This window comes from Pipra filicauda, unplaced genomic scaffold (assembly GCF_003945595.2).
Source record: "Pipra filicauda isolate LSUMZ 115617 unplaced genomic scaffold, ASM394559v2 scaffold327_size997775_pilon, whole genome shotgun sequence".
NCBI classification, from domain to species: domain Eukaryota; kingdom Metazoa; phylum Chordata; class Aves; order Passeriformes; family Pipridae; genus Pipra; species Pipra filicauda.
In genome coordinates this window covers 216331-343008 of record NW_024104451.1, presented here as the reverse complement: position 1 = coordinate 343008, position 126678 = coordinate 216331, and the positions used below count along the sequence as shown (strand labels likewise).

The 126678-nt window shown below is 51.7% G+C and overlaps 5 protein-coding genes across 6 annotated transcripts; 3 read left to right on the top strand and 2 right to left on the bottom strand.

The window, feature by feature from the left end:
• Window positions 1–12826: 12826 nt before the first annotated feature.
• Window positions 12827–43304, bottom strand: LOC113998093. The gene is made up of 8 exons (XM_039383855.1): window positions 43257–43304; window positions 42858–42969; window positions 42278–42425; window positions 41099–41244; window positions 22361–22441; window positions 22114–22212; window positions 13662–13891; window positions 12827–13161 (listed from the first exon to the last, which is right to left on the bottom strand). Exons 1-7 carry the CDS (start codon window positions 43302–43304, stop codon window positions 13728–13730), a joined length of 798 nt encoding a protein of 265 aa, XP_039239789.1. The 3' UTR covers window positions 12827–13161; window positions 13662–13727.
• Window positions 43305–56164: 12860 nt separating this feature from the next.
• Window positions 56165–60926, top strand: SRSF6 (serine and arginine rich splicing factor 6). Its single transcript, XM_027740458.2, has 6 exons — window positions 56165–56459; window positions 56646–56794; window positions 58069–58196; window positions 58394–58602; window positions 59211–59300; window positions 59416–60926. Exons 1-6 carry the CDS (start codon window positions 56353–56355, stop codon window positions 59777–59779), a joined length of 1047 nt encoding a protein of 348 aa, XP_027596259.1. The 5' UTR covers window positions 56165–56352; the 3' UTR covers window positions 59780–60926.
• Window positions 60927–67171: 6245 nt separating this feature from the next.
• Window positions 67172–98024, top strand: L3MBTL1 (L3MBTL histone methyl-lysine binding protein 1). 2 transcript variants are annotated; one of them, XM_027740456.2, is made up of 23 exons: window positions 67172–67254; window positions 73179–73367; window positions 73612–73774; window positions 75837–76060; window positions 76809–76953; window positions 77105–77243; window positions 77924–78047; window positions 78679–78766; window positions 80937–81028; window positions 81632–81736; window positions 82510–82645; window positions 83172–83263; window positions 84297–84448; window positions 85423–85499; window positions 85944–86029; window positions 86574–86684; window positions 86949–87063; window positions 87310–87409; window positions 90017–90214; window positions 90534–90580; window positions 91480–91637; window positions 92643–92705; window positions 93612–98024. In XM_027740456.2, exons 3-23 carry the CDS (start codon window positions 73639–73641, stop codon window positions 93744–93746), a joined length of 2523 nt encoding a protein of 840 aa, XP_027596257.1. In that variant the 5' UTR covers window positions 67172–67254; window positions 73179–73367; window positions 73612–73638; the 3' UTR covers window positions 93747–98024. The 2 variants fall into 2 exon arrangements, with proteins under 2 accessions (XP_027596257.1, XP_027596256.1); XM_027740455.2 differs by having other exon boundaries at window positions 83163–83263.
• Window positions 98025–98410: 386 nt separating this feature from the next.
• On the bottom strand, window positions 98411–103517 carry LILRB5 (leukocyte immunoglobulin like receptor B5). Its single transcript, XM_039383857.1, is given in 6 exon segments — window positions 98411–98644; window positions 99277–99568; window positions 99570–100075; window positions 100274–100309; window positions 100400–100582; window positions 103434–103517. Coding segments are annotated over 5 exon segments (1068 nt in total). The 5' UTR covers window positions 100431–100582; window positions 103434–103517; the 3' UTR covers window positions 98411–98441.
• Window positions 101947–118840, top strand: LOC113998081 (sacsin-like). The gene is given in 8 exon segments (XM_039383856.1): window positions 101947–103954; window positions 105117–105204; window positions 105392–105494; window positions 105787–105933; window positions 106304–107636; window positions 107878–107966; window positions 108444–110116; window positions 110118–118840. Coding segments are annotated over 8 exon segments (11886 nt in total). The 5' UTR covers window positions 101947–103931; the 3' UTR covers window positions 118548–118840.
• Window positions 118841–126678: the final 7838 nt, after the last annotated feature.

Here is a 126678-nt window from a genome sequence, read left to right as displayed (position 1 = left end):
TCGCCCCCTCCGCACAGCCTCAGTCCGCCAGCGTCCCACCAGTTGCTGGGTAGGATGCACCAGGGAGTTCTACACCCTCCTAGGGTCTCTGAGCCCTGGGGTCCCTGACATGTGGGGTTGGTACAGCCTTGTGCCATCACCTCCCAGCTATTATCCTCATCCTGGGCATCCCTGAGCCCAATCCAGGGGGTGGCCCCACAGTGTGTTGACCCTGGAAAGGCTCCAGCTCACCCTGTTCCTGTCGGACCACGTAGCCCCCTGAAGGATGTGGTTGTGCTGAGCTTTTCTCCCCTGCAGCCCTGGCTGGTGTTATCTCTCTCTGTGGGGCCCAGTCCCACAAGCTGCACAAGAAGGGGGTGGTCAGGTCCTCAGTGGGGCTCCAGTGAGGACACAGGATCTTTGGCCTCCAGCCCACAAATGTCATGGGACAAGAGGAGCATCCTCCTGGGTATTCCCCACTGAGCTGTGGGAACACAAGCCCACAGCTGAGCTGATGAGAGAAGTCAGAGTTGGGGAAACAAACCCTGTTTTGTCCAAGATTCCTGCTTCCCTGGACTCTGAGCAACATCCACTGCAGCCTCTGGCATGAGCTGCCCCCGACCCCATAGCCAAGGGCACTGAGAGCAGCATCCATGGGGCTGCCAGGGCGCAGCCCCCCACACGCTGAGAGAGCACTTCCAACAGTGTCCTCCACAGCCAATTTCCCTGGCCCAAGTGCCCTGGCAAGCAGCATACAGCAAGATCCAAGCCTTAGTATTGCTTATCACATACAGAGTCATGAATAATATTTGGAAAATAAAGATCTGTGCAGAGCCAGCCCCGGCCAGGGATGTCCAACACCCAGCTGGAACGTCTCTCAGCAACGCAGGACCAGGCTTGATGGCGGGGGCCTCTTTTCAGAGTATTCATTTGTGTTGCTGAGACCTCTGGCCCTCTGCCAGCTTCAGCTGATGCTGGTTGATGGGACCAGAAGTGAGGAGGAGGGAAGAGGCCTGTGGGGCAGCTCGTCACAGTGCCAGGTCTGCTCCCTGGCCAGAGCTCTCTTGTCAGGGTGGTCTTGTTTGACTCCTTGCAGTCAGTGCAGGGCTCGCCCAAAGCTGAGCACAGACTCATGCAGGAAAGCAGAAATCTGCTGGGAAGGACTGGAGCCACCGAGGCTTCACACTGCTGGCTGGTCCCCTACAGGCACTACTGGCAACAGCCAAGAAGCCACGTGCCCACAGCACAGGGTGCACTGGGCAAGGCAACAAGGCGCAGGAGGAACCTCTCCTGATTCCTGGTCCTGCCCCAGATGCCTGGGGCGAAGGGCTGGTAGTGGCCACAGAGATCCTGGGCTCAGTGACATTCCAGTTAGTCTGGGAGAGGGATGTCTGGGTCAGGCCTTTGCTGCTTGCTGTTCTGAGGTGCTGGAACTGAGCACGGAGCCCAGAGCTGCTGCTGCAACGGGCAGGGGCACAGGGACCACCAGCCAATGATGGTGGCAGTTGGGTGCTTTTGGGGACATGCTCTTGTCTTTCACAATGAGACAGCTGGACATCCCCAGTCCCAATGGCCAGCTGGGTCTGAGGGGACCTACTTTCCCTGCAGAGCCAGCATTTGAGGGGTGTCAGTCCCCACCTCCTCCCTCGGGATGTACTGCAAGTAACTCAGTCTAGAAGGATCCTGGCTTACAGCCTCATCATCCTCAACAGACGTGCCCTGTCCAGGAGGGGACTGGTTCGTCATTTTTTCAGGACTGGGACCAGGGAGATGGTGGTTAATGGCCATCATGAGTGGGCAGCACTGCAGGCTTGGTGCTGGAGGTGCTCACATGGACATGTCCAGATGAGTGCTGGACCAGACATAAGCACCAGCACAGAACTGCCAGTGATTTCCTCTTTGCACAGACAACCTGGACTGGCTTGTGGGAGAACTGAGGAATTCATCCTGTCCCCTTCTCTTTGGTGTTTTGCCCATAAGACACTTTTTCAGCCCCTGCTTTTTTGTCTGCAGAAGCACCAGTGCCAACCCCGCCCATGTGCCAGGGCCGAGTGTCCTGTGGGCAGCCGTGCCAGCCCGGTGGTGTGCAGTGACCTTCTGGGCTGGCAGATCACCCAGAGGAGAACAGACCGGGCAGGCTGACGCCCTCCTCCAGTACCACCTGGCTCCTCACTTCCCCAGTCCATGGCTGGTCCCATGCACCAGCTCCAAAGTTCCTGCCCTGATGGATTTAGACAGCGGAGAAATGCTAGTGGCTGGCGCTGTGGAAAGCAGCTGGTGAGCTTTGCAGAGGCAAGGACTGTGCCTTGCCATGCTGCAAGGGATGGAGCAGGCTGGAAAACTCTCCTTATTGCTGGAAAACTCTCCTTATTGCTGGAAAATGTATCTACAAGCAGTGAGCACACGCTGGGACAGGTATGGTGACACCTCAGCAGGTCACACTGCACACAGCCACACTGCACAAGGATCCGTTGATCAAACCTAGGCTGAGATGCACATGCACACTGAGACCTGATATCACAGAAGGGACATTTTCTGGCAAAAGCCCCTTGCAGGCATCCTTAAAAACACCATCTGAAATGTCAGATCTTGACCACAAGCTCACACTGACATTGGAGCAGAGCCATGTCCTGTCACCTGCCCCTGCAAGGACAAAAGACAGTTGGATCAAAGGAACTGGCAAGACACTTGCCCATCAGACAGATGTGGGACAGCCTATCCTGTGACACTTCAGAGCACCTTCCAGTGCCAGAAGAAAGCTGGAGAGGGACTTTGGACAAGGGCCTTTCAAGGGAGTGCAAGGACAAAGGGGAATGGCTTATCACTGACAGAGGACAGGATTAGATGGGATATTAGGAAGAAATTTTTCCCTGTGAGGGTGGTGAGGCCCTGGCACAACTTGCCCAGAGAAGCTGTGGCTGCCCCATCCCTGGAATGTTTAAGAGCAGGTTGGATGGGGCTTGGAGCAACCCGGTCTAGTGGAAGGTGTCCCTGCCCATGGCAGGGGTGTGGAATGAGGTGGTCTTTAAGGTCCTTTCCAGCCCAAACTTGTCTATGATTCTGAGATTCGGTGGGAGAAAATGGACCAATTTCTAACAGTGAGGTGCTGATTTATCTTCCAAAGGGAGAACTTCCTTCACAAAACCCTGTTGGTGTTAGTTCCCATGATCCATGTAAACCTGTCCTCTCTCGCCTGCAGAAGGTGGATGTTCCCTGTGTGAGCTCTTTGTAGCTGTAATTGTTGGATAAAAATGAACTGATCATTTCTATTAAGAAAAAACTTTAGGACCAAAATTAACACTATCATCTCTTATCAGACGGTGATAACACCCTTTCCCAGGTCAGCTTTTTCCCATGACAAGGCTCTGAGCAGCAAAGGAGCAGCTAATCAGCTGGAAAATGACTCTCAACCAGCCTTGCTAAATTGCCATGAAAATTTAACAACCCGAGTGCAAAACTTCTTTGCTTTTTCCATCATTGCAGAGATAAGGGGAATCAAGTGCTATTTTAACACCCCAGTCAAGCCCAAAGGGACATGGTGCTGTGCCATGGTGCTGCAACCAAAGGGCAATGCCAGCCCCTCTGCTCATATGGTCTGAGAGTCACCGCATGTTGATGGCTTGTCAATAGAATCATAGAATCATGGGGAATGGTTTGGATTGGAAGGGTCCTTATAAACCACCTAGTTCCAAGCCTCTCCCATGGGTTGGGACACCTGCCACCAATGGCCACCAGTGAAACACACAAAAGACCTCAAAATGTTCTCCCATTTTGCACTGTTACCAGCAGAATCTGACCCTCTTTCAAATATCTCAACTGCTGGGCAACAGCTCTTCAGCAAGTAGAAACCCGTGCCCCCATTTTTTCTCCACAATGAGGGAGACAATGCCCCCCCCCCCCCCCCCCCAGTGTCACAGCACCAGCTGCCTGCATGCTGAGAGTGTCTTGTGAATTCTTGGAGGAGACAGGCAGAATCCTGATTTCCAGCCCAATGGAGTCCATAGTTCCTTTCCTGATGGTAAACATTGAGGTCACTGCAGAGAACCCCCCATCCTCAGCTGCATCTGACATCCATCAGGCCAAGCTTCTACGTGTTGGCTGCTAAAGCCTGAGAGGTTTAATTTTAAAGTCTAGGGTTTTGGAAATATACTCACACAGATCCTAAAAGAAAGACTTTCAAGGGAATCAGCGCATGGATATACTGTTTGATTGGACATTACTGAAAAATTATCCTTGGGTTTTAGGCACAGTGCTAGGGATGGCCAACGTCGGCTAGTGGAAGGTGTCCCTGCCCATAGCAGGGGGGTGGAATTAGATGATCTTTAAGGTCCTTTCCAACCCAAACCATTCTGTAATTCCATGATTCTATCCTCTAAGTGAATCTGGCCCCTCCAGCACCTTCTCCTGCTCCATGACACTGGCAATGGCTGGAGCCAGGCAGTGCTGCCCTTCTGCTGGACATCTGCAAAGTGGACACCAGTTCCACCTGGAATGGGGAGAAGTTCCCCAGATATCAATCAACTCTCTTGGATTTTCTTTACCCAAGAGGTTAAAGAAAATGTTGAAGGGCTCCCTGTTTGCCAGAAGGAAAACTCACAGAGGTTAACCATTAACTGGCACCTCATAGAAGGGGAAAGGAACACTCTGGGAGGCTGGAAGCTCTTGGCCTCTGTGTCTGCTGGATGCTGGAGAAATAATAAATCTTATTTAGCCTGGTCAGACTGTAACACTGTAGTGGTAAATCTCTGCAAGGCTTAGCACCCAAATGAGCCTCCAGAGAAGAAAGAAGGAGGTGGGAGGTTGGGCAGATGTGTGCCCACACATCCCAACCCCACCCCTGACTTCCAGTCCAAGGGACCTCAGGGAACACGAACCATGTTCTGGTCTTGAGGACAGGGCCTCCCACATCCACAGAGAGGTCACCCTCAGAATGAGATTTCCTGGCTCTCCATCCTCAGGGTGATGGATCTGGGGAACCTCAGCTGCAGCCACAGCAGAGCCAGGGAAGGAGAAAAGCTGTCACAGCGGGTCCCAGGCATGTTGATATGTGCTGGTGTGGAAGAAGTGAATTCATAGATGTGTGAGAGGGCATGTGGGGTACACAGACACACACAGATAGAGAGCCCAAGAGCCTGGCTCTGGGAAGGCTGGGGGATAGAGATAAGGCAAGACTGGCTTCTGCTTTGGCAGAGTTCTGGTGAGACTGAGAACCCTGTTGAAGAAGAGCAACACCAACTCACGTGGCTGTCCTATGCTATGAAATTGGGTAAAGATGGCAGAATCTGGCCAAAAGATTGTCCGCTGCAAAGTTCAAATGTTCAGGTTGAAACATCTTGGGTCAAACTTTTGAAAAGGTCATGGCCAAGGGCTCAGTTTCTAGCAGAGATGGCTTCACCAAAGCCTTGGTGCCCAATTGCTGCCTCTGGTAGAAAACCAGTAGCTGCAATGGGTGTCTGAAGGGCAGAGCGTGACTCTGGGAGCCCCTTGGGGCATACACACCCCATCTGCTTCAGCCTGGACAAGGCAGCAGCTGTGAAAAACAGGAGAAATTCCAACAGTTTGCACAGATCACAGCATTGAGCTCACAGGGCCTTGAGAAAATAAAGAAGTTTGCCCTGAAACGTGGCCCTTGGCACCCAGGTGAGCAGAAACATGTGGAGATGCTCTTTGGGAAGGAACAGATTTTGCTAGACCCCACTGGCTAATCCATCCGAGGGTCTGTGTAGAGCTGGGGAGGCCCCTGCACTGTGAGTACCTCAGAGGGGCTGGCTGAGCCCGGCCCCCGCAGCCAGCCCCCAGCAAACCCCTGAGGTTGCATTGCTCTGGTGAGAGCTGGCCTTCACCCCTAGCAAACATAGTGCCTGACAGAAAACCCTTCAGATGGTCCCCCAGCCAGTAGCCTTTACATACACCCACCTTTACCCGACCTTCCTCCTCACCAGACTTATCCTGTGCCTTTACCACTGCAGTCCCTGGTTTGGCAGGGGGATGCCCGGGCTGGCCCATGAGGACGGATGGGCAGAGGTGGCACAGAATTGTGTGCCTTGTACCCTGCAGACCCAGCAGATCCCTGGAATGGGTGATTAGCCCTCTGTGTATGTCCATGGGGAGCACTCAGCCACTCTCCAGGCAATGCTCCTTGTCACTGTCTCTCCGAGAGGGATGCCCAGTGTCGCTGTCCCAGCAGTGTAGAGGGCACAGAGACATCCACACAGAATGGGAATGCGTTGGTGACAGCCAGCACCATCCTTGTGGTGCCACCAAACACGGGGCTTGAGCAGAATGCAACACCCCTCTCTGCTCCTATCCTGGATGGAGTCAGGGAAGCAATTCAAATGGAAATGTGCTGCTGAATTAAAAAGCTGGTGTGAGACAGAATAGAAATGAAGAGGGAGAGAATAGAAAGGAGGAGGAGCACAGCTGGAGGGATGGGGAAGATGGAGAGCAGTAGTGCAGCATGAAAGAGACGTCAGAGGAGATGCAAAACAGAAGCACGGAGAGATAGGAGAGGGAAGGCTGAAGTGGCAGAGGGATGGATCCCAAAGGGGAGATCCGGAGCTACAGTCATGAAGCTGATTTTCCTATTCGGTGGCACAGCTCACCAAAAAAGCTTCCACTCTCTGCCACAGAGCCAAGACCTCCTTATTCCTCGGCAGGGAGGCAGGCAGCTTCTCAGGAGCAGGACAGGAGCTCCTGCTGCCTCCCCTCTCCCCTGCTCTCTCAGCCCATGGACTTGCCTGGCACTGATATACCAGAGATGTCTCCCCAGGGAGTCTGGCACAGTGGTGTCTCTCCAGGGTTCCCGGGAGTCCCAAAGGACAGATGGGACTGCACAGAGCTTCTCCTCTGCAGGCTGCTTTGAAGCACCTAGATCCCAGCCAACCTTTGATACATCATCATTTGGCACAAGGAAAATCTCCTTGCAATCCTAAAATCTACCCTAAATCTCTCTAGATGAAAATTAAGCCAATTGCTGCACAAAATATCCTTGGTAGACTTAAGAATAAGTGATCACCAATCTCTTTTTAGTGATTTTTAGCATTTTAGAAGGCTGTTCTCATATCCCTGCCCAGGCTTCACCCTGCCAGACACAGTCAGATCCAATTTGTTCTTCCTTTTCTTGCAGCTCATGTTTATCAAACTTCTAACCAATCTTGTCAGCATCTCCTCTGGAGTTTCTCCTGTTTGCTCCCTCCTCCTCATGATGACCATCATAAATCTCTGGCTGAAATTCCCCACAGGCCAAACAGAGCAGCACAGTGGCTGTCCTATGTTGTAGACTCCCTATCCCTGGAAGTGTCCAGTGCCAGGTTGGATGGGGCTTGGAGCAGCGTGATCTAGTAGAAGGTGTCCCTGCCCATGGCCCCTGTGCTGACCTTGCCCCTGGCAGCAGCAGCTGCCCGGTCAGAGAAGCCATTACCCACTCAGACTGCCCAGCAGTAATGCTGGTCTTCAGGCAGAGTTTCTGCATGGTGGTGCATTGCAGGTTGCCTGCTTTGCATTCCTCTTTACTGAACTGCATGTTATCAATTTTGAATAATTTCTAAGAGATTGAGTTTTATTTTAAATTCTGATTATGTCCTTCAAAAGAGTTGCAGCCCTTTATGATCTGTTTTTAATTCAGCATTTTATAACCATAATCACTATTCCATCAACCTGATGGCTAATGAAAATATTGACCAGGACCTGACCCAGGACAGACCATGCAGGACCTCACTGAACACAAATTCCCAGGCTGATATCATCTGAGCAGCCCTCACCCTCCATCACCTGTGTTTCCTGAGGAACATGTCCATGGGCAGTGCCAAAACTGCTTGGAAGTCAAAACATATCTACTGCTCCCTGTTTCCAGCTGGGCTGCATCCCCCTCAGTGATGGACATTAGATGAACATTAGATTGGTTCGACACGTACAATTGACAGATCCTCGTTGCCTGCTCCTTATCATGTGTAATCCTTGAGAGGCTTAGCATATGCTGTTTAATAATTTCATTCTGTATCTTTTCAGGCATAAAAGTCAGTCTGACCAATGTATTTCCCTTCTCCCTTCTAAATGCCACACGCTGTGTCTCATCCTGCTCCAGTCCACAAGGACTTCACCTGTGCCCATATGTTTTCTGAGGTCAGAGATGACTGTGACTAGTTCCTTATGTATGCCAAGGTAAATTTTATCACACCTCAACAATTTGAGTATTTTCTTAATCTAGACTTTCCTGGACAGACAGACTTATTTCTTTTTCTAGGCTTACGCATCTAGGCAGAACTCATTTTGTGCCTTAATCTGCTTGATTTTTCTCTACATATTTGTGTTTTGCTCTACGTTCATCTTTACACATCCATCTTTGATGTATAGCAACGCTGCATTATTCCCTTTTCCCAGGCTCTTCCTTCTATACTGACATTACTGTCCTGTGCTGTCTCACCACTCTGCACCTTCTCACTCTTCCCCGAGGTTTTTATCCAGCCTTCTTGTTTCTTCCCCTTGGTTTTTTCTTGCTAGTCCTTTAAAACAGGAAATAAATCTCTCTTTACTGGACAGGTGCATCAGGGTCCTTGAAGATTCGTCCTTCATCAAATGAGGTCCCACTCTGGACAACCATGCTGTGAAGCGAATCGAGCTTGAGCCTTCCCTTCTGCAGCTCTTGCACACACAGATGTATTTATAGAATCCCAGAATGGTTTGGGTTGGAAGGGACCTTAAACAGCATCCAGTTCCAACTCCTGCCATGGGCAGAGACACCTTCCACTAGACCAGGTTGCTCCAAGCCCTGTCCAGCCTGGCCTTGGACACTTCCAGGAATGGGGCAGCCACAGCTTCTTTGGGCAACCTGTTCCAGGGCCTCTCCACCCTCACAGGGAAGAATTTCTTTCCAATATCCCATCTAACCCTGCCCTCTGGTAGTGGGAAGCCGTTCCCCCTTGTCCTGTCACTCCAGACCGTTGTCTAAAGCCCCCCAGTTCTCCTGGAGCCCATTTAGGCACTGGAAGAGGCTCTAAGCTCTCCCCAGAACCTTCTCTTCTCCATGCTCAAAACAACCGCACCTCTCTCAGCCTTTCATTTACCCCAGCAGGGATGTGCCTGGAGCTCAGAGAATGGCCAGACATGGGTGTTCCAAAAAACCTTTTGGAGCACAGAATCCACACCAGGGAAGGCTGGGGAGCTCAAGATGCCCAGGAGCCAGCAAAGGCTTGAATTGAGCAGTGGGCACCTTCTCCTTCCTGCGCAAAACTTCCTGTATGCGATTCATCCAGATTCCAAAGAGGGAAACACCAGATCTTTTCATTAAGTGGAACACTGCAAGGAACAAAACAGAGGTGTCACTTCTGGAAAAGGAAAGCAGATGGAGGTTTTTGATGGGCAGTCAGCAAGTGTTGCCAAGGTGAGAAGAGCTGTTGTAGTTTGATAAACAGATCCAAAACATTTAATATGGGTCAGTTCAACATGACACTTCTATGTCTCTGGTGCTGTACTGCCTCACTAGTGCTGGGGTTCTGAAGCCAAAAGCTCACTCCTGAAGTCACCTTCTAAGTCCGTGGATGATGCAGAGCGGAAGTGTCAGGGATGCCAGGAAGAGCTGAGCTGTGGCCATCAGGAATGTGGCAGCTCTGCTGTGGCAGAGCAGAGATGAGCACCCAGGTGATGATGATGATGAGCAGGAGCTCACCAGCCCTTGGCAGTAACAGCAAGGTCAGGGATGCTGGAAAGCACCAGTGAAAATCCTCTCTGAGGAGATAAGCAGTTTGGCAGGAATTGCTTCTGCAGGCCATGGCAGCTGTCATCAGGGCTTTGCTCATCCTCAGGGGTTGTTATCCCTTTGGATTTGTGCATGAGCACATATTGCTCCTGTGGCTGTCAGGCCAGGAGTCAAGTGAAGTACAGATTTGAAATCTCCATGGCGTGGGGGAAGTGAAGTGTCCCCGTGTACTCACCGGGTATCCCAGGACACCCCAGCTGCTGGGGTTGTTGGCAGACCCTCCATGGAGAGGGTATAGGTGGCTGGGCAGTGCCTCAGACTGGTGGGTAGTGCTTTGCCAGCCGGACGAGACAGGAGCACTGGTTATTGTTCAAGGATGGGATCCCGGAGCCTGCCTATGTCAACACGCTGCCTGCAGCCTGCTTGGGTCACCAGGATGGACTCGGGAAAGTAGAAGTGTCGAGAAGCAAGTTTGCATTCCTCTGGACCACCCGGAGCTCAGGCAAGACCTCCCCTTGGCATGGATATGGGACTGTTCAGTGTTGTTCTTTATTTTCCAGAGTCACCAGCAGGAGCTTACACGGATCAACAGGCAGGGAAGGCAGGGAGCAGGTAACACCAAGCAGCAGTTGATGTTCTTCAGAGACAGTTGGCACTGTCTCTGGGCTGCAGGACTTGTCTCCCACTGGTTTGAAGCTACAAGGAGGGCTCACGGGACAGGACTCGAGTCTGGGTCAGTGCCCAATCCCATCATGGCTCAGCTGATGGAGCAGGAAACACATCTTCTCCCTGGCTATGGGCTCATGCTGGGGCCAAGGGGGCTGACAGGAGCTCTAGGCTGGGGTGGTCCTGAGGAACTGGAGCAGTGCTGGCAGGGGGGTGAGTGGAGAAACCCTCTGTGTCAGCTGTGGGGGGTCCAACCGGCCCCAGGGGTTGAGGCTGGGTCACGGGGTGAGCACAAGGAGATGCGACAGGAGCTCCATGCCTGTCTCTCAGAGGACTGGTGGTGTGGGTGGGACCTCCGAGGCTGTCAGAGCTGGCTCCTGCTCTTTTGCAGGTGGCGATGCCTTTTTGTGTTTCTGACATAATTGCACTGGCGTAACAACGCTGATGAGGCTTTTTTTGACAGTGCTTCCTACTTGTGCTGAAGGCTCTCCGCCCCCTCACTGCAGATGGCTTTAGGCTGCACGAATCTGAGCATGATGCTTGGGAGGAATCCCTGGAAGTGCTGCACTCTGCCTGCCAGACCAACCCTGCCCTCACTGGGCCACATGGTCTCCCTGCTCCCAGCACAAGGGCACAGGCGAGGTTTTGACAAGTCCTTGTGTCCTTGATACCCAGAGGAAAGACAATATTGTTGCTCCAACACTTTCAGGGGTCCTGGTCCTTCTGTCTCCTTGCAGCCCCTGGCAGCGCTGCACAGCCCTGGTCCAGGTGGTGGCTGGCACTGCCACGTCCACAGGCTGAGCTGGGCCCAGGTCCTGGGCCATGGGCCTGGCTGTGCTGGAATAACCTAGCACAGAGATTTCCCCAGTGATGCTGAACTTCCTCTCAGGATACCTGTTGCATGTTCTGTCAAGGCACCCCAATGCATCTCAGTGCACATGAGGGCCAGCAACTGGGGGAAAAGGGGCTGCGAGCAAAGGCTGCTCTGCTCATGGCACCAGCCCAGCAACACAGCACTGAGGACTGGTCTCCCATGGCCAAACTTTCTGGCACCTAGGCATGGCAGGGGAAGTTGCCCAAATGGAGTGGGATGTGTTTCCTGTTCCCCAGTAAATGAATGGGAGGGAAATGAGGTAGTAGCAAACCCATTCCCACTGCATCACTCCTCAGCTGGGCTCCTGTGGGTTGCAAAATACAGGTCCCATCCCTCACTTCTCCCTGGAGGGCTCAGCTTTGAATGGCTGACAGCTGCTGACAGAGGGGGATAGGGAAGATCTCCCCCAGGAAGCAGGGAAGGGTGCTGCTCCATTAGGCCTTTGGGAAGGCTGTGCCAGGCCAGTGATGCCAGAAAGCTGCTCACTGGTCCAGCCTGGGCTGCACATCTCAGGTCTTGCCTCTTGAGTTTTGGGGCCACTCAAGGCTGGGTGTGCACCTGAGCTGTGCAGCCCCAGATGCTTCCCAGTGAGTGAGTCAGGAGAGGAAACAATCACCTCTGTGATGGGATGTCTGATGAGTCAGAACTTCTGTAGGCTTCTCTTCAGACCCACTCTGGGCAGCTGTGACATCCAGGGCCCAGGAAGCAGGACAGGCATCAGGGGAGCTGAGACATCTGGAGGGAGGTGGCAAAAGGATGATAGGAGGCACGTCAGCTCATCCTTTTGTTGCCATTCATCATCCTTCACTTCCCCACTCTGCCACCAGCTCCTGGGATGCAGAGGCTGGGCCCCCACACTGACACTGCAGCCCTCTCCGCACCCAGAAAGCTCCCATGGGGATGTGACAACCTGGTTAGACCAGCGACATGCCATCTGCTGCAGATCAATGTAGCTCAGTGGGACCTGGAACAGGAGATGTGCCCCAGCAGAGCCTTGCCAAGGAGGCACAATTTACTGGACTGGAAGTGCTATGAAAATTGGTAAAGACGACAGAATCTGGCCAAAGGTTTGTCTGCTGCGAAGTTCAAATGCTCAGCTTAGAATTACAGAATTGTAGAATCTTCTGAGTGGGAAAGGACCCACACGGACCATTGAGTACAACTCCTGGCCCTGCACAGGGCATCTCAACAATCCCAACGTGTGCCTGAGAGCGTTGTTCCTCATTTCGTGAGGAAATGCAGAGTTTGGGTGGAGTGAAGCACTCAATATTGAAGGATCCACTTAGCACCAAGCAAATGACCAAACACTGACATTTTGACCCTAGAAGAAACAGAAAACTAATCCCAGATTGAAATGAAATCACTAAAGGGGATGCTGAGTCAGAATTCAGGTTATGGCGCCTCCATGTTACTCCGGTGTTGTAGGACTCTGCTTTCAGGAACCTGAACCTGCTTTTCTCATGAGTCTTGCACTCATGTGGTCCTCTCCTTCCTGCTTTCCTCACAGCTTTACCAAGTTCCCCTTGATTCCTGGTGGTTCCTCTCCCACTGGTACCTCCAATCCTCACTGGAGCTCCCGGGGTAAATATAGAAATAACAAACGCACCATTTGCTTGTGACTTCTGTGGGTTTACTGTTTAAGCATTTATTCTATGTAATGTCTCTTAGTTTGGGTTGCACTTGGAAGCCTTGGTGATAAGATAAAAAAATCTTTTTGTGGGAATTTTCTAAGTTTAGAGAAACCCAAACACTGACAGGCTGAGAGAAGCATGGGGTGGCTTGGCTGGAGGCCTCCATGCTTGGTTCCTATTCTGCTTTCTTTCTTTACCATCATCCAGCATCTCTCTCCTCACTGCCTCTTCTCTTGTTCCTGCCTCAGGTTCCCATTCATCCCTTTCCTTTCTGGTTTTCCGGTTTTCCAATTACCAGTTTTGGCCTGAGCTGACAGCTTAGGGAAGAAAAGAAAAGGTGAATGTTAGCCTTGTTCTTGAATCAAAACACAGTTTTCTAAAGTTCTGAAGGCAAACAAAGGCAATTTCCTTAGAAATCTAGATCCTTCCTCCTCACTGCAATACCCCTTGGAAGTACTGGCTCCCAGTGTCCTCCATAGCCACCGAGTTCCCCCTGCCCATCACTGGCTCCTGCTCCCTCTGCTTCCCCCAGCAAATCCCTGGCCCTGGGAGCCTCAGCTCCAGGAGCTGAGCTCAGCACCTGCTGCACTGCAAGACCCAGGACCTGCAGCCATCAGCCCTTTCTGGACCACAATGGTTGAGAACTGCAGGTATCCAGAAATCCCAGCATCCTGAGGGCCTTCCTCTTCTCACTTTGTGTGTCCCATTCCCTTCCCCAGGCCCCTCCCCAGACCCAAGCACTGGATCTCCTCTCCATGGTTCCTCCCATGGAAGGAGGAACCACCTCTTCCTCCTCACCGTCACCTTCTCTTCTTACCTTTGTTCCCGAAGCATCGAGTTGGAAGCCCAGTGGTACATCAGTAGTGGAGACTGTTTTAAGGCGTCAAGTCACACAGGCCATGGCACGTGAGGGTAGAAGCATGCAGGAGTCTTTTGTGAAGTCTGGCAAAAGCTGGGATAAATACCTCCTGCATCTGAAGAGCCAGGCAAGTTCTGCGAGGTGTGGTTGCTCTGACATGCTCAAGAACTTGTTTGATATAGCCTGACCTGTAAGAAAGAGCAAGAAAGGTTGCCCTGCTGTGCCTTGGATGGACTTTCCACCCTCAGCACCAAGCTGAGACTGGAGAAAGACACTAACTTGGGCAGTGGGACATCTCTGTGGGGCTAAGGAAAGCCATGGAGAAACTCCAGAACTCTATAACCCATCAGTGCTGAAAGCAAGAGGGGGAAGGACTGAAGAGGGGACATCCAAGGAAGCTCCAGGCAGTGTCCCATTGCCCCTGCACTGTGCAATGGGAGCTGCAGGCTGTGCCAGTTTCAGAAGAGATTTGGTGGTGCCCAGCCTGGATCACCAGCCCCACAGGCAGAGCAGATGCCACGAAGACATTATAAGGCACCTCACTAACACTCATTAAGGTATATCCAACTCCTGTGAGGTATTGCTAATGGGCAGCAACAGAGGTGGGGGCGCACCAGTGGACACCACGCCAGAGTCCAGCCCTGAACGCCTCCAGCTCTCCCAGCCTGTCTCCATAGCAGAGGTGCTTCAGCCCTCAGGGCATCTCTGTGGTCCTTCCTCCTCTTTTTGCCGTCCCAGGAGCCTGCCCAGAGCCTGTCCAGCCATCCCTCATCCGCCAACGTGTGCCACTATTACAGCAAGGGAGAGCAGTGCAGATGGCATGAGGAACATACACAATCTGGCCAGGGAAAGCTGATAGGAAGCAGAGTCCTTGGGAGAGCTGAGCAGAGCAGCAGGTGGAGGTCCCTGCACCAGCCGTGTTGGGGGATGAGAGAGAATGGTCTCCAGCTTGGAAATGCCCCAGGGCACACTTATGGCATTTGTTCTTTGATCCCTCCAAAGTCTGGCTGTGTGAAGCTTGTTGTGTTACAGGCAAGAGACTTCCTGCTGTAGCATCTACAGTCCGTAAAAATGAGGCTGTAATGGGGGATTGGGAGCCCTCGACTTGGTGGGTGGCATAGCCAAGTCACTTCCCCCATCTGTGCATTGGTGTGTCCACCAGTAAAACAACAGGAGACACAACTCTGCCTCCCTTTCAAATGGGTGGAAAACACCATCTCTGAGCTGTACAAACACTGCATGTTCAAGACATATCCTATAGGGAGAAACACAGGAGCCTTTCTCTTCTCAGGACTGTTTCCCAAAGCAGGTGCTGAGTGTGTCTGGGGAAGCAGCCTGGGCAGCGGTCACGTTCCCAGCTGGAATACTGGGAACAGAGCAGTGCAGCACTCTCATCATAAAACTGTAGTCTACTCAGAGAAGGCTAAAAAACCTGGCAGGAAATTACAGGCATTACATGAGCAGACATGCAATTTGGAATACAGCCATGTTTGAGCAGCTATCAAAGCTGTCAGAAAACAGGGAAGAGTTAAATGTAAGATTGAATGAGAGTCCAGACAGAGATTAAAAACAGAGGGAAATGGGAGAGACTCTGAGTGCCAGATGTCGGCTGTCAGAGTGGGTTCCCATGTGATGGGAAATACAATGACATGTCCAAATGGAGACTGTAAGCAAGGTAGGAAGGTCCAGTTTGCAGCCAAGAGGTGCCAGGCTGAGGGCTGGCTGTGCCCACTTGTTCCCCTGGCACTTGGCCACATTTTTAGTGATACTTGTTAATTTTTTTCCTATTAATCCTTGTCTCATTCCATGGATGGGGAGGACTCCCCCGGTGAGAAACCAAGGAGAGGGAGCTGCCCTTTGTCTGAAGGAGCAGCAGGAATGCATGGAGCTCTGCCCTGGGATGGATAATGAGTCAGTCAAGAGTATCCTGGTTGGAAGGCAAATTGATGTGCTCCTGGTGCTCAGGTGATGTACTCCTGAATGTCTGCTATAGCCTTCCATATCAGGAAGCAGAAGATGAAGTTTTCTTCAGACACCCGGAAGAAGGCTCCTGTTTGCAGGGCATGGTCCTCATGGAGGACCTTAACACCTGTGATACCGTCTGGAGGGACAGCACAGCAGGGCACAGGCAATCTGGGAGGTTTCTGGAACACTCTGGCAAGAATTTCCTAATGTGGGTGACAAAGATCCAAAGAGGGAAGGCACTGATAGACCTGTAAACATTTTGAGGAATGTGAAGGATGAGGGCAGCCTTGGCTGAAGAGAACATGGCACGGTGGAGGTTAGAGTCCTGAGGGAAGGGAGCAGAGAAAAAGGCAAGGTCACAAACCTGGACTCAGGAGAGCAGACTTTGGCCTCTTGAGGGATCTGCTCGGAAGAGACCACAGGATGCAGTCCTAGCTCTCTAGGTGTCCAGGAAACATGATTCAGGATCAGCTACTCCACTCCCCTCTGACAAACAGGTGTAATGCTGGGGCCTTTAGAACTGGCTCTGAGCCAAAGCTGACTTATAAGATGAACTCTTCAACCTAATATTATATCTAGCCTAGTATTGTATTTAGCCATATATCTGCTTATTAACCAAGATGCCATATAATCCTTAGTAATGCCTTAAGAATATACATTTATGCTTGTTAGCACAGCATGTTATCATTAATTAGTAAGGCCTGTATGTGTTACAGATATGCCTTTTCTTTGCAGCCAAGGTCACGAAAAATGGTAGGGCCTCACGTAGTCATAGCTGGTTCATATTTGAGATATCAATGTAGCCGTTAGTTCTGTATTTAGTGACTAGTCAAGGCCACAGGGCATTTGACAGTAGATGGCCCAAATCGACTCCTTCAGTCTCCCTCTGCGCCTTGGCCAGGCCTAAGGGGAACACCAATAGAGGAAGAAAACCAGGCTGTTTTTCCGCACCAGTTGAATGACGTCAGCTGGTTTGTTTAATATTATATAAGCTGGACCGTCTCACAGCAAAGATGGAGGCTTCACCTGCGGGTGGACACACTGCATAGGATTTCCCAGTTACTGGGAAGAGGTTCTCCAGACCTTCGCTGTGACCGGGGCCTTTCCAGTTGAAGTGTGATCTGGATGACAACAATTACTTAGTGTAACTGGTGAGGTATCTCTCTCTTAATCGCTGTAAGTCTTTGTAGCAATGATTAGATGCATTGCTAAGTGTATCCTTTCATAAGTCACTGCTTCTTTTGTAATTCTTTACTGTCTTGCACTATAGTAAACTTTTACACTTATTCTTTAAAGTTGGTGTCTGTGTTCCTTCAATCCATCCTCGTTACTGGGGGAGGGAGGGGGCAAAACAGATTGGCAAAACAGCAAGTAACCAAGTAAAAGTAGCAGGGGCTTGAACAAGGCACTCCTGACAAAACCCAGGCATAAAGAAGAGGTGTATAAGAGGTGGAAGCAGGGAGGACAATGCACGGGGAATCCAACGACGCTGTCCGGGTGTGTTGAATGGGGTCAGGAAAGCCAAAGTCCACCTAGAGCTGAGTCTGGCAGGGAACAAGAAAGGCAACAAGAAAGGCTTCTACAGGTACACCAGCAACTACAAAGGAGATGGAGGGACTGAAGCATCTTTCATATGAGGAAAGGCTGAGAGAGCTGCGACTGCTCAGCCTGGAGCAGAGCAGACTTGTGAGGGATCTTATTAATGGATATAAATAACTGAAGCTGGGTGCTAAGGGGATAGATCCAGGCTCTTTCCAGTGGTGCCCAGCACCAGGAGAAAAGGCAACAAGACACAAACTGAAATACATAAAATCCTTCCTAAACAGTAGAAAGAGCTGTTTTACTGTGAGGTTGTTGAACACGGGAGAGGGTTGTTCAGAGGGACTGCAGAATCTTCATCACTGGAGCTACTCAAAACCCATCTGAAGATGGCCCTTATCAACCTGCTCCCATTGGCCATGCTTTGGGAGGGGTTTGAATTATGGAATCACAGAATCATTTAGGTTGGAAAAACCCTTTAAGATCATGGAATCCAACCATTAACCCAACACCTTGTTCATCACTAAACCATATCCCCGCATACCACATCCAGATGCTTTTTGAACACTTCCAGAGGCGGTGATTCCCTGGGCAGCCTCTTCCTATGCCTGACCACTGTTTCTGTGGTGAATTTTTTCCTGCTGAAGACAGCTCCAGCACTGCTTTCTAACCTCAGCAACTCTGTGGATCTTTGTTTGGTCAAGTAATTTATCTAACATCACCAGACACGTAAAAAAAGGGCTGTGGATCCTCTGTGATACAGGAAGAGGTCCCACTCCTCTAGTGGTCTTCCAACCTCTTCAGCTCTGCCGATACATGGCTGTGGTGTGCAGGATCCCAACTCCAGCCTCCCCTGGAGAGATGGATGCGTGTCCTGCCACCAGCACAGCCTCTGGTCCTGCCATGCTGTGAACACAGGCAGCAGGTTGTGTCATTCCAGCTGGTGCACTCCTCCTGCCACACTGGAGCCTCCCGGCAACGTGGCTCCGACTCCCTCCCCACACACATGCAGTGGCAGGCTCATTGCAAGGTTTTAGGCTGCTGTCCATCGAGCAACTCAGGAATTGTTTTCTTTTTCTCTTCCTGCTCCAAGGCCCATTGGAGCCTGGAAATACCCCCAAAACACCCCAGTAAGGTTCTAGAAGTATGGAGGGAGCCCAGCTCAGATATATCATGTAAGTAACTTGTATTAAATTAAACCAGAGAAAGGATCAATCTGAATCATGAGCACAGCCGGAGGTGTGGAAGGGAGAGGAGTGTTCTCAGAAAGGCAGGTCAGCTGAGAAACAAGGGCAAGTGCAAGCAAGGAGGAAAAGGGGCTCTGATGCCACTGAAGTGCAGGGACTGCCTGACTGGAGCAGAGGTCAGTCCTGGACAGCTGCTCTGGGCTTCAGGGAGAGGGTCAGGAGTGACTCTGGCCCTCATCAGAGAAGTGGGCTAATGCTGTATTGACACAGCAAAGATAGCATGGATGGAAGAGAACAAAAACCACAGAGTCAAGCCTGGCCAGATGTGCCAGACCTCTAGGCTGGGAGAAGAGGAAACGTAGAGGTAATTAAGTCCTATAAAAGAACATCCAAAAAAATCCAGATCCATCTTAAGTGAGGGCAAAGAGGGTTAACTGCAGTCATTAAGGGGAATACTCATGAGAAAACCAGGGAACTTTGGCCTGTTTTGATCTCGTTTCTGCTCATACCAGAGTTTAAATCATCAAGCGTGAATGGGATCTGCTTCCCTGCCATCCCTGGGCACAACAGCCTTGTACCAAGGTCAGCAGTAGAGAGAGCTGGGCTACATAAGGGGAAACTGAGGTATGGCAAGGGGGTAGTACAAACATGGGTCATTCTCCACCTCCTGTGAACAAGCCTGTCCATGAGGTCATGGTGTTCAGGGGTTGGTAGAAGCAGCTCCCTTACACTTGCTCTCCTTCTCTCTCAAAATAAAGAGGATGACAGGGGGACTGGACCAGCCCAGTGCTGTCTCCTCCCACATCTTTGGGATGATTTATGATGATCCTTCCCTGCAGAGCCTTGCACCCTGCCAAGGTCCCTTCTGCATAGTCAAGGGCCACTGTGCTGTAGCTTCTCCCAGCTTATGGCAGGGGAGATCTCACACTGCTGTTGTCTTGTGCATGATGGTTGGGAGACATGAGTAAAAACAGTATTCAGCTGTGACACCAGAGAGCAAGGAACCAGAACATTCAACCACGGTAATCACAACCTTATAGAGTTTGCTGGGCTGCTGCTTTTCCAGTTGGCTCGCTCCAAAGGCACGGCCTTGAGGCTGCACCCCTAAGCAGTGTGCAAGCAGGCCCATAACCCCTCCTGATGCCAGGAGGATCATGCCCTCCTCTCACCCAAGTGCACTCATTTGGGCTGGCTTTCAGGGCCCCCCTGTTGTGACATGATGGGGAAATATTCACAGCAGCACTCAGGGCCAGCAGCCTCTCACGTGTTACCCCAGACACAGCCCAGCAAACTCAGACTGTGGGTATGGGTGTTGTGCCCCAGGTGACCTCCCCGTCCCAGGTGGCTTTCAGTGACATCCTGAGAAGAGGCAACCAGCTGGGCTAGTTCAGTCAAGGACACCCCAGCAACTGCCACCCATCAAGACTGTCAGGGCAGAAGGTGAGAGTGATCTCCTGGCACCCTGAGGAGAGCACTTTCATGCTCACCTGAGCTCACCTGGCTAAACCATCCACTTTTCCAGCCAGACGACATGGCTTGTGGTGCTTTGAAGGGTTCCCAAGTCAAAGTCCAGGCTCTCAAAAACAGGAGTTATTTTGAACTGAGTAGTCTTCGGACTTTTTAAATTCCTCGTCTCATTTCTAAGAATGCAATTTTCAATCACCTCAGAAGTTCATGAGCACAAGCACTGGAGTGGCTTCTCCTAAGGAAAAGCCCTCAAGATGAAGTTGTGTTCTCCATTCCTGGGGAAAAACAACAGACATCATCTGCTGGAGATGTGGCTTTTGCTCCTCCTCGTCTGGAGTTTAATCTGCATTCACAACCAAGGTCACCTCACCCAGCACTGGGTTTGAAAGGTGACATGGTGACAAACCCCCTCTCCTGTACAAGGCCAACAGCAGCTGAGCTGGTGCCACCAAGGCCCCTGCTCAGCTGCATTCCAAGAGCTGACCAAAGCAGTCCAGCAGATCAAGTTGGAAGACTAACTCCTTCAGTCCATATCCCGTAAATCTAAATAAGGGATCACAGTTTCTTTGCCAATTCCTTACACTGTGGATGATTGTGAATCACTCACCAGTTCAAGTGTAGGTTTTGATGTGCAAGAGGAGCATGTGCTGTTGACAGAAACAGCTCCAATGTGAAAATCAACAACCAACAGCCTAGAATTGATGGGGTTTGCATCCTTGGGGCTCTCAAGCTCAACAGGAAACATTGAAGGGAACAGCCCCCTATACAAAGGCTGCACAATTCGAGGTGCACTAAGAACAATAATCCACATGCAAGGAAACTATTATCCTAACCCCAGTGGCCACCAAGGGGTGGCCATGCTGTAGGGTGAGGCCAGTGGTCCCACACAGGAGACACGACGACCTCAGGGAACAGGGTGAGAATGCTCAGAGACCATTTGAGCTCTGCAGAGCAGCTGAGTGATGCAAATGCCATCCCCTCTGCCTGAAACAGGTGGTAGAGAGGAAGGAAGAACCATCTGGTTTGCCTTTTTTTGTTGAATTATCTCCTAAATAAGAAGTAAGTAAAAGAGAAGACTGGGATTTTCATTTTACAGTGAAATAAGGTACATTTTGCAAGTTGCGCAAAATCAAACTGACAAGAACTGCTCATTGAGAGTGTCGGATTAGTGAGGTGATGTGCATTAAAGTGTTTGGAAGCATGAATTGCTCTGAAGAGCTCGGTGTTGCTCTTACTCCGTTTGCTTTCCCCAGCAGCAGGGTTGTCATTTGCAGCTGTGTTTGTGCTTGTCCGCTGGTGACTGATTCCTGTGCTGCTCATGGCTCCAGAGGAAACCTAAAGACGCATGCAGATTTTCCCCATCAAGTAACATGGGGTGCCCACAGCTTCCTCTGGAGTACCTGGTGATGGGCAGTGGCCATCACGTCACTGGTCTCTCCAGACCAGGAACCAAATTTGTGCTGGGACTCTGGGGGAGCTCCATTAGTGCTTCTTTCCCAGCAGAACCCACAGCAGTTTGCTCCCATGGGGTGAGCAGCCTGGCGAGTAGCTGGCAGCTTCCTCCTCCCCTCCTCAAGGGGTGCTGTTACCCACTCACTGCTCCGGGCACAGGGGAGCTGGTGTTCCCATCGGAAAGGAGCCTCTGCAAAAGGCAGCAGGGTTAAAACAAGGCTCCATTTTCCTGTTCCCAGTCTGCTCTCCAGAGCCTTTCTGTGCCCCATGCCTGGGTGTCTGGCAGGCAATTTACACCACAGATGCATGAACATGCAGAGAACCGCTAGCACCGCAGCCTTGTTGGATCTGTGCAGGGAAAACTTCCTCTGGAAACACCAGGGCTCCCCTCAGCCTGCCCTCCTTCCCAGGAGGGGTGTGCAGGGACACGGGGTTTGCTCTGTGCTCCAGGCTCATCACCCCAGCATGGCTCATCCCCAGGCAGTGCTTCCAGTTCGGAGCTCTCCAGCCCCTGGAAGGCACCTGGTGAGAGTTCACGCAGAGAGGAAACTGAGGCAGGAGTGAAGTAACTTGGCCAAGGGGTTCCTTGAGCTTCATATCAGTGTTCAAAAAGTGCATGGATGTGGCAGCTGGGGACATCGGTTAGTGATGGGCTTGGCAGCGCTGGGTTAATAGCTGGACTAGATCTTAGAGGCCTTTTCCAACTTTAATGATTCCATGATTTTATGGGGTTTTTTCTTCCTTTCTGGCCCAGCTCCACCAAAACACAATGCCTGGTACTCAGCATTAGCCACACGCACTGCAGCAGGGCTGGCAGCATGGGGAGCACCACTCTGTCCACCTCAGCATGGCCTCAGCGCTGTCCTTCCTGACAGAGGGGAAAGGAATCCCTGGGAGCCCTGGAAGAGAGAAGGGAGAAAATATGGAAGGGAGAAAATATGATAAGCAAATCCCGGTCATTAAAATGTGAGGTTTGCTTCAGTTTCCTTCTCTCTCAATCTGGAGGGATTAGCACCAGCCAGACAAGAGACCTGTCAAGGCACTTACAGCAGTGCTGCTTAGCCTGGCCTCCAGCTGACTTCCAGCCAGGATGATTTCTGAGAGACCAGCATCTCCCTGCAGCACTCTCTGAAAATATAACAAAAAAGGAGGGTCAGGGAGGAAGCTGCTCTGGAAGCTTTTCTTACACAAAGAATGGCTCTCCATCAGCAACACCGCTGGGCCCTGACAGCCATGTCCCCAGCTCACCTGGGAGCACTGCCAGCACAGCCACATTTCCACAGATCCTCGGAGCCTGCCAGGCTTCCGGCACACACAGAGCATGGCCCAGTGTGGTCCCTGCCCCAGCATCCTCCCAGGACACGTGCCACAGGGCAGCCATGCTCTCCCTGGGGTGCAGATGTGGAGATGGAGCAAAACGCAACCTTGAGCCCTGGGAATGTGCTGTTTGGACTCTCAGAACAACACGTTTTTTTTCTCAGCTAGTACAGGGGCTCTTTTCCCAGGGATGCTGCTCTTGGCTACCAGGGCTCTCAGCAGCCTTTCCAGCCTGCCTCTGCCATGGCACGGGAGGAATTATTTTGGGTTAAAGCCAAGCTCTTCACCAAGCTCCAGTAACACAGAATCATAGAATCCCAGAATGGTTTTGGGTTGGAAAGGACCTTGAAGCTCATCTTGTTCCTCGCCCTGCCATGGGTAGGGACTCCTTCCACTATCCCAGGTCACTCCAAGCCCCATCCAACCTGGCCTTGAACACTTCCAGGGATGGGACAGCTACAGCTTCTCTGGGCAACCTGTGCCAGGGCCTCCCCACCCTCACAGGGACTAATTTCTTCCTGATATCCAATCTAACCCTGCCCTCTGTCAGTGGGAAGCCATTCCCTCTTGTCCTATCAAGGAGCTCCAGCAGGGATCAGGAGGCTGCAAGGACCATTGCAGGATGGCAGCGCTGTCACTCCACTGGATCACAGACACTTGCTACAGTGTCTGTCCGGGCAGGGCTGGGGCTGGGAGTCCCACAGGGATCAGGCTGATCAGCCATGGTGGAAAGCAAGGACAGCCTCAGGTGTACAGGGGCAGACAGGAGATGTAGGTGATGCCCCTATTCAGCCCAGCTCTGCTGCTGCTTCTCTGGAACCCCAGCTGGTGCTGTCCCAGCACAACAGCACCATACTGGGAGGCCACATACCTGTAGGTGCCATGTCCCCATGCACAGGGCACAGAGAGCTGCTGGGGCTTTTCTGTGTAAGTTAAATGTGTCAGGATAGTGGGCCAAAGGCTCCTTTTCTGTTTCTCTACCTTGCAGCTGCTGATGTGAAGAGCAGCAGCATCACTGCAACAGTGAATGGTGTGCAGAGCTCTGCTAGGAAGGGGCACAGCTCAGCTGTGCCAGGGCAGGTGGGAGGGAGGGGGACACTGGGAACCATGAGCATGGACAGAGGTGCGAAGGTCTAAGGATGGGGGGAAGAGGTTGATGCCAGCTCTGCCCATGGCTGTGCCCCTCCAGCACTCCCTCCCTCCAGCTGCACCATGAGGATAACACCCAGGCTGGGAGTTCTTGCTAATACCAAAGCAAGGCCAGCAATCCTTGCCCTCAGCTGTGGAGCCATCCAAATACCCACTGGGAAATAAATGTTAGTCCAACTGTTCAGAGCCTCTGAGCCCCTTTTGGGCAGTCTCTGCCCACTCTCAGTGCTGAAGGCTGCCAGGAGCAAAGGCATGCTGTGGCACACGTGCAGCCTGTTCTTTCCTTTCTCCTCTCCTTTCTTTCAGCATTCATCCTTCCTAGTGTCCAGCAGCCCTAAACAGCTGTATAAGACTTCCAGTGCAGACAATATTCATACAAACCACATCTGGCCCCCTCGGACCAGCCTGTGCATGGCACTTGGGGCAGGCTCTGGGCTTCTCCAGAAGCTTCCAGAGATTTCCTGACTTTCACTGGCCTGTCCCATCGCTGCAATGAAGGCAAGACTCATTGTCCCTGTTTTACAGGGAAGGAGCCATAGGGTTATGTTTTAAGTAAGGCCTGAGATCATGGGTGCCTCTTGATCTGGGTCCCCAAACCACAACTGGCTGAAGTCTCCCTCTCTGCCTCATCTTCAGTGTCAGACAAACCTGGCACACACCAACTGCAATTGTATTTGGCCAAAGCAAAGCAGTGACCATGGCCACTCAGATCTGTCACCCAGAGCCCATCCCCACAGGGACTGGGCCCTCTGAGGGCCATGCTAAATGCTGAGAGCTAAGGAGAAAGTTCAGGCAGGAAGATCAATAAATTGTCATTTTAAAAGGAAGTCTCGGTAGGAGAAGTTGCCTCAGCAGACAGGAGAAGGTGGCTGGCCACATCATTTGGGCCCTGCACAAAAAGAAAGACAGTGAACATGCCCAGAGAAGGGAATGGAGTTGAGGAAGGGTCTGGAGCACAAGTCTGATGAAGAGCAGCTGAGGGAGCTGGGGGTCTCAGCCTGGAGAAAAGGAGGCTCAGGGAGTTCGGTGGATGTTGGGCTCTTCTCCCTGGTAACAAGTGACAAGATGAGAGGAAACGGCCTCAGGTTGTACCAGAGGAGGTTTAGGTTGGGGATTAGGGAAAATTTCTTCATGGAGAGGGTGGTAAGGCAGTGGCACAGGCTGCCCAGGGCAGTGGTAGAGTTACCATTCCTGGATATAGGGGTAAATGCCCTTTTTCTAGAAGATTTTACTACGAGGAATCGGTTATTTTGCTTAGGAAAAGGTTTCCTTCCACTTTCTCAAGACAGTTGCTGTTCTCTCTCCTCCATTACAGAGAGATTCTCTCTCTGATACGTGAGGAGAGAGATAACGTTCACGGATATGTTACAGGGCCACCACGGCCCAGAGAGAGCCGAGGGGCCAGCAATAAAAAAGCCTGAAGAAGGAACAGGAGACATGCCTTCTCAGGCCCAGAACTGTTTGCAGTTGGTGCAGCTTTCCTCTGTAAGTTTTTTAGTGTTCTCGACTTCAGAATAAACCTGTTTGGATTCTTTACACTGCGTTGGCATTTTTGGGGGTACCTGTGCGTATCTTACCTCACACTGGAAGTGTTCACAAACCATATGGATGTGGCACTTAGGGACCAGGTTTAGTGGTGGCCTTGGCAGTGCTGGGTTAATGATTGAACCTGATGACAGTCGAGGGCTTTTCCAACCTCAGCGATTCCATGATTTACTCAGGACTTGATGCTTTAGGTGAGGTACTCCCAGAGTTTCGAAAGCCTCTTCGTGCTGGTAGGTAGATGTTAACCAGTCTCCAAGGAGCAGCACAGATCACCTTCCCTTCCCCTTTTTGTTCTGGGCTCTTGTCAAGATGAGCTGGGATTGTGATACTGAAACACAGTTCTTATGTCCAAGTTCATCTGTCCCTATCAAAGGAGAATGGAAGCAGCTAATGAAAGATTTAATTGCCATGTCTAGAGGGAGAGCAGGAGTTACCTCTTTCCAAAGTCCCCAGGCAGCATCAGGACTGTGGAGGGAGCTTGAGCTCCCTTTGATATGATAATTTTACCGCATAGGAGAGATGCAAACACAGTCAAAGGGGCTGAGGAAAATCAGACAGGCACAGGAAGGGCTGGAAAGCCAGTGTCATACCTCCTGGTTTCTTCTTCAGCATAAGGGAGGTGTAGGTAACTAATGGGCAAATCCCTGGAGTGGAAGGATGCTCTTCCCGAGAGGCAGGGACCTGCCCCAGCACCCAGCGCTGTTTCTTCAGCCCTCACTGCCACCCTTGGGAAGCCCGCGCGGCTCCGCGGGGCCACCCCGCCCCCGGGCCCCTCACCCCCAGCGGGGAATGGGGAGAGGGAGCTTCGCCAGCGTGGCTTTGTGCCCTCGTGAGAAAGGAGAGAGAGAGGAGAGTGGAAGCCTCGGAGCACCCAGAGGTTTGCCGGTCTGGTTTGGGGGGGGAGGAGGGGGCGGGGGAGGGAAAGGGTACCGGGCGGGCTGTGGGTGTCCTCGGACTGGAGGGTGGTCAGGTAAGCGGTGCGTGGGAAGATATGTGGTAACACGATAGGGGGAGGATAAGGTCAGGGTGGACAATGGTTTCCTCTGGGGGTTGAGGATCTCGGCCAGGCTCATGCCTGGAGAGGTACTCAAGCCCTAGGTGGGTACAGTGGCCAGAACAGTTTTGTTCATTTGTCTGTTTTTGGCTCACCTGCGGCTACTGCCCAGGTTCAGTATGTTCTGGTTATATTTGTTACGTCCTGAAAGGGTGGTCAGGACAAAGGGTGTTTCCCTGGGTGTTTCCATAGATGTTTCCCTTGGATTGAATATAGACAGGTGGCAGAATAGTAGGAAGTGTAAGACTTGCCCTAATCGTTTTAATAGTAGGAGCGTAGCCTGTGTAATCCTATGCGGTTGCGAGCTATGCTGGCGATGGTACATGCCTTCAGTAGGGTCACCCATGCCAGACAGGTCAAAACCGCAGGGCCAGATACAATACATCCTTGGGCAGGATGAGCTCGTTAGCCTTCTGGCAATCATCCTAGGAGAAGGACAACTCTAATCCCAAACCCGGGCAGATGGAACTCGCTTAGCCCCGTAAGGCCATCCATCTAAGAGAAGGTTACTCTAATTAAACCTACGTCCTGAGGACCTCGCTGCCACCGTCCAAACTCGCTCGGCCCTGGCAGATGAACCTCAGGATTAAAGGGTGGGTTCAGTTCCACGCAGACTGCATCTCACCTAAAAAATCCACTGCGCAGGCTTGAAGGCTTTACCCACATGCAAAAAGCCCTGTAGCGACGGGCGAGGGTCGAAACGGCAGGTGAAAGGTGCACTGGAAGCCGCAGACCCAACCCTGCATGCAGGCGGTTCAGGATATGGGTCATTTGAGACTGACCGGAGATGACAGTCTTTTGGGGCAGCACCCTGAATGACCAAGCAGCCTTTTCAAGGACAGCACTACTTGCTCCACTCGGAGAGGGGCCTAGAAAAGGTGGCCTAAACAAAGCTCATCTTCCCCTTCACCCGGTTGGTTAACCGCAGGCCAACGGGCATCTTCTTCCAGTGCGGTCGCACAAAGATCAAAAGACAAAGGCACGCACCTGCCTCCAAAGGTGTACCTAAATTAGCTTGCTGGAATATCAGAACCATGCTTGATTCTGCAGATAGCGGATGTCCTGAGCATCGTTCTGCCCTAATTGCCCATGAGCTGGCTCGTCTCAACATCGACATTGCCGCTCTCAGTGAAGTTCGCCTTCATGAAGAAGGCAGCCTCAGAGAACACGGTGCCGGTTACACCCTCTTTTGGTCAGGTAAGCCCAGAACTGAAAAACATCTCTCAGGAGTTGGCTTCATGATCAAAAACTCTATTGTTCCAAAACTCGAAAATCTGCCGACAGGTCACTCTGACCGCATTATCTCCTTCCACTCCACAACAACCAACACGTTGTCCTCTTTAGTATATACGCCCCAACTCTCCAAGCTGACCCTGCCGAAAAAGATAAATTTTACGCTGACCTGCGCCGCCTTACCCAAAAGGTGCCTGCAGATGATAAGATCATTATCCTTGGTGATTTCGACGCCAGAGTAGGTAAGAATTTTGAAGCCTGGAAAGGTGTATTAGGCAAGCATGGTGTTGGAAACTGCAACAATAATGGTCGACTCCTGCTAGAATTCTGTGCAGAGCAACAACTCACCATCACTAATACTATCTTTCAGCAGAAAGATAGTCTGAAGACAACCTGGGTGCACCCCAGATCTAAGCATTGGCACCTCATCGATTATGTCCTGGTACGACGGAGAGATGTTTGTGATGTCCACCATACCCGCGTGATGCCCACCATACCCGCATGATGCCCAGCGCAGAATGCCAAACGGACCATCGGCTTGTACGCTGTAAACTCAACTTCAATCTCAAATTCAAACCTAAAAGGGGCAATATCCCAAGGAGAAGACTCCAAGTTAACAATCTCCAATCAGCCACAGTAAGAGACAGTTTTCAGGCAAACCTTCAAACTAGGCTTGAAAACCATTCCACAGATTCTGCAGATTCCTCTCCTGAAACAATTTGGCACCATATTAAAAACAGCATCCTGCAATCCTCCGAAGAATCCTTAGGGTTCTCCCTCAAGAAGAACAAGGACTGGTTTGACGAAAACAATCAAGAAATCCAGGACTTGCTGAGGAAGAAGAGAACCGCCCACCAAGCACACCTTGCACTGCCATCCTATCACGCAAGAAAAACAGCCTTTCGTCTTGCATGCAGCAAGCTCCAACAGAAACTCCGTGACATCCAGAACAAGTAGTGGATCGATCTAGCTGAAAAAACTCAATTATGCGCAGATACAGGTGATCACAAAGGTTTCTATGAGGCCTTGAAAACAGCATACGGGCCTACATACCAGGTACAAAGCCCTCTACTCAGCGCTGATGGGCAAACGCTTCTGACAGATAAAACCTCCATTCTGAATCGATGGTCTGAACACTTTCAGACTCTTTTCAGTACCAACCGTGTAGTCCAAGACTCAGCAATTCAGTCCATCACACAACAACCAGTAAAGTATGAATTGGATACTGCCCCCACTTTAGGAGAAACCCTCAAGGCCATACAGCAGGTGAAAATCGGCAAGGCAGCTGGGGTCGATGGAATTCCACCCGAAGTCTGGAAACATGGGGGCCTTGCACTCCACACCAAATTTCACGAGTTTGTGGTGCGCTGTTGGGAGCTTGGTGAACTACCATCAGACCTTCGTGGTGCAGTCATCATCACCTTGTATAAGAAGAAAGGAATTAAATCAGATTGCTCAAACTACCATGGTATTACTCTGCTCCCCATTGCTGGCAAAATCCTGGCAAGAATACTTTTGAACAGACTAATACCCGCTATAGCAGAAGGAATCCTACCCGAAAGTCAGTGTGGTTTCAGAGCCAACAGGAATACCACAGACATGGTATTTGTTCTCAGACAACTGCAAGAGAAGTGTAGGGAACAGAACAAAGGTCTCTATGTAACCTTTGTCGACCTCACCAAGGCTTTTGATACTGTGAGCAGAAAAGGTCTGTGGCAGATTTTGGAACGCTTAGGTTGTCCCCCCAAGTTCCTTAAAATGATCATCTCACTCCATGAGGATCAGCACAACCAAGTCAGATATGGCAACACACTTTCTGAGCCCTTTTTAATTAAGAATGGTGTGAAACAAGGCTGCGTTCTCGCTCCTACCCTCTTCACAGTCTTCTTTAGCATGATGCTCCAAAGAGCCACGGCAGACCTCGATGATCAGGACGGTATCTACATTCGATACCGTACTGATGGAAGCCTATTCAACCTAAGGCAACTGAAGGCCCACACCAAGACCTTAAACCATCTTGTCCAGGAGCTGCTTTATGCTGATGACACTGCCCTTGTTGCCCACACAGAAACAGCCCTGCTTTGCAGATGCTGCTGAGCTCTTTGGGCTGGAAGTCAGCTTGAAGAAGACAGAGGTCCTCCATCAACCTGCACCTCAGGAAGTCCCCCATCATCCCCACATCACCATTGGCCAATCAGAGCTCAAAACAGTCCATCAGTTTAATTACCTAGGGAGCCTCATCTCCTCGGATGGTGAGATTGACAAAGAGATAGACAACAGGTTAGCAAAGGCATATAGTGCTTTTGGAAAACTCCACAAAAGAGTATGGTGTAATAAACACTTGAAGAAAAGTACCAAGATCAGTGTTTACAGAGCCATAGTGCTGTCTACTCTCTTATAAGAATCTGAATCATGGGTCATCTACCGCCACCACCTGCGTCTCCTGGAACGCTTCCATCAATGCTGCCTCCGTACAATCCTGAACATCCACTGGTCAGATTTTGCGACCAATACATCTGTTCTAGAACAAGCAGCAGTCACAAGTATAGAGGCCATGTTGATGAGAACACAGCTGCGATGGGCAGGGCACGTCTCCAGGACGAAGGACCAACCACCCCCTCCCTAAGATCCTGCTCTATGGTGAACTTGCCACCGGCTGCTGCAAGAGAGGAGCCTCGAAGAAAAGATACAAGGACTCCCTGAAACAACATTTTAGCCTTGGTCATATTGATCACCATAACTGGTCTACTCTGGCCTCAAATCGGGAGGCCTGGAGACACACCATCTATAACGCAGCTGTCTCCTTTGAGAACACACGCAGGATCACTCTCGAGGAGAAAAGGCAACGCAGAAAGAACCGTGTCTTGCAGAATATACCATCTAAGGAGTCCTTCTGCTGTGCCTTTTGCAATCAGATATGTCTGTCTCGTATTGGCCTCATAAGCCACCAACATGCCTGTAACAAATGTGGATAGAGCCTTCCCAAATCTTCGTTCGCGAAGCCTAGCCATGATGATACTGCCACCCTTGAAAATGATGGACATCGGAGAGGACAGTGATGGACATCTGCCACGAGGCCTGTGAGCCATAGAAAACCTGCCAAGAGCCTTGTGGAAACACCCAAAGGAAGCGGACTGTCACCTGGACAGGGACCTTACATCATCACTGCTGGGTACACACGACATTCAACCTGTGCACAGGGACCCAGTGATCAGTCTCTGAAATGTGGCAGCAACCTGCAACAAGGAGAAGTCCAGAGATTTCCCACCTGAAGCCAGAGGAGAGAGGGAAGCAGGATGAGCATTTTCCAGAAAAGTCTGGAAATTCACTTGAAATTCTTCCTAAGGCATCCTGGTAAAAGGAAAAAAAAAAAAGGCACATTTGTATTTTCACCCCCTCCCCCCAAAAAAAATTTGGAACTGTATATTCTAAAAAGCTTGGTACATGTTCTTCCGATATTTTAAAATGTTACAATATTATATTATTCAAAATAGAAAATATGCTCTTGGAATAAAAATGTGCTTGAAAGGAAGGATTTTTAGGAACTTTTCTCAAAACCACAGGTCACTGACATCAACAATTCATAGAGAAGGTCTGATTTCAGTGAAATATCTTCCAGAGAAATGTCACAGAGGAAAATATTCCCCCTGTACAGGCTGGGTTACCTCAGGCCTTGAGATGGCTTGAGGGGTTCTCCTGTGCCTTGAGGGAGAGGTGAGGGAAAAGATAGAGTCACTATAATTTCTTCCATGTCTTTGTGCAAATAAAGAAGGAAGTCTGATTTTTTGTGACCTCCAACTAGGCCCTGCTGCGTCCATCAGAGGCTGCTCTGGTGGGGGTGGGGAGGGCAGAGTTTTGGGGGGCTCCCATATGAGAGGGAGCAGCACAGAGGAGAGGGCGGACGGGCAGATGTTTCCATGAGAAGACGCTGGGTGTGAGGAACTAGCTGCCCTGGTACATTGATATTAGGAATAAATAGGTGTTCTTGCAAAATTTGTAGTGTGGTTGCATTTGGTGGTGGGAAGTGAGAAGTCAATGGTTGTTCAGTTGTCAGTTACAGAGAGGTGCAGTTTGCCCAGAAACAAGGGGATCTATCAGCAGAAAAGGATCAGCAACCTCTCTTTTGAAAATGCTGGAGACCCTTCCTCTAATGACCATGGAATAGGGGACACATTGTAGAAGTGTCAGGAAGGCTGTAACCCCTGAGTACCTCAGTCAATGGGGAACCAGGGAGGGACCTGCATTTTGGGCAGAGGGGATAAAAGAGGCTGTGACCTCGATTGAGTTGAGAGACCTCACTGGGGATTGTCTAGTGAATCCTCCCTTTTATTCAAATAAAAGTTTTGTTTAACTCCTCTGTCTCTTGGCCATTTTTGAGGCTCTTAATACCACAAATGTATTTTTCAGAACATTGAGGTCAGGGAGGCTGACGTGGTCCTGGCTCAGGAGGCAGCACTGGGGGAAGGAGTACCTCTGCCATGTCCCCAGTCCCCACCACAGGCAGCACCAGCGGCACCCACTGCTCCAGCACCCTGGGGAGCAAGGGTATAACTGGCTGCTGCCTCCCGGCACAGGCAAAGGCCCCAGGAGGGGAGATTCCCACCCACCCTGCTCTTGCCAGTGCCAGCATCCAGAAACAGGCATGGTTATTTTTCTTTATTTTCCATTCAGCCCGTGGGCATAAAGCTGAGGACTTGCAGCTTTGACAGGGAATATCTCAGGAAATGGGGAATGAAGGGTTCCCACACACAGCCCCAGCCGGAGAGTGCGGCAGCGATTGCCAGGGCTCCACTGGGCAAAGGATGACCATGAGCACCTAAGCAGTTTAGTCTCTTAAAACATAAAGGAAGAGGAAATTCCTGTAGCTCCTTGCGAACTCGCACCCCAAACCTTGGCTTCAGAGTGTATTAGAGGCTTAGAGACAGCAGAAAGGAGAAAACCAACATGACACCATCAGCTTTTTCTAAATTTTATCATATCCCTGGATATTGTAAAACATTTTACGAACTCTGGAAGTGTTCACCATCTCTAGAAGTGTTCAAAAGGCATGTGGATATGGCACTTGGGGATGTGGTGAACACAGCCGTGCTGGTTTAATGGTTGGATATGATGGTCTTAGAGGTCTTTCCAACATGAATGATTCTGCGATATTTGAGCCTATTACATTTTTACTCTTTTTCCTGATGTCTGACTCAGAATTTGAAAAAATGTAATGCTGGCATTACTGGAGAAGAAATATGATGTGAAGATAATTTTAGTTTCCAAAGAGCCTGCTTCAAATGGCTGTGATTTTGCTTTCAGCCAGTGCAAAAAGCCAGCCTGACACCTTTTGTTACATAATGCATAACGCCTTGGCTGCAAGAGAGAGGCCTGGCACACAGCCCTGCCCCCTTAGACCTTGCTCAAGTGCTAGTGAGTGGCTTCCAGTGGATTACAAGCGGGGAGTGGGCTTTGTCCTGGCTCCCACACAGCTGAAGATGTCATTATTTTCCAGGAGAGCCGCTCTGCTGATGGAGCTTCGTGTTATTCCATGCAAATAATCTCAGTCGGAAAGTACCTGCTGGTCAAAGCACTAAATTGAAGATTCAACTAATGGTCACCGCCATTATCTGACAAACCTGAAAAAGAGGAAAAAAGAAAAAATAACAAAGCCAAAGGGCAGGATTGTTTGGCATGGAAGCGTCACCTCTCTGTCTCCACTGGCAGCGTGCCTGCCAAGACCCTGGAGCCCAGTGGTGAGAGCGACTGTCCCACCTTGTCAGGTGGTGCCAGGTGTGCTGTGGTTGTGCCCTGCCCGCCACGACACCTGCTGGGCTCCCCGACAGGATTTAAACACAGCATTGTCTTGCATCTTCCAACAGAATCAGCCCCCAATCTGCCTCACTTAGCATTTAACGTGCAGAAAAATCAATGTAGGCACAACACCTCTGGTTTTCTGTCCCCTCTAACAGCATTGACAGTGCTCCCAAAGGGGAATATTCAGCTACTGCCAGCAGCCTCCTGGGGGAAGGCAGGTTTAGCAGCAGGGTTGTACTGTTGTTGGCAGATGTAGTAGCTCCCATCATCCAGCTGCCTTGGGAAAATCCAGAACTGTCTCTCACTGTCAGCTGTGCTGATGATGAAGTGAGAGAAGCTGTGGGCAGAACTGGGCACGTGTGTGTGCCAGGGCTCAGGTGGAAAGACACCGGCACCCACTGCTGTTCCTGGGGAGTTGCTGGGCACCCTCTATTTTTTTTGTCACCAAACGCTTTAAGATACAGCTACAAAACACTCTATCGATGCCCACACCTACACTGCAAATATCCACCACCACTGCTGGGTGTCCTGAGGCAGCCCCAGCCCTGCCCAGGTGCAGGGAGGGTGGTGGAGGCACACTGGGTACCGGTGCTCTGGAGACAGCTAGGACAGTCTGTGGCCACCTTCCTCCTGGATATCACCCAAAGCAGGGAGAGCAGCCCAAGCCCCACTCCAGGATGAGGAATGAGTTCATCCTCATTCCTGCTCCCCACCACATCATCCCCCCTGCCACAGCCACCCACGGAGTTACCACTTCCCTTGCCACTGCACAGGGCTCCCAGCAGCTGTGAGACCCTGTCCCTGTCCCCAGTGTCCTGCTGTGCAAGCCCCAATGCCAGCCCGATGCCAGCCCATCCACACAGTACTGCCCTCTCTTATTCAGCTCCTATCCATCATCTCCTCTCAGCTTCCTGTGGGACTGCAGGAGCTGGAAGAAGGGACACAGGGCAGTGGTGCAGAGCTAGCAGCTCCTGTGCACCCTGAGCAGGGCAACAAAACCCCAAAGAACTGGCAGAAAGGGACTGGAGGGCCAGGATGGGATGCTATGGCACATGGATTCACAGCATCGATCGAGCTGCCATAAGGGTCCCCTCCGGGTTTGTCTGAGCATTGGGATCATGGAGCTGCCTAGTCATGCAGTGATGGATGGGACACGAGGCCATTCCTCAGAGCCAATAGGAAGGCAGAATTTAAGCAAAGGTGAAGGGTGCAAAAAAAGAAAGGGCCTAAAGCAGTGGGTTAGCCTCAATAGTTGGGGTCATATATTAAAAATACATCTATTGCTGATGAGGGATCTGCTCACAGGAATATTTGTTGTGATTTACATGCAATCCCAAAAGACATGATGAGATGAGATATGAGATGCAGTGTCTTTGTCCCACACTCATCCAGGACACAGACAGGAAAAGGGACTGTCTGCTCTGCAGGAATAGAGACAGGACTGGGGAGTGCTCCGTTTTCCTAAGGAAAGCTGCTGAGCTACTTAAACCTTGACCAGCCAGAAGGGCTCATCCAAACAGGGTGATCCCAGGGTCTGGAGCACAAGTCTGATGAGGATAGGCTGAGAGAGCTGTGGGGAGCTCTGCGTGGAGAAAAGGAGGCTCAGGGAGGACCTTCTCATTCTCTACAGTTGCCCGAAAGGAGATTGTAGCAACGTGGGGGTCAGGCTATTCTCACAGATAACATGCGACAGGATAAGAGGAAACAGCCTCAGGTTGTGGCAGGAGAAGTTTGGAATGGATAGCAGGGAAAATTTCTTCACAGAAAGGGGAATCAAACACTGTAACAGGCTGCCCAGGGCAGTGGTGGAGTCGCCGTGCCTGGGGACATGGTTTAGAGGTCAGCTTAGCAGTGCTGGGGGAATGGTTGGCCTCAATGATCTTAGAGGGCTTTTCCAGCCTAAACAATTCTATGATTCTATGAGAGAAAAAGAAGCGTGTAGCAGAGCCCCATGAGCATCTCTCTGTAGGGCGTCACAACAAGCAGTGACCACCTGAACCAATAACTGGACATGGCACATAACTGACTGAGGCACATGGTGGGATTGTTGGGTTTGTCATATGCAGGGCCAGGAGCTGGAGTTAATGATCCTTGTGGGTGCCTTCCAGCTCAGGACATTCTGTGATTCTCTGAGCTGCCTAACCCCAGCATTCGTCCTGCACAGATCTCCAGCCTCAGCCATGCTGGCACTGACTGCCCAGGGCAAGCTGTGCACAGACACCTTGGGATGGGTGCTCGATAGCTGGGACACGGCTGTGACAGCTGGGAGTGAGGACAGGGACCACCCTGCTGCATAGGGTGCTGCAGGTGCCCCTGCCCTGGAAAGGCATAGGAAAGAGACAGGGAATACTTTCAGTCACATATTGGCATCCTAAAGAAGGAAAAGTGGGCATGGGCAAACCCTTACCTATGGAAAACTTTTGCAAGTTACCTCAACCCTGAGAGCACGTGAAAGGTCCCTGGTTACAGCAGGCAGGGGATGGGAATGTGGCAGAGGCATCTCTGGGCCACCTCCCCAGGTCCTGCCACCTAGCCAGGCAAGCAGGGTGCCAGCAGGGAGCAGGTAAGGCACAGCCAGGGAGCAGGCAGGGAGTCCCTTTTGCCCTGGGCAGCAGCTGCAACCGATAAACCCTTCACCCCTTATTTTCTGCTGAGGACAAAAGCCATCGACAAAATCCTAATTAAAAAACAACCATCAAGCAAAAAGCACAGCTAATTGCTTTTTGACTGCCGAACAAAAGCCCCTCATCTGCCTAATTACACCATGAAAATGAGAAAAATTTAAACAAGAATTATAAGCAATCACAGAAGCTAAGAGAGGAGTGAATGCCTATGGAAACCTGGAAGCAGGGCTAAGCACAAAGACTCAGGCAGCAGCTAGAAGAGGGGGACGACAAGGAAAGTATTTAAGGCTCATTATACTGAGTCAATTGACTGCTCCTCAAGTACCTTCCTGCTCAGGAAGGCACTCCAAGCACCCACCCTCTGCATCCTGGTGAACTGAAGCTCCCCAGTACCCCGGAGAAATCCTACAGATCAAAGTCATGGTCTGTCTCTGGCAGGTCGGGGAAACTCGTGAGTCATTTGCCTACCAAGGCCACCAACTCTCGAATGCTGTCCCAATTCGGGGAAAAACACACTTCTCCCACCTCCTCTGCCTGAATCACAGCTGGATGCTCTGCAGGGTGGAAGACCACACAATGTCTCCTGAGAGCAGAGCTTCCCCACGAGTGGATGCTAAAGGCTCTCCGTGGGGTCTGCAAAGGTCAGGTTCATAAAATCACAGAATATCCTGAGTTGGAAGGGACCCACAATCAAGTCCAGCTCCTGGCCCTGCACAGGGCAACACCAAAAATCCCACTATATGCTTGATAATACTGTCCAAACACTCCTTGAACTCTGGCAGGTTCCTGTCTGGATGAGGAGATGGAGGATGGAGAAGGATGAGAGAGCTCTGGGCTCTGTATCCAAAGGATGGAAAGCCCAGAAGAGAACCCAAGCCCTGCAGCTCACCTCCTCCCAAGCCCAGAGCTGTGCAGTGGCCCACTGAGGTGAGGGGAGCAGCCAGTCTCTGAGACAGGAGGGTGGGAAAAGGAAAAAATAATTTTGTTGCAAGAAAAATCAGTGGGGGAGAAAGGAGGTGGGGAAACAGGAGAAGGAAAGTAGATTACATTGAAAATCTCATGGTCATCACTGGAAGAGCAAGTCCTGTGCTCTCAAGGGCTGCATGGAGACAACGACCAGGAAAGCTGGAAAGAGTCAAATTAATGTTTCCTTACCCAGAGGATAGTTAACCTGCAGAGCTCCCTGTGCCAGGAGGTCCTTACATCAAATACCAGGTGTCAGACTGTGGGAAAGGGGCTCATGACACCACAGGGCGCATGGTCCAAGGTCCATCCAAAGAGAAGATTCACTGTCATCCCAAGGCGCTGGACTCCCCTTGGACAGCCAGGTTCCGGGAGAACAAGGACACAAAGGACACACTTGAGCAAGAGGTCGTGCTTCCCGGTGATCAAAGCACAAGACCATTACAGCCCGTGGCACAGGCAGGTGGAAACCTTTGCACGAGCCACTCTCCTCGGTCACCTCTTCCACTGCACCTGTGGATGCAGCTCCCACAGCCCTGGAGGGGCAGGCAGGGCTCACAGTGCTCTGTAGCCATGAGCTACAGGGAATCTGCCCTTTGGGCTGAACCCCTGCTCAGGTCCCAGCTGGCCCCAGATCCAGCATCAGCTACAACATTTAATCCTGATTACTCTCATCTGCAGTGAAGGCCAGGAGACCGTTCTCTCTCAGAAATGCCAAGCACCACGTACAAATCAATAGTTCATTTCTTATCATAGGGATTGGGGAGGGAGAGACTGTCAACATGAGGAAAAAAAAGAAAATGCAAGTGACACAGCAACAAGTCTGAATCAGCCCCGTGGCATCAGCTGGAGGTCAGAGCAGTGGAGGGACTGCACATCACTGTCAAACTTGGAAGTGCTGGGAGATGAGAAAGCCAAAAGTCTTTTGTCACCAGGGTTTCAAGCAAAGCTTTGTGTTCCAGTTGACCAGTGGGGTGGGAGCTCTGGTTTGGCCCCACACTGAAGATGCTCCAGCCCTAAAGCCCCACGTGGAGCCCAGACGTGGCTGCAATGCTGCCAAGGTGCCCTTCGTTCCAGGCAGGCCTTTTAGCAGGAGTAATGATCCCACCTTTCATAAACAAATCCCCACAGGTTTCTAAAAGAAAGGAGTTGCTTGAATATGTCTGACCCCAGAAATAGCAAGAGGGAATTTGATAGCCGGCAGTTAAAGATTTTTCAGCAGTAAAAGCACCATCACAGGATCTGGGATGATGGCATTTATCCAACCTTGAAGCCTCTGTTTTGCAATGTACTGGCAAACACAGCCAGCTGCACCAGGGGATGCTCTTCCAAATTTGCTGTGTCCATCAGGTGACCAGGAAGGCCCCCGTGCCCGCTGATGCACCCCAACCCCATACAGGTGGGTCACTCCCCATGGAGGGCACAGCCATTGAACTTGTCCCATCAGCAGACATGTTATACTCCTGTAGGAAAGTTCATCAAGAGTTTAACCAGTCCTGACAACTGATTGCCCAGTTGTCCAGGCCAAAAAACTCGAAACTCCTTTGTGCGTAGAATCATGGAATCATCAGAGTTGGAAAAGCCCTCTAAGATCACGGAGTCCAACCATTCCCCCAGCACTGCCAAAACCACCACTAAACCATGTCCCCAAGTGCCATATCCACATGCCTTTTGGAACACTTCCAGGGATGGTGACTCCACCATTGCCCTGGGCAACCTGTGCCAGTGCCTGACCCCCCTTTCAGTTGAATGAGTTACCTTGCATCAGTGACTCCTTTTGGAAATTCTGACCTACCTGGCTGTGCCAAAGGTAAGATTTGCAGGAAATCATGCCTGAACCATCTGTCTTGCCCAAAATCTCATGCTGTGTTGTATTTGCTCTCAGTCCTCAGTAGATGCTCTGCACAGTGGCCTGGAGAAGAATGACCAGAATAAGCAGATGAAGTAATTGAGCTTGAACTCACTTCTTCCCTTGTCCCCCAGGCTTGATGTGGCTCTGGACATAGGAGAACCACATCTGGGGTTGTATCAAGTGAAAAATGCTGGAGAGCAAAAAGGGTGCCCATGAGAAGCAGTATATATTTTTCTCTTGAGTTTTTTTCCTACAGAGGAAAGCAATATATACAGTCAAAATTAAAATGAGGGTAACAGCAACTAGCTGCGGCCATCACTCTCTGAGTCCCTGTGACACCCTGGGTACAAGCCAGCACTTTGCTGGTGCATCACTGCTCGCTGCAGTACTCCGATGTGGGAGATGAGTATGGAAAGGCCTCATGTCCCCTGGTGTACAGGCACAGCATCGCTGTCGAGGTGCTCTGGCACAGGAGAGCACTGGCCTGATCCAGCTGTGGGCAGCTGCAGTCCCATCTCCTGAACAGAGAGGCTGAGACCCAGGAGAGCCAGAGTCATGAAGGCCACTGAAGAAAGTCAGGAGTGGGGCTGTGGGGGACTTTAGGGGTCCAGAGGAGCAGGCAGGTATGGGCTGGGAGAGGGAGAATGGGGCAGCTCATAGCTCTGGCATGAGACTCATCCATCCTAATCTGCCCCTCCTTTTTCCTGCTGCCCCAAACACGAGGGTTTGAGTTTACCTAGGGCAGCAGTGATGCTATTTCTCATATTTCTTGCAAATCTTCTTCTGCCTCAGCAAACCAGCACTGGCTTATGTAAGAGACCTCAGGGATATTTGCAGGAGGCAGAGGCACTTGAGCAGGCAGGAGGTGTGTTTTGTAACACTGCACACACTGCAGGGAGGCTGGGGATGCAGGGACAGAGCTGCTGCCAAGCAAGAGCCAGCGCTACAGTCCTGGAGCTGTGGTGGCACTTTTAGGTCCTTTTTTCCAGAGAAAAGAACAAACAACGGGGGATGGAATTCTCTTTGCCAGCTTGTACCTAAGCAGGACACCTCTGAAAGGGGAGAGTCTGTCAGCAAGAGCACAGAGGTTGTCACAGCCCCAGAACCTCAGGGCCTGTCTGACACCTAGCAGGACTGTTTGTCTTCAGCTGGTGGTACTCAGGATGCAGAGCCAGAAGGGAATTGCCAGTATCAACCCTCTTGGTTTGCACATTTTTATTCAGCACAGCATCTTCTTCCTCATCCCTTCCCTCAACCATCCCTGCCACCAAAAACTTCCCACACGTTCCAGACAGCGCTGTGGCTGCTGGGTTGGAGGCAACTTACCAGCAAGAAGAATCATAGAAACCCAGAACGGTTTGAGTTGGAAATGACCTTAAACATCATCCAGTTCCACCCCCCTGCCATGAGCAGGGACACCTTCCACTAGACCAGGTTGCTCCAAGCCCCGTCCAACCTGGCCTTGGACACTTCCAGGCTTGGGGCAGCCACAGCTTCTCTGGGCAACTCGTGCCAGGGCCTCCCCACCCTCACAGGGACTAATTTCTTCCCAATATCCAATCTAACCCTGCCCTCTGGCAGTGGGAAGCTATTCCCCCTTGTCCTGTCACTCCAGGCCCTTTTCCAAAGTTCCTCTCAAGCTCTCTTGGAACCTTCAGGCATTGGAGGGTGCTCCAAGGTCTCCCTGGAGCCTTCTCTTCTCCAGGCTGAACAGTCCCAGTTCTTTCAGCCTCAAGAACCCTGTGCTTACCGTGAACACATCAGCAGCTGTGTCTGAGGACTTCAGGGGAGCAGCTCTGACCTGTCTGGTTTATTAAACAACTCGTACAAAATCTTTGCCATCTTTCAGCTGACTCTGATACAGAAAGCCTGGAAGAAGCTCTGGGTACATCTTAAGGCTTCAAATCTGGAGGTGGTGGAGCAGGAATATTTCATGGTTATGGGACTGGTTATATTTGTCATAAGATGTTGATAGGTTCCAGCACTCAGGTCACCTGGGATCAGCCTTTGTTACATGGCCTCTTGTCTGACCTTATTCCAGATAAACCAGCAGGAACCAAATTAGCCCCATCCCCAGAAGTGTTCAAGGCCAGGCTGGAGGGGGCTTGGAGCAACCTGGTCTAGTGGAAGGTGTCCCTTCCCATGGCAGGGAGTTGGAATGATATGGTCTTTAAGATCCCTTCCAACCCAAACCATTCTATGATTCTGGGAATCCCAGACACTTTGACATCAGGCTGGCACAGGACTTTTACCAGGGAGATGCTGGGTGATGCTGGGATCTCTGTAACCTGGACCTGCGATCCTTCTGTGCCTGGTACAGCATTTGTGGTTGGAGACACATGCCCAGTTCTCGCTTGCTATGATGCTCCATGGTGACTGTAGGGGGTTGAGGGGAGCCCTGTACAAGAAATGGGAAAGGATATGAACTGGTTTGGAAATTTCTCTTTGCTCAAGAGACCTTTTGTGGCTGGGAAACTTAAGTTTGGAAGAACGTGTGAGAATAGGGACATTCTCTCTTTCCCTCAGGCTGTTTTTTGTCAGGACAGTGATATGGTTTGAAGCTGGCTCCCTCCAAGTCTCCAAACCTTACCACAGGAAGTTCCCCCCCCCCCGCCCAAACCTCAGGGAGAGGAGGGAAAAAACAACCAAGAAAACCGAAACGAGAGAGAGACAGCTAAAACAATATATATAAAGATATTTACACTTATATTACAGTTATATACAATTGAAATATATATACAATTTCACAAGGAAAAGGGAAAGGTAAGGGGGAAGGGAAAAAAAGGAACAAAACCAAAATAAAATATATATATGTATATCTATATCCCGATCAGTAGCCCAAGATCTAGCAACTAAAAGAATTAGCAAAAGACTATCTTACTACTCTCCTTGGGACAATGGAAAGTCACGCTGGGACGATCGCCAGCAACCTCCGTCTCCCAAGGTCAGCAAGGCCTTACTGGGCCTCGCTCCCCAACATGACAGACTCAACAGAAGGGAACCTGCACCTCCAAGCCGCCGGAAGGAAAGAGAGAGCGAAGGCCTCTCCTCCTTTCTTCTTATAGCCTGGCTTATGTAAAAATCGTAGGGAATACTGGGCCCTTCCTTGGTTACAAACTGGTCACAAAGGAAGGCCTAGACCAAACTACCACAACAGACAAAACAGGCAAACCCTTATCAAGGAAGGTGTTTGCAAGCTAAATCAAAGCATTCTTTACTGCAGATGGCAGAAGGGGAGAAGAGAAAGGGAAGAAACTGCAAAAAACAGCCCAGAGGGCAGTATGCGCATGCCCCAAGCCTTTGATAGATATGACAAGGAGCCCAGCTTGGGGTGTGTTTTTTCTTTTCACCTGGCTGTGAGTTTTGCAGTTGTGTTTCCGAAATAAACTTTGTTTAATGCTTGAAAGCCCATGGCTTAGCTCTCTGGTTACCTGCATGCGTATTGGGGCACACAGTGACACACTGGTGCTGGGACCAAGTCATGGCAGCAAACCAGTCTCCTGCTGAGCTGGGACCTTAGGCTTGTGCTGGACTGCTGCACAGGGAAATCCTCTCCCCCAGCCAGATTTACGCTGCTCTCTATACAAAGATAAAGACAGAAATGTGGTGTAGAAAACAAGGACGTGTTGAGCAGAGGTTGTAAAATAGGTTGTTACAGGGGTGTGGACAACTTAGAGGTAAAAGTATCCCCCTCTCTGCACTTACAGAGGATAAATACATCCAGGCCAGCCCTGGTGGCTGGTTGTCCAACCTGTTCTTCACACTTTGTGGTTAATGGGCTCCATAAGGCTGGGATGTAAGAGCTGTTTGGAGCCTGCAGCACTGCCAAGGGGCCGTGAGCCAGGCTGCTCTGGGCACATTCCTCTGCAGTGCCTCTAATTCAGGAGTCAACAGGCAGGGGATGCTGAAAGGTGGAGGCAATTTGCTCTTGTGTATGTGATCACTGAGTTTCAGGATTATAAGAACAGGATTCACAGCCAGAATAAAGGAAAGGCCTAGTGGAACACTCACCTGAAGTCAGGTATGATCTGACAGCAGTGATGAAGGGAAGATGCAATTCCTGTTTATCTTCCAAACACTCTGCTATTTCTTCACATCCAGGGCTAGCTTTAAAACTACCATGCTGTTAAGGAGGCCTGTGGTAGTTGCTGAGCAAGATGTCTTGCAGGAACAACACCTGAACTCCCTGGAAGAGAATCTGGCTGGTCCTTGCACCAAGCCACTCAGCCCCTAGCCCGGCCCAGGTCCTTCCCACCCTTCTCTGCTTTTGGCATCCCCCTTATGCCATCCCATATTGTGTTGGAGGCGGCCCATGCTGAAGCCTAGGATTTATTCTGTTTGCATATGACTCTTTGCATTATAGATTTGGTCTTTGTTATTTGTGTCTCCAATTCTTCCCCTACGAAGTACCTCAGTCACTATGGAAACGATTATTGTGTTGGGATAAGCAATCCTCATGACAGCCCTGAAAACAGCAAAAAGTCAATACATACGCTGCACCTTTTACTTAATTCAGTGAGTTGCTAATTAGCTCTTCCCTTCAAAGTGATCAAAATCTCTGTCACCAATGATCTGGAGAGAAAAAATAAAGAGTTTTGACTGGCTGCTTTGATCATTTTGTGCTAACTTGGCATGCATTGGAGAAACCCAACAGACAGTTTCTGGAGCACTAACCACCATCCACTCCTCTGTGTAGGAGGAGCAGAGGACCAGCTGGATGTAGGAAGGTCCCAGCAACTCAGAGCATCAGTGCTTGAACCACTGAGCAAAGGAGAAAGCCCAGCAGAGTCCCAGTGCTATAGAGCTGACAAAGTCATTGCAGCAGGGTTGGGGGATTCAAGAAGGCCAGTGGCACCTGTACCAGCACTAGTGCGGCCAGTAGGACCAGGGCAGTGACCGTTCCCCTGTGCTGGGCACTGCTGAGGGGCCCTCAAATCCTGGTGTTAGTTTTGGGCCCCTCACAACAAGAAAGACATTGAGGGGCTGGAGTGTGTCCAGAGAAAGGCAATGGAACTGGGGAAGGGTCTGGAGCACAAGTCTGACGAGGTGTAGCTGAAGGAGTTAGGGGGGCTCAGCCTGGAGAAAAGGAGGCTCGGGGGGACCTTCTGACAGGAGGGTGGAGCCACGTGGGGGTTGGGCTCTGCTCCCAGGGAATAAGCGACAGGATGAGAGAAAATGGCCTTAACTTGTGCCAGGAGAGATTTAGATTGGAGATTAGGAATAATTTCTTCACGGAAAGTGTGGTCAGGCATTGGAACAGGCTGCTCAGGGTAGTGGTCGGATCACCATCTCTGGAGGTGTTCAAAAGATGTGTGGATGTGGCACTTGGGGGCATAGTTTAGTAGTGGGCTTGGCAGTGCTGAGAGAATGGTTGGCCTCGTTGTTCTTAGAGGGCTTTTCTGACCTTTATGATTCTATGAGAGAAAAAAAAGTGTCTAACAGGGCCTCACAAGCATCTCCCTGCAGGGCATCACAAGGAGCAGTGACTGCCTGCAGCAACAACAGAATTGGTTCTGCCAGGTCTGACTTGGCTGGATCCCAAGTCCTGCCGAGATTTCTGGAAGGACTAGATGGATCCAGGGGTGAGAGGCGAAGAGGAGCCTGAGCAGGGAACCTCTTCCTTCATCTGCCTGATGGGAAGAGGCTCAGGTGAGGATGCTCTCAAAGGAGAGCCTGACTGGCTTTTCAAGGGCTGCTGAATGTGAGATGCAGATGAGCGCTGCTGGATCTCTGGTAAGAGCTGATGGCACAGGGCCAGGCTCACATCAGCAGCCAGACAAGCTCTTTGGTGTGGAAAGGAACAGACAAAAAGAGGACTGGGAAAACTACCCTGATCCCAAATCACTCCCAAAGAAGCTGATGTCTCTGCAAGAATAAATTCAGGGAAATTCCCTGGATTGTGATAAGCCTGGATCTGCAGGAGACAACAGTGAGGATTGAATTTTCAATGGGATGGGGCAGACTGAGCTATCATTTTATTTCTCTTCTTTGTCTCTTCACAGGGAGAACTTACCAGAGCTCAAATAACAACCCTGCAATGAATCCTTCCGGCTTTCTCTATTTGGCATCATCACAGCAGTGATTGGTATGAACATTTCTGAAGGTTAGGAGCAGTGCCATACTTCCCATCACCTTCCCTGGGAGCACCTCCCACCTCAGTACCCCGCTCTCCCGGTCCATCCCCTTGGCTGCAAAGGCAGCCCACTGTTCCCACTACCCGCACTACCCTAGGCTGTCACCTCCGGAATCTTCCTTCCCTCGGCACTCCCACCCTGTGGAGAGCCCATGGGATGGCTGGGAGCTGCCTACAGCCCAGCGCCGCACCTGGGCACTGCCAGGTCCCAGGGGTGGCAGTCTGTGATGTGTCATGTGGGTGCTCACCCCTGAGGAAAGAGCTTCATTGAACTGCTACACTTAGAGAGAAGCAGGTTAAACAATCTATTTCTCATCCCCTCCCAGAACTCCAGCATTATTAAAAGGTGCTGATGTCTCCAGATTGATACCCAGGGGCAGAGGATTTGCAAGGGAGGCCACCGGTAATTGCACGCAGACAGGCTGGTTGCTCCTTCACATGGCTGAGTGAGGTGTTCTGTGTGTCAGCTGTCACCTCTGGGCTGAACTTCACCCCTGTGCACACTTCAAGGATCTCTTATCCCTGAGAGGACACACAGCACGTGGGGTCCAAGCCAGATTCCGACTCGCCTTCCCAGAGCTCTCCCTGTGTGGACACAGGAGTGCAGGGCTGACTTGCAGACACCCCACTCCAGTGTCTGTATTGCCTAAAACCAGCTTTTCTTCCCCACTGTCCCTACAGGCAGTTTAATGTGGTTTTAGATTTAATGCCATCACTTTTCACCCTGTGCACTCTGCTTTTCTCTGCACATCCCTGTCTACCCCCCACTGAATCTCCCTGTGCCGTGTGTTTTTTACAGGGACTGTAAGCCAGGGCTTCACTAAGGTCTGGCCTAGGGCAAGTTTAGGTGCCTCCTGGGAGGTCAGACTTGCTGTAAGGACTTGAAGGCCCACATTCAGCTGACCAAGTTACACCTAAATCTCAAGGCTTCATTCCCAAGGACTGCTATGAAGAGGTGGAAGCCACTGGAGCAGCTTTCAGACATGGCCAGTGGGGCAATTCCCTGATACAGATACTGGCTCCTTAAAAAGGTTGTGTCTGCCCCTGGTAACAAGGCGTTCCCTGGGGCTCTCGTGATCATCACCAAGGCAATGCCCTGACTGAGAGGCTGGGGGATATCCTGCTCCAAGGTTCAGCCCAGCTGCCGACAGCTCCCTGTTGTAGCAAGATTGGGTGCAGTGGGAAATCCCTGCACATCACCCACAGCATCACATATACAAGAGATGGTGAGGTCACCATAGCAATAGAAAGGGTCTTTCAAAGTCCTCTGTGCCATCTCATGGAAAATCTTAGATCCACATCACACCTCAGCTGAAACCCACAGATCTGCTGCCTGTGGCCCCAGGAGCCTGGGCAATCCTCTGCACTGCTGAACCAAGCAACATCCAGGTGCCAAGAATGCAGCCAGTTCCAGTGTTTTCATATCACTTGGCAAATGCTACAGCCATGGTTTTTATTTTTCTATGGATGCATTTTAGGTTTTACTGTTAAAAAAAAATTAAATATTTAGCTTAATAAATGACACCCAAACAATCTTTTACCTATGTTTGTACTCAGTGAAAACTAAACCATTTTCATAAACAAGCTTGTCGGCAAGTTGTGGGAAAAGGTTAAAATTAAGCCGTGAATGCAAACTTTTTCTTCATGTAAGCATCTGTAATGCCTTCAAAATAGAAGGAAATTAAAAAAACAATCAACTCAGTAAAATCAGGGGAGGAGCAAATTAACAAACTATTCTTACAGAAGTTACCCTTTCTTGAAACGTCCACAAATGGGCTGATCTCCTGCTCTGTGTCATTTAAAAGGTACAAAAGTGTTCTCATTTCAGTAGCACCTTCCATCCCAGGTAAACTCAACCCAAAAGACAGCTCAGGTGTGCCAGCAGTTACCTGCAGCAGGGCCATTCTTCCTTTCTGTTCTGTGTGCTATTAAATCTCTCTTTCACACATGGCACAGCCCAGAGATGTTCTGCTGGATTTACCAGGTTAATTCTGAAGTCTGATCACATAAAGCTGTGGCAGAGAAAAATAAACTCGATGCATCCAAAGTCAAAGCCCAAAGATATAACCTTTGTGGAAAGCAGTTTGCACTGCTGAGAATAAATCTCTATCTCTGCTCATGTACAAAGATCTAAGAATAAATTATTTGATAATGTTTATCCTTGCAATGTGCATGAAAGGACATAATTCATTATATGTTTGGTGTTCAGGATGAGCAGCTGAGCACTGGCTAGCAGCTTTCTTGACTGCACAGAAATGCTCTGAGGTCCTACCACGGTGAATGAATTACTTTTCCCCTTCCTGGGCAGTGAAGGGTCACTGCCTACAAACCATTACTAAGCCCAGTCCACTCTCATGTGCCAGATGCCTCCATGTGTCCCCCAACACTGTCCCAGAGGGTGTTTTCATGTCATCCACCACCATCACAGCTCCTGATGGCTTTTGCCCTCATCTCTGCTCTGCTCACCCGATCTGCTGGAGCTGGGGCTCCTCCAGAGCTTCTGGCAGCAGGCTCCCACCCTCCTGCTTGGCTTCATTGTGGTGTTCCAGCTGAAATCCTTGCCAGAAGAGCCTTCCACCAACCAGGCCAGCACAGCTCATCAAGAGCCAAGGGCATGGGCACAACCTCCACATCCCACCAGCTTCATGACTTGGCAGTGGATTAATGGCTGGGGTTTGATAACCTCAAAGGTCTTTTCCAACATCAATGGCTCTATGGTTCCATGGACAGCTGCACTAGCAGGTCAGCCATCCTACTGACAAGCCTTGACCCTCCACTTCCTTCCAGAAATATTTTTATTCCAGCCACCCTTGTTGCAAACTTTGCCCCTTCCCCATGGTTGGGAAGGAGGACTGACAGGCTGCTTCAGAGAGGAGATCAGCCTTTCATCTCCTCCCAGAGAAATCAGCTCTTTGGATCTCCAGCTCATAAGGGTTTAGGTGTTATTAATACTGTTGGGAGTGGCATTTTTAATGCTAATTAAGTTTCAGCCCAAGGCAAGAAGGCCAAGTATTGTGGGCAGCACAAAAAAGGACTCATAAGAGGGATTCACAGAAATTAAAGAGTTTTTCCTAAAAGAAAAAATAAATCTGTGATTAATTTCCTTAATGCAAAGAGCATATTCTAGGACGTGAGTTTAACGACTCAACACTTCTGCTGCAGTGTCACAAAGTCCCTCCATTTATCTAGCTCGAGTTCAGAGAATTTCTGGGTTTTATTCAGAATAAAAAGTGCTGAACCCCAGGGCAAGGAGAGTAGCCAGAGAAGGGGATAGAAGCCCCCCAGGATGGAATGCAAAGGGACTCAACAAATCACCATCCTCAGACCAGACTTGAGGTTCTGGAGTCCCATCCACACCCACCTGCCAACCTGTGCCTATACCAGGCCCTCCCCATCCTGAGATTCCCTACACCTGTGGCTGGCATTGGAGGGCTGGGAGAGCAGGACACCCAGGAATGGGGACAGGCAGGGCTGGTGTTGGCAGCCCCTGCCTGTGTAGCAGTGGCTGGGTACTGATGGTCATCCTGGCCATGGGTCTGGTAGGTGTCAGGGACAGGCAGTGAACGCTGATCGGGGCATCCCTGGGGCTCCTCGTGCCAGGACCCACCCACAGTGAGAAATGTCAGCCATGCCTGATGCAAACCAAGAGCAGATGGACAAAGGCTGGGAAGCAGATGGAGGGAAGGAAATTTGGACCTAATCTCAAGACCCCAAACTGTCTCATTAGAAAAACCACATCCTGGGCAGCTGGCTGAGTGGCGGAGCAGCCTGCAAAGGTGGAGAGGAGAGGATGAGAGAGGAGTTACCACGCACGACCTGTTCCTGTCACTGGTGAGGTCAAAGGAGCTCCCAAGGGATACCACACACCCTGCCTTGTGCTGGATGTGGACAGAGATGGTAACTTCCTCAGCTCCTGAGGGCATCCAGCCCACAACACTCCAGGCAAGTAAATCCAGGAAAGGCTGGAAGCCCCTGTAACAACCCAGCAGCAGGCCACTCCTGGGTGTTCCTTCACCTCACGCTCCAGGCCAGAAACCCTGGTGCTGGCAATGCCACGCTGGCATTGTGCTCATGTGCTGACTGTTTCTGGAGTGATGGGCAAGGCACAGCATTGTGTACCTTGTGTACCCAGGGTAGGGCTGTGCACTGGGATGGCACTGACAGCTCTTGGGTGGCTTCTTCTCACTCCCTCAATCACCTCCTTGCCTGCCTCCCTCTGGTCCTGCCCATGCCCGGGTCCCCCGGCTGCAGCACGTGCAGGGACAATGATGGGAACTGGGGGCAATGGGGATGTGGAACTGGGCGCAATGGTAGCAGGTTTGGTGCCTGTGCTGGTTTCTACACCCCTCTGCTGGGCAGCCAGCACAATCGCTAAATAATGTGGCAGGAAGTGCAGAAAGAAGGCTGGCAGAAAAGGGAACAAAAACCCAACACCTTTTTAAAATGAAAACGCCAGGGAAAGAAAATTATTTCATTACAATTTTCCAGTGTGGAAGATTACCACCAGCCCTGTGGCCAGCCTAACTAAAGTCCATGTGAACATCCCCTGTGCTAGCTCTGCCTGGGGAGACAAAATCAGATCTGTGATTTTCATCAGGAGAATTCTTAAAAAAAAAAAATAAAAGCTGGGAATTCTTGCCCTGCTCTACCAGATATTGGTATCTAGAAGACCTGCATAGCAGGCATATGAAAATAATCACTCATCTTTTACATTTTCATAAGGCAGCAGAGGCTGGGGATTTGGGCTTGGAGACATCCCAGATCAGAAGTTTCTAAGCTCAGACAAAGGTTTCCCATGCGTTCTGTGATATGGTTTAACCTCAGCCCTGCACAGACACTTGCTCACCCCAGTGGGACAGGGGAGAGAATCTAAAGTGAGAAAACTTGTGGATTTTATCCCATGAAAAAAGGGAAAGCAAAAGCTGAACATGCAAGCAGAGCAAAACAAGGAATTCATTCCCCACTTCCCAGGGGCAGGCAGGTGTTCAGCCATCCCCAGGACAGTCAGGTTCCATCATGGTAAGGTTGACCCGGGAAGGCAAACACCATCGGTACAAATACCCCCCCTTTCCTTCTTCCCCCCACTTTTTATACTGTTTATACTTTTTATACTATTCCAGACCATGGTCTGGAATATCCCTGGGGTCAGTCATCGCAGCAGTGTCTCTCCTCAAGCTACTCACTGGTGGGGTGAGGAGCAGAGCAGGCCTTGATTATGTCAGCCCTGCTCAACAGGAACTAAAACATCCCTCTGTTATCAGGACTGTTTTCAGCACAAATCCAAAACATAGCCCCATACCAGGTACTGTGAAGAAAATTAACTCCATCCCAGCCTAAACCAGCACATTCCATACCATTTATGTGATGCTCAGGTCCCACACTGTTCACACAACCTCATTAATCATCAGCCACCTTCCCATTCTCTGATATAATACACAGATATCATTCCCCTAGTCTATGTGTAAAATACAAGTGCCCTAGTCCACTGTGTAAAGTGCCCGTAAAATGTCCACAAATATTCACAAAGTGACCACTGAGTTCATTGAGTCCATGACTATGGGCTCTATCTGTTCTGGTGGTTACTCAGGGCAGGAAAGGTGCTGTGTTTGTGGAGTTACTGGGCATCAAAGCTAGCTCAGGTCGGGTCACTGCTGCAGTGGCACTTCCTCTTGTACAGCTTCTCTACAGGTTTGGGTGCTTCCTGCTATGGTAATTCCATAACATGAATCTCATATAATGGGCTACAACAATTTAAAGGTATTTCCATTACAACTTCCACCCCTCGTCCCTTTGGACCAGACCATCAGGTTTAACATTGAAATGAACTCCTCCTTCCTCCCCTGCCCCTGCTCTGGCTTGGATTTAATCACAGACTGCAGTCTCTTAGGGGTGTACCTGCTCTAAGTGGAGCCTTATCCACGAGCCACAGTCTCTCCAGAGATATACCTGCTGTGGCTTAGACTAATCCACAGCTACAGTCACTCTGAGGTGCACCTGCTCCAGCGTGGCCTCATCCAGGGACCACAATGCCTTCAGAGACACACCTGCTCCAGTGTGACCTTACCCATAGCCACAGTTCCATTGGGAGTGACCCTGCTCCAACATGGCCTTAACCATGCCTTCAGTCCCTTCAGGAGCGTACCTGCTCTGTGTGTGCTTATCCACGGCCACATACTTTCAGGTGCTCCAGCATGACCTTGTGCATGGACACTGATGCTTCAAGGTGTACCTGCTGCAGCATGGATTTATCCCACAGCCACAGATGCTCTGAGATGTACCTTTTCCAGCATAGACCTATCCTTGGGCCACAAATGCTTCAAAGGTACAGCTGCTGTGGGATGGACATGACCACAGCCAAACACTTGGAGATATACCTCCTCTGGCCTGGACTTATCTATGGCCACAGATGCTTCAGGGTGTCCTGCTCCCACGCGGACTCATCCCCAGCTCCCAGTCCCTTCAGCTGGAGCTCACACTGGAGTCCCAGCCTGTCTAGTGCAGCAGCACAGACACAGCACATGGGTAGTGCCCTGGCCACCCGCAGTCCAGACCCATCGCCATGGCTGTTACCAGGGTGTTCCCAGACACAGCACAGAGGGGTGATCAGCATCACAGTGAGTAGGGAAAGCTGAAAGCTGCCACTAACAAGAACCAGGCTTCAATCGACATAGTTGAGCCCCATGGAAAGCACAGGAGCTGTCAATTAATAGCTAAACAGAACTAACAGCTATAAATTCCATCTGGCACACTCCAATCAAATTTGTCGTTGTCTTGAACCCTTTGAGCCCCACACTGTGTACCAAAAAGGAGTGTTGTGGACTGCTGCACACACAGGCAAAGCAAACCAAGGAATTTATTCCCCTCTTCCCATGGCAGGCAGGTGCTCAGCTATACCCAGGACAGCTGGGCTCCATCACAGTAACAGTGACTTGGGCAAACAAACATCATCACTCAAAACATTCCCCCCTCTTCCTTCTTCCCCGCCTTTACATGTAAGAATGACTCCATTATGGTCTGGAATATATCCCTGGGGTCAGCTCTCCCAGCTGTGTCCCCCCAACTGCTTGTGCTCTGCCAGCCGCCTTGCTGGTGAGGAGCAGAACAGCCCCTGATTGTGTCAGCCCTGCTCATCAGGAACTAAAACAACCCTGGGTTATCAGGACTTTTTTCAGCACAGATCCCAAACACAGCCCCATACCAGCTACTGGAAGGAAAATTAACTCCATCTCAGTCCAAACCAGCACAATGTTATTAACACAGCAGTGTGGATCTAGACCCTCCATGTACATAGATCAACTGATTTTTATAAAAATACATAAGATAAGCTCAAATTACAGCCCTTCTCTACAATCCTCAAATTGAATAATATGAGAAATTTGGGTTCAGAGTGTAATTGTTGCTATTTCTGGGCACAGATTGGATGGCATTCCTCTTCTGACCTTCCTCAGGAGCAGGCAGGATCTCCACCTGATATAGAGAGTCTGTGACCAGGCAGCAGATGCAGTAGTCCACGTAACCTCATCCAGTGCTACTGGTGAGAAGAATAAGCACTTTCACAGCCCAAGAATATCCATTTCTCCCTGTACGTATGAGCTCTATCTGTACCCACTCAGCCCCATGCTGGGAGCCCCTGCTCAAACTGAGGTATCATGGGGGAATGAATCCATTTGCAGGAGAGAGAGGAAGAGCCTGAGAGCCAGGACAGCCCCCATGAAGCCATGCTTGGCTGCTGTCCTGGACTGGGCACTTCAAAGACTATGCCCAGAGGGGACCTACAAGACATATGAGGACATTCCCTCACATTTTGCAAAAGAAACAGTGGAAAAAAGTCCCATCTGAGCCACTAATGCACAGACAGTGACAGTCAGTTCAGCAGTTCTCTACATATGTGTCAGGGGTCCCATTTTGGTCCAAAGCCCAGGAGTCAGTGACCGGAGTGTGATGTGATATGGACAAGGTGATGGGAGAGGGAAGCATAACAGAAACAGTCAGACACTTGATAGTAGCCTCTGGAGACACCAGTCTTGCGACAAACAGCTGGGACATAACAAATTCAAGATACGCATAATTTAGACTGTTTTCATCATCATCGTCATCATCGTGGCCGGGCTTTGCGAACGAAGATTTGGGAAGGACTCTACTCACACTTGCTACAAGCGCACCGGTGGCTAAAAAGACCGGTGTGAGATAGACAGGTCCGGTTGCAAAAGGCACAGCGGAAGGACTCCTTAGGTGGTATCAACAAGATACGGTTCTCTCTACATTGTCTTTTCTCCTTGTAGTGGGAATGTTGATATTTTTTGGTCTGTGTTTGGCCCCAGCCACCTGTAGTAGTTCACTGATAAAACAGAGAATTCGTCCTTGTAGGGAGAACTTCTGTATAAACCATTTTAATTGGTGTTCTATTATTGGTTCATTGTTTGCCAAGGGCATTTGAAGGAGAAGGTGAGGAAGAGAGGAGGAAGGCTCGACCCTCGACTCAATTAGAAAAGACCCCCGAAGCAGACTGCACATGCGTTAGGGGATTTCCAAAATTCTCACGCATGCACTGAAGGGATGAAGTTATATTACTAAGAGGGTGGGATTGAGAGCCTCTGGCGGGGCAGTGCTGGCCACGCCTTCCCGAGCAGAGGTGCTCATTGACTGTATGAAAAGCAAACAGGTTTTTTGGTTCAGGTTCACTTGCTCTACATGAAGGATCAAGTTGCCTTTAGCGGGGTCGCCTGCTGTCGTGGGAGCCTGCTAACCCTCCGGAAAACGCTGCTGCTGCAGAGGGCTTTATAGTCTTTGGAGTGGGTAAGATCATCTCATAAATGACACCTAGGTGAGTAGGGTGTCGTACTTTCCTCTTTAGTTTTCCCCTTCTCCCGAGTGCCCGTTTCTTTTTTGTTAGCCACCTTTTGTAATAAATATTTGCGTTACTGCGTTCCAACGGTGTCTGGGTTTTCAAGTTTCAGTATGTCTCGAACCCTCCCTAATACACTCCTCGAGAGTGATCCTGCGTGCGTTCTCAAAAGAAGCAGCAGTGTTAGAGATAGTGTGTCTCCAGACCTCCTGATTGGAGACCAGAGTAGACCAACGATGATGATCGATATGGCCATAAGACATTCATATCTGCCCATACCTGCTGCTGGCATGGCTGGAGAAAGAACATGAATTTCACACTGAGGGCTCCTCTGACATCAGATTACAGGAAATAACCACAAGTCAAATATTAGCTCTCAATAAGACAGACAAATTATATGTGATACTTTTATTGGATTAATAATAAAAGGCTAGTAGAAGGCTACCAGAGCTCTGCTTCATATGTTACAGATTATGATTAATTAGATTCAAATCTTTGTACAGAAAGATCAGAGCCTTTCGCTTTTCAGAGGGAAAAAGCTCCAGTTGATTTGGTGGATCAAGCCATAAAACTAATGCACCAGAGGGGCTTATCCTGGGTCCCAAGGGTTCATCCTGAGTCCCAGGGGTCAGGAACACCCATCCCTTTGGGTGTGAGGAAAGCTATTGATTCATAGGCTGAACCTTCTGCCACGTGTGCTCGTGTGTATCAGGAACAGGACTGCCAAGTCAAGGGTGTAAAAATGATAGGATGCAACAGAGAGAGGCCAGGGAAATGGCCTGGAACCACTGATCTGGAAGGATGGAGAAGATAATTTGATCTTATCTGCATCCGCTTTGAGCAACCTCTACCAGCCTGCCTGGACTGTGTGAGAGGTGAGGTTCACCTCTGGTCGCTGTGTCACTGTTTTACAGCCAGTTCTTGCCTTCCAGGGTTTCTGACAGACCATAAGAGAAGGCATAAGACAGCACAGGGTTGGGGCCATCTTAGTTACAGCCAAGGCTGCTCAGAGAAGTCCCTAAATGGCCTTCTCTTTCTGGGCCCCAGGCTGGTCCTAACCCAGCCACCAAGCAACTCAAGGTGAGAGAAGGATAGAGAAAGAAACAATGTGAAAAACACATCACTGACTATGGGGGACGAACAGTGAAAAAAGGGCAGGGGTGTGAGAAGAAAAGATTTGCAAATGGTTTGAGCAGGCACTGGAGGGGTATATGGCACCCAGTGAGGAGGCACCTTGAAGATCCTTTATTCCTCCTCAAGGATGGAAACAGAAAAACAAAACAAAATGGTAAGACACTAATATGAATCCTCTGTCCCTTTCCATGTGGCCTCAGCAAATCTCACTCTGTTGCCACGTGCCAAGAGCTTTGAGAAGTTCCACCAGAGAGGCCTTGTGCTCACTCCTGCTCAGTATGGCCCTGAGCTGAACAGGCTAGTTGTCATCCACTTCCAGGGATGTTCTCCCCAGAAAAGGCAGCGATGTAAACATCAGCTGTGGGCTGAGAGCTTAGAGACTGCATGGACTTGATCTTGCCATGAAGAATTTATTTTTCCTTGTTGGAATGGGGAAAGGAATTCCTTATACTTAGAGGCACAGATGTTGAAATGAGCATGATCGACTATGGCAGAGCAGCTTTTATGGGCTGCGAGGAAAACATTGAAGGGCAGATCATTGGAGAAAGGCAGTTCCTTAAGGCTCTGATCCTGAAGAGCATCCACTTGCAGGGAAGCCCTGAAGAACGGGCTGAGCTTTCCTCCTTATCCTTGAACTTCAGTACAGGCTTGCACAGTTTTCACCAGGCACGGGATGGTTTAGCGAGCATGACTAACTGGGTTGTTTCCAGTGAGTCTTACATGCGGCTCCGTAGGTGCCAGCACAGACAATTCCAAGTGAATATCCATATCAAGGGTTTTTAAATTTGAGCCAGAGAATTGTTACCCTTTGGGGAGAACAGGAACGGAAAATAACAGAATGCAGCTGTAGTGGGAAGAGAAGCTTTGGGATCAGACACTACAACCTGCAGTTATCTCAAAGTAGACACAAATGACTTAAACAAATGGATTATTTTACATTTCAAGTCTTTGGTAGAATTCATCTTTCGTTTCCGGGAGGAGGGGCGCGCGCACGCGCGCGCAGGACCCGCACATGCGCAAAGCCGGCCGCGAGTCTCGCGCGCCCACGGGACCCCGCCCGCATCCCCGCGCGTGCCCGCGCAGCGCTCAGCGGCCGCACCGCTAGCGCGCGCGAGGGCGCGCACGCGCGTTCCCTCCGCCTGCCGCCCGCGCGCAGCAGAGCGTTAGCGCGGTGACGTCAACGCAGGCCCCGCCCCCCCGTATAAAACCGGCGGCGGGCGGCGGGCGCCATTGTGGTGCGCCAGGCCCGGCCGAGGGGAGCGGGTTCGCTGCGCCTTCACCCCTCGCGCCGCCAGCGCTCGCTCGCTCCCTCCCTCTCCCTCTCTCTCTCTTCCTCTCCCCTTCCTGTTCCTCTCCTTTCCCTCCTTTCCTCCCCCTCCCACCCCGCCGCGGATATGCCGCGCGTCTACATAGGCCGCCTGAGTTACCATGTCCGGGAGAAGGACATCCAGCGCTTCTTCAGCGGCTACGGCCGCCTGCTCGAGGTCGACCTCAAAAACGGGTGAGCACCGTCCGTCCGTCCCTCCCGAGAGCCCAGGGCCGAGCCCGTCCATGTCGCGGCCGCTGCCGCGTGGCGCCGGCACAAGATGGCGGCGGCGATGGGGGAGCGGGGGGGCCGCGACACCGACCCGGGGCAGCGTCACCGTTCCTCCGCCGCCGCCTGACTGGGCCCTTGTCCTACCCCCAGCTACGGCTTCGTGGAGTTCGAGGACTCCCGCGACGCCGACGATGCCGTGTACGAGCTGAATGGGAAGGATCTGTGTGGGGAGCGGGTGATCGTGGAACACGCCCGCGGCCCCCGCCGCGACAGGGACGGCTACAGCTACAGCAGCCGCAGTGAGTCCGGGCCCGTCCCTCCCCGCGGGGCGAGGGGCGGCGGCGGGCAGGGGCAGGGCCGGGGGCGAGGGAGGCTCGGCTGGGACCGAGCCCCGGGGCTGGAGGGGTCGCTAGCGGGGGGTACCCGGCGCACCGCAAGGGCTGCAGCGTTTTCCCCGGCACCAGCGATGCGCTCTGGTATCCCGTAGCACTTCTGGCCGCGAAATCACGGCCTTCTAGAAAGGGTTTGATCTGTTGATTTGGAGGCTCCAGTATTGGGAGCGTTTAGATGTTACAGCGATGTTGCATCAGTAGTGTTAATATATAAATATGGTTGCGTAATTGGGGGAGAATCGCTCAGCTGTGAACTTTCATGTGAATGTTTCAGTTGGGTATATGGGAGGGGCGGGGGGAGGTTTTGGAGCAGGAATCTGTTGTGCTAAGGGGTGGGTGTTGTAAATATTTCAGCTCACTCATGTAAGTTGCTTGAGTGAGCTCTGTAGAGTCTAACCGGCCTAGTACTGTAATGAAGAGTACTAAGGTTGATTTTTTAATGGTCTCTGGAAGCGTGGTGTTGGGGGGGGGGGAGGGTTCTGTCTTTTTAAGAAAAAATCAAATGTATGTTGTTTTAAAATTGTTGCATGTTCAATTCAAACTTTTTAACAAGTCCTTGATGTTTCAATTTAAAAGTGACCAGTGGGGCTGAGGCTGTGTCCACTGAGGCTAAGATGACTGCCTTTCCTGGCCATGGCTTTTCCATACATTGTGTGACCCTTGCCCTATGACCCTTTGGCTGACCTTACCGGAAGCCATGACGACAGCAGCCTTTTGCCATTAGACGCAGGGTGATGGTGAGGATTCCAAGGGTTAGACAAAACTGGTTAAACTGAACTAGGTGACTGTTACCTTGCGTGTTTTGTGGCCAAACCACCACCAAAAACCTCATACTGTGATGTAAGTACTTAGTGTAACTAGTAAACGTTTTTGTAAAATGTAGAAATGCATGTAATCAGTTAAGTTTTATATTTTACAATGTTCTGTAAAATAAAACTTAGCAAGGTGAATCTAATAAGGAGCAGTCACTCTCTAACAGATCTTAGGAGCACAGACTTGTAGGATTTTAGTCTGTTTGATTTGCCATTAATGTAGATTATGGCAAAATTGCAAAGTTTGTTGGAGGCTTAGAGAAATAAAGTCCTACTCCAGTAAATATGACTGTTAAACTAACTTTTTCAGAACATTGACCTTTTGTCATGCTAGGGGACGATCTAACTTTGTTTCTTTGTACAATCAAGGTGGGGGTGGTGGCGGATATAGCAGTCGCAGACAATCAGGACGAGATAAATATGGACCACCCGTTCGTACAGAGTTCAGACTGATTGTTGAAAATCTTTCCAGTCGCTGTAGTTGGCAGGATTTGAAAGTACGTATTGATATTCTATTGTGGAGCCTGTTGTGATAAGCAGAAAGCAATAGCTTCCTTTAATAGCAGTGTTGATATTGATAATGAATTAGAAGTAATTGAAAACTGTTTGTATGTGGATGTTTGCATGCACTAAGTGCTGCTTGCAGAGCCTCAGCCTGTGGTGTGTTCTGTAACTGTTCCTCTGCTCCCCGAAGGATTTCATGAGGCAGGCTGGGGAGGTGACCTATGCAGATGCTCACAAAGAACGTACGAATGAAGGAGTGATTGAATTCCGGTCATACTCGGACATGAAGCGTGCCCTGGATAAACTGGATGGCACAGAGATAAACGGCAGGAAGATCAGGCTCGTTGAAGACAAGCCACGCTCAAGCCATAGGCGATCCTACTCTGGCAGCAGGTCAAGGTAACTCTCCAAACATGTCAGTCACTGGATCAAGACACTCAGAATGGGGATAGGTACCCTACCTGCAGTAGTCATCTTCAGCTGATGCGATAGTTACCTTCAGCTGATAGTTTAGGAATAGGATGGGGCCTGAGAAGGTAGAAGGAATTATTTTATGCAATACAGCAAAGCCAGGTTTGAGCAGTTTTTTCACACGGGAAACCTCAGATATGATTAACTGATGGTACACTGAGTCTGGGTGGGTTAGTAGTGTGTATTGGTGTGGCCATCCTTGCTCTTGAGAAGTTCTGTAGCAGCTTTTCTCTGTTAGATTATGCTACCAGATAGCATAATGCATTAGATACATGTGGGAAGAGATTCTTCCCTGTGAGGGTGGTGAGGCACTGGCACAGGTTGCCCAGAGAAGCTGTGGCTGCCCTATCCCTGGAAGTGTTGGATGGTGCTTTAGCATCTGGTCTTAGTGGAAGGGGTCCCTGCCCATGGCCGGGGGTTGGAACCAGATGATCTTTGAGGTCCCTTGCATCCCAAGCCACACTATGACTCTTCTAGATGATGCAGGGCACACGAGGCACAGAAAAAGGGGCGAATTAAATTTTGAATGTTTGTAGGTCACGGTCCAGGAGACGATCTAGAAGCAGAAGTCGGAGAAGTCGGAGCAGCCGCAGCAGGTCCCGTAGTGTCTCCAAAAGCCGTTCGCGGTAAGTGCCACAGTGTTAACACTGTCAGTACAGGGACTGCTGCTCACTGACAGATATTTACAGGCACTGTAAGTACACTTCAGGTCACACAGAATAAACTGTCTCTCTTTAAAAGATCTAAATCCAGGTCACGAAGCAAAGACCGCTCACGTTCCAGATCCAAAAGCAGGAAGTCCAGATCAAAGAGCAAATCGAAACCCAAGTCTGACAGGGGTTCACGCTCTCACAGCAGATCCAAGGAGAAGTCTGAGAAGTCTCGGTCCAGATCGAGGTCCAGGTCTCGCTCTCCCAAAGAAAATGGTAAAGGAGATGCTAAGTCTAAGTCCAGGTCAAGGAGCAGGTCTCGTTCCAATTCTCCGCAGCAGCAGCCATCTGCCAAGGCTCGTTCTGAGTCACCACCCAAAAGAGCTGCATCCAGGTCCCGCTCCAGGTCCCGTTCAAAGTCTCGCTCACGAACAAGATCTAGTTCAAGGGATTAGAACTAGAACTCTCATCTTGCACACTATTATGGAACATTTTCCTACCTGTCAGGCCATTAGTGTTACGTTAGTACTTCAGAGGCTGTTTTTTTCTCTTGCAGGATTGAATGGCCTAAGAATTAAGTCATGAGGCATAAAGGTTTAATTTGTATTCCAAATTTGGCAATATGAGATGGGATGGTGGTACAAAGCAGGGAAGGTCCCCCTTTTGTAGAAATTCAGCTGAAAGTTTGATTTTATAGCAATTCTGCAGGAGTAACTTGAGTACTCTTAAATGCAAAGTGGTTTTTATATTAAAAATAAACTGAATATAAACAGGCTAAAATCTGGGCTCTTTTGAAAGTATCCTTTTTTCTTATTTTTTTTTTTTCATTACATTAGAGCTATGGGTGTCATTAGCTTCATAGGTTTCAGAGTGCTGCCAAAGTCAGGATTGCCTTGCTGGGCAGGTCACACAGTTCTCTGGTTTATCATAATTTTGGAAGCAGGCCACAAATTATATAAACCAGTAACAGTAGTAGGAAGATTTTAGACCAGCAATAAACTCAAGTTGGAGGATTTATGTTGTATCTTAACTTGCCAAAAGAACATTCCCCCCATACTGTGACTGTATTCAAGGTAATAAGGGTACTCTGGAACCTGTATCCTACAGTATTGCTGAAAACCCCTTCATTTCAGACTTGAAAGAATTAAAGCTTTCTGATGTTTTTTGCTTGAATATCAAGTGTCATTGTTGTCATACACAGAGGTGTCTCTTGGCTGTGGTCCAAGTCACTAGTGTGTTGTATGGTTTGTCAGCCTCTAAATCTCTATTGGATATGAAACCCAAGTAAAGAAATCTGTCTTCCCACCCCTTTGACTCACTTACGTTAACGTTTTGCTTCAGACTAGAACTATAATCCTCTTGTGTGTAGGTCTGAACTTTATTGGAAATGTAATCTCTTGGAGCTAGAGTTCTAGTTTTAACAAAAGCTTTGCTAAACCACAGTTGCCAATTCACTTAAATTGTGGAATAGGACTCATCCCAAAAATTCCCCTTTATAGCTACAATGATTTTTGTAAGATGCAGTAGCAAACATTAGAACTGCCTTGTACTCTTTATACAGCGTGTAGTTTGACTTGTATAAAATTAAATTGGTGACTCAAACTCTTGTGTTCATTGCAGTGTAATGGGATTCTTGTTCTGCCTCGTGCTGGGGAAGTCACAATTTATTCTGCTGTTGTGAAGAAACTAGTGAGAGACTTGGTAGCTCTTGAAATGCCCTTGACCTTGTGCTTGAGAGGTCATGAGCTCCTTCTGTCCCAGTTTGTCACCTGGTCCTTTGTGCAGATTGGCTGGGTGTGACAGCTGCATCTCTGGTTCCAATTCACACCATCTGCCCAGGGGAATTGGGTCAGGCATGGGGCACATGTGAAGTGTGACTTGATGCCCATTTTTTCTCTCCTGGAATTGCTTGATGATACAAAAAATTACCTTCAAATTCAGTTTCTTGCCTTTTTCGATCGTCTCTAGAAAGCTGGACTTTCTTGCAGGTGAGTATCCGTACTAGCGCCAGAATGGAGGAGCGCAGTCACATGCCTGGAACCTGAAGTGAATCCATGCCTTGTGTTGCCATAAGGTCAGGTTACTGTTGCTTTTGCACGGTATACACTTCTCTGTGCTGTTTTTATCTCAAGAATGGAAAAAAACAACTGGACTTGAGCTGCCAGACGGAGCTTCCCTAGGATTGTTAATACAGCTATGGAGCCTGACAGATAATTCTGGCATGGCTAAACCAACACTTCTGAGTACTTGGTACTGCAGTGTTACCTGCATGACTCTGGGGGGGTTAATTTGTGATAAGGAAATTTTGTTTTAAATTGAAGCTGTTTTAGTGAAGGCGGTGCATTTGTAGCTTAATGACTAGAAAAATTGTTTTGCAGTCTTGATCACTGCAGGTGGTACCTCTGGCTTTGGATTTCAAACAGGAGGGGAGTACCAGGGGTTTCCTGCAGAGTTCATACTGTGAGAAGAAGGTTAATGCAGACTTACAACCTAAGCTACACTTGAGGAAGTATTTGCCTCCCTTAAACCTACCACAGGTATTAAGCTGCCTTGGTTTTACTTACGCTGATCATGGAGTAGGTCAGACTTGAAGGAGAACTGCTCCTCTATGTAAAACAGAGCTTCATGGAAAACTGTTCCTCTAGTAAAATACACACCACGCTCCTCAAAAGAAGCACTGAGCTCAGAGCTCAGCAGATTGAAAGATACATATGTGTATTTCCAGTATCTCTCTCTGTGGTAACAAGATGTTGACAATTACTTTTTTTTTGCACACACATATACAAGTAAACCTTTGTTTCTAAAACTGACCCCCAGTGCCTGACCCCTGAGGATATCTTGGCCTTGGAGTGGCTGTGGGCACCCCAGCCTTGGTCAGCACTGCAGAATGATGGCTCTTAACAACTACGCTCAGCTTTCTGAGGTTGCTGTGACAAATGGTCATGTTTGATTGAAGTCCTCTTTACGCATGAATTGCAGGGAGGGACCGGATTGGATTTAACCAGCTTGCCTGCAACTCCTTTAAATATCGGTATTTCTTCTTGTGTTACTGGAGCCACATTCGCTGTCTTCCTTGGCGTTGCGAAAGACAAACAGCTCCTTAGTGTGCAAAGGAAGCAGGGGTTCCTTGGCATGACTTGCGTCCTTTTGGATGTGTTTCCTCTGGAAAGCCGGTAGGATTTTGGTAGTGCCATATCCTGAGCCAGCACAATTAAGTGAAAGGCTTGTCAAAATGCTGTAGAGAATTTGCCAGCAAAACCCAAACACCCTCAGCATTCCAGCTCTATCAGCACAGTTTTTTTTCTGGGAGTGGAACACTCTGGGACTAATGTGTGTTTGTGAGCACAAGTGGTATTATTCCTGACATCTCTTCTGGGTTTTCAAACTGGATTTTGCTAGTCTTTTACCCTTCTATGAAATTTATCAGACTTGTATGCTGGCTGCCTTTTGCTTTGTCTGCAGCAGTAGCAATAGTCAAGGACAAAACCATCTGGAGTTGCTCATATCTCAGTTTTTAACCTGATCCTGGAGCCAGCTTTCTGGGGACATGCTTCAGAACTGGGCTACCTGACTTTTTTTTTATTTCTAATTTTTTGCATCAATGTAAGTTTGTCCTTAAAAAGACAAAAGAGAAACATGCCTTCTCATCAAATATGGGGGGCAAGATTGACAAAACCCTGGTGTCCTGTAGCAAATTGTGAAGGAGAAACCAACACTACTGTAAAAAAAAAAAAAAAAAAAAAAGATGAGACTTAGAAACTGGGGCTGTATTTGCAGTCTGGTCCTGGCCTTTTCCAGTATTTGAAAAAGCATCCCATCTTGTATTTTGGTTTTTGACATAAATGAAGTTTCATCCTTTAATCTTAGAATCACAAACTGGTTTGGGTTGGAGGGACTTTAAAGATCATCTTGTTCCACTCCCCTGCTATGGGCAGGGGCATCTTCCATCCCCATCCAACCTGATCTTGGACACTTCCAGGGATGGAACATCCACAACCATTGTTCGATTCACTTTTTATTTGCTTCTACATCATGAAGAGCATGGAACAGTATGTTGTCTTGCTGTAAGGAAGAACACAACTTCTTTGATTAACACTAAAGTGTCACCTTGCAGTATAGTATCATGGTTGGAGTAGAGCTGAGTGGCTGGAATAGGTGACACTGCTTTTTTCTACTATAACATTTCTACCTCTACATTTTGTGGGTTTAGAGTCCATTTACAACTGGGAGATTACTCTGTCCCTAACCCAGATTGTAACTGCCTTTGGATGAGCAGTGGGGATGAGCATTTAAAACATGATTCTTTGATTTATTATTCACACATGGAATAACTTGAGCTATTTCCGATTCCTACTTGAGTCTAGTTCAGGTTGGCACTGTAACGTCCACAAAGCAATTTCATACCATCAAAGAGCAAAAGCTGGGAAAGTAGGAACTTGGCTCAGGAAATCCCAACAATTAAGCTGAGCTGCTGTTGGAATGTCCTTGAAAGGTGGTGCAGATGTTATGACAGTTAAAGATGCATCATAAAGTTGTTGAGGGTAGAGGTCGTGCTACACCATCAGCAGCTCTTTGCTGTGTCCTTGGCGCTTTGTAAGGGCTGTTTAAAGTGAACAGGAACATGGTACTTTGAAAGGTGAGAAGCAAAGCTAACACAAACCAAAAAGCTAACCAAAACTAACACACATTGCTGTGTATAGTGGCAGCAGTTCAGGCATTTTAACTATGTGTACTTGGAATCGTAACATTCTCTGTCACACCGTGATCAGCCCTTTTCCCCCTTTTCTTTTGTGGTTAGGTAGAAAGGATCAAATGGCAAAATGCAGGCTCTTAACTCTCATGGCTTCTTCACACATTACTATTTTGCCAAATGTGTGTGTAGATGCCAGAGGGGAAGTTTTAGCTGTTTCATAATCCAATTAAAAAATGGCAATAAATAAGCTGCTCTGAAGTGGCTCATAAACTTCCACCCTTTTAGCAATGTCTGTCACCACCAGGGCTAAGTTGGATGCACATAGGTGTGTTTCTGTACAGGAAGGAATGGAGCACAGCAGCTGGTATGATCCGTACCACTGAAAAAATGCTGACCATAGGAAGATAGCTCATGCATGACTCAGGATGTACTTCACAACAGCTTGTACTCCTACTCAAATTTTGGGCTTGAATCTGTGTGATTCTCTGACTCGAGGGCAATATCCTTTTCCTCTTATTCACAGAAGGCGAGTTCTGCAGGCTCGTCTAATTTAGAGTATCTACAATACTCTTTTTACTCATTTTAAAAGCAAAAGCTTAAGTATTACTCCAATGTTTTACCTTTGGGTAAGAACTGAGTACAGTGATTTCAGTCCAAAATACTGAAAATAGTGGAGGGAAAGATCTGCAGGTGACACCAGGATTGGAGGTGACTGGAAGATGCAGCCTGTGCTGTCACGTAGATGGAGTTGTAGGGGGAATTACTTATGTAATTTTTTTACTGGTGCGTGCAGCTCCTGGAACAGGATTATCCTGTACATGTGAATAAGAAGTTGGTGCTGTTAAGTCAGCAGGTGGTAAATAGATCACAGCTCACCTGCTTGGTGTGACCACAGCACACAGTTGCACTCGGGCAAACTGCTGGGTGAAAGCAATGTTTCCCCTAGAATTGAGTACAGTGCCAAATGCTTTCCCTGCACAGCATTTGTGTTCCTGATTCTGCTTAGCATCAACACAGGAGGAAAATAATACAGCAGGTCGTGATCACAGTGGAGCAACAGGGATGCTGTACAATTAACCTGGGGGGTAATGGTGGGGACCAACAGCATCTCCTGTTCTGCTCAACTCTGGTACAAGCACAGAGTAAGTGCTGACAGAAACTGGGGAGACACAAGAAAACTGAGAGCGCCTCTCCACTTACCCACCTGGATCTATTTGCTGACAATTAAAAACTAATTGGTCTGTGACTGAAAGTATAATCCACCATTTGCCACAATTTAGGTGTCACCTGTGTACGTGTGACAGCCCAGACCAGAATAGGTTTGTTCTCCCAACACTACATCACCCTGGAAAGCATGAAACTGAGGCACAGGATTGCAGTGACCTGTCCACTGGGAATAAAAGCTGTGGATAGCAGCAACTTCCTATTGCTTCATGTTTTATGAGGTCTCTATCAGGCTTTTGGGTGAAATGAGCTTGGGACATGACTGTGGCTGAGGACAGGAGTGACAGGCACTAGCACGTCTGGATGCTGCTGTCCCATAAATAGCAGAATGCATGGGGATGAATCCTGACCAAACAAATCCTGGAGCAGCACAGCCCTGCTGCACTCTGCACACATTGGGTCTAGTGGGATTAATGGCATAGCGGAGTTGAATAATACAGGTCAGAATAAGTTAAATAAGAAAAGCATTATGAAGAGCTAAATTTAAGGAAACAGAAGTTCATAGTAGAATAACTCAAACTGGAAGGGACCCATAAGGACCATTGAATCCAATACCAAGCCCTGCTCCTGGCAGGACCACTTAGAACTGTAGGACTACGAGCATTGTCCAGACAGCTCTGGCAGGCCTGTTACTTCCTTCCTGATTTGCAGGATCTATTACTTTTTCAGAGTCTTTGACTTAATATTCTTAATTTATTAAAAATTTAGGATACAGAACTCAAGGTGACAAAGAACTGGCAGATACACTAAAACAGAGAGTGTGTTCCTGCAATCTCCAAAGCAAGGAAGAACACTCTGTGCCCCAGGTTCAGAACAGCCAGAGCTGGACATTGGGGTGAGCAGGCAGCTGCCTCTCCCTAGCCCATCCAACATGCATCAAGGGCTGTTCTCAGCAGCTTATTGTACATTTCTGGCCTTTGTGCTTCCAGCCTTGGTTCCTTCCACTCATGCTTTCTGCAGGTAAGAGAGATAGACATGGTGTGTCTGAAGGCGCATACCTTGTGTGGCCACAGAATACCAAAGAGTGGGCAGGATAAGCTGCTCTGAGTTTTGACAAGAGCCCTTTGGAAACACTACTGTGCATTGTGCCTATCCTGTATTTCCACTACAGAACTAATTCAAGTGATTCTTTTCCTTCCCAGGTATCTTGAGGATGTCAGGTTAATGTTCTCTGGTTACTCTTTGGGCCTGTGGTAGGAGAGCTGGGGAGGGCAGGCATCCCCCACATCGATGCCAATTAGGGCCTGGGGAACTGGTTTGGTCTCAAGGGTCTCTGGGCTGCTGAGGAGAACATGTTCCCATTGGTGATGTTCAATTGCTATCTGAGGGGCATCTGGTTAATCACAGAATCTTAGAAGGGTTTTTTGGATTGGAAGGGACCTTACAGACCAGGTTGCTCCAAGCCCCGTCCAACCCAGCCTTGGACACTTCCAGGGATGGAGCAGCTACAGCTTCTCTGGGCAACCTTTGCCAGGGCCTCACTACCCTCACAGGGAAGAATTTCTTCCCAATATCCCATCTAACCCTTCCCTCTGGCAGTGGGAAGCCATTGCCCCTTGTCCTGTCCCTCCAGGCCCTTGTCCAAAGTCCCTCTCGAGCTCTCTTGGAACTCTTTTAGACACTGGAAGGTGCTCTAAGGTCTCCCAGAGCCTTCTCTAGGCCGAAGACCTCCAGCTCTCTCACAACCTTCGTTTCCATAGACGAAGGGCTTCAGTCCAAGCAGCACCTTGTTGCTCTCAGCCCCCTGTCCCGTCTAACAGCGTTGCCATGACGACTCCCCCCCCCCTTTCCCCGCATCCCCCCGAAAAGCTGCGGCGGGGCCGAGCACGGCCCTGCGGATGCGGCCCCGCGCGTTTCCACGGCGACGGCGCGGGCTGAGCCGCCCCCTCCCCGCGCTCCCCGCGCACACTCGGACCGGCCCCGCGCCCCTCCCGCTCCGCGCCCCCCGCACCCCGGGCCAGGCCGGGCCGGGCAGCGCCGCCGGGGCTCGGAGCAGCGTCCGGCCGGGGGCAGGTAAGAAGCGCGGCCGGGTACCGCCGGCCCGGGCTCGCTGCATCCCCGCCCGGCATCGCCGCATCCCGGTTCCCGCACGGGCGAGGCCCCGGCCGGGCGAGCGGGCCCGGGGACGGCGGGGATGGACGCTCCGGCATCCTCTGCCCGCGGCGGCGGGGCCGGAGCCGGGGTGGAGCGGCGCGGAGGGGCCGGAGCTGGACCGTGACACCGTGTGCAGCGCAGTGTGTTTGCCCAGGGCCGCCGCCCCCGGGGTATCTCACAGGAACATTACCGTGCTTATCTCCCCGGACCAGGCTGGGGTCCCGCCGGCTGCCTGCGCCCTGCTTGGGCTGCAGCTGCGAGGCGCTGCCCAGCCCTCTCCACAGAGACAGGGAACCGCACTGTGCTTCCCTGGCTTTCCCAAGGGATCCTCTCTGGGACACACGGAGGTTGGAAGCCCCTTTCAGTCTGGACGCTTGACCATGTTGCTTCAGGTGTTTCTCAAACACTGTGAGCTGGTGCTGTCCCTGAGCCTGGAGGTGACACCGCTGCAGCCCTGGATAGGGTCCTGCAGTGTGGAGGGCTTAGGTTCAGCCTGGCAGGCAGTGCATAGCCCAGGCTATGGAGACAGTGCTCCTCGTGGGCTAGGAAAAGGTTGTGGATTTATTTCTTTACTAGTTATAAAAGAAGATAAAAGATGAGACATTTAGAAATATTTCAGGATCAGGTATTCATCACCTTTTGATGTTTCCGCGTACTTATAAGTGTAACTTGTGGAAGAATATCCCTAACTATGCAGGGCTGGATGCTGCAGCAGGGCTGGTGCTATCAGGGGGCAGTGGAAGGTAGGTGTGGGTGTCCCTGTTGTGCCTCTCAGGGGTGGCTGGGCCAGCTGGAGCTGCCCAGGCTTCATGCTGCCTTCTGGCCTCAGTGTTGAGCTTGGATGGTGTCACCCTGAGCCCCTTGGAGTGGCACAGGAGATCACTGTAACTGCTCATTCTCCCCACCTGTGGCTCTGCGTGGATCCACAGGCCCAAAAGCTAATCCTGGTGGCGGTGACACTCCTGGGACAGCAGGTGAAAACTCAGCCTGAGTGGCTCTGCTTTGTCAGCTGTGTCTGAAGCTAAGGCTTGCTGCTTTATTGCCCTTCTCCCTCTGATCTCCATTTTCACAGAATCTGTTTGGTATTTTGAAATGTGCAGCATGATTGGGCTTCTTACTGCACAGAAGAACATTTCATCTGGTTTTGAAATGTTGATAAATTCCACGGCCCATTCCAAACCCCACCATGCTGCAGCAGAACACAGGAGCAGTACTTTGTGCCCCTGGTTTGTTCCAGAGGGGACGTTGCCTCCTGGCTTTGAAGTAGCAGTCAGATTGGGAAGGGAAGAGGTAGGATTGTCTTTCTCCACTGGGACACCTGCCTGTGCCAAGGGTGTTCCTGAGTTTGCCTGTGTGTATATAAAGCAAATACTTTCTACAGTGCTGTTAGCCTCCTAAACACCTGCCCTGGGCAATACCAGAAGACAGGGGAAGATCCAAGGGAACAGCTCCCAGCCTGGCTGGTCTCTGCATTGCTTGCATGTTTAGCGTGATCTCAGCTGGTGGTCTTTCTTAAAGGCTCAATTTTGCCACTGGAGGTAATTAATAATCATACCTCAGCTGATGGGAAGGATGGGAAAGTTCTCTGCTATGACTGAGGAGATTTCTGAAAAAAATTCACAGAATCACAGGCTGGGTGAGGTTGGAGGCACTTCTGGAGGTCACCCTGCCCAGTCCCTGCTCCCTCAGGGCCACCCAGAGCCAGCTGCCCAGGATGTGCCCAGGCAGCTTTCGAGTCTCTCCACAGATGAAGACTCCACCACCTCTCTGAGCACCTGCACCAGTGCTCAGCCACCCTCACAGTGGAAAAGTGTGTCCTGATGCTCAGAGGGCCCCTCCTGTGTGTCAGTTCGTGCCCATGGCCCCTGGGTCTGTTCCTGGGCACTGCTGAGCAGAGCCTGGCCCCGTCCGTTCTGCACCCTCCCTCCAGGTATTTATCCACACAGATGAGATCCCCTGAGCCTGCTCTGCTCCGGGCTGGGCAGTCCCAGCTCTCTCAGCCTCTCCTCATGGCAGAGATGCTCCAGTCCCTCCATCACCTTCATGGCCCTGTGCTGGACTCTCTCCAGTCTGTCCCAGTCTCTTGTACTGGGCAGCCCAGCTCTGGGCCCAGCACTCCAGGGGTGGCCTCAGCAGTGCAGAGCAGAGGGGAAGGGTCCCCAGCCTCCAGCAACTGTGACACTGCTCCCACTGCAGTCCAGTACACTATCCTCCTCCTTTGCTGCAGGAGCACATTGCTGGCTCATAGGCATCCTGTATCCCCCAGGATTCCCATGGCCTTTCCTGCCAGCTGACTCCCAGCATGTACCAGTGCAGACTTCAGAAGTATTTAAAAATTCAAGAAACCACAAAGCCAATACATGTTAATATTGTTTGAATTATTATTATTTTAAGCCAATCTTGTGATGAAAAGAAACACCTCTTTTGAGCAGATTGTGCTTTATAAGGCACTGACGGGGCTGTGCAGCAGCTCTGTGCTGGAAGCTGCTTTTCTTCATGCTCTTCTGTGGCCTGTTGCATGTAGCGTCTCCCTCCTCTCCAAACAGTGGATCATTCCCTGGCTTTGACATGGTTTTGGGAGAGGGTGGGTGTGGGGCCATGGCAGAGCTGGAGGCTCGTGTGTACATGTGTTACTCATGTGTATAGCAGCCATAGAAGTCCTTTCCAAGCCCTTGGGTTGCTTGCCCAATATCCTTGGCTGTCCCTCAGCAGAAGGCAGAAGGGGTGGGTGTGTGGAGACCTTGTGGAATGAATGGCTGGCTGGCTGGGGTGTGGGGCTCACCTGCACCCTCTGTAACACATGTGGAGTTACACCCAATACAAGATAAAATGGAGAATTTGGGGACTCACTGTTAGGGCCAAAATAGCCGTAGCTCCACAGTTACTCTTTAAAAGCTGGCTGGTGGGATTTTTGAAGACTGCAAAGTGTTGGCCTGATCCGGTCTTGTCCAGGTGAGCAGAGTTTTATCAGACGTCACTGGGGCATGTGTAAGCCAAAAGCTTTTTAAGATCCCAGATAAATAAATAAATAAATAAATAAATAAATAAATAAATAAATAAAGCTTTTGTTCATTGTTAGAGCAGCCAGCAGAAAGAGTTATAGACTATCCTGAGCACAAGGATCATCGAGTTGAACCTCTGGCCCTGCACAGGACTCCCCAACAATCCCACCATGTCCCTGAGAGTGTTGTCCAAACACTCCTTGAGCTTTGGAAGCCTTGGGGCTGTGACCACTGCCCTGGAGAACCTGTTCCAGTGCCTGACCACCTAGGGGCAAATTAGGAAAGGGGAAGAATCTTTTCCTAATATCCAAGGGAGCGTGTTAGTTTGGTTTGCTAATTATTGTGCTAATTTGCAGGATTCCATCCCGGTAGGTTTTCAAGACTGGGCTGGATAAAGCCCTCAACAACCTGGTCTGATCACATAGCTGACCCTGCTGGGAGCAGAAGCTTGAATTAGAGACCTCCTCTGGTCCCTGAATTACCCTGTGGTAATATAGGTCATTCCAGGGCTTGCAGCAGATCTCTTGAAGTGATCTCTGGGGCAGTGGTACCTGCCTGTGCTCTGGCTCCAAGGGCTGAAGCCACCAGACTTGTCTCAGCTGTGGGCAACCTCTCCATGACACCTTTTCTGCTCTCAGGAGCAGGGTTATCCAAAGAGATGTGTGCCAGTGCCTTTCTCCTTCTGTGACAGTGATGCTAAGACAGATCATAGTTGTGGGTGATCCCCCATACAGATACTTGTTCTTTTCTCCCTTTTTCCATATGTAGTGTTCCTGACCTGGGATGCTTCACAACAGGTGAGATTTTTATACCAGGCTTTAAAAACTGTGAGCTGCAAACAATATCTCCAATCCTGATTCACATTCCTGCAGGTGGGGATGGAGCTCTGCAGCCCAGCCATCGTGTCATGCCCACACCTGACCTACCAACAAGGGTCTAGTGCTCTGGCCAGAGGTGCCGGGGAAAGCATGGACACCGCTGCTGAGGGGCAGATAAGAGGAACAGGAGGGACAGTTTGTGGTAGAATGATTAAGGTTGGAGAACACCTCTAAGATCACTGAGTCCAACTGTAGAGCAAGACCATGGACTGGATGGGCTTCTCTGCCTCCCTCAGGCCGCTTGGAGGGCTCCTAACCCTCTGAGCTGGGATGCCCAGCCGTGGTGCAGTGCTGGGACTTGCCCTTTGGTGCAGTGAGGCCTTTTCCAGGAGGTTGTTGGAGGATGGATTGTCTGTAGTTTAAGTCCTAAATCTCCGTTGTTTAGTTCTTCCAGTTTAAGGCATAGCACCCAGTCTATAATCCAGATTCATTCTGTTCATTCATATGCCAAACTCATAAGGCCTGGGAGAACCAGTCCTGACAGCATTGGTACAGCTCCACAAGGGTTTGAAGAGTGTTGAAAACGTGATGATTACTGCAGGGCACTTCCTGTGCAAGTATTTGCTATTGTGTCATAGGTTTCTGGATGGAGATGAGTTGGAGCATTGTCCAATCTGAGCACTGGATCTAGTTATTTTTCTTCCTTTCTAGGCATTTCTGGTACCAATTTCTGTTTAAGTTAAAAAAAACAGCCAACAGCTCACACAAAATGAGGAGTTGTCCTTGAAACTTTTAACTCAAGTGACGAATAAAGGATTGATTGGATTTGAGTGCTTAAGAAAGCAGATAGATTCCTAGTGGGTATTAGGAAGCACCTGAACAGGTTGGCTGCCAAATTCATTTTGGCTTTCAGTTGGAATCTGGTGTCCAGCTGAGTTGCTCAGTTTCTTCAGGTCTTCTGACACTTAACAGTGCTTTCCTGTGCCAGAAGGGCCTGGAAGGTCTATGCTGTCTGTCAGCTGAGCATCAGGTGTTTGTGGTCACAAACCTGGCAGCACCGGGAGAGAGAAGACGAAGTAGATCTTCCCCTCATGTGAGCGTACCATCCACTCTTTACCCTCTGGTTGTGACACCTTTATCCTAATGTCTCAGGTTTTAAAATTCCAGACTTAACCCCACGTCAGCAAAGTGGTTATCTTGTTTTCCACATGGCTGTCTTCCCTTTCAAAATGAAATTGCATCAAAAGGAACCAAGAAATGGCCATGGTCCCCTCTGTTGCCTCCATCCTGGCAACAAGGGCTTTGAAGAAGGTGTGAGAAACAGGGCAGGTCCAAAATCCTTCTCTCACTCAGCATCCTCAGATTTCAGGAGTCTCTAGGACACCTGGGCCATCATTTTCAGTAGACATGGAGAGGTCTGCCTTTCCTGAGCACATCTGGGGATGCTGCTGGGTTTTTGCCTGGCCACGCATGTCCGTTGCATTGTTCACTAGGGCAGCCCCGAGAGCCCTCCCTCGCCAGGGTGCCCTGGGCACCAGGAGGCAACACTGCCCCTCTCTTGGGCTTGCAGGCAGGCCCTGGTCTGGGGACATCCTGGTGCAGGTACCATCCTGCCAACTGGGACACAACAGGGCCAGCTGCTCCCCAGGGACAGGGAACCAAGGAAGTCAGCTGAAGGGGCACTGTGGCCATGTCCCTTGGAGCTCAGGCAAGGCCTGAGATCAAGCCAGGATTCCAGCCAGGAGGTCAGTCCCTCTGCTGCCAGACCTGCTGGAGACTGCGCTGCTGCAACTTGGAGTCCCTGGGCCCATGGGTGGGGGTCCCAGGGGAGGCTGATCACAGCCAGTAAGACTCAATAGTGCCCTCAGGGCCTTGACACTTTGCCCACTCCTTGAAATTCATGGCTTAAGAGGTTGAACATCACCAGTCCTGTGAGAAACTGCATGCAGAAGGCATCAAGTTCCCCTGACTCGCCCCTGTTCCCCCCATCAAATCGTGGCACTTGAGAAATTCTTTCTTGCAGGCAGTTAAAAGATCAAGGGTGACACTCCAACAGGAGAGCTGGAAGGGAAACTTCATGGACCTCTGCCTGCTCCAGGGTAGCATTTGCCAGCCCTCAGTCACAGTCTGCATTGGAGTAGTGTAGGCACCTGGAGGAGCCGGGAGCATCTTGTAGACCTGCCGTCCTCATACCATCTTATGGTGGTGCCAGGTAAGAAAAATCTCTTGGCATTTGCAGGGTCTGATGTGGGATCTCACAACAGGGGCTTTACTGGGTCATGTTGATGCCAGCTGTGACCTTCGTGTTGTTCTGTGTTGGGTTGCATGGACCTTCAATACATCTTGAAGGGATTTCTGCTGGGAGATGGTGGAAAGGGAGAGACCTATCTCTGCAGTCACTTTCTCACTCCTTTGTTGTGTTTGTACTGGTACCCAACTTGATTTCTTTCCTGCAGTGCCTCGCTCTGTGCCCAGGCAAGGTGATGGACAGCAGGGCAGAGATGGAGGTGGTGAGGAGCACGAAGGGCAATGCTGCTGGGGAGGTCAGCGTCCATGTGGTCACCACCGAGAGCACTGTGCAGAGCACCCACCTGCCAACCACTGCCTTCATCATACCAGGTATGTGGAACAGTCCTCTCTAACTGGTGTCTCCCCAGCCTTCTCCCCACGCACTGATACCTCACACTCCTTGTGTGTCTGTGCTCCTCCCAAATCTTGGGAGGCAAAGCCGTGCTGCTGTTGCCATTTTAAAGGTTCTCTGTGGCTATTCCACATCACTTGGATGGTTTGTGGTAAATCAAAACTTCCTGAGTTTTAAGCCAAAGCCCTGATATCTGGAGCCCTGTGCCAGGGCAGCACAATGTGCTGGGTCCCTGCTCTGCAGGGATGTGGGCTCCTGGGCTGCTGCAATATCATAGAATCACAGAATACCTCAAGCTGGAAGGGACCCATAAGGATCAAGTCCAACTCCCTTGTCCGGGCTGGACCACCTAGAACTAAACCATAAGGCTGTTGTCCACTGGCAACAGTGGAGACGGACGCTCTCTGAGCTCTGGCAGCCTTGCTGCTGTGACCACTTCCCTGGTGAGCCTGTTCCAGGGACCAACCACTCTCTGGGTGAGGAACCTTTTCCTAATATCCCATCTGAACTTCTCGTGATGCACCTGCATTCCACCTCCTTGTGTCCCATCCCTGGCCCCAGAGAGAGGAGCTCAGCCCCTGCCTGCGCTACCCCCTGTGAGGAAGGTGCAGACTGCGATGGGGTCACCCCTCGGCTTCTCTTCTCTGAACTCAATGGGCCAAGTGGCCTCAGCTGCTCCTCCTAAGTCCTGCCCTCAAACCCTTTCCCTGTCCTGGTCCCCCTCCTCTGGACACACTGGAGCCCTCTGATGTTCTTCATGTGCTGAGGTGCCCAAACTACCCCCAGGACCTGAGGTGAAGCTGCCCCAGAGCAGAGCAGAGCGGGACAGACCCCCCTCATCCAGCCAGCGATGCTGGGCCTGATGCCCCCCAGTACAGGGCTGGCCCTTGGGGCTGCCAGGGCACTGCTAGCTCCCAGTGGGGCTCGTCCCCCTGTTCCTACATATAACTGGATTACCCCATCCCAGGTACAGAATCCAACTGTTACTCTTGTTAGATTTCATACACTTTGTGATTGCCCAGCTCTCTGGTCCATCCAGTTCTCTCTGTTAGGCCTCTCAACCCTTGAGCAAGTCCACAGCTCCTCCTAACTTAGTGTCATCAATAAACTTACTTAATGTACATTTGATTCCTGCATACACATAATTTATAAAAACATTAAAGAGCACCGACCCTAAACCAGTGCCCTGGGGAACCCCACTCGTGATGGCCACCAGTCTGTAAGTTTCTGAGCCCAACCATCAGCCAATTGTTCACCCAACATATGATGGACTAGTTAAGCTCTGTGCTGGACACTTTGTCCAGAAGGATACTGTGAGAGACAGTATCAAAAGCTTTGCTAAAATACTAAAACCCCACATCTATTGGCTTTCTCCTTGGTCAGCTTGTGAACCTGTGTTGGCTGTGACTGACAACTGTTGCCTCTCCAGTGTTTTCCAGTAACTCTGAGAATAACCTTCTCCATAGTTTTATCAGGCCCTGTAGTGAGACTGACAGGCCTGTAATTTCCAGGGTCATCCTTCTTACCCTTCTTGAAAATTGGGACCATTTTCAGCCCAGCTGACAGGTGTCTTTCAGGAGGTATGTGAGCAAAGCATGGATGTGTGTTAGATGAGATCAGGGGTGTTCTTCAGAAGCAGATCTTCCAGTTTTTCCTGCTGCTGGTGCCTCAGTTCTCACTGCAGGAACACTGCATGTTCCTTTGAAATGTAACTGAACTGGAAGTTTTAAACTGAAGTTGCAGTCCAGGAGATCACCAGGACATTCCTGCTACATCAGAGCATTCTGATCATGGAAAAAGGCCGAGATCAAGCTGAAGTAGAACCCCTTGAATGTGGATAGTGTTGGTGCCACCCCCCACCATAAGCCATTGCTGGCTGCAGATTTTTTGGGTCACTCTGACTGCTTGTGGCCCACAGCACAGCCCTCGGCTGGGAGACCGTGTCCTCTGTGATTTTGTGCTTCCTTTGAGCCTTGTTTGCACTAACAAAGTGTTCTGTGTATGCCTCTGGTTGTTTGTCTCCTTTCTTCCCTTCTCAAGCAAATGCCACTACCATCAGCCTTCCCACGAGCACCTTAGAAATCCAGCGATTCCCCCGGGAACCACAGAGAAGCACAGGGGCTGAGAGGCCAGAGAGGGGAACAGGGAATGAGCCGATCACAGCTACTGTCATTCCCCAGATCAGCGGGGTGCAGACTTGCAACACAGTCCGTGTGCTGGAGTGGAAAGATGGGGTGGCTACTTTGCCTGGGAGTAACCTGCGGGTAAGTTCAGCCCTGGGCCACTGTGTTTGTCCCCTCTGCCACTCCCTGCAGCTCATTGACCTTGTAAGTCCCCCAGCCTTTGCCAGGTGGGCACCACCAGGATGGGACGTGGCCCCTGACAGTACCTGCACCCCTGCTGGAGGATCCCTCAGCTATTCCGGCTCTTCTTGTGCCCCATCCCTATGCCCCTCCTATCCTGGGAGCTTAGCAGAGCTTGCACATGGTGCTTGGGGGCTGCAGCAGGTCTTCACAGGGAGGCACAGTGGTGCTACGTGCTACGCAGGACATCTTTCCTTTCCAAGCTGTGCCATGGAGCTGGCTCTCACCCAGCTCCTGCACTCACCTTGGAAGCAGCACTCAGCAGGCAGAGGGTGCCTTCAGGGATACCCCTCAGTGCATGGCATAGCTTGCAGAAAATGCACCCGTTTCTCAGCTGCTTCTCAGCCTCAGGGCACCGCATCCTCCAGTCATCCACCTGCCAACTCCAGCCATCCTCCAGCTATTCTGCCAACTGGTCACCCGAGTGCCCACAGTGTGTCCAGCACAGGCTGCAGGCAGGGGCACCATCACAGGAGACTGGGGTGCTGTACTCATCTCTGTCCTCGAAGAGCTGTCCTCTTGTTGGACACACTGATGACCAAACCATGTCCCTCATTCTCAGAGCTCAGCTGCACCCACAAGCTATCGAGTTACATTTCTGTTCTCCTTGTTAACTCCTCTTCTTTGTTTTTTTGGTTCAATGATATAGTTTCGAATAAATGAGTATGGGACACTGAAGGTGGTGAGTGCTGATAAGATACCTCCAGTGGAAGCCCTAAAGGAGGGTCACACAGAGAAAGATGGGGACTCAGAGGTGGCACCCACCAGCAGAGACAATCCTACTGTGGCAAATGGTAAGGGCACCATGGTGGCACTTGAGGGGTGGGTACCACCATCCAGCACATGCTGTCTGCTGTGGTCCCTGAGTGAGGCAAATGTCTCCTGCTTCTGCTCTCCTTCCTTTGCTACACCTCGTGCCTCACTGCTGCTCCTCTCTCCTCCCAGATGTGCCGGAGCAGAGCAAGCTGCCCACAGCAGAAAGCATGTGCCACTGCGATACCTGTGGCCGGAGACACGTGTGGGATGGGGCCCGGGAAGGCAGGGGCTTCTGCAGCGAGCACTGTCACCAGCAGTTCAAAGAGAGGTAAAGGAAGGGGAGTCTGCACCATGCAGAGCCATATCCATCCATCTGCCCTCCCTCCCTTGGGCCGTGTGCTCCAGCAAGGGATGTGAGCACATCTGCCTCTAGGGGATCCCTCTTGTTCCCCTCATTCCTGTAGGCAGAGTGCCCTGGCTGCAGAGTGAGGGGATGAAGACTTGTCGCAGGGGAAGCATGCAGGAAGCACAGGAGCCAGATTTTCTCCTGGCCAATTTGTGGCCTCATAAACACGTATCTGCTGGGCAGGGCTGCTGCAGGAGCTTGCTGCAGTGGGTGCTTCCAGGCTGAGCAGCAGTGGGAGGCATGGGTCACGGGGGCATTCCCAGCCACTCTGCTGACCAATGTGTGACTCCTGGGACTCGATTTCCAGCATCTCTGTGTGATTCTGGTGCAGCTTAGAGCCTTGTTACAAAACTAGACCCCTTTTGATCCATCCCTGTGTTCAGACTGATTTCTGACACCCAAGTGTGTGAGGATAACTGTGACCTGTCCCTGGTTCTAACACTTGCTAACTTGTGTGCTGAGGAGCGTGTACATTAGTCAGGAGAGCGTGTGTGAGTAAGAAACGGGTGGACAGTGATTCTCCAGCAGCCCCTACCTTACCAATACCTCAGCCAGTGTCACGTGCTATGCCATGGTGCTTTACCCTCCCTTCCTCTGTGCAGGTCTGTCATCGTGGAAAACTCTGCCAGCAGCACCAATGCCACTGAAATCCTCAAGCCAGTGAAGAAAAGAAAGAGGAAGGACTATCAGAGCCCTTCAGAGGAAGAATATGAATCTGAGCAAATGGTAGGATGAGGGCAGGGAGGGCGTGTGTGCAGATATGCCAATGTCAAGTGGGGGCCATAGGTCACCCCATGTGCACTGTGAGTGTGCACAGTTCTCATCAGTGCTTTTTGGGGTGTGTCAGCTGTAGGTAAAGGGGTAACCCACTGGCTCTTAAGGCCAAAAAGACTTGAATGTGTGGAGCATCGGGGCTTCTAACACTGGGCTGGCTGTTTGGCTTGTCTACCATGGGCTGGGCAGTGCTAGACATGTCCAGGCTGGGCTGTAGCTATCGAGCACTCTTAGCTGCTCTTTTGAGTCTGGACCACCAAAGTAAGCGTTGAAGTAAGGGATTGCCTGTCTCTGTGCTGTGTGTCCTGGGAAGGAGAGACTTTGACAAGGCGAGGAAGGTCTGCTTGCCAGCCCTGACTTATAGCGGGTCCATTCCAGGTGTGATTGTTACCACTGAGCACCAAAATCCCCTACACCCTCCCATCATCAGATTCTCTGGCAGCCCATTTCTGGACCTAGCATTGGTCAAATCAGGGACATCATGGAGGCACAGTAAGGCCCTTGGCACCGGTGTGAGGTTACAACACGCAGCCTAAATCTCTGTGCGGACCTGGGTTTTTGTTTTGTCTGTTCTCACGCCTAGGAGGAAAAGCAGGAAGAGAGGAAAAACTCTGTGGGAGACTCTGCTATGAGCAATCTGGAGGCTGAGGCATGGAATGGGAGCCAGCACGGTATGGAGGGCCAGACGGGCGGTGGGGTCAGCGTTCCCACCATGGCTGGGGGATCCCACTGTGGGTCTAGACCATTTTGGTGCTCCAGCAGAGTCAAACACCCAGTGCAATGCACTCATATATGTTCCTGAAGGCTTGTGAGCTCCTCTACTTGCTTGATCCTGCTCTCTCTGTCTCTTTCCGTTTCTCTCCTTTCCTCTCTTTCTCTCTGTGGGAAGGGTGCACCCCTACAGATATGGCTATGTCGGCTTCAGGCACTGGCCGGTGCTGTACAGTACTGTCCCTCCCCTCAGGAGCTAAATTTGTTCCTGGCTCGTGGATATCGTGTTTGCTCCCAGAGACACTATGCTGAGCAATAAGAGGACTCTGCACCATGTGTGGCTTTGCCTTCCCATGGGATCAGGGCATCCCTCATGTCATCAGGAGCTCACAAGTTTGGGAGCTGCTCCTGTAGATGTGGTGCCACTGAAGCCATGTGATTTGGGGTTGTCTTATCTTGTGGGGATCTATTCCTGGATTGTATCAGAGATCTCAAAAGCAGAGCTGTCAACAGGGAAAAGGCAAGCTGAGGGAGGCAGTGTTTGCTTGGTTGTTGTTTTGCCTGCAGTGTGATGGGGGTGAGGGGGAAGGAAAACTTGGGGAAATAATGAAAATAAACATTTATGGGAAACCTTTTGTCTTTGAGTAGTGAAAGGTCATATTCAAAATAATTTTAAAATGAAAATGCTGTAGCTTCATAGTCTTCTCCATAGCCATGTGCAGGCACAGTGGCAGGGGCCAGGTGTCATTAATCCCTGAGTTAACACTGAGTTAACCACTGTTTAAAAGGAATCTCATATGGCTCGTCTTCTGAGCCCAGAGCATGTAACTTCCCTGCTGCATACAAGTAAGTAGTGCTGCATACAAGTAAGCAGTGCTGCATACAAGTAAGCAGTGCTGAGCCTTGTTATTTCAGCATTTTATTTCAGCATTTTATTTTCTCTTATTTTAGACGGACATCAGCAAAGAAATGCTTCAGTGCAACATTGTCAGTGTATGCTCTGTCTCCTGGTGTATTTGTCGTTCTCCAGAAGTGCAGAGCTTGTACTCACAGATTCCCCAGCCATGCCTAGCACTTTTTCTATGTCCTAAAGAATACTAAAGGTGTTTATCGCTCTGAAATATCAGTGAAGCACCTAGGTTAGTCACTTTGCTCACTGAAGCTCAGCTTTAATTTCTTCCACAAATTTTTTTTTTCCATCTCCACTTCCCCTATGTGCAAGGGAGGAATGGGTTTAGTCTGTTTTTTCCGTGCATTTCTGGCCTGTCCTACATGAGGCTGTGTGCCGTGGCTGACCTGTAGCTGTGATTTCCTCAGTACTGGAATAGGCACAGTGCTCCTGGAGTCCCTTCAGGTGCTACAAACTAGGGAGAGAAAGTGGCTAGAGAGCAAGAAACTTGGGTTATGTCTCGTGCCTCTGCCGAGGCCTTTGTGACCTTCTCAAAGGCATGAAGGGTCACCTCCATGCCTGTGGAGTCTGTCTTCTTTTTGGGTAAATGCACCTCTAGGGCATCAGGATGGCCCTGATGTGTCAGGTTGTTGTGTCAGAGCAGAGGACAGCAAAGCTGGCAGATGAGCCTGCTGCTGGTTTGACTGGCTGGGAGCCGTTTGCAGCTGGGAATGATTGCCAGGTCTCTGCATGGATCCTGCTGGTTGTCCCAAATCCATCAGTGCTGTGGGCATATCAAATGTACTGGCTGGAGGAGGACCTGTTTGCAAAGGTGTCCTGATGCTTTGCCCAGATTGGCTTGTCCCTCAGGCTCCTTAAAATCATAAAATAATGAAATGGTTTGGGCTGGAAGGGATCTTGAAGCTCATCTCATTTCAACCTCCCTGCCATGGGCAGGGGCACCTTCCGCTAGACCAGGTGCCTTACTAGGACATGGTACAGTGACAGAGGACATTCAGGGCATGGAGACTCCTGGTTCTGTCCTTCCTCGCACACTGGCCAAGTTTGCTGGAGAAGAGGTGGTGATAGGATGGTGCTGAGCTTCGCAGGGATGCAGGACTGTGTGTGAGAGCGGGATGGCCCCAGCGGGACCCGCCTGCCCTCGGCACTGCCTGGAGGCAGCAGGGCTGGGGCTGGAGCAGCCTCTCAGCAGCGTTTGTGTGCGTTTGTGCTGCGCTCAGGTGCCAGTGAGGAGAAGAAAGAAGGCTGGTCTTGGGCGTCCTACTTGGAGGAGCAGAAAGCTGTCGCTGCCCCTTTAGATCTCTTCCAGGATGTGAGTTGGGATTTTCCTGTCTTTTTCCCTCTTTCATCTTCTCTGTTCTTTCCCTTCCCCCCCACCCCCCTGCCTCCTCCTTCTCCTCTCTTTTTTGCTTCGGTATTTTGTGGGATTGGGCAATATCAAGCTCCCATTGCCACCTGGAGGTGATTGGTCATCTGATTTGCCTGGAGTCCCACTCCCCAGCAGGGTGCTGTTCCCCATCCCAAGCACCCCACCTTTTCCTAGGACACCCCTGTGACTCTGGCATTGTGGAGCCTTTCCAGCCCTTCCTGGAAGCCAGGTGTGGTCTCTCCTGAGGCCACATTGCTGTGCTGCACCCCTGCTCCCAGGCGTCCAACTGCCAGGGTGCCCCACTCCCCCCAGCTGCGGCTTTTAGCCCAGAGGCACTGCCAATAGGAAGAGATGCAAACCCACAAGGACATAGAGCAATGTGTTTTTCTATGGGAAAAGAATTAAAATTTGGATGACAACATAACCTGTGGCCCATAGTCTCCTGGTCCCAGGAGCTCCCATTGCCTGGTGGTTGCTCCTCAGGCTGGTTCTAGACTCAGCTCCCTGCGTTGGTTTTTTACGTTGTAGTTTAATTTTTGTTTCCAGTACCAAGTAGCTTCCCAGCACAAGAATGGCTTTAAAGTGGGGATGAAGCTGGAGGGGATTGACCCACAGCACCCATCTATGTACTTCATCCTGACCGTGGCTGAGGTAAGGTGCCTGCCATGTTCGTGGGTTCTTTGGACTCTGGGGCAGGGAAGGTGCTGCTACCTGGCCTATGGAAGAGATGGATGGAGTTGGTGCCTTTGCCTGCCTGTTGCTGCAGGAGATGAGCTGGTGCTCATCCTGTTTGTTTGGACAAACAAACAGGTTTGTTCTCTGCCAGCTCACAGGGACAGGACACGGCGCCATGGAGCTGCTGTCATGTCCTGGCCTAGTTGGTCTCTCCATCCCCCTGACACAGCAGGTCATGAGGGGAGGGGTTGTGGTGATGGCAGCAGCTTCTTATCTTTGTGCTGATGCCCCTAGGACATTCTCTTGAGATGGAACGTATGGAGGCATCCCATTGCTCTTCCTTTTATCTGTGTGGGCTCTCCACTCAGCCATGTAGCAGTCAAACCAGACTCGCCTCATGGTGCTTCCCAGGCATTTAGCCAAAATCTCTGCACCAGCAGGTTCCCCAGGTGCAGAAAAGGGAATCTTTGCACTTGCTGGATCCAGGAAGTTGCCCCACCATGACATTTTGTGCACCAACCTGAACATCCCTTCTTTGGGCTGGCTTGTGCTGGCCTTGCACTGACCTTGTTCCGGGCTGGGCACCCTTTGGTGGCTTGTGCCTCCTGCTTTGGGCACTGGCCTGTGATTGACTCTTGGCTTCTCAAGGCAATATAAGCTGAGATGGTGTGTGGGAGGGGTGGGGCATGTGACGCTCAGCCAGGTAGAGCAGCAGGTTTCCATGATCCTTTCCCTTTCCCTTCTGGTAGGTGTGTGGTTACCGGATGCGCCTCCACTTTGATGGCTACTCCGAGTGCCATGATTTCTGGCTGAATGCTGACTCTCCCGACATCCACCCTGCTGGCTGGTTTGAGGAGACAGGGCACAAACTCCAGCCCCCCAAAGGTAAGGAGTTATCTTGTCTTGGGTGTTGGGTCCTGGTGAAGGAGGGGGGTGAACAGTAGGGCCAAATGTAGAGCATCAGGTGGGGATAGGGTGGCTCCATGGGGACCAGGAGGGATGCTGCTCGGATACTGGCCCAGAAGGGATACTTGGGGTGGGGGAGGGTTCCACAGGACAACCTGTGTCTTACAGGCACCTGAAAGAAACAGACCTGTCTCTTGTTCACATTTTGGGGCAAAGCCCTGTTGGATGTCCCATTGCCAGGCTGGAGTCAGCAGACGGGAATGATTTTCTCTGTGCAGGAGCTGCACTATGGATTTCCACTGCTCACGTTTCATAACACCCCTTCAAAACCAGCCATTGGGCCTAAGCCGTGGGCTTTGGGCATCCCAGGGCTTCTGTGGATCCTCTTTGCCCACAGCAGGACATGCCTGGCAGGATGATGCCGGGTCAGGTATGGCCAGGCTCACCCTCACCACCTCCTGACTGTGAACTCACTGCTCTCATTTCTCTTCCTGAGGGGTTGTAGGTTATAAGGAAGAAGAATTCAGCTGGACAAACTACCTGAAGTTAACAAAGGCTCAGGCAGCTCCTAAGCACCTCTTCTTGGTCCGAAACACTGTGAGTAGCAGCATCTCCTTCCTACCAGAGCCTACAGGTTCAGGTGTGAGTTTTCTGCTCCAGCTGAGCAAAATGCCTCTGCCAGCACTGGCCTTTGCTCTGTTCACCCCACACTTCTCAAGCCCACAGCGCAGAGGGCCAGCAGTGTGTACTGCTGGCTGTGGCACACTTTGCTACTCAGGATCTGTAGCTTGAACGCTAGTTTGGTGTGCCCAGAATTGGTGCTGGTCTGATTCACTGTTTCATCCAGGTTGGTCTAATGGACAGCTAAACGTGTTACAGAAGTATTGGTAAGGAGAAGTAACTGTTACTGTCAACAATTATTTTGCTAAAAAAAAAAAATCAGTTAATGTTTCATAATTCGTTTGTCTATTAATGTATGTTCACTGTTTATGTGTCTGACTATTTTTTTCACACGGAAGCTTGGTGAAGGGAAGTGGGAATGTAGCAGAGTGCAAAATGCTGATCATTTCTTCGTCAGCTGCAGAGGAAACTCAGCCTGTTGATAAATCAGCCTCTCTAAGTTATTTATTGTGTCTCAAACCTGCTGTTCATTGCTGCAACAATTCCACCAGCGTGTATGATGCAGGATTTTACACAGATTTTGGATCCAAGAAATAAGGGCTAGGAAGGGAGAAGGGCCCATCCCAGCTGCTCCTGCCATGTCTAGGGCATTGGTCACTGCTGACACTGAAGGACTGTGACCTCAAACAAATGTTTTGTGACAAAATGGGAACTAATGTCAGTTGGAGGCTGTTTTTCTCTTGGAGGTTACTGTTTATCGAAGATTCTGAGGATCGGAAGATCACTTTTCCTCTTTCTTTGTGTGGCCAAGCTGAGTTACTTACCCTCTGCCTCTTTCCTTGGATACACAGCAGGGTACTGCCCTACTGGGAGCCTGAGTGGTCCTGGGCCTGCCTGGAGGCCAGAGAGGGTCTGGTTTTGGGAGGGTTTGGGCAGGTGCCTCCTTGCAGCAGGCAAGGGAAGTGTTGAGGAAGGAGCTGTGCTGCAGCTTGCCCCTCTCTCCTGCCAGCACAAGGCTTCTCCAGGCTTCGAGGTGGGCATGAAGCTCGAAGCTGTGGACCGCATGAACCCTTCCCTGATCTGTGTTGCCACAGTGACTGACGTGGTGGACAATCGCTTTTTGGTGCACTTTGACAACTGGGATGATACTTATGACTACTGGTAAGTGCACAGAGGCTCCTGGAGTGCCAGTGGTGGGGAGACACCCTGCCACTGCTTCAGCAAGAGTGACGGGGTGCTTGGGAATGCATGGGACAATCCCAACATGCTGCTGCAGAGAGGCCATGAGCGGTCCAGGGAGGCAGAGGGTCACCCTCCTGTTCTGGGGGACAAACCTTTACCTGATCCATGTCACCTTGTGGAATGTTGCCATGGCTTGTAGCTGACATGGGGCAAAGACAGGCACGATCTCATGCTGTGGGCTCAGCCTGAAACCTACTTGGGAGACAGGGTCACCTGCACTTCAGAGACTGAAGGCCTTGATCTTAAAAAGCAGTTCCTGTGCCTGTAGGCAGGGGACTGTGGCCAGGATGGGGAGATGTCCCAGTCAAGGCTGATTAAGGCCAGTTAAAATGGCCAGTTAGCACAGCCACGGTCCTAAGAACAGCTTCTTAGCTTTGTGGTTGGAGCCCTCTGACCTTCTCTTCTCACCCCAAGGGGCTGTGGGACTGCAGCAGGTTCTGTCCCCGTCTGGTGCTGGGCAGCTGCCTGCTCTATCCCAGGGCAGACCTGCAAAGCAGTATCTCCTGAGGGTGCCGTGACTGCTGTGACTGACTGGGAGCCATACTGGAGACATGAGCCCACCCAACTACCCTTGTCTCACTGCTCCAAGCTCTGGAGGGTGTGTTCTGCCTCCCTACTTGCAGCAAAGGGCTGCCGTTCCCTGGGCAGAGGCATGTGCCTGGGCCTGCCCCTCTGAGCTGAGTTCCCCGCTCTAGCTCTTGCCTTGCTGGGCCCTGGAGTTCCCTGGGTCACTCAGGGACAAGAGTGCTGGAGAAAACCTCAGTTTCTGCAGGGGCTTTTGCTGGTGGTGCAGGTCTGAGGGTGCTGCCACGTATCCTTCCCTGGGCCCCCACAACCCATGGTGATGAGCTGGGTATTTCAGCCCTGTGTAAGAGCTTGGATGTGTTTTCTAGGTGTGACCCCAGCAGTCCATACATCCACCCAGTTGGATGGTGTCATGAGCATGGCAAACCCCTCACACCTCCTCAAGGTGAGTCAGTAGCCTGGGAGTGCATCCCTTGGGGACAGGCTTTTCAGGGTGGCATGGGGGTCCTGGGGGCACAAACCCCATGATCCTTGCTTATTTGCAAGCCCAGACAGTTTCCTTCAGCAAGGCCACAGCCAGGGAGGCAGCATGTACCTGCCAAGGCTCCTGTACACACATTCAGGTGCAGCATGGTGGCTGTGTTGGGCCAAGTCTCCCCACTCAGAGAGACAAGGAGGACCCAAGCTGTCTGTGCACACCCAGATGTTTTCTGCTTCCTTGTATCCTGGGTTTCATGGTACATGAGAAAATAGTAGCACTTCTTGATGTCTCTCAGGTTCCTGTGTGCCTGGCACAGACTTGGTTGGCCCTTGAAGGCAGTGGGATATTCTGAGGTACTTGCTGTTTTCCTGCAAGGGTGTCTCACCTTCTGCATCTTCCCCCTTCCAGATTATCCTGACCCTGACAACTTCACCTGGGAAAAGTACTTGAAGGAAACTGGAGCATCTGCTGTCCCAGCTTGGGCCTTTAAAGTGGTGAGTGCCACATCATCTGCTTCACCCCACCTCAGCAGGAATTTGGGCTGTCTCCGTAGCTAGGTTTTTTATGAGAAGTCCAGTGATGTTCCATGTGCTCCTGCCACAGGCCTGGGCTTTGGATCTACACTCAAGGCTCAGAAGTCAGGGCAAGTAGTGGGAAAAATTAGAAGTGTGACATCCCTTTGGCTAGACAGAAGCTGGGCGATGGGAAATAATTTAGGTTTGCTTGATTAGTGTTTCTCTCCAACTGCACCACCAGCAGCTGCATCCAGCCAAGTGTGGTTGCAATATAGATCCCCAAAATGTTTCTCTTAGAGACCTTCTTCCCTGGGGCAGCTTCCCTATCTTGTTAAAACACAGCTCAGATTCAGGAGGCCTGTTCCCACTCTCTCCTGTTGCTGCTGTGATCTGGGATGGCTTTTCCCCAGCCAGGCCAGGGCTTGAAACTGGGATTGAGGAGTACGCACTGCTGGGAAAGCTGCCAAGGGGTGCAGGAAGCCTGAAGAATGGCCCTGCTCCCTGCTGATCTGGGTTCTTACAGCGCCCACCCCATGGCTTCCTGGTCAACATGAAGCTGGAGGCAGTGGACAGGAGGACTCCTTCCTTCATCCGAGTGGCCAGTGTGGAGGATGTGGAAGATCACAGGATAAAGGTGGGTGCTGGAGGATCAGTGCTGAGCCTGTGTCCAGGCACTGTGCTGGCTTGCTTCTGCCCTTCCCTGCTCACTGGGAGTGGAGGTCTGTCAAAGCCTACTGTGCAGAGGTTGACAGGTCTCAGTAACTGGCTCCAGGAGTAGAGAAGAGCCTTGTGCTGCAGTTCAGCTCTATCCTGCTGCTTGCTGGCAACTTGGAAAGCTCCAGAGCTCCTCAGGGACGTGTCCTGCATTTTGAAGAGTGACCTCTGCTTGTTTTCCCAGATCCATTTTGATGGCTGGAGTCACATCTATGATTTCTGGATTGATGCGGATCATCCAGACATCCACCCCATAGGCTGGTGCTCAAAAACAGGACACCCACTGCAGCCTCCTCTCAGTAAGTCCTGCGCCTGTGTCAGTCCCTCATCGCAGGGCGCGAACACGCCAGACCCCCAATGTCACTGCCTGCACAGAAATGGGAGGGCGGGTGCTGGACATGGATGGGCAGAGAGGAAGGACCTTTCCACAGATTTGTCAGTTGGAAAAGTCCTCCCTGTTTAGGGCAGGCAGGGAGCCCAGTGCCCTGTCTCTGCCTGGGCTTGCAGCCATGAAAGTCTCTCTCCTGTTTCTCCTCCTGGTCTAGGGCCAAAGGAACCAGCCTCTTCTGCCCATGCAGGCTGCCCAACCCTGGGCTGCAAGAGCATCCCTCATACCAAGAGTTCAAAGTACAGCTTTCACCACAGGTGAGCTCCCCAGCACAGCTCAGAGAGGTACAGCTTCCCTGCCAGTCCATGCCAGCTCTTCTTCTACCACCCCCACCAGCATCCACTCCTTCCCTGCACCCACCCCATGCCTGTCTCTGCCCCCTGCTTTCCCCAGGCTTGGCCCCAAGGCAGCATGGAGCTCACAGCTGGTGTAACCCCCATGATCCTCTCCTGTGCCTGTCCTGTGGCACCCAGAGCCCTCTGGGGTGCCCTGTGTACCTGTGGGGACCTATAGGCTTCAGAGAGGACCATGTCTATAAGATGGTGTTCCCTGACACCAGCTGTGAGAACACTGTTCCTCCCATCCCTCATGGATGCCTTTCACTGTGAGGCTGAGCTGGGAAGTCCCAAGAAGGAACAGTGCATCTTCCCAGCTCAGGCAGTCACTTGCAGGACCTTTTCCACGGGATAACAGACTCAGTCTAGTGCCAACCTCAGTGCTAGGTTGGCATCAGAAGGAGCCAGTATGGTGAATCATAGAATAATGGAATCAGCCACGTTGGAAGGGACCTCTGAGATCATCAAGTCCAACCCTTGATCCAACCCTGCCGTGGTTACTAGACCATGGCACTGATGCCACATCCAGTCTCATCTTAAAAACCTCCAGGGGTGGAGAATCCACCACTTCCCCGGGCAGCCCATTCCAATGCCTGATTACCCTCTCTGTAAAGAATTTCTTCCTAATGTCTAACCTAAACCTCCCCTGGCAGAGCTTAAGACCATGCCCTCTTGTCTTACTGATGGCTGTCTGGGAGAAGAGACCAACTCCCACCTGGCTACAACCTCCTGTCAGGGCATTGTAGAGAGTGATGAGGTCTCCCCTGAGCCTCCTCTTCTCCAGGCTGAACAACCCCAGCTCCCTCACAGGACCTGTGCTCGAGTCCCTTCACCAGCCTTGTTGCTCTTCTCTGGACCTGCTCCAGCACCTTGACATCCTTCCTGAACTGAGGGGCCCAGAACTGGACACAGTACTTGAGGTGTGGCCTCACCAGTGCTGAGTCCAGAGGAAGAATCACCTCCCTGGACCTCTTGGCCACACTGTTCCTGATCCAGGCCAGGATGCCATTGACCTTCTTGGCCACCTGGGCACACTGCTGGCTCATGTTCAGCTTCCTGTCCATCCACACTCCCAGCTCCTTTTCTGCCTGGCTGCTCTCCAGCCACTCTGTCCCCAGCCTGTAGCGCTGCAGGGGGCTGTTGTGGCCAAAGTGCAGGACCCAGCACTTGGTCTTGCTCAACCTCATGCCCTTGGAATCAGCCCAACTCTCCAGCTTGTCCAGGTCCCTCTGCAGAGCCCTCCTGCCTTCCAGCAGATCGACACTCCCCCCCAACTTGGTGTCATCTGCCAATTTGGTAATGGTGGACTCAATCCCCTCATCTAAATCCTCAGTAAAGATATTAAACAGAACTGGGCCCAACTCTGATCCCTGGGGGACACCACTAGTGACCGGATCCCAGCTGGATGCAGCTCCATTCCCACCACTCTCTGGGCCCGGCCAGCCAGCCAGTTCCTGACCCAGCACAAAGCGCACCTGTCCAAGCCTTTTCCAGGAGTGTGCCATGGGAGACGGTGTCCAAGGCTTTGCTGAAGTCCAGGGAGACACATCCACAGCCTTCCCCTCATCTACCAGGCAGGTCACCTGATCCTAAAAGGAGATCAGGTTGGTCAGACAGGACCCTGCCCTTCCTAAACCCGTGCTGGCTGGGTCTGATCCCTTGTCCATCCTGTAGGTGCTGTGTGATTGCACTTAGAATGATCTGCTCCATAACCTTGCCACGCACTGGGGTCAGGCTGACGGGCCTGGAGTTTCCCGGGTCCTCCATCTGGCCCTTTTTGTGGATGGGCGTGACATTCGCCAACTTCCAGTCATCTGGGACCTCCCCAGTGAGCCAGGGCTGTTGGGAAATGATGGAGAGAGGCTTGGCGAGCTCTTCTGCCAGCTCCTCATCACCCTTGGGTGGATCCTGTCTGGTCCCATAGACTTGTGAGGATCCAAGTTGCTCAGCAGGTTACAAACTGTTTCCTCCTGGATTACAGGGGGGCTATTCAGCTTCTTATGTCTGTCTACAAGCTCCGGAAGCCAGCTGTCCTCAGGACAACCTGTCTTACTGTTGAAAACTGAGGTAAAGAAGCTGTTAAATACCTCAGCCTTTTTTTCATCTTTGATAGTTATATTCCCACCTATGTCCAACAGAGAATGGGGGTTTTCTTTGCCTCTCCTTTTGCTACTGATGTATCTGTAGAAAGACTTTTTGTTATCCTTAACAGAAGTGGCATTATCCATGAGGATGGGGAAGGCAGGTCTGTGATGTGAACCCCAATAACCTGCTTGTTCAGCACTGTGGTGACTTGTACAGGGTTATTGTGATGGCAAATGGACAAGTGCTTGTACCTGAAAAGACTGGGTGTGCCCTATCTGGGCACCCAGTGCCCTCACCTCCGGAATTTGGTCAGCACGTTTACTCTGCTTTTCATGATCAGGGCTATGGCAGCCCATGCTTGGGGGCAGAAGGGTGGCTCTGCTGGTTGGTCCCCCCATGCTGCTCCAAGCTGGGTCCAATGCTTGTCTCCCCTCTGTTCTCTAGGAAGTGCCCCACACCGGGCTGCGATGGGTCAGGACACGTGACAGGGAGATTCACAGCCCATTACTGCCTCTCAGGGTGCCCGCTGGCAGAGAAGAACCAGGGCAGGCTGAAGGCTGACTTGTCTGACACCGAGGCCTCAACTCGCAAGAGGAACCTGATGGGCTTCTCTCAGCGAAAGAAATCTCGGCACCACGGGAGGTAGGAGCACACCCAGTAAGCTGCATGCAGGGCCCCTGTGCCACCACTACCTGCCATGGGAGGGATACCCCCAGTCAGAGAGGCTCCTTGGCCTTGGGGCAGCACGGTCGCTGGCAGCTGGCCTCGGTCCTTTCAGCTCTGTTGGGCACTTCTCTTGGTTTTATTTCCCACATTTTCTGTCTTTAGCTGTCAACTCTTTGGGTGAGGGTCCAAGTGGTAATCCCTGCTCCCACTGCTGAGGCATTGCTCTGTGCGGTGTGGAGGAGGGCCCTTGGGCCAGTCCCAGCCCTGTTGGACATCAGTCTTCCTGTCTCTTTAGAGGGAGACCTCCAAAGTACCGGAAGATCCAGCAGGAAGACTTCCAGAGTAAGTGCCGTCTTCTGCCACAGTGTCATTGCAGGGCTGGTAGAGCTGGGGTGGTGGCTGCTGGGGGCAGGTCTCCCTTGGCTAACACAGGTCCGTCCCAGTGAGGGGCTTGTGGTCGACTGCCAGAGTTGATCATCGACAAGGAATGTTCCTGCCTCATACCAGAGCTCTGTTAGCTCCCTCAAGCATGGCTCTTGGATTATGCCTGCGAATCTTTGAGTGATTTAGGGCAGGGAATAAGGATCCTCTCTATGGCAGTGTACTTTCTGCAGTGCTTTGTCCTCTTCAGACAGGGATAATAGGATGCTGTGCCACAAAATTTCAGTGTGGTTGTGAAATGCCAAGTTATTGCTGCTGCACAGAAACTGATGCTGAACAGTTTCCGTGGTCTTTAGTTCTGATGTCTGACAGAAGTAGATGCCTGACATTTATCCCAGCCAGTCTCCATTTTACCATGGGCCATCTACCCTAGTGCTAGGGGTGAATGAAAAAGAGCTTTACTTGGGAGCCATCCTTGACTCCTTGGAGCAGAGAGCAAGTGAAAACCTTTGTTAAAAACGTGAAATGAACTGGATTATATGGGAAGGAGTTCTGGTGTGAAATTTGATACATAAACCTAGTTCAGTATAGAAAATGAATGATTGAAGGTGGTGAGAACAGGGCAAAACCAAGCTTGTCTCTAAACTTCTATCCCCAGTCCCACCAAACAGAACACTAGGATACACTGATATCCTAGTAAATCAGGGGACAACCCATAGCTCTTGATACCTGGACCTATCAGACCATCTGCTGCCACCCCTTGGCCCTCCCCTGGGCAAGGCTCTCCCCAAGGCTTGTAGGATATGATGGGATGTTCTCGGCCTTCTACCTCGTATCACATCTTGCATTTGTATCCCCAGCTATTTCTTCAGACAGCATGCACCAGTCTCTCTTCATGTCCGCCCTGTCTGCCCACCCCGACCGCTCCCTGTCTCTGTGCTGGGAGCAGCACTGCAAGCTGCTGCCAGGGGTGGCTGGCATCACAGCAGCCATGGTGGCCAAGTGGACCATTGATGAGGTGAGATGGTTTGGAACTCTTCATGCTGGCCCCTGGTCCTCTGGCATGGCTGGGAGCACCTGCCTAGCTGTTCAGAACTACGGCAGATGCTCCAGGCATGCAGGGGCTTCAGTGGTCACTCCTCTGGGCTACTGAGGAGATGGTCCACTGGACACGCTGGTGAGGGGCACAAGCCCTGAGGACAGCTCTTGGGAAGCACATGCAGAACAACCAGGTTCTCACTTGAATATGACACTTCCCCAGGCCCAGGGCAGGCAGGTGGAGACAAATAGCAGTCGCTTAATTTAGCACGTTACAATTTTCCAAAGTTTCACCTTTGCCAAGTTAAAAAATTAAAGCTCAGACTCTGCAGATAAGCAGTGCCTGTTTTGTCTGAAAGAGAAATATTTACCTCAGATTCTTCATCATCACCTTCATTCACTTTCTTGGACATTTATGATGGCCCCTCTTAAGGCCTGAGTAGCTGGAGGAGCTCTGGCACCAGGCCCAGCAGCCAGCCCTGCCTGATCTCAGGCACTGGAACAGGCTGCCCAGGGCAGAGGTGGAGTCACCATTCCTTGAAGTGTCCAAAAGCGGTGTGGATGTGGCATCTTGGGGCCATGGGTTAGTGGTGGGCTTGGCAGTGCTGGGTTAATGGTTGGACTTGATGATCCCAGAGGGCTTTGCCAATCTTAACAATTCCCTGATTTTCCCATTAGCCCCTGGGTGCCTCTCTCCTTCCCCAGCCCCTCAGTGGGAATCCTCTCACTGTGCTGGAGGTGCTTGTTGCAGATGAAGCTGCTGAAGCATTTGCTGTTCTGGGGCCAGGGGAGGCCAGTGTCTGTGCCTGGATCCAGGGGTGGGCTCTGGGCATGGGAGGGTGAAGCAATTGCAGCCTTTGTCCCAACAGCCACGTGGCACCTTAGAGGGCACAAAATGCCTCTGTAGCAGTGAGGGTGTGGGCTCAGGGTGCTCTCCAGTCAGAGCCATTGCTCTGTCTTGACATTTTTCTCCATTTACTCCAAGGTGTTTAGCTTTGTTCAGACTCTGACGGGTTGTGAGGACCAAGCCAAGCTCTTCAAGGATGAGGTGAGGAGGGCTGTAGGATGAGAGCAGGTGGCCAAGGACAGCTGTTTGCCAACAGGGCTGGGAGGAATTGGCCAGTGGCCTTCCTGGAGTGGACTGCTGCTGGATGCTGAGGGTGCATCCAGCATGGGGCAGTGATCCCGCCCTGCAGCCCCACTGCTCTCGAGTGTGCAGCTGTCTGGCTGTGCAGATATGGGGCAGGAGGAGAACTGTGCTGCCCTCTTCTCCCGGCAGGGGGAGGGAGGGCCCCACTGAGATTGGGATGGGGGAATAGGAGGAGGATCGTGCTGCAACCTTAATAACACCATCACCTCCTGAGGGAAGCTGCTTCCTCCTCACCCTTTCATCTTCCCCCATCTGCACTCTCTCACCAGTACAGTGGTTGGGTGGCATTGCTGTTTGTCAACCAGAGTTGATGTTTTTTGACCCCTCTGTGGCTCTGAAACCCAGGGTAAGCTGATGCTGGGCATGCTGGGGACACCCACTGTCCCACGGCCTGTTTGTAAATGGCCCCTGTGCTTTAAGGGTAGCTCAGGCAGGCAAAGCTGAGCTGGGGGCAGCCTCCAAGTGTGCCAGGACCTGGAGCAGGGAATGGATGTGTGTTTGCCTGATGTCTCTGTGCTGTACCCTTTGGGCTCCAGTGCAGAATCCCAGCCTGGCTGCAGTGTGAGCTGCTGGGACGGCCCCTGGAAGGGCCTTTCCCCCTGTGCCCTGTTCCTGGGCACACAAGCTCCCAGCTGTGGTTTATCTGGGGCAGTGTGGGAGTGCTGTGGGTGGGCCCTGTCCGGCTCTCTGGACTCACCTGTAAGTGGGACTGTGCAGATTCTCAGGTCGTGCTTGTGCTGGCTGTCCCTAGGAATGCCAGCCTGGATTTTTGGTGAGTGCCTTTGTTCCTGCTCTCCTCCCCAGATGATCGATGGTGAGGCGTTCCTCTTGCTGACGCAGGCTGACATAGTCAAGATTATGAGTGTCAAGCTGGGCCCAGCACTCAAGATCTACAATGCCATCCTCATGTTCAAGAACGCTGATGACACCTTAAAGTGACTTTTCTTGGCCCGATCAGGACCCTCCCTCAGCATTGGTGCTGCCAAACTGTCTGGTCAGGACAGAGATCCCCCCAACCAACCACAGCTTGTCATGTCCTGCTCATGTCCTTTCAGATGCCACACCTCTGCTCTCTCACCACTCCCTCTCCCATCTTCTTCCCTCCACACTGCCCTTTTCTTCCAGTGCTGGGTACAGGCTGACCCCAGGCCTCGGGGGTGGCTGCAGGGATGGAGGGTGGCCTATCTGAGCACCACAGATGCCCCCATGTCCTGCTGAGACTGCACTGGTTCAGAAAGTGTTGAGGGATGAGGGACCACTGTGGAGGGTAGGGACTGAAACCACTACTCCACTCACCCAGACATGGGAAGGGACTGACTGCCTGTGTCTGTGCTCGCAACCATTGAGGGGCTGTTCTTGCCTTTGCTCAGCAGCTGAGAGAGATTTGGGTTTTTTCCCTTACTATGATCCTGTGGCGAGGCTCGTGCTGACACCATTCCCAAGGGACACTCCCAAGGAGCTTCTCCTCATTTTGCCTTTTCTTCTGAATTCTTTTGACTTTTTAAGCCCAGATGATGACTTTGCTTTGCCCCTTTGCTGCACTGGAAACCAGCGGCCACCTCTTGCCCCTTCAGGAATCAGGTGTCCTGGCTGCTGCTCTGCCCACGACCAGCACCTGTTCTCTCTTCCTCTTTCCTGTAATGCAGCAGCCTTAGGGCCCTGCAGGGCCAGGGCTGGCTGGGGGCAGAACAGACTCTGTTTCTTCTTGAGCTTCAGACTGTTTTGTCCAGCACTTCTCCCGGAGAAAGGATGCTTGGATAACTTGTTCCCCTCACAGCAATTAAAGAGTTCTCTGCAAAGGAGAGTTGGGCCCTCTTTGGTCCATGTATTAGGAGCAAGGCGCTCTAGAGTGGAGGCAGCTGTGAAGGACAAGATGCATCCACTGCTCCACAGTCACCTCTGAAGGTGTTCCTGAGTTGGCTGACTCAATCCTGCCAAACTGCCTTCTCCCCATTTTATACCCTCACAAGGCACCCAGGTTTTGCTGTCTGAAGAGCTGGATCCTCTGCTGTCCCTGGATCCCTTACATGCAGAGCTAAAAGAAACACAGCACTTAACTGGTTTGTTTCTGTCCTTTTTGGAACGTAGCACCTGTTCAACAAGGCTACAGGCACTTTGGGAATGTTCATGTAGTGCTGTCCCTTGTAATGGAAGAGAGACCAAGAGTGCTAGGGCTGCAAAGCCAGGAAAGCCAACATGCCTGGGGGTCCTCAGAGAGTCCCTGTGCCTCCTGGCAGCACCCATGCTGCTCTCCATGATCCATCATCCTGTGTGTGCCTACTGTGGGAGCCGTTGGAGCAGTGCAGTGCTGGAGGACGGCTACCTGCCCACAGGCTCTCCATAGTCTGCAGCAATGTGATCCCAGTCCCATGTTCACTTTCTTTTCCATTCCTAGGAACGACATATCAGTAGCAAAACAATCTCCCCCTTTCCCAGTGCTCAAAGACAGGGATGAAGAGATGTGAGCAAGTGTACCAGCAAGATGTCCTGGAGCAGCACTGCCTTGAGAGCCGCTGTCACCCCTGGGTCAACCTGTTCAAGGCTTCCAATGGAAATGTAGCATTTTGACTCTGTTTATTGAATATTTGGGGTCACACTTGACCTGCTCTTGAAACGTCTGCCACTTGCTCTTCACGCAGGACTTGCAACTGGTCCATGTCTTTGTTTTGTCAAGGCTTGGGTTTGATTTAGGCAGCTTTCCCTCTCTTTTCCCTGTGGTCGGCTGGGGGGGATCTTTCCATCTCTTCAAGCACTGCAGTGTGGCAAGCTGTGGAGAGAGGGAGTGGTAAGGAACAGCTGTGCCCCTGGTTCCCACAGCCGCTCCCCACAACACACTTTGTCTGCAGTAATGGTCCTTAAGGTGGTCTCTTCATTTGATGGAGAGTCTCTTTCTGGGCCACTGTGGGCTGGGGAAGAAGAGGAGGAGCCCTGGGACCTTCAGCTGTGAGACTGCAAATGATGCTGAGACCTCTCCAGATGTGATCAGGCACAAAAATAGCACTGGACATGGCTATTGAGTTTAGAAGGAAATGTCTTATGAAAGCATCCTGTTTTCATCTTCTCCATTCCCATGTGTGAAGTTATTCCTTCTGTTGGGGAAGGGACTAAGCACCGTCCCAGGGTGCTGGAGAGGAGCTGCTACCCAGGCATCAGATCTGAAACTAGTGTGAAGGATGAAGAACCTTGTGTCTCACAGGGCTGCCTGGGAGAGCAGAGGTGGTGGGAAGCTTAGAAGGTCCTGATGAAGGGGAATAGGAGGCATGAGCCAAGCCCTGGCTGGACCACAAGTCTGGGTACAACCAATACCACTAGCTCTTGCTCTGCTGTTGGGTGCAATCAAGCCATGCTCTGCCTGGGCCCCAGCAAAACAGGCAGAGCTGCATCTCCACACTGTGCCAACCATGGCACTGCCTGACCTGGGCTCGAGAGCAGACACAAAATGAACAGGATTGCCAGGGTGCTGCCCCTTGGCTGGGGGGTCTGGCTGCACAGCTGGAGCCCAGGTCTCCACTGGGTCTGAGCTCTGCACAGGAAGCAACTGTCAGGAACACCAGCTCCACAAGAAGGGTGATGAGAGATCTGAGAGTGTGTGTCACACACCTGCAGAATTGAGCATCACTTCATCAGCCTCTCAGGCTCACTCGGCCACTGGGGTACAAAGCTGCTGGATTCATCTGGGTGAGGGAGTTACAGGGTTTGTAGGTGGTCAAGGGCTATTTACTGTTAAAACTTATAACCTCCTCGTGTCCTTTAAAACTAAACCCAAAGGATCGTGTGTGTACATGTGGATGGGTGTTTGTGGGAGTACCATGACACCATTCCCCTGCTGTTGGTGTGTCACTCTTTCAGGGTGGTCTCTGTGGCTGTGAAGGTAGCAGATGCCTGTCACAGGATCTCAGGTGATGTGTCCTTCATGAGCAGTTGTCCCTGGTCCAGCAAGGAAGCCAGAAGAAGGAAGGTTTGCTGTACCGCTGGCCTTGGCAAGTCCTCCATCCCCACAGAGCATTGAGTGGGAGTCCCCTATCAGGAACCATCAAGGACAGCTGTGACCAAGGCAGAAGCACCAAAGTTTTTTGTCCTTACCCTGTTGCCGGACCAGATTGCTCACAGGGATGTTCACTGCTGTGTCACTAAGAAGCCAGAGAGGAAAGTGGGGCTGGGTCTGGCCCACAAGTTCCTCTCTGGGACCCTTCTGAGAGATGTGACCGCAGCCAAAATTTCTAAGTCAATGAAGAGTTTTTGAAGTCAAATGTTTTTTTGACTGGAGGCCCTCAAGCCTATGTTTCTGCCATTCCTGCCCCTGCAACTGGTGCTGGTGGGGCTTAGCTGGAGCCATGGGAGAGGTCCCACCAAATGCACCAGCCTCAGGCATGGGGTGTCTTCTGGGGGGGCTGATCTGGGGCTGACTCTGGGTGCATGGGAGCAGTTGGAGCCTCTTGGAAAAGTGTTTCTCCCTCCTCATGGAAACGGGCAGCATTGGGACACTGTGAGCCAAGGTCTCTGTTTCCATGAGAGCAGCCAGCCTGAAGCTCAGCAGGCTGAAGCTTTGTGCCTGCCCCGCCAGAGCACAGCTGCCCACCCCTGCCTTCCTCTGCTGATTTCCATGGCGATCACTAGCACTCTTAGAAAAGAAAAACCCCCTCCAAATTATCCAGGAGGGTCGAGGGCTTAGGGCAGCTGCTGTCTGCAGAGGCACATCTGGGGCCATGAGTGCAGTGAGGGCATTGGAGAAGAGGAGGGAGCTGAGAGAGGGATGTGACTTGGCCAGTCCTGTTCCTCACTCCTCAGCCTCCAGGAGAGAACTCCTCAGGCGCGCAGAGGGAAAGACAAGAGGGCTGTAGCCAGGCTCCCTTCTTCCAGCCCTGACTTTCCCTCGGGGGCCTGAGCCTTCCTTGTCCTTGAAGGGAAAAATGGGGAGCATATTGTGGAAAGAGTGTGATTATGATAACAAAAGCTTTTTGCACTTTCATTCATTTTGCACTCTTTTTTAATTTCTTTTTTTCTGCGTTTTTGATATCGGCGCCTCCTTTTCATAACAAAAATCCTTTTGTTGTAGCCAGTGCAGCTATTCCAGAACTGTGTGTCCTAAGCGTACAGAGTTTTAAAGGCCCTATATATATAAATTTATAGTGGTGCAAAAGTAAATTTATATATGTAGATGAGGATGTGATGTGTTTCGTCAGTGTTTTAAAATAATAAACGAATGTAAGCAATGGAGGCCTCTGCAGTGGGAGCAGTCACTGCGCCACAAGAGCGGTCACTGTGCTCACGAGCGTGGTCACTGTACCGTGGCAGTGGTCACTGTGCCACAGGAGTGGTCACTGCGCAGGAGCGGTCACTGAGTGGCCCAGGGTGGTCATTGTGTGGCAGGAGACATCAGTGGAGTGGTCACTGTGCAGACAGAGGGGGTCAGCGCAGAGGGAGAGGTCAGTGCAGCGGTCACTGCAGGACGGGAACGGTCACTGCGCGTGGGAGCGCAGACCCCGCCTCCAGCACAAGCCCCGCCCCTTCACAGGCATGGGTCCCGCCCACTCCCGAAGCCCCGCCCTTCTGCGTGTGCCGGCGGGTACCCCCCCTTGCCCGTCCGGCGGGGACCCCCGAGCGGACAGGGACAGGCACAGCGACGAGAACGGTTTATTTATCCCACCGCGAAGCGCGGGAAGGGAATCCCGGTGTTCCCACACTGGTCGCAGTCAGGGGAGCACTGCCTGCGGGGAGAGGGTGGGCCCTCCCGCCCCGGCAGCAGCGACCTCGCGTGGCTTCAGCCGTAATGAGCCCCAGCAGGACCAGCAGCCCGGCCCCCAGCGCCAGGCGCACTGCGTTGCACAACGTGTAATCTGCAGGGGACAGGAAGGGACGGTCACTGGGAGCCCCTGGGAGGATCCCCCAGGAGATCCCAGACCAAAGGTATCCTCCAAGGGGATTCACAGGGCAGTGAGGGAAAAGAGACACAAGGATAAGGGGACACACTGGGGAGTTCCTGGGCTAAAGACAGATAAAGAGAAGTTCACAGGGAGCAAAGGGAGCCCCATGGGCTCCTGTCAGCTTCACCTCCCACATCCCTGTCTCCTGGAACACCCTCTACTCATAGCCTCTCACCTGTCACCCCACCCATTGGCACCAAAGGAACATTGAGGTGGCCCTCAGCTGCTCCTGCCAGCCAGACGGTGCCACTGAGCTGTGACAAGACATATGATTGTCCGTGGGGCTGGTAGGTGCAGGGACAGTGTCCCCTGACTCTTACCCCCAACTGTCAGCCTAGTGACCTTGTGTCAATAGGGTCTGTAGGTCATCTGTAGGGTCTCTGGGAGTTGGCCAGGCTCAAACAGCTGAAGGAAGCTGAAATCCTCTGCTCGGATCCCTCTTACAGCTGCTTTCCTCCCTTAAATCCTCTTTTCTAGTTCCCCCAGGATGTGACGGATTGCAAGGAGGAAGAGAAGAGTAGGATGTGGCTGGGGGGATGTCTCACCTCTCACCACCAAATCCAGGGTCTTGCTGACAGCAGACCATTCTATCGAAGCATTCTTGGTGAAACACTGGCAGCTGTAGCGGCCCCCCTCACCTTCCTGCACATGGGAGAAGTTGTAGTCATCTTGTTCCCTTGAGAGTACTTGGGCTCGGATCTGGCCCTCCAGGTACAGGAAACAGCCAGTACTGTGGTGTGGGGGGGTGCAACGGAATATCACATGAGTTCCTGCAGTCACCTCATGCCCAGGCAGGACAGAGAGGTCGGGTCCAGGGAGACGGATCCCTGGGGGGACAGGAGAGGGCTTGAGAAGACATACAGGGCTTTGACATGGTGCCAGGAGCCGCCAAGATCTCCATAAACCCATCAAAAGGCTTAGATGAAGGTGCAGATGGTCCCCACCTCTCCAAGCCAGGGAAGAAGAGAAATCCCCTGCCCATCATATGGATAGGGAAGCCAAGTGTCTGCATGCATCCCAGTCTGCACATAGGGCATGTGACCCCGCAAGAAGGGGTAACAGCACATCTCTCACCTGTCACCATGACATCCAGGCCATCGCTGCGAGCCAGCACAGTGCCTCCCTCCAGGTAATGGCAGTTGTAGGTACCTGTGTCCTCGTAGGTGGCATTAGAGATGGAGAACTCGGCCCTGCTGCCACTCTGCTCCAGGGTACGGAGCTGGTGGCCATCCTTGTACAGCATGAAGTTCCCATTGCCATGCTGGCAGCTGCAGCAGATGGTGGTGGAGCCTCCTGGTGGGATCACCCCAGGTGGCTTCAGGAAGATGGAGATTGTTGGAGCACCTGCACAGGGAGAGAGAGATGCTACTAGACAGACAGGGAGCCCCCAGCAGCTGCCCTGACATGAGCCTGGGGCTGCCTCTGGGCACAGTCTCCACACAAGGGTGAGTTTTGTTCCATGGGGCTGCAGAACTGCCCTGGGAGATGGGTGGGGACCAGAGATGAGTCCAAACTCCCCAACTACCTCCTCAAGATACTCACTTGGTGTAGCCTTGCTCTGTGCCACCAGCCAAGCACCTGCAAGAGAAGCAGCTGTGTAACATCTATGTGAAGTCTCTGGATGCCTCCTGCCACCCTCTGGGAGCCTGCACAGCCTCTGGCACTCACCGAAGGCCAACACGTGGGTCACAGGCAGCATCGTATTCCTCTTGGCTCTCTCAGTACTCGACTCAGCAGGGCTTCTTCAGAGGAAGGCGCTGGCTAGGAGGCACTGAGCAGCTGGGTGGCTTCTTGTGGGTCCTGATATGACCTCGTTGCCACAACCCACCTTCTGTCGCACAGCTTGGGTTTCTGCAAACACAAATGCAGGGCTGGGATGGTTGAACTGGAACCACAATGTCCTAGTCACATGCCTGGGTCTGGGCCCCCGTGATGACTTGGTCTTAGGATCCTGCAGACCCTGGGAGAAAAGCCCTCAGGACTTTTTGTTTCTCTTTCTTAGTTCCGGTCACTTGGTGGGGAAATGTCTTCCTTCTGCCTTGTGAAATAGGGAGTTGTTTTGCAACTGCAAAACCACAGGCTTGGTGGCTCAACAGAATGGAATAGGACGGGAGGAACTTGGCTTCCCTTTTGACCTTCTCGGGGGATGATTTTTCCCCTGGCCTGCAGTGCCTGTCATTGGAGGAGGGACAGCAATACCTCCAACCTGTAGGTCTGGATGCACCTTTCAGGAATGGTCTCAATCTCCATCCACCCAGGCTTCCTCATTCCCGCACTGGAGCAATGGAACATCCTTACTCCACATTGCTGCTCCCTTCCACCCCTCCTGGAGCCAGACCTCCAGCCTCAGCTGCATCTTGACTGGGCTGGCCAGGGATGTAGACAGAACTCCCTTTGGCTATAATGTACGTCTGATTAAACAGGGGAAGTCACATCTCCAGGTGATGTGGGAGCAGGGAATGGATGGGTTGTGGCACTGGAGTTGTGTGGGACACGTGGCAGCTTGTCCAGTGGTCCTGCTCTGAAGGCTGCAGCGTCTGTAGCTCCCTGTCCTCCTGTGAGCTGCGGGCAGCATGTCCTGCCCCCTCTTGTGTGTGCAACCTCTGCCACAGCTGGCCACAGCAGGAAAAGTCGGGAGGACTCCAGGCTGGGCAGCTGGGGTTTATATGGGTGTAACCCAGAGGGGAAAGGCAAAGTGGCCGCTGGACTTCTCCAGAACCCCTGTGGTCCCTCCTAGACTCTCTCCACCCTTTGCTTTCTTCCCCCTTCAGCCCTTTCGGTCTCCCTTGGAGATATCATGGACTAGGAGAAGTTTGGGCAGTAGGGTGCCCTATGGCCTCCTCCTGTTCTGGGCACCTCCTCTGGCCCCGTCTCCTGACTAACCCCCTTTTGCCTCCCCCAGGCTCGACTGATTCTTGGCACCTCCTTGGAGAGCCTCCCTTCAGGCCCATTCACCTCCACAGCCTCCACTGGCCACAACAAACTGCTCTGGTCTTACCAGAGCCCAGAGGAGAACGACCTCTGGCCCACCCTGCAGGCTCTGCCCTGGCTCTCTCCATCCAGGATGGAGTTGGTGGCATTGCCATGGGGCTCATCCATGGGCATATTGGACTCCTTGTGCCCCTCTGGAGAGGGGCACATCCCTTGGCTGGACACCAGCCTCTGGGTGCACATCCAGGGCATGGGACTGAAATAGAAAATGAAATAAAATATTAGCTATTTAGCTATGTAGGTGTGACTTTGCAAAATGTAAAACTGCTTAAAAGTTTCTGCCCAAACTGCGGGCAATTAAGATAAAATAGCTTAGAGAATAGGGAAGGCTTTTTAGCACATAGAGAGGGGTGGGGAACCTGAAACTGCTTGAAATGATAAAACTTTATGTAACTATAATGGTAAGAATAGGAGGTAAAACTAAGTGTCTATTTAGATAAGGCAGACTGCAAAAAGAGTGTGTGTATAGATAATTTTAAACTTGCTACTTTCGAACTGTATAAAAAGCTATGGTATTTCTTGGCTCGGTGGAGTGCACTGGGGAGAACACCTGCCCCTTTGCATTCCCCGGCTGTAATAAAAGTGCTTTTCAGATTGTTCAAAGGTTTCTTTGAATCAGGACCATGGAAAGGGCTTCCCCCTCTGTCACCACTGTTAGAAGTTACTGCATCCAGCAGCCCAAGGAAGACGAGGCTGCCACAGCTCCAAGCCCCCAGGTCCAACCAATTGTGGAGCCATCATAGGACACATAGGGATACACACAACCAACCTCACAAATCCATAGAGGCACACACCCCCTCACACAAACAGAACCAACAGCCTCATCCCGCTGAGCAAGATGTGGCCCTTATTCTTCCCCTTGAGGCACATTTGAGCTTAAATATAAAAGGTTTTAATGAACAATGTATTGTCCGAGTCCTACTACCATGAAGCACCTACCTGCACACCACTGCAGTCAGGAGCAAGGGGATAGAAGGAAGAGCTGAGGAGGTTTCCCTTGAGATGTGTCCCCCTGAAATCTGTCCTACACTCCCCCTAAAGCAGCATGTCCTACAGGTTACTTTTTCACACATTCCAAGTGGTTTCCATGTCTTTATGGTCTTCGTACAGCCTGTGGTCTGCAGTCCAAATAGCCTCAATGTGGTCTCCTTGGGGTTCTTGTGTGGCCTGTGCAATCAGTGTGATGTCCTGTGGTCTTCACGTAGTCTGTAATAGTCCATAGGGCCTAAATTGGTCTTCTGTGATCTGTACAGTGCAAGTGATCTCCGTATGGTCCCCATGATCCATTTCATATGGCTCCTTCATCCAGGACAGCTGAGATGATTCTGAAGACCTGTCATAGGCAGGAGACCAGAAACTGGGTCTCCCTGGGGTCCCTCTCCCTTCCGGCCTTGTCCTGAACACTGATGTCCCCCAAGGAACCTGTGGACACTCACTGGTGTGCTGCCCTGCTGGAGCAGCCAACACCCTGTAGTGGGATGGTAAGTGACAGAAAGATGAATGGATGGATGGATGGATGGATGGATGGATGGATGGATGGATGGATGGATGGAGAGGGTCTGTGAGACCCTGGTCTGAGATAGTTGCCCTCCACAATCACACAGCCTCTTCCTATATCTTCCTGGATGAATGTCTGGCTCCCATATGTGGCCCTCAGGTATGTCTTGGTTCCTCCACACCCTTAACATATGTATTGTCCCTCAGTTCTCACCTGGACACATGTCGTGGTCCTATCTCACCCTAGAAACCCCCGTGGATGGCCACAGAACCAGTTCTGTGCCCAGCCGAGTCCACGACTTGGATCCTTGCTGGCCCTCAGGCCCTCATCAGGCCCTCTGTCCCTGACTGCCCCAGGCTCAGGGACTCTGCAGGACAGGGACCGCCCACGTCTTTCATTCCCCAGTGCCAATGCCCCTAGAGATACCTTTCTCAGTGCCCTCCATGTCCTCTGCTCCTCCCATTCCTTCCATCCCCGGCTGTGTGTGCAGCGAGGAATCGAAACTGTTGAGCCGGGAGGTGGGGCCAGTGCCAGGGAGCGAGAGGCGGACCGGGACAGTGGATTTACGGCAGCGGCACCGGGACAGTGAATATACGGCAGCGGCACCGGGCACTGGCACCAGGCAGAGGCACCGGGCAGCGGCAACGGGACAGTGGATATACGGCAGCGGCACCGGGCACTGGCACCGGGCAGTGGCACCGGGCGTCCCTCATGGCCCTCAGGCAGCCAAAGGCGTGAGTCGGTCTGGGGCTTGTCACTGGGGTTTCACTGGGGGCTTGTGGGGGGACACAGGGGGTGGCTGGAGCGTTGCAGGGGTCGCAGGGGGCTGTTGGTGAGACCAGGAGCTCAGGGAGAGCTGAAGGGTGACTGAGGGAGGTGGGGACTGCGAGGGTCAGGGCTTGCAGGGAGGGAGTTTCCGGGTTGCTGAATGTCTTGATTTTGGCTGGGATAGAGTTAATTTTCTTCCCAGAAGCTGGCCCAGCACTGTGCTTCGGATTTGGCAGGAGAACAACGTTGGTAACACACATGCTGGAATTGGTGTTCAGTCGTGCTTACTCCCAGTCAAGGACTTTTCAGTGTCCTATGCTCTGCCACTGAGGGGGGAGCATGGCCAGGAGAGCCAACCCGAACTGGCCTGAGGGAAGTTCTGTACCACAAAACCTCCTGCCCAGTGTAGAAACAGAGTGGTAGTGGTGGGGTGTCCGGGAGCCGCTGGTCACTGCTGGGGGACGGGCTGGGCATGGATCAGAGGGGTGGTGAGTGACTGTTTGGCATTACTGGTTTATCTTGGGTTTTGTTTCTCTCTCTCCTCTTTTCATTACTATTAGTAGTAGCAGTAATATCAGTGTATTTAGTTTTATTTCAGTTATTAAATTGTTCTTATGTCGACCCACAGGTTTTAGCTTTTCCTGATTCTCCTCCCCATCCCACTGGGAGCAGTGAGCGGCTGCTTGGGACTGAGTTCCCAGCTGGGATTAAGCCATGACAGTTTTCTTAGTGCCCAACCAGTTTGGGTCAGCTCTTCTGGCCATGCTCCCCCCTCGCTGGCAGAGCATGGTACACTGAAAAGTCCTTGACTTGGAATAAGCATGACTGAACACCAGTTCCAGCATCAGTGTGTTACCAGCATTGTTCTCCTGCCAAATCCCAAACACAGTGCTGGGAAGAAAATTAACTCTATCCCAGCCAAAACCAGGACATTGGAGCATTCCAGGAAGAGGTGGGGACCCTGGGAAAGTGTGGGTGTAATCCTTGGAGGTGGTTGTTTCAGAGAGTCCTGGGAAAAGATGGGGTCCTTGACTCCGAGGAAGGGGACATCTGGGGGATTCAAGGAGGACATAGAGTCCTGGTTACGCACCCTCCCCCACACTCTTTCCCCTTCTCTCTGCTTTACAGGGAGACTTTCTGCCAGCGGGCACCCGTCTTCCTTGATTACCTGCACAGCATCCTGCAGAAGTACCCAGATGGGGGGCAAATCCTCAAGGTGAGACTCCCGGGGAACCCACCTATCCAGACTCTCCTGCCCAGCTGGGCAGACCAACCCAGGCAGTGGGGGGTTGGTCCTTGCCCAGCACCAGCTCCAGGACCTTGGTTCCCAGCTAGAGAAGGTCGGTGCTTTTCTCATGGGCCTGGGACAGCCCAGGTGACCATGCACTCATTCTTAATTCCAGGAGCTGGTGCAGAATGCGGATGATGCTGGCGCTAAAGAGGTCGTGTTTGTGTCCGATGAGCGGGAATTCAACATCAACGGAGGGGGACTGGAGGGCACCCAGGGTGAGAGGTGCTATGGGCACTGGGAGAGACCGGATGAAGCACTGGGGTGGCACTGGCTGATGCTGGGATGGACTGGGTGATATTGGTGAAGAATTGAAGAATGATCAGGGAACTGGGGGAACTGGAGCTGATGAGGGGTTTGGGGATGTTCTGAGGTCACTGAAGGGTACTGGGAAGACTCAGTGGTACTGAAGAGCGTTTCATGGGACTGAGATTGTGGGAACACTGAGTCTGGGTCACAGAGCCCCCTACATGTCCCAGTTCTCTCCTAACTCATGGTCCTGGTCACCAGGCCCAGCTCTCCTGGCCTACAATGATGCTGTGATGTCACCTCAGGACTGGACAGGGATTCAGCGCCCAGGGGTGTCGCACAAGCGGGAGGATCCCCACACTGTGGGGCGCTTCGGCTTGGGCTTCACTTCTGTCTACCACCTCACTGGTGAGTAGCACCGGAAACCTCAACTGTGATTGAACTGGGGACATGGGTTTTACTGGAGGCTCTGAACTGTAGGAGCGGGGGAGAACTGGGGGGCAGTGAGGTATGCAAAATGGAGGGCACTGTGAAGTGAGGCAATCTGAAGCACCAGGAAGCTGAAGGGAGGCTAGGTGGCAGTGGAGGGCAGAGCAACAGCAGAAAACGGAGGGAGAGCTGATGAATTGGGATTAGGCTGTGGATCCTGGGAAGCACTGTGGAGATGAACTTGAGAGTATTGGATGGGCCTTTGGGTTACTGATAGGTTAGGATGATCTGGGGAGGCAGTGGTGTCCATGTCATCCCTGTGAAGGCCTCATGGTTCTCATGTCTCCAGACCTGCCAGGTGTGTTGAGCCCCCCATACTTGGGGGTGCTGGACCCCGAATGCCAGGTGCTACCAGGTGCTGGCAAGCGCTGGGACATCTCTGCAGCTCAGGACTTTCCCGGCCTTTTCGAGCCCTTCTGGGCTGGACTGGAAGCTGTGGGACAACACCGTGCCTCTCCCCAGGGCACCCTCTTCCGCTTTCCCCTTCGTCGGCAACCCTCAGAAATCGCTGCAGGGGTCTCCGATCCTGAGCGCATTTGCAGCCTCATCCAGACATTCCTCACTGATGGCCCTCTTGCCCTCCTCTTCCTCCGCCATGTCCGCCGTGTGACCCTGCACCGTGTGGCCCCTGATGGGGTCCAGACACTCATGGGGACTCTTGTGGCATCCCCTCAGCCTCTCCCTGTCCCAGTGCCATCAGGGGATGAGGGGCTGAGTCTGGCGTGGAACCTGGTGGCCTTGCATGGGAATGGGGTGGGTGACGTGAGCGAGTGGCTGGTAGCCACAGGCAGGGCCACAGAGGGGCCAGTCATGGCACTGGGCACAGGGCTAGGGTGCTGCCCAGAACTGAGCCTGGCACACCCCCTCTGTGGGCCCTGCCAAGGGCGGGTCTGCTGCTTCCTGCCCCTGCCAGCCACTGACCAGATGGCCACGGGGCTGCCCGTCCATGTCAGTGCTCCCTTCGCCCTCTCTGATGACCGCCGCCACCTCCGCTGGCCTGAGCAGGGTGAGAAGGGCGAGGAAGATGCCTGCTGGAACGCCCTGTTGCTGCTTGACCTCCTGCCCCGGGTCTACAGCCACTTGGCCGCTGTGGCCATGGCTCTGCCTGGTGCAGATGTCTACAGCATCTGGTCAGACCCCGAATGCATGCCAAGCTCTGGCTGGATCTGCAGCCTGGTGACCCGTGTCTGCCAGGAACTGGCAGCTGCCCCTCTCCTGGTGCCAACTGCAGAGGGGGTGGCAGGGCATCTGCGGGCGCCTGAGGCTGTGCTGCTGCCGGAGGCTGTGGGGGACGTGGCTGCACAGAAGGCAGTCCGGGCCTTGCTGGTGGCAGCTGGGGAGCCGTTGGCTGAGGTCCCAGCCCACGTGTGGAGGGCACTGGCTTTGGCGATGCCGAAGGGCATGCGGGAGGCCACAGCGGGACACGTGCGGGAGGTGCTGTGGCACCATGGGGCCATCGACCTCTCAGCTGCCGACCGTCTCTCCCTGCTGCGTTACGTGGCCGGGGATGGGTGCCATGCTGAGCTCCGGGGTCTCCCCCTCCTGCCTCGCGCTGATGGGACCTTCGTGGCCTTTGGAACTGCATCAACCATTGTCTACGTGGACACATCCGACTGCCCCAGGTAAGCCCTCAGCCCCTGGCAGCCCCATTCCCTGTGGAGCGGACAGGAGAGCCAGTTGCCCAGAGGTGCAGCTCCCACTCTTGAGCTGGAAAGGGGGACCACAGCTGAACCTGGACATTTGGGATCCTCACTGCCCTCTTCTCACCTGGTGTCACCAGGTGGGAGCTGAAGCAGGTGTCTAGGAAGCTACCTGCCCCCCATTACCCCTCTAGTCCCCCAGCACCACTCTTTGTCCCCACAGGGAGCTCCTGCCTGGCCTGATGGGGTCCTTCCTGCCTTCAGACCTGGAGCTGGGCTTGGACAACCTCCTGCGAGGCATTGCCAAGACAGGTAAGAGAGGGGGGGGCCCTGGACTATCTTCGGTCCCCTGGTTACCGTCTAAACACCAACAGCCTCGTATAGCCTCGTATAGCTCCTCTGCAGCCCCAGTATCTCCCTGTATCTCCCTGTGTCTCTGGGGACTCCACTGTCCTTGCTGTTCTTCCCACATTCCCCTGTCCCCCCTGTGCTCCCTTGGATTCTGGGTCTCTTTGTGTTCCTCATCTGAAGACCAGTGCCCCCTAATACTGGTCCCCCTAACACCTCTTTTCTTTCTCAGATCTCCTTTATTCTCCACCAGTCTGGGGTTTTACTGTCCTCCTATTCAGGGTATCCACTATCCCTCCAGAACCCAGGTCCTCCCATCTCCAGTATGGGGGGGCCACCCATCCCCTGCAGATCTCAGGCTCTTTCCCCCACATCCTGGGTCCCCCTGTCAGGTCCCAGGTCCCATGTGCTTCTAGTCCAGCCTCTGCCTCTTGCACACAGGTCTCTTCCCCAACCTGGTTCTGCTGGACCCAGCTGTGATTGTACAGACCCTGCACTTGGCTCTGCCCCCCACCTGGACATCCCAGTCTTCAACCCCAGTGACCTGGTGCCCGGCCCAAGGACCTCCCCAGCCCCCAACCTCCTGGCTCCCAGCCCTGTGGCAATTCCTGGCCCGCCACGTGGAAGACCTGGGTCAGCTGGAGGGGCTTCCTCTCATATCCCTGTCCCCACTGGATGCCCCCAGTATCTGTCTGGCTCTGCTTATACCTGAGTCCAGTCTCATTTTCCAGGCATGGGAGGACCAGCACCTGCCACCTGCTGTGGCCTCTGTACTGGAGGTCCTGGGTTGCCCAGTGGTGCCACCGGGCATGTGGCACCGCTCCCTGTCCTGCTACGTCCTGCCTCCATCCCCCCTCAATGCCTTGCGAGCCCTGGGCAGGCAGGGGGTTGTAGCAGTGGCCTGTCGCATGGCCTCGCTGCCTGATGTGGATGTGGTCACCCTCCGGCTCTACCTGGCAGATGTCCCATCCCTGACAGAGCAGGACAGGGCCACCTTGGCTGCTCTGCCTCTCTTTATGCCACTGCCCTGCTTGGCCACCCCACAGCCCACGGAGTTGGTACCAGCTAATGCCACCCCGATGCTGGAGCCAGAGCTGGAGCTGCCCAGAGATATGCTTCTGCCGGAGGCCATGTTGCAGTGCCGAGATGAAGCTGACCAGCAGCTCCTTGGGAGGCTCCAGAGGCCCCTCATCAGTGCAGCCCACGTTATGCTGAAGGCCATCAAAGCCGTGGCCCAAGGCGCCTATGAGGGGCGGGCGGCTGAGACACAGGCTCTGCTACTGTGGGTGCTGCAGCACGGAGAGGTTGCCTTTGCACAGAACCCCCTGCTCCGGCAAGCCTGCAGTGAGCTGGCCTTCCTGGAGACCCCCAATGGCCCTGCCTGCCCGCGAGACCTCTACGACCCCTGCGACAGCACTTTGCAGGCGCTGCTGGGACCTGAGCGCTTTCCTCCTGCTGCCTTCCACAGTCTCTCTGTCCTCCGTGCCTTGAGGGCCCTGGGCTTGCGGCACGGTGAGGGGTACCTGCTGCCTTCAGACATCCTCTCGGCTGCAGCAAAAGTGAGTCAGGGTGACACAGTGGCTCTGGACAGGGCTGAGGCACTGATCAAGGTCTGCAACCTCCCCAAGGCACTGGCTGGCTTCAGTGCTGCAGAGCTCCAGAGGCTTCAGACCCTGCCGTGGGTGCCTTGCTCCAAGTGCACTGGAATGCCTGGGTAGCCTTTCCTGCCGCCCAGGGAGCTGCGATCCACTCAGTACCAGTGCCTAGTGGGGCTTGCCATGCCCCTGACTGATGCCTTTTTGCCAGAGGCAGAGAAAGAGCTGGGGCTGAGCCAGACTCCACCACCAGAGAGAGTGTGGGAGCAGCTGAGAAAGCTGGCAGGGCATGGGAACATGGATAAGGTGGGTTCCGCTCTCCAGCCCATTTACTGGCACATGCAAGAAAACCTGGAGGTCTTTAGGACCGCCCCGGATGATGCTGTGGTGTGGACTGGGTCTGGATTTGTCCTGCCACGTGATGCCGTGCTGGGCTATCCTGAGGAGCTGGAGCTGGGGATGCTGGTGCCCCGCGTGCCCCCTGACTTCCTGCCCTACAGCTGCCTCTTCAGTGCTTGGGGGGGTGGCGGTGGGAGTGAGTGAGGAGAGGGCAGTGTCAGCCCTGCGCTGCCTGGGGCAGGACATAAACACACGCAGCTCCAGAGCGGGCATTGCCACAGAGTTGCAGGTGGTTGTAGCTGTCCTGGAGTGGCTGAAGAGTCGGGGGCACCAGGGCGAGGGCACCGTGCCAGTTCCTGTGAGGATTCCGGAGGGCTCAGGCTTTGCCCTTTGCCCAGCTGCCTCTACCGTGTACCTAGACATGGAGCTGGAGGATGAGGAGGATGTTCAGGAGGTGGTGCATGAGGCAGTACCATCCAGCACAGCCATATTCCTTGGTGCAGAGCTGCTCAGTATGCGGGTGCTGGGACCAGAGCCATTCACAGCCTGTGGCCCCTCGGAGCCCATCACCTTACGCCTCCGCAACATCCTCCGGGAGTATGGCGAAGAGAGCGACCTCTTCACAGAGATGGTCCAGAATGCAGAGGATGCTGGAGCTACTGTGTGCCGCTTCCTCCTGGACCTCCGGTGCTGCAGAAAGGCCACCTCTGGGCTGCTAGACCCAGGCATGGTTGCCTGCCACGGCCCAGCCCTCTGGGTCTACAACAATGCCCTGTTCACAGAGGATGACCTCTGTAACATCACGCGGATTGGGGCTGCTACAAAGGAGGGGCAGGCAGGCCGGATTGGGCGCTTTGGGCTGGGCTTCAGCTCTGTCTACCGTATCACAGATGTGCCAGCAGTGCTGAGTGGGGAGACACTGCTCATCTTTGATCCCAATGGCACCCATCTGGGGAAACACATCCCCAGGGCTGGCTGCCCTGGCATCCGCCTGGACTTCTCCAGCCGACCATGCATCCTCCGTGTCTTTGCTGAGCAGTTCCAGCCCTACCATGGTATCTTTGGGTGCTGCCTGCCTGAGCCAGGACCCTTTCTAGGGAGCCTTTTCCGCCTGCCTTTTCGCACTGAAGAGGAAGCCATTACATCGCAGATTTGCTCAGAGGCCTTTGGTACAGAGCGCATCCAGTCCCTTGGCACTGGTTTCCTTGGCTCTAACTGGCTCCTGCTGCTCTTCCTGAAGAAGGTGAGGGAGCTGTCCTTGGAGATGCTGCCAGACATGACCACCTCTGCAGAGAATACCATACCTCTGACCACGCTGCGGCGAAAGGAGATCCAAGACTTGGGGTCCCCTGGGGACCCCCCAAGCTGGGCGGCCATTGAGCAGCTCTCAACCTGCAAGGAGGAATCCAAGACCATACGGCACTACTTGGTTTTGGTGTGTCAGGGTAATGGGGAACTGCTGGAATTGTTTCACCAGGACACACGGGCAGGACTCCGTCCTCCACATCCCATGGCTGGTGTGGGCCTTCCCCTTGCCCTTACTGAAGATGGCAAGTGGGTGCCGCGCCTGGATGGCGAGAAGGGGCAAGTCTTCTGCCACCTTCCCATGCCAGTCATCTCAGGGCTACCAATCCATGTGCATGGGGCCTTCAACATCCTCTCAAACCGCAAGGGGCTGTGGGACACCGCGGAGCGGGGGAAGTGGAACCGGCTGCTGCTCCGCAATGCTGTGCCAATTGCCTGGCTCCAGGCACTAGACCACCTCCGTGCCATGCATGAGGCAGGTGAGTTGAAGAACTATGAGTATCATCTCTTCTGGCCAGACTTTAACACTGCCCGTTACCCCTTTACAGAGGCCGTGACTGGTTTCTACCATGCTGTGGCAGCCAGGAATGGCCCCAGGCTCTTTTCTGATGGCCACTCATGGTGCTCGCTGCAGGATGCCTGCTTCTTACACCAGGATGTGGACAGACACCCCAAGCTGGGTGATGTGGTGAAGCGTGTCTTTGCCACCACTGTGCCCCATCCCCTGTTAGCTGTGGCCTTGCCAGAGCATGTGCAGAAGGGCCTTGGGAAGGCAGTGGATGCTGGCACCTATGACTGGCCCCGCTTTTACTGTGATCTCGTGCTTCCCAACTTGGAAAAACTCTCTGCTGTTGACAGGAACCCACTGCTTCTCCATGCACTGGATATGGCCCATGATGATGTGGACAAAGTGCTGCAGACAGTGCCCTGCATTCCTGCCACCCCTCATGGCCACCTGCAGCTCATCAATCGCTTGGTGCATCCCAGAGGCCGTGCTGCCCCTTTATATGACCCTAAGGATGGGTACTTCCCCACTGGGAATGCCTTCCTTTCCCCAGAGAGACTAAACCAACTGGAGAGGCTGGGCATGGTGAAGAACACAATGGCCCTGCCAGAGCTGCTGGAGCGGGCAAAGACCGTGCAGCTTGTCTGGACCAAGAATCGTGCTCAAGGCTGCCAGAGGGCTGCCTGTATCCTTGAGCTGCTTCAGGATGCAGTGAAGGAGAGAGTGAACAATACCCTGCAGGTCGCTTTCCAGACTGTGCCCTTCCTCCCGGGTACACTGCCCTCTGGTGAACATGTGCTGTTGCCAGCTGCCCAGCTCTACCATCACCTCCATGCCCCACTAGTGGGACTCATTCACCCTATCTTGGCTCCTAAAGCATTGGGGGAAAACTTCAGCCTCCCCAGGGAGGTTATATCCTTCTTGGGACTGGACCGGCAGATACCATCAGCTACAGTCCTTAAGCAACTGCAGGCACTGAGCTGTAGCTCCAACTCTCTCCCTTTGGAGAACTTGCAGGACAGCACCAACTGCTGCTACAAGCACCTGAACATGCTGCTCCAGAAAGGTCACTCCAGCTGGGATGAAGTGGCTTCTGCAGTGGCCCAAGGGGAACCCTTCATCTTGGTGGGCTCCCATTTTGTGCCAGTCACAGCTGTGGCTGAGACACTGTCATTTGACACTGTCCCATACCTTCATCAGCTCCAAAAGCAATACAAGCCCTATGGCCAACTCTGGGAGTGTGTGGGGCTGCGCCACACCTTCACCTGGGATGATTATGCCCGAGTGCTCTGCACCCTGGCAGAGACACATGCTGGAAAGCCGCTGCCTGCCCTGGAGCTGGCTCTGGCCTTGCGGCTGGTGTCTTGTGGCTTGATGGAAGATGGCAACAAGCCAGATGCCTACCAGACCCAGCGACTCTTTCTGCCTGATGAGGAGGGCATTTTGCGTCCACGTGACAAGCTTCACTTCAACGATACACCATGGATGCAATTGGACAGAGATGTCCTCCTGTGCCATAAACAGCTGTCCCGAGCTGCAGCCCTGCGCTGTGGGGTGCCTACCACACTTCACCGAGCACTGGAGAGGAGTCAACTCATTACTGATGACCTGACCCTCTGGGCACAGCCATTTGGTGCCCGTGAAGACTTGCCAACACGTCTGAAGAACATCTTAAAGGAGTACCCAGCATCGGCTTCTGATATGGTGAAAGAGGTGCTCCAGAATGCAGATGATGCTGGTGCGGGGCTTGTGCACTTTGTGTGGGACCGCCGACAGCACCCAGTGAAAGCCACTTTCAGTGAGAAATGGAACGTCCTGCAGGGCCCTGCCCTCTGCATCTACAATGACAGGCCCTTCCAGCAGCAGGACATTGAAGGCATTCAGCGTCTGGGGGTGGGTGGCAAGCAAGGCCGGCAGGATGTCACAGGCAAATATGGCCTTGGCTTCAGCACTGTCTTCCACTTTACTGACTGCCCAGCCTTCCTGACTGGAGACAGTGCCCTGTGTGTCTCTGACCCCCATCTCTACTACGTGCCCATAGCCACAACTGAGAAGCCTGGTGGGATGTTCGCTGTCAACCCTGAATTCAAGAAGAATTTTCCAGATGTTTATGACACCTTCCTACCCTCCCTCTTCAACCTGAGTCAGGGTGTCCTTTTCCGACTGCCACTCCGCACTGCAGCTGAGGCTCCCAACTCCAGGGTGTCTGACATGGTCGTGCGAGACCAAGACCTTGTGGACATAGAGGAAACACTGGCTGAGGAAGGTGAGGATTTGGTGCTCTTCCTCCGACATATCCACACTGTGGTCTTCTCTGAGATCCCCCCAGATGGGAAACAGTTGGTGGAGAGGCTGCGGGTGACAACAGAGCTCACAGATGGTGATGCAGAGCTGAGACGGGGTTTTCAAGCAAGATTAAGCCACGCCATGGATGGGAACGGCCCCACCTCTGTCTCCTATATCATGAAAGTCAAAAACAGCAAGACCAAGACCAGAACTGTGTGGAGGGTGATCTCCCAAATTGGGGTGCAGGAGGGGGCTGAGGAGTCTCTGGTGCTTGAGTGTCTGCCCTATGGGGCTGTGGCTGCCTGCCTGGAGCCATTGAACACAATCACAGGCAAAGCTTTCTGCACCCTCCCACTGCCGCTGAAAACCGGGCTGCCTGTGCACATCAATGCCAACTTCTCTGTGGATGCAGCCAGGCGCAGTCTTCGCTGGGACAAAGGCTGCACAGAGGCAGCCTGGAATGACTTCTTGCTCCGGCACTTGGTGGTTCCACTGTACTGTGACTTTCTCACCAGGCAGTGGAAAGCCTTGGGGCCAGAAGAGCTCCGGTACAAGTCCCTGAATCTCTGCCAGCAGCACCTGGACTTACATTTCCTCTGTTTTTTCCCTATTGTGACAAAGGTGCTCCCTATCTTTCAGGACATGGTGAGGGAGGTCTATAAGCACCTGAGTCATGCACGCCTGCCCCTGGTGCCTGTGTACCACGAGAAGTCACCTGGCAGCACGGTGACAATAACCTGGGCATCTCCAGGTGGAAAGGATGTGCTAACGGAGCCATACTTTCTTGAGGTGACGCCAGACCCAGATGTTCAGAAGGTGCTGCAGCACCTGAACATGAAACTGGTTCCAGCATTCACCCACTTGCGGCAGATCCATGAGCAGTTCATTGAAGCCCAGGTGAGCGCTGCTGCCTTAAGCCCCGCCTCTCTCCAGCGCTTCCTCAAGGCCCTGGCTCTGCCTGTGCCTTGCAAGCTGGCTGAGACATCCCTGGGGACCCCGGAGAGCTGCTCCATCCTGCTGAAGTACTTAGCAGGATGGAGCAGGTACTCCCAAGGTACTCCCAAGGATGTGGACAAGGAAGAACTGGAAGGCTTGCCCTTGCTAGCCACACAAGATGGTTATCTGAATACTCTCAGCGTCCGTCATCCAGTCTTCAAGAACTCCTTTGCCCACCTCTTCCCCCACCACAAGCACCGCTTTGCCCAAAAGTGTGTTCCTGATTGGATCCCACCTTGCTTTGTGAAGGAGCTTGGCCTCCCAGAAGCCACACCACTCATCCAGGAGGCACTGGGTCAGCTGAAGTGGACCCCAGAGGGGGAAAAGTGGCTCAAGGGACTGTGGACCTTCTTTGACAGTTTTGTCCACACACAGGGAAAGGCCTCAGTGGAGTTGGATGCGAACATGAAGTCATTCATGGATCATCTCCAGGACATGGCAGTGCTGCCTATTCAGGGGAATAAGACAGACTCAAAGCACCTAGTGCCACTATCCTCCCTCTCCAGAGTTCTTTTTAACTGTCACTCAGAAGTGGAAAAGGTGCTGCACAAACTGGGCATCCCTATGCTCCAGCGGTCCCTGCTGCCCTTTCATATTGCCCACCTCTGCTTGAAGCCAAGGGCACTGCAGGTCACAGAGCCCAGGGCTGTAGTGGCCCACGTGGCAGACACTGGAGCTGATCTTTGCTGGGGGGACTTAAGGGAGGAGCATGTGACTACTCTGCTGTGCTTTGTGCAGGGAAAGCTGGATCCATGTGCACTGGAGCAGCTCCGGCTCCTGCCTCTCTTCCGGAAATTTGGTGGGGGCTATGTAGCAGTGGCTGCCTACCGCAAGGTACTGTTGCTCCACAGACAGTACCTGGAAGTGCCCCTGGGTGCCCAAGCCCTGTACAACCTGGACAAAGACACAGTGCTGCTCACATCAGACCCAATCCACAAGCGGCTGGCCAAGGATTTGAAATGGGAGGACACTGATGACCAAAAGCTCTTCATCACCGTGGTGCTACCCCGGCTGTCCCAGCTCACTCAGCAAGACCTTATGGAAGCTGTACGGTTGTTCTTTGTCCTGCGACCCATCTGTGATAGTCAGACCAGGAAGGCTGTTGTGGCAGCATTTCAGAATGTGCCCTTTATACCCGATGCCCGTGGTACACTGCGCTTAGCCTCCTACTTTTACATCGATGCGCCCTCCTTCCGCGCTCTGGGGCTCCAAAACCGCTTTGTGCCTAAATCTTTCTGTAAGGAGCTAGGGATGAATTTGGAAGTTGAAGAGTTTCTGTTAGAGGCAGGTGTCCGCACCAGTCTCTCTGTAGAGGATTTTGTGGCACTGGCCCAGGAGATAGAGCATGAAGCTGCTCAGGCTACCTGCCACACTGCAAACCTGCTGAAGCGACAGGAGGAGTTGCTCAAAGAGCTTGAAACCCTGTTGGAAAATACTGAGTCAGCGGGTTTCCCAGAGCAAATTGCCTCAATCCACTTCCTGCCTCCACTGGCCATCCCCCAAAGCTTGAGCAGCCTCCATCCCCCTTTTGCAACCTGCATTAAGCCTGTGGCCCTGAAAGGCAGCATTTACCACTGCCAAAATGTGGCTGAGCTGCTGTGGTCATCAGCCACCATTCTGCCAGAGTCCCTTGAACTCGAGAAGAAGTTCCTGAAGGCCATGGGAGTCCTTGTAAAGGTACCCACTGCCCTGGTGGTGGCCAACCTGAAGCATGTGTGCAGGGCAGCCTGCCAGACGCCACAACAGGTGATCACACGGGCCAAAGTGCTCCAGAACATGTACAGCTTCTTGCAGACTCATCTGAAGGAGGTGGATGCAGAGCACCTTGCTGAGCTGCCTGTGGTGCTGACCAAGTCAGGAGACATGGCCAGGCCACGGCAAGTGGTGACATCGCTCCCAGATGAGGCTGACTTTTACCCCTACCTCCTCAAGCCTGACCCACATGTGGCTGTCTTTGGAGACCTCCTGCAACACCTTGGGGTAGTGACGTTCCCCACACTGACTCACTACAGCCATGTCCTGGCCCAAATCTACCAGGAGAGCCATGTCAGTGGGACCCTCACTAGTGTTGAGAAGAAGGTGGTCCTGCTGGCCACACGGCACTTCTTCCAGCTGCTGCGGGAGGCACCAGAGCCCCCTGATTGTTCTGCTGTGGCTAAGCTGTACCTGCTGAGCACTGCTGGCTGCCTAGAGCCATCCCACAGGCTGTGCTTCAATGACTGCCTGCCCTCAGAGACTGCTCAGGCCCTGAAGAAGACCTTTTTGTTCATGGCTGACCTGCCAGTGACAGGATGTAATGCCAGGTGGCTGCTGCAAATGCTACCACCACACCTGCGGCCACGGGCACTCTCAGAGGTGACAGAGCAGCAGCTGGAGGTGGGCAGTCCATGGCCATGTCGCTATGGCTCTCACTGCCCTGGGCAGAGGCGTCTGCAGACTCTCCTGGTATCACCATGGTTTAGATTGGGGCTGGTGTCCCTGCTCCAGTGGCAGAGCCACAAGGCTGTGATGGGAGTGGACGGGGATGGTGGCTTTGCAGTGGAGCAGCTGAAAGTGCAGTGCTGTGAGAACATCTGCACTGTGCTGCTCCACAATGGGACAAAGGTGGAGGGCAGCTCCCAGTCACAGGTCATCCATGCGTGCCTGTCAGGTGGTGCCCAGCGGCTCCTCTACATCCGGCATGCAGAGATGGTGCTGAACCGGTACCAGCTCAGGGTCCTGGAGACACTAGCACAGGAGATCAATAACATGCTGGGTGGACAGCTGGAGGCATCTGCCTTGTCCGTGCTGCATGAAATGCTAGTCTGCCAGGAGCCGCAGGATGTGGCCTTTGTTCTGGAGGAGAACAATGTGGCACTGGTGGGTGCTGCACCAGAGCTGGAGAAGAGGCTGCAGGAGGAGGCTGTGGCAGAGGGGAAGCCATGGAAGGTGAGTGGCGATGTGGATCCCGGCCTTGCAGCCTTGAGGCCGCTGCATGATGTCAGGTGACCAAAGGTGTTGCAGGAGCTCTGCGTCCAGTACGAACCTGTGAGCACTGCCCAGAACCACTGGGGACAGAAAGGTTGTGGCTCCAGGCTGAGCACTGAGGAGCCCATGGCCCTGACTCCGTCCATCCCCGAGGCCTTACGGTGGCTGCGTCAGGCCACGAGTGACCTGCAGGCAGCCCACAATGACATTCGGCGCTGCTGCCCCAACTGGGTCCTCTTCAAAGTGCACCAGGCCCTGGAGAAGGCACTGGTGGCTGCTGTACTTTGCCGTGGTGAAGCCTTTGAGGGCCTGGGGGGGCTGATGGGCCTTGCCAAATGGCTGGAGGCGAAAGAGCCAGAACTGGGGGGCCTGGTACTGGACATGCAGTGGTTGTGTAAACAGGGTATGGATGGAAAGGCCACACAGTACCCAAATTACCACCCTTTCCCCATGACCCCCAGTGAGGCCTTCCCCAGCGTGGATGAAGAGGACGTCCTGAAGCAGGCACAGAAAGTGCTGGGGACATTGAAGGACCATGTGGGCAGAAAGTGAGGATGTCCCCAGAGAGGGTCACTGGCAGCTGTGCTAAGGGACCACCATGGGCCCACCAGAAACCCACCACGGACCTGTTGTGGACTCATCATGGACTTGCCACAGGCCTGTCACAAGCAATTTCAGACTGTCCAGGTCTGATAGGAGAGCTTTGGAAGTAGATTGGCCAGGCCACTGGATGTTGCGGGGTAGCCTGTGCCATTGGCATGCCTTGAGAGTGTTGCCCGTAACCAAAAGAAACACAAACCAACAGAGTGCCGGTTTATGCGGTGCTTTATTCGGGGCCCCGGGAACCTGAGGACTAGCGTCCAAAGTCAGGATTCCGAAGACCCTCATTTTCAGTTCAGCTTTTATACACAAACAAGTTTACGTGCAGTTTCCACGGCAAAACAGTTACAGTTTCCACAGCAAACCAGGTGCAGTTACAAACAAGCTCATGCTCCATACTGATAACAATTAATAATCATCTACTCTAATCATAAATCTGCTTAAGTTGTCTTACCCCTAGAAACTGTTTAACAGACCCTTACTTCATCTTAGGTAACAAATTACTATATCCTAGGTAACAAATCATTATATACATGCTTGACTAGATCCTTTGATTATGGTTTCCACTTTTTTCAGCACATAAACAAGGTTGCTAACTTACTTCTTTGGAGTGTTGCTTTTCTAGGCCTACTCTCCTACTAAGCCTTAGCCATTCTACTACTAAAATTTAAATTGCTTTGCAACAAGAGCAGGGGAAATAAAGTACAATAATAAATGTTGCAGTGCTGGTAGACCCTTCACTGACAGTGGACTCGGAGGACATGGAGAGGTCATGGGTGGCTGGTGGTGTGTGGAAGGTGGAGATGGTGATGAAGGGGTTTAGAGAACTGTGGTGGTTTGATCTTGGCTAGTCAGTTGCCCACCACACCACTCCATCACTCCCCCTCTTTGACAGGGGGAGAAAATATGATGATGTCTCAGTTTAATGAGACTGAAGTGTTTTGCTAAGGAGGTTGAGTTATGAGGTAGACCAAACTCCTCTCTCTCAGCAATTGTAAATCTGAAATTAAGAGGCTCGAATCGAGGAAGTATGGAGAAAGAAAGAATAACAGCCCTTTATTAAAGGATAGATGTGTATTGGTAGAACACAAAAGCAACTAAACAATAATCCTGTACCCAAAAGTCCCCTTCAAAAAAAAAAAAAAAAAAAGGAAACAGTTCAATTACTTTCTGTCCTTTGGCGCAATTCCAATCACGGTCGGCAGGGGGCGCTGTTGGATCACTGGAGCAGCAGAACCTGCAGCGCTCTGTGTTGCCAGCAGGAACCCCAGAGCACGGGAGAAGCTGACAATGGGGATTTTCCCCCCACACCGAGGAGGGGAAGGGGAAAAGGGGAAAGAAGGGCAGGTTCTTCCCATGAAAAACTCATGCTGTCTGCAGCTGGCTGTGGCCAGGATTTCCCTCCCCCCCTTCGTCGATGGGCACAAACCACTGCCAAAACACGGGAGCGGAGGAGGGAAAAGAGTGACCCCCGACCCAAAAAGTTCCTCTGCAGGTGGGCCAAACCTCTCCAGCGAAGTCCGAGCAGGTCTGGGCTGGGGGGCAGAGCAGAGTGCAGGCAAGCCGAGGCCAGAAAACAGCCAGATGACCAAGCCGAGAGCAAAACAGCCCCGGACCTTTTCAACACACACCTTGCCTAAGTTAAGACAAAAGCCCCATGTCCCTGTTTCCAAGGAGAGGAGGGAAAGAAAAAAAAAACTCATCACCCCCCCAGCCCTAGAGAGGGGCATCAGCTTGAAATGCGGCCCTGCCAGTTAGTTCAGCATCTTTCTTTTACAGCGGGACAGGGGAAAGAAAAATTCCTGCTTGGATTTTTAGAACAAGTAAATTTATGACAGATGAAAATCCCATTGGTCAGAAGATCACTCACCAATTACTGTCACAGTCAGAACAGACTCAACTTGGGGAAATTGATTTAACTTATTACCAATTAAACAGAGTAGGAAAATAAGAAATAAGAACAAACCTGAAAACACCTTTCCCCCTTCTTCCCAGGCTCAGCTTCACTCCTGGTCCTTGTACCTCCTCCCCCTAAGCACTGCAGGAGACGGAGAATGTGGATTGGTGTCAGCTCATAACACTTTGTCTCATCTGGTCCTTCCTCCTCACACTGTTTCCCTGCACCAGCATGAGGCTGCTTCCATGGGAGGCAGTCCTGCACTAAACTTCTCCCATGTGGATCCTTCCCACAGGCTGCAGTTCTCCAAGGACTGCTCCACTGTGGGTCCCTTTCCATGGGTTGCAGTCCTTCAGGGACACGCTGCTCCAGTGTGGGTCCCCCACAGGTGACAGCTCTTGTCAAGTCCTGCTCCTGCATGGACTCCTCTCCACAGAGCGTAGCCCCTGCCAGGAACGTACTCCAGTGTGGGCTCTTAACAGGCTGCAGCTTCTTTCAAGGCATCTCCACCTGCTGCGGTGTGAGGTCCTTCACATGGGGCTGCAGGTGGGTATCTGCTCCTCCACTGACCTCCATGGGCTACGGGGCAAAATTCTGCCTCACCATGGCAGGATTGCTCCTGCCTCACCAGGCTTCTTCAGTACCTGGAGTACCTCCTACCCCTCCTTCTTCCCTGGCCTTGGTGCCTGCAGGGCTGTGGCTCTCTCATCTTCTCGTCCCTCCCTCCCAGCTGCCATTCCACAGCAGTTTTTACCCCTTTTTAAATCCATTCTTGCAGACACTACCAGCGTCACTGGTGGACTCAGCCTTGGTCAGCAGCAGCTCTATCTTGGAGCCACCTGAAGCTGGCTCTGCATGACATGAGGGCAACATCTGGTGTCTTCTAACAAGGAACACCCCTGCAGCCCCCTGCTACCCAAACTTGGTCATGTAAAGCCATGTCGTGGTTTGAGAGCCCATTATCCCCCCCTGGAGCTGGAAGATGGCTAGTTCCAGGGGTGGAATTCCAGTGTAGAGCCAATGGGAAGCTTGGTACGCCTCTGCGAAAATGATATATTCTCATAAATCGGAAGCTTGTTGGCGCAGTTGGCATTAGAGAAGCCATGGGGTAGAGACAGCAAAGGGGCTGCAGGGCCCCTCAGGGGCCGGAGGGCTTTCCCTCTCCTGGCTTTGGCCCGAGGCAAGTGCAGCACTGAAGCCGAGCTGAGCCCCTAGCTAAGACATGCAGCAGCCAGAAAGCGAAAGAGAGAAACGTCCCAGGAGTTCTCTGGCTGGCCTCACCGACTCCCCTCACCGCAGGGGGAGGGGTGGTGATTGGCTGGCTGGATACTGTGGCAAGCACACCATGGAGTAAAGCAGTGCCTGAAGCAGAAGCAGCAGAGGCAGCAGAGCTCAGGCAGCAGACTCGAAGCAGCACCAGAGAGAAAGGCAAGCTGGAATGTTTCTGGGGTGGGACTGACCCAAAAACTCCAGAACCTTTTGGCCTAGGGAAGGGGTGGACCTCTTAGAGAGGTCCCCCGAGAGCTTGCTCCCCAAGGAAAGGGACCTCCACGGAACGGGGAAGAGACTCAGAACTTTAACCCCTTGTAACCCGTGATGTCGACCATGGTGAGGCGAATTTGTCCCTACTTGCAGCCTATGGGTGAACCCTTGACTGAAACCAAGTGGCCAGTGGGGGGGTCAGAGAGGTTCCCTGCACCTTGATGGAGAGAGAAAGGAATTTTTCATCTACAACAAATCAGAACTGCTGCCTTAAGATAAGAGAAGAGACACTTCCAAGTGCCGCAGAATTAATTTGGAGCTGTGACCCTGAGAGTGAAGGAGAGACTTCTTCTCCTCCTGGACTTTATGGGGGAAGAAGGGGTGATGTTTGTAAATACATTGTTTTATCATAGGAGAACTAGTTAGTATTGTTGTATATATTACTTTATAGTTTCAATTCTGTTAGCAATAAATTTTGATATAATTTCCCCATGCTGAGTCTGTTGCCTGTCTGAAAACTTCTCTCAACATTTTAGCAAATTTGTGGGGGTTTGAAAAATTGGTTTTGGGTCTCAAACTATGTCAACCCAATACAAGGATGATGAGATTGTATCAAGGGGCACATGGGGGACTTGAGAAGGCATGAGGCAGCAAGAGGAGCTTGAAGTTTCAATGGGCTGGAGTCATTGCCATAGGCCCAGAGACCATCACCACCAAAGTCAGTGTGATTCTGTTGGTATGAGGCCAAGTGCAAGGTCGTGAACCTGGGTCAGGGCAATCTCAAGCACAGTTTGGGCAGAAAATGGATTAAGAGCAGCCCTGAAGAGAAGGACTTGGGGGTGTTGGTGAATGAGAAGCACCTGGCCACGTGCACCAGCAACCAGAAACCCACTGTGTCCTGGGCTCGCTCATCCTGTAGAGTGGGCAGCAGGTGAGCGGAGGGATTCTGCCCCTCTGCTTCGCTTAGGTGAGACCCCAGCTGCAGAGTTGCCTCCAACTTTGGAGTCTCAACATCAGGATGTGGAGCTGTGGGAGCAAGTCCAGAGAGGCCACAGAGATGCTCAAAGGGCTGGAGCACGTCTGCTCTGGAGACAGACTAGGAGAGTTGAGGGTGTTCAGCCCAAAGAAGAGAAGGCTTCAGGGAGACCTTAGAGTCCCTTCCAGTGCCTAAAGGGGTTCCAAGAGAGCTGGAGAGGTATGGGCGCTGAAGGAGAAAATGAGGCTGCACACACAGGGTTTGATTTTGGGACTTGTCTACCAACACTTTTTGGTGTTCCCCTTTCATTCATATTCTCTCGTAAACAGCATCTAGTGTTTTTCTTTTTGTTATCCAGAATTCCCAAGATCGTCCCAAACCAGTGCCCTGATCCCACACATTCACACTTCCATCAAGTGGTGTCTGTGTTCAGCCACAAGAGAAAACCACGCGCTTACCATGCAGGCTGGTTAAAGTGGTTTTCCACTTTGAGACATAACATTCTCTCTCTCAAAGGACTTAGCCCAGGTCGATCCTCCCTTTTGATTAACTAAATGCAGGTGCAGAGTGACGCAGCTTGTTCTCACATCTCCCCCCTTTTTGTTTTGACATGCAGAGTTCACAGTGAAGAGGGCCAGGACCCGGGCATCTTGTTTTTGGGTTTGTCCAATACGCTTCCAGAGGACTTGAAATATTAAAAACATACAGATTGTTAAAAACCCTGCTACTGCCACAAATATCTAGATCCTTAAATTAAGTCCTTCAAACCAATGTTTGGGATTTAACCATTGAACATTATCAGACAACTCCCACCAGACACTTTGTTTGCCTAAAGATCGAGTTTCGGACATCTGTGATTTTATTGCTTTAGCCAAATCTTGAACTTTCATCATTGATGTTTGTGGCGAAAGTGCCCTGCAAATGTTTTTGAACTTGTACCCAGTCACAATGGCTGTCATTCCATATTAATGGAGTGACACATAATCATTTATGCTGATGCTCCCATTTTAAAGCCATCCTATTATTCATAGCATCCTGTCTGTCCCTGATCCATGTTAAGGTTGCTTCTACTGCTTCCAACCTGGCTAATATTTGATGGTCTATATTTGTTTGCATAGCCATTGATGATGACATATTACCCAACACACTGGCCACTGTATGTGCAAAATGGGCCAGTGCAGCAGTAACCATGGCTGCGGTAGCTGGTATGATGATGGCAGAGATGATGAAAGCAATTAGCCATTTGATGAACCTTTTTGTTTGATTTCTTGACTGGATTAACAGTTTTGCCAATTTACTGTATGCTGCATCATCCTCCCAGCTTCTGGTTAGGTTCATTGGGAGCTATAATTCATCCCTTCTGCACACAGGAATTATTACTGATAAATTGACAGTAGATAGATTCTGATTTGTAATACAACAACTAAAAGAGTAGGGATTATCTACAGTAATGTTAGTGTTAGTCACACTAATCCTAACATCAGGTCCTGCTAAAAAGACATATGGATGAGAGGAAAACATCATGACTGAGTCATTATGACAGTGAGAGTAAGTTGATACAAGGAATTATTTCTACAATAGTGTCCATGTGCTATATGTCTAATTAGGAATGACATTGCAGCCCTCCATAGTTTGCTTACCCTACGGCCAGAACTGTTTTTATATATTGTTTGCAGTACCGGTCCTGAGAGGCCCCCTTTTGTCTGTATAAGAGTCTCTTTTGTAGGTTGTGCAAAGTTTACAGGATGTGATGTGTTGATGATCAAATGACCCCTCGGTCCCCACTCCATCATCTTTACCCCACGTAATCCAGTGTTTACTATCCTGGGACTTGTTAGTCTACATGGGATCCACTGCATAGCAAGTGTATCTGATGTAGTGCTTTGTGAAATTTTGCAAATGGGTAGTTGAAAGGGCGACAATTCCCCTGCTTCTTTGTCAATCAGGACATGATCAAATCCAGCGACAGAGAAAAAGGTTAAATTCCTGCTAGTGTGTCCTCTATTTTCCTTCTGCTGATAACATAAGTGGAATTTTTCTACAAGTAGCCCTTAATTGGTTGGTTGATGAGACATAGAGGTGGAAGATGTGTAAAAAAGGTTTGGCTTCTGTTATTTTTAATCCAATCTTTGTTTTCCTCCAAAGAGCCACGAGGTGGCAGCCAAACACCTCCAATCCAATTAGTATCATTGTTAGAGAGTGGCATGGCGTTTCTGCATTCCACCATGTCACCAGTCTTAACATTGGAGGGTCAAGTATATGAGCCCAATAAACATGAGCCTAGGTAGATTGAACAAGGAGACCCACATCACACCGTGAAATACCCCTTTTACCATACTGTTGCTGGCCACTATGGCCAGATAGGCTAGGAAGATGTTTTGAGGATTAGATGTATCTCCAGCAACCTTCATCATCGTGCAATCTTTTCAAGCTTCCCCACGTGATGTCCAGGCAGGGCTTGTGCGGCTCAGCATTCCTCAGCCTCTTTCTAGGAGTCTTGAGGGTCAACTTCTTCATTTGAGGAATCAAATTGCATGTTGTGTTGGTCCCACTCATGATAGGGTTTTACTAGACGTGCTGGAAGCCAACGGGGTCCTGCAGGTGATAAAACACATGCATACCCCCTCTCCCATGCTAACAACTCAACAGAACCCTGCCATTGAGCATCCCCCTGTGTATCCCTGTATAATACTTTGGGCTTTTGTTCATGTAATGAGGCAGTGGTCCTGTAATGACAGCTTGCTCTACTACAATTAAAATGATCCAAATTCAAAAAATTGAGAGTAAATACAGCTTTATCTAGTTGTTCCTGGGGTGTCATATTTCCCCATTTTTTTTTAAAAGCATAACCTTTAACACTGACTGGTGCCATTCGACAATAACTTGCCCCTGTGGGTTATGTGGAATGCCAAAGAGATGACGAAACCCTCACTATTGTAAAAAATTCTGCATGCTGGTAGCCGAATACCTGGGACCATTATCTGTCTTAATTTGCTGGGGCAGCCACATCGTTGCAAAGTACCGAGTCCAATGTCGATGCATGTCACTGCTTTTCTCTCCTGCATGAGCAGATGCACACAGAAAGCCTGAGAATGTATCAGCTGTGACATGGACAAAGCAAAGCTGTGCAAATGCTGCAATATGTGTAACATCTGACTACCACAAATCATTGGCCTGTAATCCCTGAGAATTAACCCCCTGCAGAGGGATAGGAGACTGTACTTTCTGACATTCTGGACAAGTTTGTACGATATCCTTAGCCTGAGTGAATGTAAGGCTGAACTGTTTGCGTAAGCATTTTGATGGAAAAAGGAATGCAAAGCCCTCGTATAATCAAACTGCAAAGTTGCCGCAGTAAATTGATCGGCAACTGCATTGCCTTCAGTAACAGGGCCAGGAAGACAAGTGTGGCTATGAATGTGCAAGATGAAAAATGGGGCCATACGTTTTCCTAAAAGGGCCTTGAGCTGGACAAACAATTCAAAGAGAGTTTTCTGATTTATTTCCTTCAGCAGAGCTGAATGAATTCTTTGTACAACACCCACCACATACTGAGAATCAGCGATAACAATAATTGCCTCAGTTTCAAAGAGAAAAAAGGTAAGGATTACTGTGTGAAGCTCACACTGCTGTGTTAAACTATTTTCTTGGGTGCAAGCATGTTTCCATATCCCTTTTTTTTGCCATTCTACAACGACCTTTTTCGTATTCCCAGACCCATCTATAAA

Coding starts and splice junctions, on each gene's coding strand:
- LOC113998093 (XM_039383855.1), bottom strand. CDS start 43,304: ATGAGGATTGCTTATCCCAACACAATAATCGTTTCCATAGTGACTGAG. Junction 42,970..43,256: donor TCGTTTCCATAGTGACTGAG/GTACTTCGTAGG, acceptor CCTCCTTAACAG/CATGGTAGTTTTAAAGCTAG. Junction 41,245..42,277: donor GTGCCCCAATACGCATGCAG/GTAACCAGAGAG, acceptor TTTCTTGTACAG/GGCTCCCCTCAACCCCCTAC.
- SRSF6 (XM_027740458.2), top strand. CDS start 56,353: ATGCCGCGCGTCTACATAGGCCGCCTGAGTTACCATGTCCGGGAGAAG. Junction 56,460..56,645: donor GAGGTCGACCTCAAAAACGG/GTGAGCACCGTC, acceptor TCCTACCCCCAG/CTACGGCTTCGTGGAGTTCG. Junction 58,197..58,393: donor GTAGTTGGCAGGATTTGAAA/GTACGTATTGAT, acceptor TGCTCCCCGAAG/GATTTCATGAGGCAGGCTGG.
- L3MBTL1 (XM_027740455.2), top strand. CDS start 73,639: ATGGACAGCAGGGCAGAGATGGAGGTGGTGAGGAGCACGAAGGGCAAT. Junction 76,954..77,104: donor CAATCCTACTGTGGCAAATG/GTAAGGGCACCA, acceptor CTCTCCTCCCAG/ATGTGCCGGAGCAGAGCAAG. Junction 90,581..91,479: donor CCAGCAGGAAGACTTCCAGA/GTAAGTGCCGTC, acceptor TTGTATCCCCAG/CTATTTCTTCAGACAGCATG.